Here is a 144,179-nt window from a genome sequence, read left to right as displayed (position 1 = left end):
AGAGCTAGATGCAGACAAAAAATTATTTTGAATTTGCAACCTGATGGAGGTCAGTATAGATGGACTAATAGAGAAAGTCCCACACACTGCTAGAATGCCAAATATTTTTTCAGAGCTAGATGCAGACAAAAAATTATTTTTAATTTGCAACCTGATGGAGGTCAGTATAGATGGACTAACAGAGAAAGTCCCACACACTGCTAGAAGGCCAAATATTTTTTCAGATCTAGATGCAGATAAAAATTATTTTTAATTTGCAACCTGATGGAGGTCAGTATAGATGGACTAATAGAGAAAGTCCCACACACTGCTAGAAGGCCAAATATTTTTTCAGAGCTAGATGCAGATAAAAATTATTTTTAATTTGCAACCTGATGGAGGTCAGTATAGATGGACTAATAGAGAAAGTCCCACACACTGCTAGAAGGCCAAATATTTTTTCAGAGGTAGATGCAGATAAAAATTATTTTTAATTTGCAACCTGATGGAGGTCAGTATGGATGGACTAATAGAGAAAGTCCCACACACTGCTAGAAGGCCAAATATTTTTTCAGAGCTAGATGCAGAAAAAAATTATATTCAGTTTGCAACCTGATGGAGGTCAGTATAGATGGACTAATAGAACAAGTCCCACACACAGCTAGAAGCCCAAATTTTTGTTCAGAGGTAGATGCAGATAAAAATTATTTTTAATTTGCAACCTGATGGATGTCAGTATAGGTGGACTAATAGAGAAAGTCCCACACACTGCTAGAAGGCCAAATATTTTTTCAGAGCTAGATGCAGACAAAAAATTATTTTGAATTTGCAACATGATGGAGGTCAGTATAGATGGACTAATAGAACAAGTCCCACACACTGCTAGAAGGCCAAATATTTTTTCAGAGCTAGATGCAGAAAAAAATTATATTCAGTTTGCAACCTGATGGAGGTCAGTATAGATGGACTAATAGAACAAGTCCCACACACTGCTAGAAGCCCAAATATTTTTTCAGAGCTAGATGCAGAAAAAAATTATATTCAGTTTGCAACCTGATGGAGGTCAGTATAGATGGACTAATAGAGAAAGTCCCACACACTGCTAGAAGGCCAAATATTTTTTCAGAGCTAGATGCAGACAAAAAATTATTTTGAATTTGCAACCTGATGGAAGTCAGTATAGGTGGACTAATAGAACAAGTCCCACACACTGCTAGAAGGCCAAATATTTTTTCAGAGCTAGATGCAGAAAAAAATTATATTCAGTTTGCAACCTGATGGAGGTCAGTATAGATGGACTAATAGAACAAGTCCCACACACAGCTAGAAGCCCAAATATTTTTTCAGAGGTAGATGCAGAAAAAAATTATATTCAGTTTGCAACCTGATGGAGGTCAGTATAGATGGACTAATAGAACACGTCCCACACACAGCTAGAAGCCCAAATATTTTTTCAGAGTTTGATGCAGAAAAAAAATATATTTAGTTTGCAACCTGATGGAGGTCAGTATAGATGGACTAATAGAGAAAGTCCCAAACACTGCTAGAAGGCCAAATATTTTTTCAGAGCTAGATGCAGACAAAAAATTATTTTGAATTTTCAACGTGATGGAGGTCAGTATAGATGGACTAATAGAACAAGTCCCACACACTGCTAGAAGGCCAAATATTTTTTCAGAGCTAGATGCAGAAAAAAATTATATTCAGTTTGCAACCTGGTGGAGGTCAGTATAGATGGACTAATAGAACAAGTCCCACACACTGCTAGAAGCCCAAATATTTTTTCAGAGCTAGATGCAGAAAAAAATTATATTCAATTTGCAACCTGATGGAGGTCAGTATAGATGGACTAATAGAGAAAATCCCTCACACTGCTAGAAGGCCAAATATTTTTTCAAAGCTAGATGTAGACAAAAAATTATTTTTAATTTGCAACCTGATGGAGGTCAGTATAGATGAACTAATAGAGAAAGTCCCACACACTGCTAGAAGGCCAAATATTTTTTCAGAGCTAGATGCAGATAAAAATTTTTTTTAATTTGCAACCTGATGGAGGTCAGTATAGGTGGACTAATAGAGAAAGTCCCACACACTGCTAGAAGCCAAATATTTTTTCAGAGCTAGATGCAGATAAAAATTATTTTTAATTTGCAACCTGATGGAGGTCAGTATAGATGGACTAATAGAGAAAGACCCACACAGTGCTAGAAGGCCAAATATTTTTTCAGACCTAGATGCAGATAAAAATTATTTTTAATTTGCAACCTGATGGAGGTCAGTATAGATGGACTAATAGAGAAAGTCCCACACACTGCTAGAAGGCCAAATATTTTTTCAGAGCTAGATGCAGAAAAAAATTATATTCAGTTTGCAACCTGATGGAGGTCAGTATAGATGGACTAATAGAACAAGTCCCACACAAAGCTAGAAGCCCAAATATTTTTTCAGAGGTAGATGCAGATAAAAATTATTTTGAATTTGCAACCTGATGGAGGTCAGTATAGATGGACTAATAGAGAAAGTCCCACACACTGCTAGAATGCCAAATATTTTTTCAGAGCTAGATGCAGACAAAAAATTATTTTTAATTTGCAACCTGATGGAGGTCAGTATAGATGGACTAATAGAGAAAGTCCCACACACTGCTAGAAGGCCAAATATTTTTTCAGATCTAGATGCAGATAAAAATTATTTTTAATTTGCAACCTGATGGAGGTCAGTATAGATGGACTAATAGAGAAAGTCCCACACACTGCTAGAAGGCCAAATATTTTTTCAGAGCTAGATGCAGATAAAAATTATTTTTAATTTGCAACCTGATGGAGGTCAGTATAGATGGACTAATAGAGAAAGTCCCACACACTGCTAGAAGGCCAAATATTTTTTCAGAGGTAGATGCAGATAAAAATTATTTTTAATTTGCAACCTGATGGAGGTCAGTATAGATGGACTAATAGAGAAAGTCCCACACACTGCTAGAAGGCCAAATATTTTTTCAGAGCTAGATGCAGAAAAAAATTATATTCAGTTTGCAACCTGATGGAGGTCAGTATAGATGGACTAATAGAACAAGTCCCACACACAGCTAGAAGCCCAAATTTTTGTTCAGAGGTAGATGCAGATAAAAATTATTTTTAATTTGCAACCTGATGGAAGTCAGTATAGGTGGACTAATAGAGAAAGTCCCACACACTGCTAGAAGGCCAAATATTTTTTCAGAGCTAGATGCAGACAAAAAATTATTTTGAATTTGCAACATGATGGAGGTCAGTATAGATGGACTAATAGAACAAGTCCCACACACTGCTAGAAGGCCAAATATTTTTTCAGAGCTAGATGCAGAAAAAAATTATATTCAGTTTGCAACCTGATGGAGGTCAGTATAGATGGACTAATAGAACAAGTCCCACACACTGCTAGAAGCCCAAATATTTTTTCAGAGCTAGATGCAGAAAAAAATTATATTCAGTTTGCAACCTGATGGAGGTCAGTATAGATGGACTAATAGAGAAAGTCCCACACACTGCTAGAAGGCCAAATATTTTTTCAGAGCTAGATGCAGACAAAAAATTATTTTGAATTTGCAACCTGATGGAAGTCAGTATAGGTGCACTAATAGAACAAGTCCCACACACTGCTAGAAGGCCAAATATTTTTTCAGAGCTAGATGCAGAAAAAAATTATATTCAGTTTGCAACCTGATGGAGGTCAGTATAGATGGACTAATAGAACAAGTCCCACACACAGCTAGAAGCCCAAATATTTTTTCAGAGGTAGATGCAGAAAAAAATTATATTCAGTTTGCAACCTGATGGAGGTCAGTATAGATGGACTAATAGAACACGTCCCACACACAGCTAGAAGCCCAAATATTTTTTCAGAGTTTGATGCAGAAAAAAAATATATTTAGTTTGCAACCTGATGGAGGTCAGTATAGATGGACTAATAGAGAAAGTCCCAAACACTGCTAGAAGGCCAAATATTTTTTCAGAGCTAGATGCAGACAAAAAATTATTTTGAATTTTCAACGTGATGGAGGTCAGTATAGATGGACTAATAGAACAAGTCCCACACACTGCTAGAAGGCCAAATATTTTTTCAGAGCTAGATGCAGAAAAAAATTATATTCAGTTTGCAACCTGGTGGAGGTCAGTATAGATGGACTAATAGAACAAGTCCCACACACTGCTAGAAGCCCAAATATTTTTTCAGAGCTAGATGCAGAAAAAAATTATATTCAATTTGCAACCTGATGGAGGTCAGTATAGATGAACTAATAGAGAAAGTCCCACACACTGCTAGAAGGCCAAATATTTTTTCAAAGCTAGATGCAGACAAAAAATTATTTTTAATTTGCAACCTGATGGAGGTCAGTATAGATGGACTAATAGAGAAAATCCCTCACACTGCTAGAAGGCCAAATATTTTTTCAAAGCTAGATGCAGACAAAAAATTATTTTTAATTTGCAACCTGATGGAGGTCAGTATAGATGAACTAATAGAGAAAGTCCCACACACTGCTAGAAGGCCAAATATTTTTTCAGAGCTAGATGCAGATAAAAATTTTTTTTAATTTGCAACCTGATGGAGGTCAGTATAGGTGGACTAATAGAGAAAGTCCCACACACTGCTAGAAGCCAAATATTTTTTCAGAGCTAGATGCAGATAAAAATTATTTTTAATTTGCAACCTGATGGAGGTCAGTATAGATGGACTAATAGAGAAAGACCCACACAGTGCTAGAAGGCCAAATATTTTTTCAGACCTAGATGCAGATAAAAATTATTTTTAATTTGCAACCTGATGGAGGTCAGTATAGATGGACTAATAGAGAAAGTCCCACACACTGCTAGAAGGCCAAATATTTTTTCAGAGCTAGATGCAGAAAAAAATTATATTCAGTTTGCAACCTGATGGAGGTCAGTATAGATGGACTAATAGAACAAGTCCCACACACAGCTAGAAGCCCAAATATTTTTTCAGAGGTAGATGCAGATAAAAATTATTTTTAATTTGCAACCTGATGGAGGTCAGTATAGATGGACTAATAGAGAAAGTCCCACACACTGCTAGAAGGCCAAATATTTTTTCAGAGCTAGATGCAGACAAAAAATTATTTTGAATTTGCAACATGATGGAGGTCAGTATAGATGGACTAATAGAACAAGTCCCACACACTGCTATAAGGTCAAATATTTTTTCAGAGCTACATGCAGAAAAAAATTATATTCAGTTTGCAACCTGATGGAGGTCAGTATAGATGGACTAATAGAACAAGTACCACACACTGCTAGAAGTCCAAATATTTTTTCAGAGCTAGATGCAGAAAAAAATTATATTCAATTTGCAACCTGATGGAGGTCAGTATAGATGGACTAATAGAGAAAGTCCCACACACTGCTAGAAGGCCAAATATTTTTTCAGAGCTAGATGCAGACAAAAAATTATTTTGAATTTGCAACATGATGGAGGTCAGTATAGATGGACTAATAGAACAAGTCCCACACACTGCTATAAGGTCAAATATTTTTTCAGAGCTACATGCAGAAAAAAATTATATTCAGTTTGCAACCTGATGGAGGTCAGTATAGATGGACTAATAGAACAAGTCCCACACACAGCTAGAAGCCCAAATATTTTTTCAGAGGTAGATGCAGAAAAAAATTATATTCAGTTTGCAACCTGATGGAGGTCAGTATAGATGGACTAATAGAACACGTCCCACACACAGCTAGAAGCCCAAATATTTTTTCAGAGTTTGATGCAGAAAAAAAATATATTTAGTTTGCAACCTGATGGAGGTCAGTATAGATGGACTAATAGAGAAAGTCCCAAACACTGCTAGAAGGCCAAATATTTTTTCAGAGCTAGATGCAGACAAAAAATTATTTTGAATTTTCAACGTGATGGAGGTCAGTATAGATGGACTAATAGAACAAGTCCCACACACTGCTAGAAGGCCAAATATTTTTTCAGAGCTAGATGCAGAAAAAAATTATATTCAGTTTGCAACCTGGTGGAGGTCAGTATAGATGGACTAATAGAACAAGTCCCACACACTGCTAGAAGCCCAAATATTTTTTCAGAGCTAGATGCAGAAAAAAATTATATTCAATTTGCAACCTGATGGAGGTCAGTATAGATGGACTAATAGAGAAAATCCCTCACACTGCTAGAAGGCCAAATATTTTTTCAAAGCTAGATGCAGACAAAAAATTATTTTTAATTTGCAACCTGATGGAGGTCAGTATAGATGAACTAATAGAGAAAGTCCCACACACTGCTAGAAGGCCAAATATTTTTTCAGAGCTAGATGCAGATAAAAATTTTTTTTAATTTGCAACCTGATGGAGGTCAGTATAGGTGGACTAATAGAGAAAGTCCCACACACTGCTAGAAGCCAAATATTTTTTCAGAGCTAGATGCAGATAAAAATTATTTTTAATTTGCAACCTGATGGAGGTCAGTATAGATGGACTAATAGAGAAAGACCCACACAGTGCTAGAAGGCCAAATATTTTTTCAGACCTAGATGCAGATAAAAATTATTTTTAATTTGCAACCTGATGGAGGTCAGTATAGATGGACTAATAGAGAAAGTCCCACACACTGCTAGAAGGCCAAATATTTTTTCAGAGCTAGATGCAGAAAAAAATTATATTCAGTTTGCAACCTGATGGAGGTCAGTATAGATGGACTAATAGAACAAGTCCCACACACAGCTAGAAGCCCAAATATTTTTTCAGAGGTAGATGCAGATAAAAATTATTTTTAATTTGCAACCTGATGGAGGTCAGTATAGATGGACTAATAGAGAAAGTCCCACACACTGCTAGAAGGCCAAATATTTTTTCAGAGCTAGATGCAGACAAAAAATTATTTTGAATTTGCAACATGATGGAGGTCAGTATAGATGGACTAATAGAACAAGTCCCACACACTGCTATAAGGTCAAATATTTTTTCAGAGCTACATGCAGAAAAAAATTATATTCAGTTTGCAACCTGATGGAGGTCAGTATAGATGGACTAATAGAACAAGTACCACACACTGCTAGAAGTCCAAATATTTTTTCAGAGCTAGATGCAGAAAAAAATTATATTCAATTTGCAACCTGATGGAGGTCAGTATAGATGGACTAATAGAGAAAGTCCCACACACTGCTAGAAGGCCAAATATTTTTTCAGAGCTAGATGCAGACAAAAATTATTTTGAATTTGCAACCTGATGGAGGTCAGTATAGGTGGACTAATAGAACAAGTCCCACACACTGCTAGAAGGCCAAATATTTTTTCAGAGCTAGATGCAGAAAAAAAATATATTCAGTTTGCAACCTGATGGAGGTCAGTATAGATGGACTAATAGAACAAGTCCCACACACTGCTAGAAGGCCAAATATTTTTTCAGAGCTAGATGCAGAAAAAAATTATATTCAGTTTGCAACCTGGTGGAGGTCAGTATAGATGGACTAATAGAGAAAGTCCCACACACTGCTAGAAGGCCAAATATTTTTTCAGAGCTAGATGCAGACAAAAAATTATTTTGAATTTGCAACCTGATGGAGGTCAGTATAGATGGACTAATAGAGAAAGTCCCACACACTGCTAGAATGCCAAATATTTTTTCAGAGCTAGATGCAGACAAAAAATTATTTTTAATTTGCAACCTGATGGAGGTCAGTATAGATGGACTAATAGAGAAAGTCCCACACACTGCTAGAAGGCCAAATATTTTTTCAGATCTAGATGCAGATAAAAATTATTTTTAATTTGCAACCTGATGGAGGTCAGTATAGATGGACTAATAGAGAAAGTCCCACACACTGCTAGAAGGCCAAATATTTTTTCAGAGCTAGATGCAGATAAAAATTATTTTTAATTTGCAACCTGATGGAGGTCAGTATAGATGGACTAATAGAGAAAGTCCCACACACTGCTAGAAGGCCAAATATTTTTTCAGAGGTAGATGCAGATAAAAATTATTTTTAATTTGCAACCTGATGGAGGTCAGTATAGATGGACTAATAGAGAAAGTCCCACACACTGCTAGAAGGCCAAATATTTTTTCAGAGCTAGATGCAGAAAAAAATTATATTCAGTTTGCAACCTGATGGAGGTCAGTATAGATGGACTAATAGAACAAGTCCCACACACAGCTAGAAGCCCAAATATTTTTTCAGAGGTAGATGCAGATAAAAATTATTTTTAATTTGCAACCTGATGGAGGTCAGTATAGATGGACTAATAGAGAAAGTCCCACACACTGCTAGAAGGCCAAATATTTTTTCAGAGCTAGATGCAGACAAAAAATTATTTTGAATTTGCAACATGATGGAGGTCAGTATAGATGGACTAATAGAACAAGTCCCACACACTGCTATAAGGTCAAATAGTTTTTCAGAGCTACATGCAGAAAAAAATTATATTCAGTTTGCAACCTGATGGAGGTCAGTATAGATGGACTAATAGAACAAGTACCACACACTGCTAGAAGTCCAAATATTTTTTCAGAGCTAGATGCAGAAAAAAATTATATTCAGTTTGCAACCTGATGGAGGTCAGTATAGATGGACTAATAGAGAAAGTCCCACACACTGCTAGAATGCCAAATATTTTTTCAGAGCTAGATGCAGACAAAAAATTATTTTGAATTTTCAACGTGATGGAGGTCAGTATAGATGGACTAATAGAACAAGTCCCACACACTGCTAGAAGGCCAAATATTTTTTCAGAGCTAGATGCAGAAAAAAATTATATTCAGTTTGCAACCTGGTGGAGGTCAGTATAGATGGACTAATAGAACAAGTCCCACACACTGCTAGAAGCCCAAATATTTTTTCAGAGCTAGATGCAGAAAAAAATTATATTCAATTTGAAACCTGATGGAGGTCAGTATAGATGGACTAATAGAGAAAATCCCTCACACTGCTAGAAGGCCAAATATTTTTTCAAAGCTAGATGCAGACAAAAAATTATTTTTAATTTGCAACCTGATGGAGGTCAGTATAGATGAACTAATAGAGAAAGTCCCACACACTGCTAGAAGGCCAAATATTTTTTCAGAGCTAGATGCAGATAAAAAAATTTTTTAATTTGCAACCTGATGGAGGTCAGTATAGGTGGACTAATAGAGAAAGTCCCACACACTGCTAGAAGCCAAATATTTTTTCAGAGCTAGATGCAGATAAAAATTATTTTTAATTTGCAACCTGATGGAGGTCAGTATAGATGGACTAATAGAGAAAGACCCACACAGTGCTAGAAGGCCAAATATTTTTTCAGACCTAGATGCAGATAAAAATTATTTTTAATTTGCAACCTGATGGAGGTCAGTATAGATGGACTAATAGAGAAAGTCCCACACACTGCTAGAAGGCCAAATATTTTTTCAGAGCTAGATGCAGAAAAAAATTATATTCAGTTTGCAACCTGATGGAGGTCAGTATAGATGGACTAATAGAACAAGTCCCACACACAGCTAGAAGCCCAAATATTTTTTCAGAGGTAGATGCAGATAAAAATTATTTTTAATTTGCAACCTGATGGAGGTCAGTATAGATGGACAAATAGAGAAAGTCCCACACACTGCTAGAAGGCCAAATATTTTTTCAGAGCTAGATGCAGACAAAAAATTATTTTGAATTTGCAACATGATGGAGGTCAGTATAGATGGACTAATAGAACAAGTCCCACACACTGCTATAAGGTCAAATATTTTTTCAGAGCTACATGCAGAAAAAAATTATATTCAGTTTGCAACCTGATGGAGGTCAGTATAGATGGACTAATAGAACAAGTACCACACACTGCTAGAAGTCCAAATATTTTTTCAGAGCTAGATGCAGAAAAAAATTATATTCAATTTGCAACCTGATGGAGGTCAGTATAAATGGACTAATAGAGAAAGTCCCACACACTGCTAGAAGGCCAAATATTTTTTCAGAGCTAGATGCAGACAAAAAATTATTTTGAATTTGCAACCTGATGGAGGTCAGTATAGGTGGACTAATAGAACAAGTCCCACACACTGCTAGAAGGCCAAATATTTTTTCAGAGCTAGATGCAGAAAAAAAATATATTCAGTTTGCAACCTGATGGAGGTCAGTATAGATGGACTAATAGAACAAGTCCCACACACTGCTAGAAGGCCAAATATTTTTTCAGAGCTAGATGCAGAAAAAAATTATATTCAGTTTGCAACCTGGTGGAGGTCAGTATAGATGGACTAATAGAACAAGTCCCACAAACTGCTAGAAGCCCAAATATTTTTTCAGAGCTAGATGCAGAAAAAAATTATATTCAGTTTGCAACCTGATGGAGGTCAGTATAGATGGACTAATAGAGAAAGTCCCACACACTGCTAGAAGGCCAAATATTTTTTCAGAGCTAGATGCAGACAAAAAATTATTTTGAATTTGCAACCTGATGGAGGTCAGTATAGATGGACTAATAGAGAAAGTCCCACACAGTGCTAGAATGCCAAATATTTTTTCAGAGCTAGATGCAGACAAAAAATTATTTTTAATTTGCAACCTGATGGAGGTCAGTATAGATGGACTAATAGAGAAAGTCCCACACACTGCTAGAAGGCCAAATATTTTTTCAGATCTAGATGCAGATAAAAATTATTTTTAATTTGCAACCTGATGGAGGTCAGTATAGATGGACTAATAGAGAAAGTCCCACACACTGCTAGAAGGCCAAATATTTTTTCAGAGCTAGATGCAGATAAAAATTATTTTTAATTTGCAACCTGATGGAGGTCAGTATAGATGGACTAATAGAGAAAGTCCCACACACTGCTAGAAGGCCAAATATTTTTTCAGAGGTAGATGCAGATAAAAATTATTTTTAATTTGCAACCTGATGGAGGTCAGTATAGATGGACTAATAGAGAAAGTCCCACACACTGCTAGAAGGCCAAATATTTTTTCAGAGCTAGATGCAGAAAAAAATTATATTCAGTTTGCAACCTGATGGAGGTCAGTATAGATGGACTAATAGAACAAGTCCCACACACAGCTAGAAGCCCAAATATTTTTTCAGAGGTAGATGCAGATAAAAATTATTTTTAATTTGCAACCTGATGGAGGTCAGTATAGATGGACTAATAGAGAAAGTCCCACACACTGCTAGAAGGCCAAATATTTTTTCAGAGCTAGATGCAGACAAAAAATTATTTTGAATTTGCAACATGATGGAGGTCAGTATAGATGGACTAATAGAACAAGTCCCACACACTGCTATAAGGTCAAATATTTTTTCAGAGCTACATGCAGAAAAAAATTATATTTAGTTTGCAACCTGATGGAGGTCAGTATAGATGGACTAATAGAACAAGTACCACACACTGCTAGAAGTCCAAATATTTTTTCAGAGCTAGATGCAGAAAAAAATTATATTCAATTTGCAACCTGATGGAGGTCAGTATAGATGGACTAATAGAGAAAGTCCCACACACTGCTAGAAGGCCAAATATTTTTTCAGAGCTAGATGCAGACAAAAAATTATTTTGAATTTGCAACCTGATGGAGGTCAGTATAGGTGGACTAATAGAACAAGTCCCACACACTGCTAGAAGGCCAAATATTTTTTCAGAGCTAGATGCAGAAAAAAAATATATTCAGTTTGCAACCTGATGGAGGTCAGTATAGATGGACTAATAGAACAAGTCCCACACACTGCTAGAAGGCCAAATATTTTTTCAGAGCTAGATGCAGAAAAAAATTATATTCAGTTTGCAACCTGGTGGAGGTCAGTATAGATGGACTAATAGAACAAGTCCCACACACTGCTAGAAGCCCAAATATTTTTTCAGAGCTAGATGCAAAAAAAAATTATATTCAGTTTGCAACCTGATGGAGGTCAGTATAGATGGACTAATAGAGAAAGTCCCACACACTGTTAGAAGGCCAAATATTTTTTCAGAGCTAGATGCAGACAAAAAATTATTTTGAATTTGCAACATGATGGAGGTCAGTATAGATGGACTAATAGAACAAGTCCCACACACTGCTATAAGGTCAAATATTTTTTCAGAGCTACATGCAGAAAAAAATTATATTCAGTTTGCAACCTGATGGAGGTCAGTATAGATGGACTAATAGAACAAGTACCACACACTGCTAGAAGTCCAAATATTTTTTCAGAGCTAGATGCAGAAAAAAATTATATTCAATTTGCAACCTGATGGAGGTCAGTATAGATGGACTAATAGAGAAAGTCCCACACACTGCTAGAAGGCCAAATATTTTTTCAGAGCTAGATGCAGACAAAAAATTATTTTGAATTTGCAACCTGATGGAGGGCAGTATAGGTGGACTAATAGAACAAGTCCCACACACTGCTAGAAGGCCAAATATTTTTTCAGAGCTAGATGCAGAAAAAAAATATATTCAGCTTGCAACCTGATGGAGGTCAGTATAGATGGACTAATAGAACAAGTCCCACACACTGCTAGAAGGCCAAATATTTTTTCAGAGCTAGATGCAGAAAAAAATTATATTCAGTTTGCAACCTGGTGGAGGTCAGTATAGATGGACTAATAGAACAAGTCCCACACACTGCTAGAAGCCCAAATATTTTTTCAGAGCTAGATGCAGAAAAAAATTATATTCAGTTTGCAACCTGATGGAGGTCAGTATAGATGGACTAATAGAGAAAGTCCCACACACTGCTTGAAGGCCAAATATTTTTTCAGAGCTAGATGCAGACAAAAAATTATTTTGAATTTGCAACCTGATGGAGGTCAGTATAGATGGACTAATAGAGAAAGTCCCACACACTGCTAGAATGCCAAATATTTTTTCAGAGCTAGATGCAGATAAAAATTATTTTTAATTTGCAACCTGATGGAGGTCAGTATAGATGGACTAATAGAGAAAGTCCCACACACTGCTAGAAGGCCAAATATTTTTTCAGAGCTAGATGCAGATAAAAATTATTTTTAATTTGCAACCTGATGGAGGTCAGTATAGATGGACTAATAGAGAAAGTCCCACACACTGCTAGAAGGCCAAATATTTTTTCAGAGCTAGATGCAGATAAAAATTATTTTTAATTTGCAACCTGATGGAGGTCAGTATAGATGGACTAATAGAGAAAGTCCCACACACTGCTAGAAGGCCAAATATTTTTTCAGAGCTAGATGCAGAAAAAAATTATATTCAGTTTGCAACCTGATGGAGGTCAGTATAGATGGACTAATAGAACAAGTCCCACACACAGCTAGAAGCCCAAATATTTTTTCAGAGGTAGATGCAGATAAAAATTATTTTTAATTTGCAACCTGATGGAAGTCAGTATAGGTGGACTAATAGAGAAAGTCCCACACACTGCTAGAAGGCCAAATATTTTTTCAGAGCTAGATGCAGAAAAAAATTATATTCAGTTTGCAACCTGATGGAGGTCAGTATAGATTGACTAATAGAACAAGTCCCACACACAGCTAGAAGCCCAAATATTTTTTCAGAGGTAGATGCAGATAAAAATTATTTTTAATTTGCAACCTGATAGAAGTCAGTATAGGTGGACTAATAGAGAAAGTCCCACACACTGCTAGAAGGACAAATATTTTTTCAGAGCTAGATGCAGACAAAAAATTATTTTGAATTTGCAACATGATGGAGGTCAGTATAGATGGACTAATAGAACAAGTCCCACACACTGCTAGAAGGCCAAATATTTTTTCAGAGCTAGATGCAGAAAAAAATTATATTCAGTTTGCAACCTGATGGAGGTCAGTATAGATGGACTAATAGAACAAGTCCCACACACTGCTAGAAGCCCAAATATTTTTTCAGAGCTAGATGCAGAAAAAAATTATATTCAGTTTGCAACCTGATGGAGGTCAGTATAGATGGACTAATAGAGAAAGTCCCACACACTGCTAGAAGGCCAAATATTTTTTCAGAGCTAGATGCAGACAAAAAATTATTTTGAATTTGCAACCTGATGGAAGTCAGTATAGGTGGACTAATAGAACAAGTCCCACACACTGCTAGAAGGCCAAATATTTTTTCAGAGCTAGATGCAGAAAAAAATTATATTCAGTTTGCAACCTGATGGAGGTCAGTATAGATGGACTAATAGAACAAGTCCCACACACAGCTAGAAGCCCAAATATTTTTTCAGAGGTAGATGCAGAAAAAAATTATATTCAGTTTGCAACCTGATGGAGGTCAGTATTGATGGACTAATAGAACACGTCCCACACACAGCTAGAAGCCCAAATATTTTTTCAGAGTTTGATGCAGAAAAAAAATATATTTAGTTTGCAACCTGATGGAGGTCAGTATAGATGGACTAATAGAGAAAGTCCCACACACTGCTAGAAGGCCAAATATTTTTTCAGAGCTAGATGCAGACAAAAAATTATTTTGAATTTGCAACGTGACGGAGGTCAGTATAGATGGACTAATAGAACAAGTCCCACACACTGCTAGAAGGCCAAATATTTTTTCAGAGCTAGATGCAGAAAAAAATTATATTCAGTTTGCAACCTGGTGGAGGTCAGTATAGATGGACTAATAGGACAAGTCCCACACACTGCTAGAAGCCCAAATATTTTTTCAGAGCTAGATGCAGAAAAAAATTATATTCAATTTGCAACCTGATGGAGGTCAGTATAGATGGACTAATAGAGAAAGTCCCACACACTGCTAGAAGGCCAAATATTTTTTCAGAGCTAGATGCAGATAAAAATTATTTTTAATTTGCAACCTGATGGAGGTCAGTATAGATGGACTAATAGAGAAAGTCCCACACACTGCTAGAAGGCCAAATATTTTTTCAGAGCTAGATGCAGATAAAAATTATTTTTAATTTGCAACCTGATGGAGGTCAGTATAGATGGACTAATAGAGAAAGTCCCACACACTGCTAGAAGGCCAAATATTTTTTCAGAGCTAGATGCAGAAAAAAATTATATTCAGTTTGCAACCTGATGGAGGTCAGTATAGATTGACTAATAGAACAAGTCCCACACACAGCTAGAAGCCCAAATATTTTTTCAGAGGTAGATGCAGATAAAAATTATTTTTAATTTGCAACCTGATAGAAGTCAGTATAGGTGGACTAATAGAGAAAGTCCCACACACTGCTAGAAGGACAAATATTTTTTCAGAGCTAGATGCAGACAAAAAATTATTTTGAATTTGCAACATGATGGAGGTCAGTATAGATGGACTAATAGAACAAGTCCCACACACTGCTAGAAGGCCAAATATTTTTTCAGAGCTAGATGCAGAAAAAAATTATATTCAGTTTGCAACCTGATGGAGGTCAGTATAGATGGACTAATAGAACAAGTCCCACACACTGCTAGAAGCCCAAATATTTTTTCAGAGCTAGATGCAGAAAAAAATTATATTCAGTTTGCAACCTGATGGAGGTCAGTATAGATGGACTAATAGAGAAAGTCCCACACACTGCTAGAAGGCCAAATATTTTTTCAGAGCTAGATGCAGACAAAAAATTATTTTGAATTTGCAACCTGATGGAAGTCAGTATAGGTGGACTAATAGAACAAGTCCCACACACTGCTAGAAGGCCAAATATTTTTTCAGAGCTAGATGCAGAAAAAAATTATATTCAGTTTGCAACCTGATGGAGGTCAGTATAGATGGACTAATAGAACAAGTCCCACACACAGCTAGAAGCCCAAATATTTTTTCAGAGGTAGATGCAGAAAAAAATTATATTCAGTTTGCAACCTGATGGAGGTCAGTATTGATGGACTAATAGAACACGTCCCACACACAGCTAGAAGCCCAAATATTTTTTCAGAGTTTGATGCAGAAAAAAAATATATTTAGTTTGCAACCTAATGGAGGTCAGTATAGATGGACTAATAGAGAAAGTCCCACACACTGCTAGAAGGCCAAATATTTTTTCAGAGCTAGATGCAGACAAAAAATTATTTTGAATTTGCAACGTGACGGAGGTCAGTATAGATGGACTAATAGAACAAGTCCCACACACTGCTAGAAGGCCAAATATTTTTTCAGAGCTAGATGCAGAAAAAAATTATATTCAGTTTGCAACCTGGTGGAGGTCAGTATAGATGGACTAATAGGACAAGTCCCACACACTGCTAGAAGCCCAAATATTTTTTCAGAGCTAGATGCAGAAAAAAATTATATTCAATTTGCAACCTGATGGAGGTCAGTATAGATGGACTAATAGAGAAAGTCCCACACACTGCTAGAAGGCCAAATATTTTTTCAGAGCTAGATGCAGATAAAAATTATTTTTAATTTGCAACCTGATGGAGGTCAGTATAGATGGACTAATAGAGAAAGTCCCACACACTGCTAGAAGGCCAAATATTTTTTCAGAGCTAGATGCAGATAAAAATTATTTTTAATTTGCAACCTGATGGAGGTCAGTATAGATGGACTAATAGAGAAAGTCCCACACACTGCTAGAAGGCCAAATATTTTTTCAGAGCTAGATGCAGAAAAAAATTATATTCAGTTTGCAAACTGATGGAGGTCAGTATAGATGGACTAATAGAACAAGTCCCACACACAGCTAGAAGCCCAAATATTTTTTCAGAGGTAGATGCAGATAAAAATTATTTTTAATTTGCAACCTGATGGAGGTCAGTATAGATAGACTAATAGAGAAAGTCCCACACACTGCTAGAAGGCCAAATATTTTTTCAGATCTAGATGCAGATAAAAAATATTTTTAATTTGCAACCTGATGGAGGTCAGTATAGATGGATTAATAGAGAAAGTCCCACACACTGCTAGAAGGCCAAATATTTTTTCAGAGCTAGATGCAGATAAAAATTATTTTTAATTTGCAACCTGGTGGAGGTCAGTATAGATGGACTAATAGAGAAAGTCCCACACACTGCTAGAAGGCCAAATATTTTTTTCAGAGGTAGATGCAGATAAAAATTATTTTTAATTTGCAACCTGATGGAGGTCAGTATAGATGGACTAATAGAGAAAGTCCCACACACTGCTAGAAGGCCAAATATTTTTTCAGAGCTAGATGCAGAAAAAAATTATATTCAGTTTGCAACCTGATGGAGGTCAGTATAGATGGACTAATAGAACAAGTCCCACACACAGCTAGAAGCCCAAATATTTTTTCAGAGGTAGATGCAGATAAAAATTATTTTTAATTTGCAACCTGATGGAAGTCAGTATAGGTGGACTAATAGAGAAAGTCCCACACACTGCTAGAAGGCCAAATATTTTTTCAGAGCTAGATGCAGACAAAAAATTATTTTGAATTTGCAACATGATGGAGGTCAGTATAGATGGACTAATAGAACAAGTCAAAAAACACTGCTAGAAGGCCAAATATTTTTTCAGAGATAGATGCAGAAAAAAATTATATTCAGTTTGCAACCTGATGGAGGTCAGTATAGATGGACAAATAGAACAAGTCCCACACACTGCTAGAAGCCCAAATATTTTTTCAGAGCAAGATGCAGGAAAAAATTATATTCAGTTTGCAACCTGATGGAGGTCAGTATAGATGGACTAATAGAGAAAGTCCCACACACTGCTAGAAGGCCAAATATTTTTTCAGAGCTAGATGCAGACAAAAAATTATTTTGAATTTGCAACCTGATGGAAGTCAGTATAGGTGGACTAATAGAACAAGTCCCACACACTGCTAGAAGGCCAAATATTTTTTCAGAGCTAGATGCAGAAAAAAATTATATTCAGTTTGCAACCTGATGGAGGTCAGTATAGATGGACTAATAGAACAAGTCCCACACACAGCTAGAAGCCCAAATATTTTTTCAGAGGTAGATGCAGAAAAAAATTATATTCAGTTTGCAACCTGATGGAGGTCAGTATAGATGGACTAATAGAACACGTCCCACACACAGCTAGAAGCCCAAATATTTTTTCAGAGTTTGATGCAGAAAAAAAATATATTTAGTTTGCAACCTGATGGAGGTCAGTATAGATGGACTAATAGAGAAAGTCCCACACACTGCTAGAAGGCCAAATATTTTTTCAGAGCTAGATGCAGACAAAAAATTATTTTGAATTTGCAACGTGATGGAGGTCAGTATAGATGGACTAATAGAACAAGTCCCACACACTGCTAGAAGGCCAAATATTTTTTCAGAGCTAGATGCAGAAAAAAATTATATTCAGTTTGCAACCTGGTGGAGGTCAGTATAGATGGACTAATAGAACAAGTCCCACACACTGCTAGAAGCCCAAATATTTTTTCAGAGCTAGATGCAGAAAAAAATTATATTCAATTTGCAACCTGATGGAGGTCAGTATAGATGGACTAATAGAGAAAGTCCCACACACTGCTAGAAGGTCAAATATTTTTTCAGAGCTAGATGCAGATAAAAATTATTTTGAATTTGCAATCTGATGGAGGTCAGTATAGGTGGACTAATAGAGAAAGTCCCACACACTGCTAGAAGGCCAAATATTTTTTCAGAGCTAGATGCAGATAAAAATTATTTTTAATTTGCAACCTGATGGAGGTCAGTATAGATGGAATAATAGAGAAAGTCCCACACAGTGCTAGAAGGCAAATATTTTTTCAGAGCTAGATGCAGATAAAAATTATTTTTAATTTGCAACCTGATGGAGGTCAGTATAGATGGACTAATAGAGAAAGTCCCACACACTGCTAGAAGGCCAAATATTTTTTCAGAGCTAGATGCAGAAAAAAATTATTTTTAATTTGCAACCTGATGGAGGTCAGTATAGATGGACAAATAGAACAAGTCCCACACACAGCTAGAAGCCCAAATATTTTTTCAGAGGTAGATGCAGATAAAAATTATTTTTAATTTGCAACCTGATGGAGGTCAGTATAGATGGACTAATAGAGAAAGTCACACACACAGCTAGAAGCCCAAATATTTTTTCAGAGGTAGATGCAGAAAAAAATTATATTCAGTTTGCAACCTGATTAAGGTCAGTATAGATGGACTAATAGAACAAGTCCCACACACAGCTAGAAGCCCAAATATTTTTTCAGAGGTAGATGCAGAAAAAAATTATATTCAGTTTGCAACCTGATGAAGGTCAGTATAGATGGACTAATAGAGAAAGTCCCACACACTGCTAGAGGGCCAAATATTTTTTCAGAGCTAGATGCAGAAAAAAATTATTTTTAATTTGCAACCTGATGGAGGTCAGTAGAGATGGACTAATAGAGAAAGTCCCACACACTGGTAGAAGGCCAAATATTTTTTCAGAGCTAGATGCAGACAAAAAATTATTTTGAATTTGCAACGTGATGGAGGTCAGTATACATGGACTAATAGAACAAGTCCCACACACTGCTAGAAGGCCAAATATTTTTTCAGAGCTAGATGCAGACAAAAAATTATTTTGAATTTGCAACCTGATGGAGGTCAGTATAGGTGGACTAATAGAACAAGTCCCACAGACTGCTAGAAGGCCAAATATTTTTTCAGAGCTAGATGCAGAAAAAAATTATATTCAGTTTGCAACCTGGTGGAGGTCAGTATAGATGGACTAATAGAACAAGTCCCACACACTGCTAGAAGGCCAAATATTTTTTCAGAGCTAGATGCAGAAAAAAATTATATTCAATTTTCAACCTGATGGAGGTCAGTATAGATGGACTAATAGAGATAGTCCCACACACTGCTAGAAGGCCAAATATTTTTTCAGAGCTAGATGCAGACAAAAAATTATTTTGAATTTGCAACCTGATGGAGGTCAGTATAGATGGACTAATAGAGAAAGTCCCACACACTGCTAGAATGCCAAATATTTTTTCAGAGCTAGATGCAGACAAAAAATTATTTTTAATTTGCAACCTGATGGAGGTCAGTATAGATGGACTAATAGAGAAAGTCCCACACAGTGCTAGAAGGCCAAATATTTTTTCAGAGCTAGATGCAGATAAAAATTATTTTTAATTTGCAACCTGATGGAGGTCAGTATAGATGGACTAATAGAGAAAGTCCCACACACTGCTAGAAGGCAAAATATTTTTTCAGAGCTAGATGCAGAAAAAAATTATATTCAGTTTGCAACCTGATGGAGGTCAGTATAGATGGACAAATAGAACAAGTCCCACACACAGCTAGAAGCCCAAATATTTTTTCAGAGGTAGATGCAGATAAAAATTATTTTTAATTTGCAACCTGATGGAGGTCAGTATAGATGGACTATTAGAGAAAGTCCCACACACTGCTAGAAGCCCAAATATTTTTTCAGAGCTAGATGCAGACAAAAAATTATTTTGAATGTGCAACATGATGGAGGTCAGTATAGATGGACTAATAGAACAAGTCCCACACACTGCTAGAAGCCCAAATATTTTTTCAGAGCTAGATGCAGATAAAAATTATATTCAATTTGCAACCTGATGGAGGTCAGTATAGATGGACTAATAGAGAAAGTCCCACACACTGCTAGAAGGCCAAATATTTTTTCAGAGCTAGATGCAGACAAAGAATTATTTTGAATTTGCAACCTGATGGAGGTCAGTATAGGTGGACTAATAGAACAAGTCCCACACACTGCTAGAAGCCCAAATATTTTTTCAGAGCTAGATGCAGAAAAAAATTATATTCAGTTTGCAACCTGATGGAGGTCAGTATAGATGGACTAATAGAACAAGTCCCACACACAGCTAGAAGCCCAAATATTTTTTCAGAGGTAGATGCAGAAAAAAATTATATTCAGTTTGCAACCTGATTAAGGTCAGTATAGATGGACTAATAGAACAAGTCCCACACACAGCTAGAAGCCCAAATATTTTTTCAGAGGTAGATGCAGAAAAAAAATATATTCAGTTTGCAACCTGATGGAGGTCAGTATAGATGGACTAATAGAGAAAGTCCCACACACTGCTAGAGGGCCAAATATTTTTTCAGAGCTAGATGCAGAAAAAAATTATTTTTAATTTGCAACCTGATGGAGGTCAGTAGAGATGGACTAATAGAGAAAGTCCCACACACTGCTAGAAGGCCAAATATTTTTTCAGAGCTAGATGCAGACAAAAAATTATTTTGAATTTGCAACGTGATGGAGGTCAGTATACATGGACTAATAGAACAAGTCCCACACACTGCTAGAAGGCCAAATATTTTTTCAGAGCTAGATGCTGAAAAAAATTATATTCAGTTTGCAACCTGATGGAGGTCAGTATAGATGGACTAATAGAACAAGTCCCACACACTGCTAGAAGCCCAAATATTTTTTCAGAGCTAGATGCAGAAAAAAATTGTATTCAATTTGCAACCTGATGGAGGTCAGTATAGATGGACTAATAGAATGATGCTATGCCCAAAAGATTTTACTTCACTAGGTGCATTAAAAAAATTGGTATTCTATACACAGGTGGTATATCTTGCAACACAGATAGGCTACTCCACTGACTAACACACTCTGCAATAGGCCAAAAAGGATTAGCTTTGCTAGATTCAGCCAAATGTTGTGAAAAAAACTTGCACAGCACTGGCACAGACCTGCCTGGCAAAAACTGATAAGAACTGATGTAACCTAGTCCTGAAAAGGACTGCAATTACAATTAGTCTTTACTCCCACAACCTATCTATTTAAGAGCACAGACCTGCCTGATAAAAGTCGTAGGAAATGCTGTAACCTAGTCCTTAAAAGGACTGCAATCACAACTATTCCCTGCTCCCAAGCTATCTGTAGATTTGTGCGAAAATTGGCTTGAAATTAACAAGGTATAGCGCACACAGCAACAGCGGTGCCGTCTAACACGCAGCTGCAGCAGTGATAAAATGGTGGCGACGGGGAAAATGGCTTGGTCTTATAGGGCAAGGACATGTGACATACACTGCCAATGACACATGCCCTTGCTTGTGTGAAAAAAAGCACTTCGCTCCGTGTGTGCGCTGCTGATAGGCTGACAGATTGCACCTCCCCACTGTAAATGCGGGAAAGAGAAAAAAAAATGGAGATCTTCATTATTCCTGCAGAGATCCATCCCCTGCCCCTCCCCCCGCCCCGCTGTACACTCAAACTGCGTATTAACATTAATTTTCATCATTACTGAGAAAAAATCCAGTTATGATTTTGGTGCACGAACAGTTATCGAACATAACCTCGAACAGCCGAATTTTTCTCAAATCGTTCGTGTTCGCCGAACGGCTCGAACACCGCCCAAAACAGCTCGAATTTGAGATTGGCGAACAGTTCGAGTCGAACAACGCTCATCTCTAGTGCCAAGCTGCAGAGTGGAGCAGACGTGCTCCAGAGGGACAACAGAGCCCAGCACGACAGGCCTCAGACGGAGGCCTGCGTTGCACCAGAGTTGGACATCACCTGAGAGGCTCCGCACTCCTCACAGAAGCCCCCCTGAGCCCTGCGAATGTTGGTCAGAGTCAGGACGTGCACCCCACACTGAGTAAGTTCCCAGGGTTCCGACACCGCCTTTCAAGAGGCAAGGTCGAGACCCCTTCCCCCAAGCGTGAGAGACTACCGTCGCCGGTCAAGCCGAGAAGAGCTGAAAGAGGACCGTGACAGGAAAGACGTGCCAGCAGCAGCAGAGGAACTGTGCAAGTGAATAGAGCCATCACTTACAACTCTCACCTACGGTACAGGGGACAGTTGGGATTAGGATCTCAGGGTGGGTGGGGGCCGTTTGGTGCATGGGAGGCTAAACGGGATCTGATAGACTTTATCTGGAAGAGACTTGCGGCCTAGCGGGAAGAACCGGTGACCCCCGCTATGGCCATATAAAGAGAAAGAGAACTCAAGTGGAGTCTCCCACGACTAGGTGCATCACGCTGTTGCAATGGACTGTACTGTTATTCACTAAAATATTTCTCATTGTTATTCCGAGTTGCTGTTTATAACCCTTGCTACTAACCCCCTTTGTAAAATAGTTGTTATACATATAAAGTGGTTCTATCAACCCCTGACTTTTCTCATCTTGTGTTGCATTCCAGCACCTGCATTACACCTGTCTGTCACTATAATTTGTTCATTGTAATTTCTATTTATGTTTTGTATGCAACCTCTCCTCATGTACAGCACCATGGAATCAATGATGTTCTAAAAATAAATAATAATAATCCCACACTTGATCTTTCACCCAGTCATCACCCCACCCTAATTGCCATTCTGCAAACAGCAGAAAGCCGCAGCAGTTTGCACCTGTGTTTTGTCATCATCATCATCGGATATGTGCTACGATGGTCAGCTGACTGTTTACACTACCACTCCCATATACTCATCCTCAAACAGAACAAGTGGTTGGGCATCAGTGCATTCAATCTCTTTCACTTGTGGGCCAGGTGGATGGCCCAGGAAATACACCCAGTGGAGTCATCAGAAAGCAGAAGTGACTGCTGCATGACTTGGGCCTCAGACTGCTTGCCTGATTTGCAAAGGGGTGAGGTTGAAGACAGATGATCATAGGCCACAGGTTCAAACTCTTCACTTTCAGCAGGGAACCAGATGGAAGACAAAGCGAATGAACTGAAGGAACTCTCAGCCATTCAATCTAAAACCGCCTCTACCGGTCCTGGCCTCACCATTCATCCAGCATTACTTGGGCCTACAACATTTCACAGAACATCCTGTTGTCTGTATGCACCAGAGAAAGGTGTTTAATTTGGGCATGTAGCAGGCATAAATTGACTATATCCTCTCTCTCCCTGCAGTAGCTACGCCAACACCAGCAGCAACATGGCCCTGTCTCTTATTTGATGCTCTCCTCATTCTTTGCACCCCAAAAAAGTGCAGAGTATTACACGGTCTGTATACAAAGAGAGAGTGGCTAGCAGATTATTCCACTGCCTGTATGCAGAGTGCCTCTAGAGAGTCTTTTTTCAGAGTACCCTAAAAAAGTATAAAAAAAAACGAAACCACTGTCGGTTACCTCCTCATCTTCCGCCTCTTCCACCTACACAGCCACGTCTATCTCCACCTCTTCCTCCATCTCTTCCTCCACTTGGGCCTCCACCTACTGGTTCAAGATTAGTTTTTCTTTTTATTCTGTTATTTTAAGTAATTTCCCTATCCACATTTCTTTGATTTGAAATTGTCCTGCTCTTACCCTCATTTTGCTTCCTTTTGTAGCCTCCTAGCCCTTACTATGACCATTTTATAACCATTTTAAAGCACTGAAGTTCGGGTTTACATTGACTTCTATGGATTTGGGTTCGGGGTCAGATTTGATGCCCGAACCAATGAGCCAGAACATCCACGGGTCCACTCATCCCTACTTTTCCCTTTCAGGTCCATATCTTACCATCCAATACTGCTTCGAATATCAGACTACCATCATTTTATAAACAATCATCTTGGATTTCTCATGCATAAATTTGACTTGCAACTATTTAGCATATGATCAGTTATGCAGATTCTTGTCATGTCACTGCCTTGTTACTGTTTTGCTCCTAAAAATCCACATTTTTATTTTTATTATTTTATTATTATTTTGTAAATCCACTTCTAGTTTTCAACACTGCCTGAATCCTTATGGGCATGCTCTCGATCTGATTCAAGCAAGTCTCAACCAAAATCTGATCCCAGGTCTCTTCTACACGTTTTCTAAAGTTAAGGTATACTGGTCGACTCACTTGGGTATATATACAGCTTTTTCTTCAATTTTACCATATGTGTTCGTTTGATTTGAGGTCTAGGGACAATTCAGCACCTCTGTTTCATTGTCATTGAACCATTTCTTCATCAATCTTGACGTATGTTTCGGGTCCCTGTCCTGCTGTAACACTATGTCGTTCCTTTCACTCACAGTACATGAGGTACGAAGTACAGTGCCATGTAAATGACGCGCCCCCTGGGCCAGTGTTGTTTGGGGGATACCCGGAGCCGGATCAGATGGGGGTTGTAGTCTCCGAGTGGCGGTGACCCGGTCCGTGCCCAGGGTGTCAAGCTCAGTGTGTGGCAGTCCTACAGATGTTACTGGATGTTCTTTAGTGTCGACTACGCCACCCGTTGATTTGCGGTCACTACGGCCGCCGCTGCAGGAGGGTCCGCTGAGGCTGGTGGTGTGTGTGCAGCTCAGGTAGTATAACCCCCAACGGGAGGGGTATAGCCTCAGGGGGTCAGTTGCAGAGGATGGTGGTTGTGGAGGTGCAGTGAGGATGGTAATGAAACTCAGAGTCGGGCTGTGCAGTTCAGGGTTTTTACTTACTGCTTTTGTGTTGGTCACTCCGGCCTTGAGTGACCGCCCGAGCCGTGCTGCGTCCACCAGGTCCTGGACTCGGCCAACCCCCAGGTGATTCTGGAGCGTGTTCCTGAGCTCCCTTTCTGACTTGTCCTTCTCTCTGGCCTTCCCCACCAGGGATCCACCTAAGTCCGGCTCCCTCGGGCCTCTTGTTGGTAAAACCCTTGTCTCTGGGTTCCCTGACCCTATTCACGGTTTACCTTCCGGGTGGATTTAGTGGGTGGTCGTGGCAGATCCTGCCCACGACCTCCGGTCTCTGGCTAAGGATTAGGGCCCTCCACCAGCTTGGGATCCGGTACCCTTGTGCCAACTCTTCACCCTCTGATCTAATCTTGGGTTCTTGGAGTTCTCTCTTCTCCCCCTCTGGGTCCTTCTTTCTCCTCTCTCTCTCTCTTGGCCTTGGAGCTGGCTGAGCTGCTCTGCTTCTCTGACTCAACTCTGACAGACTGACCAAACCTCTACCAAAGACCCTGTTCTAAGATGGTTCCCACCTTATATACTCCCTCTATGTGTGAGCTCAGGTGACCAGCACCCAATGAGCTCCTAGCATTACCCAGACTGCTCCCCCTATCTGCCCCTACACTACTGGGATGTTCCACCCCCCCTCCCACTCCAGCCAGGGACAGACACTGTCGTACCTGCACATTTCTCTAGTGGGAGTACCATTGGTCTGTCCCCCGGAAATGGGATGTGTGTAGTGCATGCAGCCTACTGATCTCAGTTCCACACTCCATCCTTACCCGGGAGTGGAATACCACACCTCTGGCTGAGGTGCAATACCCCTGTAGCAGCCGAATCCTCAGGGTGCTACATAAAGGTTTGGGCACCCCTGGTCCAAATTATTGTTATTGTGACTAGTTAAGCTAGTTGATTATGAAATGCTCTCTAAAAGGCACATGGATAGTGAGCCTAATCACACATCAAAATCCACAATAGACTACCTCAAAAGGTGCAAACTGAAGGTTTTACAATGGGCCTCACGGTCCTCTGATCTGAACATCATTGAAAATGACCATGCAGGGTGCTCAAACATTTGCTTTGCCCCATTTGGCTTTTTATAATTTTTAACATGTAAAAGATGAAAATATATATATTTTTTACCTAAAATACAAAGCAAATGTGTCATCTTTAACTTAAGGACTTTTTGAGATCATTCCATCTTCAACTTGCTTAACTGTTTACAATAACATTAATTTTGACCAGGGGTGCCCAAACTTTTACATGCCACTGTAACTCGTCCTGTAGGATACTCACATATAGCACACCAATGATCCTGGTCAAGTAACCAAGGCCTTTGGTTGTCAAACAACCTCATATCATCAGTCTTCCTTCTCCCAACTTGACAGTTCCTTAAATGTTTTGATCCGTTGTCTCCTTTTTCCCCTGTTCCTTCCAGACCCATTTGCACCCATCAGAGCCTAGTTCATTGACTTTCATCTCATTGCTCCAAATCACCTGTTTCCAATCTTCTATTTTCCAATTTTCATACTTTTTTGAAAATTCTAGCCTACACTTCTTATGAAGATATTGAAGTCGAGGATTCTTCACCTTTCTTCAGTCTACTATTCCAGACTTGTGTAATGTGCATCGCATGGTGCTTGCATGGACATCTGTGATCTCACTATTACAAAGTATACAAGCAACCTCCACTGCCGTGTTTTTTGTGCCAGAACTGATAGATCCTGTGATAAGTCGACTTGTAGACTCTGATATTTTGACTGGACGTCCACCCCTTGGCTTTTGAATGGATTGTAAGGTGGCTAACGGATGCATAGTGGACAGAAGGTACAGTGCATTGTGAAAGTATTTGGCCCCCTTGAACTTTTCTACCTTTTGCCACATTTCTGGCTTCAAACATAAAGGTATAAAATTTACATTTTTGGGGGAAGAATCAACAACAAGTGGGACACAATCGTGAAGTGGAACGAAATTTATTGGATATTTTAAACTTTTTTAACAAATTCAAAACTGAAAAGTGGGGCGTGCAATATTATTGGGCCCACTTGAGTTAATGTTATGCACACGCCCGGGCTGAGCGGCGTGTGCGTGTGATTGTAGTGATTCCACTGGACCGTGCCGGAGAGTGAATGCCTGGAGGGGCGTGACTAGGTATTCACCCGATCCGACCAGGGTCGCACGACGGCATACGACGCCAGTGCACCAAGGAGGAACCGAGCAGAGGGACCAGGTGCTACTCCAGGACAGACCCCGGACACGGCTGTTGACCCACACAGGGGAATACAGGAACAGGCTGGTAGGCTGGCACACAGACTGGTGGGTATAGGCAGGCACGACTGGTATGCAGGCAGGCGGGTATGCAGGCAGGGGGGTAAAGGCAAGCACAGCTAGAGTGCAGACAGGGAGGCACTAGCAGGTAGGAACACAGGCGGGATAGGACCCAGTACACACCGGGACACAGGAACAATACAGGCAAAGGGGTACAGGCAAGCACGGCTAGAGTGCAGACAAGGCTGAGCAGGGAGGACAGGGCTCTGTTCACACGGAACAGACAGGAAGGGAAAGGCAGAGCCAGACACCCACAGGGTACTTGCAGTGAAGTAGCGAGTGGACCACAAACTCACAAACGGGAGTACAGAGACAACTGGCAGGAGTTAGGTACGAGTTCAGACTCTGCAGAAAAAGGAAGGGAACGGACATAGAGGCAAAAACAGGTAAAGGATAGGAGAGAGTTCAGACTGGAACTGAGTGTACGGAGGAGACCGACACTGCAGCGGGATACAGGAGCGGGTCTGGGAATACTGCCCCCAGAGAGGCGGGACGAACAGGCAAGGAGCGTGTTCAGACAGGACAGACAAGATACAGGAGCGGGTCTAGGTAATCGGCCCCTAGAAGGCGGGAGGAACAGGCTAGGAGAGTGTTCAGACAGGACAGACAAGAGAACACAGAAAGGACTCAGTTCAGACACGGGAACTAATACCGAAAAGCAGGAGACATACAGGACTCAGTTCAGACACGGGAGCTGATACCGCAAAGCAGGAGACATACAGGACTCAGTTCAGACACGGGAGCTGAAACCGCAAAGCAGAAGACATACAGGACTCAGTTCAGACAGGCCTGGAAATACAGCCTCCAGGAAAGGCAGACAAGGAAACAAAGAACGGGACCTGGCACCTTCAGAGTGCAAGCACACACTGAAGGAAACACTATGCTCAAGCAGGGATAGAAGGGAGCTGCTGAGCTATATACCAAGTGACAGACAGCAATAGGCTGAGGACGCACAAGGGGTGTGACCCACAGCAGGTACAAAAGGCAGGAAGTGATCGGGCGCCGCCCTTAAGCAGCAGAAACAGACACAAACAGACAGCATGGAGGGAAGCCAGAGAGACATTCTGGACAGGAGATCAAGTGCGCCCTCTTGCACAGTGGGAGATGGACCACCATGCAAGGACGCCGCCAGGTATGTTACAGTTAATACTTTGTAGCGCCACCTTTTGCTGCGATTACAGCTGCAAGTCGCTTGGGGTATGTCTCTATCAGTTTTGCACATCGAGAGGCTGAAATTCTTGCCCATTCTTAATTGCAAAACAGCTCGAGCTCATTGAGGTTGGATGGAGGGCGTTTGTGAACAGCAGTTTTCAGCTCTTTCCATAGATTCTCAATTGGATTCAGGTCTGGACTTTGACTTGGCCATTCTAACACCTGGATACGTTTATTTTTGAACCATTCCATTCTAGATTTTGCTTTATATTTGGGATCATTGTCTTGTTGGAAGATAAATCTCCGTCCCAGTCTCAGGTCTTTTGCAGACTCCAACAGGTTTTCTTCCAGAATGGAAAAATATACAGTGCCGCTCTCGGGAATAAGACCAACAGGTCTGCGGCGAATTAAAAACAAAACCACAGTTGTCTAAAAAAGTAAATAAATAGATAGATATAATAATTCGCGCTGAGCTGTCGGATATAAAAGAGAAGTAGAGTGTAACGGGTCCGGGAGGCGGAACCTCTGAGCTACTATACAAGGGGGCGGCCCTTGTAAGGGAGCGGGTGGCAGTCTCTGGATGAACGGACAGGGAGATACGGCAAGTGATCAGGGCAGTCTCTGGGTAAGGGGTAGGTACGACCTGTGATGGCAGAGCCTCCGGGTAGGCTAGCAGGCAGATGGTAGATGGGTGCTCCCAGGTGAGCAGGCGAGAGTCTCTGGAATAGCAGGTGGTCACGGCACGTGACGGCGGAGCCTCCGGGCTGGCAGGCAGGCAGGTAACGGAGAAGCGCTCCCAGGTGAGCGGGCAAGAGTCTCTGGAATAGCTGGTGGTCACCGCAAGTGACAACGGGACCTCCGGGCTGGCAAGCAGGCAGGTAGCGGAGATGCGCTCCCAGGTGAGCGGGCAAGAGTCTCTGAGATAGCTGGTGGTCACAGCACGTGACAACGGAGCCTTCGGGCTGGCAAGCAGGCAGGTAACGGAGAAGCGCTCCCAGGTGAGCGGGCAAGCTGGTCCATAGACAGACTGACCGGAGTAGTAAGGCAGACCGTCGGACCTCAGGCAAGCAGGCAGGTAGCTGATATGCGCTCCCAGGTGAGCGGGCAGGCTGGTCCTTAGACAGACTGACAGGAGTAGTAAGGCAGACCGTCGGACCTCAGACTGGCAGACAGGTAACAAGTATTCAGGCAGGAATCAGGCAGGTAACTGGCAGGTAACTGGCAACGGGACCTGAGGGCTGAAGCACAGGTGAGACACAGGTGCAAACAACATTGCTCGGGCACCTCCAATTTGGAGGAGGTGCCTTATATATGATGAAGTCCTCCGGCCATTGGCCGGGGACTCCTTAGGACGGCGCGCGCGGCCCCTTTAAGAGGAGGGGAGCGCGCGCGCCCTAAGCACAGGGGCCGGGAAGGAGCGCGCGCTGAGAGCAGAGCGGGAGGAGGACGCCGGGAAGGAGCGCGCGCTGACAGCAGAGCGGGGAGAGGACGCCGGGCACGGAGCAGAGCAGGAGGAGGACGCCGGGACGGAGCGCGCGCTGCCAGCAGAGCGAGGAGAGGACGCCGGGACGGAGCGCGCGCTGACAGCAGAGCGGTGAGGGGAGCAGCGTCCCTGCCTAGCAGAGGGCAGGGACGCCAGCGCTACAGTACCCCCCCCTTTAGGCCCCCCCTTTTTTAGGCCAGACAGAAATTTAGCTAGGATGAGAGGGGCATGGATATTCTCCCGGGGCTCCCACGTTCTCTCCTCAGGACCAAACCCCCTCCAATCTACCAAGAAAAAGGTCTTTCCTCTTACCCTTTTGGTGGCAAGAATGTTCTCTACCTCAAACTCGTCCTCAGCAGAAACCGGAGCAAGAGGCGTACCTGTAGACTTAGAAAAAGAGTTAAGTACCACAGGTTTGAGGAGAGATACATGGAAGGAGTTAGGGATCCGTAAGTTGGCCGGGAGTTTCAATTTATAGGCCACCGGGTTGATCTGACTGATAACCTCCAGTGGGCCGATGAACCGAGGCCCCAACTTATAGGAAGGGATCTTGAGCCGGACATATTTGGACGAGAGCCAGACTTTATCCCCAGGACGGAATTGAGGAGGATCCAGACGTCCTTTGTCAGCGTGCCTTTTCATACGCTCGGATGACAGAAGGAGTGCGGACCGGGTACTCTCCCATATGGAGGAAGACTCGCTCTTGTGATTGTTGTACGAGAATTCGGCCCTTGGCAGGAGATCCACCCAGTCAGAATGGTGAGCATTAACGAAGTGCCGGAGGTAACTGGTCAGGTTCTGATTGATCCGCTCCACTTGACCATTAGACTGTGGGTGGTAAGCGGAGGAGAAGTCCAGAGTGACGTCTAGCAATTTACAAGTGGCTCTCCAGAAACGAGAAGTGAACTGTACTCCTCGATCCGACACGATGTGACGGGGCAGGCCATGAAGACGGAAGATGTGGCGGATAAAGACTCTGGCCAGCTCGGGTGCAGACGGAAGACCTGGCAGGGGAATGAAGTGAGCCATCTTGGAAAAGCGGTCAGCGACCACCCAAATGACCGTACAACCGGCAGAGACGGGCAGATCAGTTACGAAGTCCATCGCTATATGCTGCCAGGGGGCAGCAGGTGCTGGCAGAGGAAGAAGGCGGCCGGCCGACAAGTGTCTCGGAACCTTGTTGCGGGCGCAGGACACACAGGCAGAAACAAAGTCCATAACATCCTTGTGCAGGTTAGGCCACCAGTAGTGCCGGGTAATAAGCTGGAGGGTCTTTTTCTGACCGGCGTGGCCAGCTAGTTTAGACGAATGACCCCAGTGTAGGATCCTCTCCCGATCAGGTACCGATACGAACGTCTTACCAGGAGGGAGACAATTTAGACTCACGGGGGCCACCTGCATTACTCTGGCGGGATCGATGGGGCAGTCACATGGTCTACGAGGTGGTAATGTCTCTGCCTCCTCCATATCAAAGACATCAGCACAAGACCAATAAGGAATCGGAAGTCCAGGTAGATTAGCTGGGATAGGAGAGGGACGGACGGAATGGACGGGAACCAGACAGGTTTTATGACAGTCTTGTCCCCAGCGAAGGACTTCTCCGGTTTGCCAGTCAAGCACGGGTGCATGTCTCTGGAGCCAAGGCAGACCTAGCAAGAGGGCGTGAGAGAGTCCAGGCAGAACGTGAAGGGAGATACTCTCTGAATGCAGCATACCCACTTGCAGAGTAATGGATTCGGTGATGAATTGGATGGGGCGAGATAAGAGGCCCCCATCCACGGCAACAACAGACAAGGGTACAGCCAGAGGTTTGGTGGGGATGCGGTATTTCTCCACCAGGGACAGTGAAATAAGATTTCCGGCTGCTCCAGAGTCAAGTTGTGCTAGTTCGGAATAACGATTCTCCCCGCAGATGATTGAGACAGACAGCAGCAGGGATGGAGAGGATTTATTTTTGTCTAGATCAAGTCCTCTGAGCGAACCTAGACACAGGCGTTCTCCCGACCTCTCCGGGCAGGCACGGATCCGATGCTCCTTACTGCCACAGTAGAAGCAGCTCCCCTCGGCACGGCGAAAGTCCTGACGGGATTTGACCATCTTGGTCTGGTCGACCTGCATAGGCTCAGGAGAGTGTACCTGGGGAGAAACGGAAGGAGTGACGGGTTTCAGAAAAGTAGGACCCAGACGTGGAAGCCCCTTTTCACGGGTGACCTCTTTGGCACGTTCCTGGAACCGTAGGTCAATCCGGGTGGCAAGAGTTATTAGGTCATCGAGAGTGGTAGGAATGTCCCGACCAGCAAGTTCATCTTTAATACGGCCGGACAGACCCTCCCAGAAGACGGATACCAGAGCTTCGTTATCCCAGGCCAGCTCCGAGGCAAGGGTGCGGAACCGTATGGCATATTGACCCACGGTGAGGCTTCCCTGACGGAGGCGTAGCAGAGATGATGCGGATGAGGTCCTCCGTCCGGGTTCGTCGAAGGCTTTCCGGAAAGCCGTGAGAAAGGCAGGCAAGTCGGACACCAGGGGGTCTCCTCTCTCCCACAGAGGATTTAGCCAGGCCAGAGCCTCCCCGGTGAGATGGGACATGATGAATGCAATTTTGGCTCGGTCGGAGTTAAACTGGTGGGACAATAGTTCAAAATGCAGGGTGCACTGATTTATGAAGCCCCGAGCCAGGACGGAGTCGCCTCCGAAGCGAGGAGGTGCAGAGAGCCGGGGTCCGGAAAAGGATACCATGGTACTGGCCGTAGTTGCAGGATCAGACAGGGTGTTCAGGCGAGTATTAACATTCCGCAGATGACCCAGGATGGCCTCCTGTTGGGACTTCAGACGGGACAGTTCAAGACAGAGGTCCGAGAGCGAGGGAGCTTGGGTGCCACCGGGTTCCATGGCCCGAGCAAACTGTAACGGGTCCGGGAGGCGGAACCTCTGAGCTACTATACAAGGGGGCGGCCCTTGTAAGGGAGCGGGTGGCAGTCTCTGGATGAACGGACAGGGAGATACGGCAAGTGATCAGGGCAGTCTCTGGGTAAGGGGTAGGTACGACCTGTGATGGCAGAGCCTCCGGGTAGGCTAGCAGGCAGATGGTAGATGGGTGCTCCCAGGTGAGCAGGCGAGAGTCTCTGGAATAGCAGGTGGTCACGGCACGTGACGGCGGAGCCTCCGGGCTGGCAGGCAGGCAGGTAACGGAGAAGCGCTCCCAGGTGAGCGGGCAAGAGTCTCTGGAATAGCTGGTGGTCACCGCAAGTGACAACGGGACCTCCGGGCTGGCAAGCAGGCAGGTAGCGGAGATGCACTCCCAGGTGAGCGGGCAAGAGTCTCTGAGATAGCTGGTGGTCACAGCACGTGACAACGGAGCCTCCGGGCTGGCAAGCAGGCAGGTAACGGAGAAGCGCTCCCAGGTGAGCGGGCAAGCTGGTCCATAGACAGACTGACCGGAGTAGTAAGGCAGACCGTCGGACCTCAGGCAAGCAGGCAGGTAGCTGATATGCGCTCCCAGGTGAGCGGGCAGGCTGGTCCTTAGACAGACTGACAGGAGTAGTAAGGCAGACCGTCGGACCTCAGACTGGCAGACAGGTAACAAGTATTCAGGCAGGAATCAGGCAGGTAACTGGCAGGTAACTGGCAACGGGACCTGAGGGCTGAAGCACAGGTGAGACACAGGTGCAAACAACATTGCTCGGGCACCTCCAATTTGGAGGAGGTGCCTTATATATGATGAAGTCCTCCGGCCATTGGCCGGGGACTCCTTAGGACGGCACGCGCGGCCCCTTTAAGAGGAGGGGAGCGCGCGCGCGCGCGCCCTAAGCACAGGGGCCGGGAAGGAGCGCGTGCTGAGAGCAGAGCGGGAGGAGGACGCCGGGAAGGAGCGCGCGCTGACAGCAGAGCGGGGAGAGGACGCCGGGCACGGAGCAGAGCAGGAGGAGGACGCCGGGACGGAGCGCGCGCTGCCAGCAGAGCGAGGAGAGGACGCCGGGACGGAGCGCGCGCTGACAGCAGAGCGGTGAGGGGAGCAGCGTCCCTGCCTAGCAGAGGGCAGGGACGCCAGCGCTACATAGAGTTGTTTTAAAACCGATAAATAAGTTTATTTGACATAGAATTAAAATACGTAAATAGCAATGTTTCTATTTAAAAGTTTTTTTATAAAAGTTTTTAGAGTTATGTCCAAAAAGGTAGATAAATTGAGATCCGATATGATAGTAGGCAGTCACTATAATCAGAGAGATCATAGGTTAGTATTGACCCCTAGAGGGAAAAAGGGGGGAAAAATGTGTCAGTTATGATGTATCATTGCTCCATTACAGATGCTAATGAAGAGGAGTATTTACCTTCCTCGTATTGGTGCGTTCCTAAAATATTTTCACCGGGTATGGTATGCAGTTGGCTAGGGTATACAGGTGCTTAATGTACAAGAAGTTCCACTGGATATGAGAAACAGAGAAAATTTACAATATTATATAATTTTATATTATATAATTAATATATTTTTATGATTTTTATAATTTTTAATCCAACAAGATACCTGATGTGGGAGTACTGTATTTGTTCCTGGGATGGTGCTTATGGATAATAAGGAATAGAGATGAGCGTTGTTCTACTCGAACTGTTCGCCAATCTCAAATTCGAGCTGTTTTGAGCGGTGTTCGAGCCGTTCGGCGAACACGAACGATTTGAGAAAAATTCGGCTGTTCGAGGTTATGTTCGATAACTGTTCGTGCACCAAAATCATAACTGGATTTTTTCTCAGTAATGATGAAAATTAATGTTAATACGCAGTTTGAGTGTACAGTGGGGTGGGGGGAGGGGCAGGGGATGGATCTCTGCAGGAACAATGAAGATCTCCATTTTTTTTTTCTCTTTCCCGCATTTACAGTGGGGATGTGCAATCTGTCAGCCTATCAGCAGCGCACACACGGAGCGAAGTGCTTTTTTTCACACAAGCAAGGGCATGTGTCATTGGCAGTGTATGTCACATGTCCTTGCCCTATAAGACCAAGCCATTTTCCCCGTCGCCACCATTTTCTCACTGCTGCAGCTGCGTGTTAGACGGCACCGCTGTTGCTGTGTGCGCTATACCTTGTTAATTTCAAGCCAATTTTCGCACAAATCTACAGATAGCTTGGGAGTAGGGAATAGTTGTGATTGCAGTCCTTTTAAGGACTAGGTTACAGCATTTCCTAAGACTTTTATCAGGCAGGTCTGTGCTCTTAAATAGATAGATTGTGGGAGTATAGACTAATTGTAATTGTAGTCCTTTTCAGGACTAGGTTACATCAGTTCCTATCAGTTTTTGGCAGGCAGGTCTGTGCCAGTGCTGTGCAAGTTTTTTTCACAGCATTTGGCTGAATCTAGCAAAGCTAATCCTTTTTGGCCTATTGCAGAGTGTGTTAGTCAGTGGAGTAGCCTATCTGTGTTGCAAGATATACCACCTGTGTATAGAATACCAATTTTTTTACTGCATCTAGTGAAGTAAAATCTTTTGGGCATAGCATCATTCTATTAGTCCATCTATACTGACCTCCATCAGGTTACAAATTGAATATAATTTTTTTCTGCATCTAGCTCTGAAAAAATATTGGGCTTCTAGCTATTTGTGGGACTTGTTGTATTAGTCCATACATACTGACCGCCATCAGGTTGCAAACTGCATATATTTTTTTCTTCATCTACCTCTGAAAAAATATTGGGCTTCTAGCTGTGTGTGGGACTTGTTCTATTAATCCATCTATACAGACCTCCATCAGGTTGCAAACTGAATATATTTTTTTTTGCATCTACCTCTGAAAAAATATTGGGCTTCTAGCTGTGTGTGGGACTTGTTGTATTAGTCCATCTATACTGACCTCCATCAGGTTGCAAACTGAATATATTTTTTTCTGCATCTACCTCTGAAAAAATATTGGGCTTCTAGCTGTGTGTGGGACTTGTTGTATTAGTCCATCTATACAGACCTCCATCAGGTTGCAAACTGAATATATTTTTTTCTGCATCTACCTCTGAAAAAATATTGGGCTTCTAGCTGTGTGTGGGACTTGTTGTATTAGTCCATCTATACTGACCTCCATCAGGTTGCAAACTGAATATATTTTTTTCTGCATCTACCTCTGAAAAAATATTGGGCTTCTAGCTGTGTGTGGGACTTGTTCTATTAATCCATCTATACAGACCTCCATCAGGTTGCAAACTGAATATATTTTTTTCTGTATCTACCTCTGAAAAAATATTGGGCTTCTAGCTGTGTGTGGGACTTGTTCTATTAATCCATCTATACAGACCTCCATCAGGTTGCAAACTGAATATATTTTTTTCTGCATCTACCTCTGAAAAAATATTGGGCTTCTAGCTGTGTGTGGGTCTTGTTGTATTAGTCCATCTATACTGACCTCCATCAGGTTGCAAACTGAATATATTTTTTTCTGCATCTACCTCTGAAAAAATATTGGGCTTCTAGCTGTGTGTGGGACTTGTTCTATTAATCCATCTATACAGACCTCCATCAGGTTGCAAACTGAATATATTTTTTTCTGCATCTACCTCTGAAAAAATATTTGGCCTTCTAGCAGTGTGTGGGACTTTCTCTATTAGTCCATCTATACTGACCTCCATCAGGTTGCAAATTAAAAATAATTTTTATCTGCATCTAGCTCTGAAAAAATATTTGGCCTTCTAGCAGTGTGTGGGACTTTCTCTATTAGTCCATCTATACTGACCTCCATCAGGTTGCAAATTAAAAATAATTTTTATCTGCAACTAGCTCTGAAAAAATATTTGGCCTTCTAGCAGTGTGTGGGACTTTCTCTATTAGTCCATCTATACTGACCTCCATCAGGTTGCAAATTCAATATAATTTTTTTCTCCATCTAACCCAGCCAATAGTTTTGGCCTAATACCACAGTTTGGCCACTCAGCTCTGCTCGGTTCCCATCCATTGTTTTTTTGTGCAAACAACTCCAGAGTTGTTAATTAGTTAACCACCAAAATGAGTGGAAAAAGGCCTGCTGCTGGTGGAAAGGGGAATAGGCGTGTTGGGAAGGGGAAAAAAGGTTGTGTCCGTGGGGTAGGTGTTAAAGCAACAGTAACATCTGCAGAAGAAAGACCATCTTCCAGCCAAACTAAAATGTCTACTTCTTTTAGCGGACAATGTGATAAGATCCCTTTCTTACGGCCACGCCAATCGCTACAAATTCCAGATGAGGCACAAAAACAGCAGGTGCTTCAACGGATATCAAGTGCTCCTTTAAGTGGGCTCTCCTCCACATCAACTTCAACATCACAAATACTACAGTCCTCAAAGGTGTCACCCCAATCGCACTTGCTTCCTCACAGCTCCCAAATCTCCAGCTGCCCGTCTGAGTATGAGGTAGAACAGATGGTTGAGTCTGCAGAGCTGTTTACTCATACTATAGCCTGGGAATCAGAGGTCGACTCCAGCGCTTCTGTGAATCCAGACGAGGAAATGATCTGCACTGATGCCCAGAATCTTTATGAGTCGGATCCAGGACCAGACGCAGAAGGTTCTGACCATAATGTAGACCCTCATTCCCAAACTGTAACTCCTGTTGGTGGAGACAATGAGGAAGACGATGATAAGACTCAAATACCTGATTGGAGCGACAACTTTAGTTTTTTGTCAGGGCAGGAACAGGTTGGCTCTGAGGACGACGGGTGTGATAACGCACAGGGTGATGATGATGAGGTTGGAGATCCCACTTACTGTCAACCCACAGTCAGCCAAGAGATGAGGTCAGCAGAGGAGGTGGAGGAAGATGCTAGTGACGACGAGGTCAGGTTGCGCCTTCCTGGACAGAGACGTAGTACTGGAAGCACGTCAACAACTGCATCCTCAAACACAACTCTGCCTCTCACCACAAGTCGTGGTGGCTCTTCAGGTCGCATGGGTGCTAAGCCTTGCATAGCCTGGGCATTTTTTCAGATCGATAAAGATGACCCAACTCGTGTTATCTGTAACATTTGTCAGCAAAAGCTAAGTAGAGGCCAAAAAATACATAGTTTGAGTACTTCATGCTTGAACCGGCACATGGACATGAAGCATAAGTTGCAGTGGGAAGCTCAGTGTGATACAATGCGGCCTAGCCGGCCGGGCCAACCACCATCTGCCATATCTTGTGCATCCGCGGACTCTTCATCCTCTGTGACTGGGGGGACAGCAGTCACACCTGTTTTGGGGCGCAGACCTGCCACCTCTTTACCCGCAACAGCCAGCGTGATTGGCAGGTCATCATTTTCTTTGGAGGTGGTAACACCAGCTGGTGTTGAGCGCTGTCCGACATCGATAGCACCACCTTTGGATCAAGGCAACCTAACATGTCCGCCTGCATCTTCCTCACAGACCGGCAGTTTGCCGGGGACACCCTTATCAACCCCGTCTAAGCACAATAGCCAGCCCTCGGTCCCTCAGATGTGGACAAGTAAAAGACCATTTGTCCTAGCCATGAGAAAGCTAAGAGGTTGAATTTCACCATCTGCAAGTTCTTGGCTACAGAAATGCTGCCTTTCCGCCTGGTGGACACAGAGGATTTTCGAGACCTTATGTCCGTCGCAGTGCCCCAGTACCAGATGCCCAGTCGGCACTACTTCTCAAAGAAAGGTGTGCCTGCGCTCCACCAGCATGTCGCACACAACATCACCGCTTCTTTGAGAAACTCTGTGTGTGACAGGGTGCATTTCACCACAGACACTTGGACGAGTAGGCATGGACAGGGGCGTTACATGTCGCTGACTGGGCACTGGGTAACTATGGTGACAGCAGGACAAGGGGCTGCTGTCCAAGTCTTGCCGTCCCCACGAGTTGTGCGTCAATCCTCTTTATGTCAAAGTTCCTCCACTGCTTCTGCCTCCTCAACCTCCTCTCGGTCTTCCACCTGCACCCAAAGCCTGTCTGGTCATGCCACAAGCTTTCTAACTGCGCAGAAGGGATCCTGCACACCTCCTTACTATGCTGGCAGTAGGGCTCAACGTCATCAGGCGGTTTTTACATTGAAATGTCTGGGAAATGTGAGTCACACAGCTGAGGAGTTGTGGTCAGCTCTGGAGAACCAATTTCATGAATGGTTGTCTCCACTGGACCTGAAACCAGGGAAGGCCGTGTGCGACAATGCTGCAAACCTGGGTGCGGCCCTTCGCCGGGGCAATGTCACACACGTGCCTTGTATGGCTCACGTGTTGAACCTGGTTGTCCAGCAATTTTTAGCCCACTATCCCAGACTAGATGGCCTTCTGCAGAGGGCACGGTCGCTGTGTGCTCACTTTCGCCGTTCGCATTCCGCAGCTCAGCGACTTACATCTCTACAGAAGTCGTTGGGCCTGCCACTTCACCAGCTAAAATGCGATGTGCCTACCCGGTGGAATTCAACTCTGCACATGTTGCAGCGACTGTGGCAGCACCGCCAAGCCCTGGTGCAATACGTTCTGACGTATAGCCTGGGCCAACGAGATCCAGAGGTGGGGCAAATCACGCTGGAGGAGTGGTCTCAGATCAGGGACCTATGCACCCTTCTGCACAGTTTTGAAATGGCGACGAAGATGTTTAGTGCTGACGATGCCATTATCAGCATGACTATTCCGGTGATTTACATGCTGGAGCACATGTTAAACAGAATTCGGAGTCAGGTGGTGGCACAAGAGGAGGTGGAGGAAGTAGAGGAGGAGGAGTTGTATGCGGAAGGGCTAACATCTGCAAGGTCCAGATGGTCGGCAGCACCAAGGCGGCAGGCATGTGAGGGTGGCGGAGATGGTTTTACCAGGGCACATGGTAGCAGCCAAACTAGTGAGGAAGGTGCAGGAGCCCAGAAAGAAGTGGAGGACGAACTGATGGAAGACTCATCAGATGAGGGAGACCTTGATCACATTTCTTTTGTGCGAGGTTGGGGGGAGAGGACAGAGGAAGGAAGCATGATTGTTACCTCGCCACCAACACAACAGGGACTTGGTGCTCCTGGATGCGCAACACACATGAGTGCCTTCTTGCTGCACTACCTGCAACATGACCCTCGAATTGTGAGAATTAGAAATAATCCTGACTACTGGGTTGCCACACTGTTAGATCCCCGGTTTAAAAGTAAATTTGCAGAAATTATTCCTGCCATAGAAAGGGATGCACGCATGCAGGAGTATCAGCAGAGACTGTTGCAGAATCTTACATGTGCTTTTCCACAAAATACCAGTGGTGCACGTAGTGAATCTCACAGTTCCAACTTGCCAACCGTGGGACCGTCAAGTGTTCAGCACTCAAACCGTAACAGAACCACAGTATCTGCTGGTAACATCAATTTTGCGGAATCATTTCACCACTTTTTTAGCCCATCCTTTGCAAGGCCACAGGAGACAAGAAGTCTGACACATAGTCAACGCCTAGAGACGATGGTACAGGAGTATCTCCAAGTAAACATTGAAGCCACGACTGTGTCACTGGACCCTTGCTCTTTTTGGGCTTCCAATCTGGATAAATGGCCGGAGCTAGCCACTTACGCCTTGGAGATCTTGTCATGCCCCGCAGCCAGCGTTCTGTCTGAACGTGTGTTCAGCGCTGCTGGTGGTGTGCTGACAGATAAGCGCACGCGGCTCTCCACTGATAATGTAGACAGACTCACGTTCATAAAGATGAACAAATCATGGATCCGAAGTGACTTTTCTACCCCTGTGTCATCCTGGGGAGAGTAAAAGCTTGATGATTGGTTAAAATCACCCTACCAACCGTTTTAAGCTTTCAAATTACTAATCATGTTTATCTGTATCTTGGCTGGAAAATAATTTGGGCTTTGTAGCAGTGTGCAGCACTGATTCTATTAGGCCATCTATAATAAGCTCCACCAGATTTAAAATTACTAATCATGTTTATCTGTATCTTGACTGGAAAATAATTTGGGCTTTGTAGCAGTGTGCAGCACTGATCCTATTAGGCCATCTATACTAAAGCTTCACCAGATTTAAAATTAATAATAATTTTTAGCTGCATCTAGCCCGGAAAATAATTTTGGGGCTCCGAGATGCGCAAGACACATAAGTGCCTTCTTGCTGCACTACCTGCAACATGACCCTCATATTGTCAGAATTCGAAGTAATCATGACTACTGGGTTGCCACACTCTTAGATCCCCCAAACTTTTCGATCAACCTTTTCATTTTAATAAAGACCAAAAAAATGGTCATTTTTGAAATTATAAGCATTAGCAGGTTGTTAGAAACTGAAATCAAACAGTTTTCAACTCAAAACTTTATTCTAGGTGATGTTACATTTTCACATAGGGCCCCTTGTTCGAAAGGAGCTTCTGAACTCTCTCGTCCATTGAATTTGTCAGGTTTTGGATGGTTTCTGCTTCAATTGTTTTGCATGAGGACAGAATACCCTCCCAGAGCTGTTGCTTAGATGTGAACTGCCTCCCGCCATCATAGACACTCCTTTTAATGATGCTCCAAAGGTTCTGAATGGGGTAGAGGTCAGGGGAGCATGGGGGTCACACCATAAGTTTGTCCCCTTTTATGCCCATATCAGCCAGAGATGTTTTATGTGCAGCATGAGATGGTGCATTATCATGCAGAAAAATGATCTTGCTGTGAAATACACGGTTCTTCTTCTTGAACCATGGCAGGAAGTGCTGTTTGAGAAAATCCACATACATTATGGAGTTCATCTTTAGCGCCTTCAGGGATCCTAAAGGGGCCGACAATCTCTCTCCCCATGATTCCAGCCCAAAACATTACTCCACATCCTCCTTGTTGGCGCTGTAGCCGTGTTTGCGTGGGGAGTCCATCAACCAGCCATCCTCCACTCCATCCATCTGGACCATCGAGCGCTGCACGGCACTCATCCGTGAACAAAACAGTTTTGAAATCAGTCTTCATGTAATGTTTGGCCCACTGGAGCCGTTTCTGCTTGTGTCAAGTGGATAGAGGAGGTCGACAGGATGGCGTATGCACAGCTGCGAACCTCTGAAGGACCCTGCATCTTGTTGTTCGGGGGACGTTGGAGGCACAAGCAGCTTCAAAAACTTGTCTGCTGCTATGACAAGGCTTTTTTGCCGCTGCTCTTTCAACCTGACGTAATTGCCTGTAGGAAAGAGTCCTCAATTTTCCCTTATCAGCACGCACACGTGTGTACTGTGAATCAGCTACATACTTCTTGATTGCCAAGACACTTCATCCTGATCATCGCACAATGTTGATTGTAGTCATGCCTTGACCTAAACACTCCACAATTTGTTGCTTCTCAGCAGCCGACACATCCTTTTTCTTTCCCATTTTGGCAGAAAATGTAGGCTGCTTAATAATGTGAGACAGCCTTCTTAAGTAGTCTTGCCTTTCATTGGACACACCTGCCAAACTAATTAGCACAGGTGTCTGCAATTGCTTACAGTGATATAAAGAGCCCTGACACACATCACCATCAATGAGTTTAACTGACAAACAAACAAATTCTTCCCTTATCACTCCTAAACACTTTTTGCATAATAATTTGGAACACAGTGTACATGTGCTTTTCCACAAAACACCAGTGGTTCACGTAGTGAATCTTACAGTTCTAACTTGCCAACCGTGGTCTGTATGGAGTTGTTCAATAAAGGGCCCAAAATTAAGATAACATAGATGGGAGAGGTCTCTATGAATAGGAATTCCTAAGTATTTGATACCCTGTGAGGGCCAGGCAAAGGGAAAATTGGACTGGATGGAATCCTATATGGATTTGGGGAGGGAGACATCGAGGGCCTCAGACTTCGCTGCATTGATTTTAAAATTTGACCATGTAACAAAGTGATCTATTTCAGCCATAACAGCATGGATGGATATATGTGATTGAGTGATATATACTAGGACATCATCAGCAAATAGAGAGCACTTGTACTCGGTGCCTCCCACCTCAATCCACCTAATATTGGGGTTATGGCGAATTGATGAGAGCAGGTGCTCCGTCACTAGGATGTATAAGAGAGGGGACAGAGAACATCCCTGCCTTGTCCCATTGGTGATTGTGAAAGGTGATGAAAATGTTCTGACGCGCCCCCTGGGCCTTGGGACACCCGGAGCCGGACCCTTTTTGGTGGATGCTGGTGGTTGTAGTCTCCATGGCGGCAACCCGGTTCTGTGGCTCAGGGCGGTCAAACCAGTGGCGGAACTATTTATGTGGTTTTGATGTTTAAATGTCCGACTACGCCACCCGTGGATTGCGGTCAGAGTGAACCGCCGCTCCAGGGCAGACCGCTGAGGCTGGTGTTGTGGGTGCAGCAGAGCGTAGCATAACTCCCCACGGGAGGAGTATAGCCTCAGGGCAGTGTATGCGGAGGATGGGGGTGATGGTGCAGGGCAGCAGCAGTAATGACACGGAGTCAGTGATGCAGTCCAGGGCCTTTACTCACAGTTCTTATTATCCAGACCACGTCTGCAGGTAACGGCTGCCCACGTCGTACTGTGCTCACCAGGTGAGGGGCTCAGACAACTCCCAGATAACTTTGGAGTGCTTCACAGGACCCCCTTTGTGTGTCCTTTGTCTGGCCTTTCTTACCAACCCTTCTGTCCGGCTGCCTCGGGCCTCCTCTTGGTAAACTTGGCGCCAGTTTCCCTGACCCTATGTGGTGCCTTCCTAGCGGGTGTAGCGAGGGGCTGCGCCACATAAAATGTCACAGCCTCCTGTTTCTAGCTGAGGGTCGTTTCCTGCCTCCACTAGTTTCGGGGACCGGTCTCCCCCTTTGGCCTGACCCCTCCACGCAGGTGGATTCGGGCGTGCGGTGGTGACTCGCCCGTCCGCACCCCTGAGATCCCTTCGTTCCTCGTTCCTGGAGCCTTCTCCGCTCCTCTTCCTTCCTTCTCCCTCTTCCAGGCCTGGGCCTCTGTTACTAGGCCCGCCTCCGGAGCAGAGCTCATGCAGAGCCCCTCCTTCCTGCCACTTCTGCTCAGACTTCTCTGCACTGAACTAAGATGGTGCCCACCTTTTATACTCCCTTCTCAATGCACCCAGGAACTGCTTCCTCCCTGCTCCTGCACTACAGGGTTCCCCTTCCTCAGTGTTCCCTCCCCCCACTCCAGCCAGGGACAGGGACTGTCGTGCCCATCTCAGGGGCATATTGGTCGCCCTGCCCCACAGCAATGTGGTGTAATGCATGCAGGTGTCGGGTCCTGATCCACACTACATCCTTACCTGAGAGTGAGATATCACACCTCTGGGTGAGGTGCAATACCTCTGTAGCAACCGAGCCCTCAGGGTGCTACAGTTCCATTTATCTTCAGCCTAGGTGACGTATTGCGATACAGGGCCGTGATTTTGGCTATAAAAGGGTCCCCTAGACCCCTACCCCAAGCTTTTTAAGAGAATCATATATGGCGTGCCAGGAGACTCTATGGAATGCTTTCTCAGCATCCAACGAGAGTATCTAATTACAAATTTTGACTGCATCTAGCCCAGGAAATACTTTGTGCCTAGTAGCAGGGTCTGCTAGTCAGCGGATTATCCCGGCTGTTAAGCAAGCTACACCACCTGTAGTTTGGACACTTCATTTTTTCAAAGGAAATGCTTCGGGACCACGGGATACTCAGTGAAGAGCATCAGGAGGCACCCCAAGGTATAGGGGCTGGGACTGGCAGTAGGATGCCTTGCGGTGGACAGCCGAGCTCGATCCTTATAAAAGCTTTTTAACTGCAGCAGCTTTAGTGGATGCTACTGGAGCTGGAATTACGCGGCTGCTGGCATGAGACTTGCCCTCCAATAGATCCTTGTAAATGGATTTAAAGTGTATTTATTCAAATTAGAGAGACAATTTAAATTAAAAAGCTTAGAGCTGCCTCCACCACAGGGGGGCTCGCTCGACCCACCAGCGGACAGGCACCAGTATTGGGAGAGGGGGGCTGGCCGTCAGGGTTCACCGCAGCTCTGGCACAAACCCGGCGACACGGAGGTGGCACGGGCAGGAGCGGACTGAACGTGTCGGCTTCTCACTTTTTGGATTTTAGAAGGGCATGACATGCCTATATCTGTGTCTCCCCCTCCTTTTACTCCTCCACCTCTTTTCTTTTCGCATGACTATATGTACTTGTCACTTTTCCATGTGTTAGTTATGTCTTCTGAGCAGTTTGTCAGCTTCTGGACACCTTTGAAGGTGTTTTCTATGTGTTTTTTTTTGCCTGCCATTGGTTTTAACGGTGTTCGAAGGTGTTCGACGAACAGTTCGACGAACAGTTCGGCGAACACACGGGTGTTCGACGAACCGAACCGAACTCGAACACTACGGGGGTGGCTCAACACTAATAAGGAATCTTTTTTGGAGGTAAAACAGAGCACCTGATGTCCTAGAGGAAGGTAAGAAATGGTAAGACTTCAGTAAAAAACTGTGGGAGGAAATGTGCTAATCACTTATAGCACCTCTTTACCTGACAATTCTTAAACACTTATTTGGCTTTTTATTTATTAATTGATCTTCCCGAGGTACATTCAATTGTGGGTACGCTTCCCCAGTTGGTATTAGTTTTGAGGTCGTTCCTATAGGTAGGTAGGTGGAAGGACCTGATATGCTAGTCCTTGATCCTAAATAGCAGAGAGGTATATGATCTTCTTATACCTGAGGATAATATTTGCCCAATAAGTACACTGTAGAATAAGGGCAGGTTCCCAATATGAGGAACTATAGACACCTTTAGGATACGTTAGTATAAATCCCCATTAGATGAAAGTCTTACCTCCTGCTGGAATATAACTGAATGCAGAAAACAGCAAGGATAGAAACGTAGGTACATGCTGGAGGCGCTGCTGTTATCTTTACATTACATCAATCGTTTACCTCGTAGGTAGCTGAGCGGTGTTGAACGGCAGGATGAGAGTGAAGCAGAGCCCCGGCCGGTGACTCTATGCCTCCGACGGTACAGACTCGTTGGCGCGCAAGCTGCAGTGTAGCGGGCGAAACGAGTAGGACCTTACGTGACATCACACTCACGTGATGATCATGTGGTTGCACAGGTTACGGAGCGCTGAAAGAGCTTTTACTGAAGTCTTACCATTTCTTACCTTCCTCTAGGAAATCAGGTGCCCTGTTTTACCTCCAAGAAAGATTCCTTATTATCCATAAGCACCATCCCAGGAACAAATACAGCACTCCCACATCAGGTATCTTGTTGGATTAAAAATTATAAACATCATAAAAATATATAAATTATATAATATAAAATTATATAATATTGTAAATTTTCTCTGTTTCTCATATCCAGTGGAACTTCTTGTACATTAAGCACCTGTATACCCTAGCCAACTGCATACCATACCCGGTGAAAATATTTTAGGAACGCACCAATACGAGGAAGGTAAATACTTCTCTTCATTAGCATCTGTAATGGAGCAATGATACATCATAACTGACACATTTTTCCCCCCTTTTTCCCTCTAGGGGGCAATTCTAACCTATGATCTCTCTGATTATACTGACTGCCTACTATCAAATCGGATCTCAATTTATCTACCTTTTTGGACATAACTCTAAAAACTTTTATAAAAAAACTTTTATATAGAAACATTTCTATTTACGTATTTTAATTCTATGTCAAATAAACTTATTTATCGGTTTTAAAACAACTCTACTTCTCTTTTATATCCGACAGCTCAGCGCGAATTATTATATCTATCTATTTCTTCCAGAATGGTCCGGTATTTGGCTCCGTCCATCTTCTCATCAATTTTAACCATCTTCCCTGTCCCTGCCGAAGAAAAGCAGGTCCAAACCATGATGCTGCCACCACCATGTTTGACAGTGGGGATGGTGTTTTGAGGGTGATGAGCTGTGTTGCTTTTACGCCAAACATATCGTTTTGCATTGTGGCCAAAAAGTTTGATTTTGGTTTCATCTGACCAGAACACCTTATTCCACATTTTTGGTGTGTCTCCCAGGTGGCTTGTGGCAAACTTCAAATGAGACTTTATATGGATATCTTTGAGAAATGGCTTTGTTCTTGCCACTCTTCCATAAAGGCCAGATTTGTGCAGTGTACGACTGATTGTTGTCCTATGGTCAGACTCTCCCACCTCAGCTGTAGATCTCTGCAGTTCATCCAGAGTGATCATGGGCCTTTTGGCTGCATCTCTGTTCAGCCTTCTCCTTGTTCAAGATGAAACTTTAGAGGGACGGCCGGGTCTTGGTAGATTTGCAGTGGTCTGATACTCCTTCCATTTCAATATGATCACTTGCACAGTGCTCCTTGAGATGTTTAAAACTTGGGAAATCTTTTTGTATCCAAATCAGGCTTTAAACTTCGCCACAACAGTATCTCGGACCTGCCTGGTGTGTTCCTTGGTCTTCATGATGCTGTCTGCACTTGAAATAGAACCCTGAGACTATCACAGAGCAGGTACATTTATACGGAGACTTGATTACACACAGGTGGATTCTATTTATCATTACCAGTCATTTAGGACAACATTGGATCATTCAGAGATCCTCACTGAACTTCTGGAGTGAGTCTGCAGCACTGAAAGTAAAGGGGCCAAATAATATTGCACGCCCCACTTTTCAGTTTTGAATTTGTTAAAAAAGTTTAAAATATCCAATAAATTTCGTTCCACTTCACGATTGTGTCCCACTTGTTTTTGATTCTTCCCCCAAAAATTTGAATTTTATATCTTTATGTTTGAAGCCAGAAATGTGGCAAAAGGTAGAAAAGTTCAAGGGGGCCAAATACTTTCACAGAGATGGCTGTCCTCTGTGTTGTAACTCGGAGTGTTGCTCTAGTGCATGTAAGCACTAAGAAGACTAATTAGTGCACCTGGGACCAGGTTACTGGTAGCCATGAGAGATGGGTGGGTCTGGCTACCCACGTACCTCATCTCTGGGTGTGGTTAACCTATAAAATGGAGGCCGCTGTTTGGCACATGTTTTGTGTTTGGAGGGAGAAGGCCTCCTGTGTGCTGTTGTATCCAAACTGAGCCAGTGAGCTTGAATGCTATCCAGCCTTGTGTGCCCATAGGACTGGCTAACCAGAGACTTTGCCTTAAGGACTCTTTACTTTGTTTTGCCTGCACAAAATGCTGTTTGTTTTCCTTTTGCTTTTGCTGTGTTTATGAAGCAATAAACCAACATGGACATTCAAAGGAACATGCCTCCTGCTTTCCTCCAGACGCACCCAAAGAAGAAACCCCACAGGATGTGTAGACGTCATTTTGTATTCTTCCAACTGTCATGGCACTCAGATGATTCAGTTTGACAATTTTCTTGGCCGATAGACCTCTACTGATGAGCTGGAGGATTTTGTTTCTCTTTTCTTGGCAAATCTTCTTCATGGCTGCTCCTTGATTCAAACCACTGGCCTTTCACTTGAGAATTAACCTAGTAACATTCTTTGCTATTAGAGAATGGGAGAAAAGGTTGTAATTTGTAGTACACGGAAAGAAAAACATTTTTCCACCACCAGGAGCAAAACAGTAACAATGCAGGGACATGACATGAATCTGCATAACTAATCATATGCTAAATAGTTGCAAGTCAAATTGATGTATGAGATGGCGAACATGATTGTCTATAAAATGATGGTAGGCTCACTTACGAATCAGTAGTGAATGATGAGATATGGACCTGAAAGTCAAAAGCTCAAAACATTGTTAGCTTTTTGCTTATCAGTGTATACACATATTAAGGTGTTAGTTTGGGTCAGATCATCTTTGATTGGTCCAAAAATTGCAGCTCTTTAGAGTTATTCCTTCTGCCAATTAACCTCAGAATGACTGTAACAGAGACAGATGTATCGGAAATACACTGTCTCTGTGAATAATTGGCACACTATCCTGCTCAATCACCCGCAGACTGTCTTATTCACAAAGAACTTTAGGCCATTCTGCTTTCACCCTGGGAAATCGAAATGAGTACAGCTGCAGCAGTACTGTCAAAACCAGCAAAAACAAAGCAAACAAAGCTTTGAAAGTGCTGGGGTTCCAGGATTTCAGAAAATGTTGGTGGAGCCCATGCACTGCACCGCCTAACACCACCTTCTACCAACCTGGGGCGTCCAGCATCGCCCCACTCTTACCTCAACTGAACACCACCTCCTACCAGGCTGGGGCCCACATCATCTCCTGCCTTTGCCGCCGCCAGCATTCTGCAGTAGCGATCCTGCCACCTGGGACCCCACACCACCACCGCCACCAACCCCCCAGGTAAGCTACCATAAAAGCGGATTATAAGACACACCACCATTTTATTTAATAAAAAAAATCCTATTTTCCTCCCCAAAATTTAAGGTGCATCTTATATCCCGATGCGTCTTATAATCCACAAAAATATGGTATTCCTCTGCCCCTTTGCTGAGCCTGCCTAGTAAACCAGAGCAGTGAAGTTAGTAATAAAATTCCTGATGGTCTAAAATAGTAAGTGGGATAATAGTAAAATAGTTCATGGGTTAAATACCCAAATACTAATATCTTATACAAATAGCTTAAAAAATTTGCTTATTTTATACTTATCACATTTAGATTTTTTTTTCCTACTGGCACTGACTATACAGGTCAGTGCAACCCAGGAGAAAGAAAGCATTTCCAATACAACTTTTTAAGGTGCTTTGAAGTAAGAAAATAGTGCCCCTGACTGGTGAAAATGCAACGGATATAATCTGTACTCTACGGCTGTTACCCTGTTGCATCAGGTCGGCCTCAATTGGATTGGTGTTATCACTGATCTTGGAATTTCAATTATCTAGATGTCCCCATACTTGTGCTTCCTCATGATTGCCAGTGATTGCCGATGGATGGCGATGATTGCCATGACAACACAAAGCCAAGTAAAGCAATAATTAATAATTATTTTTTCCTTTTTTTCACACCACTTTCTGTTAATTCTTGTTCCCTAAAGGGTTAACAAACTGCCTGATAGCAATTTGGAATTATTTCAAGGGTACAGTTTATATTAGAAAACCTCTAAAAGCGATTTCCTTTTTTAAAAAAGCCCCTCAAAGTCAAATGAAGCCGTATAGGTCTGTTTTGCAAATTTCCTTGAAAAAAAATTAAAAATTGTTAATAAAATTTAAATTCTTCTAACATTCTAAGAAAATAAAAAGGACATTTAAAAAAGGATGTGGATGTAAATTAGATATATATTAAATGTTATTGTTTATTAATTTTTTCAAGTGATATGACTATCTGGTTGAAATTTCAAGAGTCTAAAGTGTCTGTGTGCTCACATTTTTTACTGGACAGCACACAGACTCATTGAGTTTGTCCTATTCTGATGTAACTGCACCCTAAGGCAGTAATATAATTAGTTTGTAATGCAAAACATCACTTTTCTTATGTAAGAAAAGTTTTTTTCAACATTTTATTTAACTAAAACTAAAATTGTGACATTTTATAAAATCAAATTAATAGCTCTTTATTAATTATAAGATGGAGATTAAATTACTATACTTTGCTAGAGGTGTGGCCAAGTAAATGGTGATGAACGAGGAATAAACTTAACTCTGGGAAGGACTACATACACCCTGAAGTGAAATAATCAAATATACCAAGGTTGTTGTATGATTTTGAGTTACTAATTTTTGTCGCATTTTTTTTACAATGTTAATTTTTTTCTAAGCTAAAATCAATTTTAAAAGTGTTTTGTATGCAGGAAGGCTGACCAAGTAAATCGGTCAATAAAGAGAAATGCAAGAAAGTCAAAAGAGGTAAGAAAAAATATTCCAAAAATGTGAAAACTGTAGAAAAATAAAACATGTAAAAATTGATCTGAACAATGTGACCAGTAGTTTTTCCTATTTTTAGCATTTTTTTATGAACTTACACTTAAAATCAACAAATTATTTTTTACACATTGGAAAATGTGGGACTGATTCATTAAAAGAAATCTGTCTGCACTTTTATGCTATGTAAGAGGTAGGGACATAGACCCTGATTCCAATGATTTATCACTTAGTTTACTGCTGCAGATTTAGCAGAGCTGAGGTGTTGAGCTATGTGTAACCCACACACCACTAGTTAGCAGCTTTCCATGTACATTGTATAGTGACAGAGAGCTACTAGTCAGTGCTGGGGGCATGGCTGGATTACCAGTCACGAGGACAGTTGTATGATGGATCTCGCTGGGACTAGCATGAAAACGCCAATAGTCAGAACATTTTTGTATTTTACAACAGCAATCTGGCAAAAGCACTTTGATTAATCTGGACCTGTGTTTTTTTTTGTATAATTTGAAACATTTGCAATGTGGTTCTATTAATTTGTTAGATCAGTGTATCAATTTTTTGCTTGTGGTTTATGTTATACGTTTGATATTTTATATTTGCGCATTCGTGCTGTATATTTTAGGCACATCTAATAAATAATGCAGAATTTTGACAATTTAAAACCTTTCACAATTTTTTTTATAAACATACGCTACATCACAAAATGCATAAAAGTGCAAGCTGTATCATAGCTGTAGAGAAAAACATGGACCGCGCATCCAAAACATTGATCTATTGCGTGTAAGCAAAAATGTATAAAACTGAACATGAGGTTCTAAGTTTAACATTCTAATTAGACTGTATGAAGCCCAATGCCACGTCATGGTGAACCTCTTAGTGGATCCCTGATCTTGTGCAGCACCGTGCACAGCAATGCTGAACCAGCAGGGCGAGTGACCAGGTGTTCTATTCACTTGCTGTTGGTGATGTGTGGTGGCTATTGTTGTTGTGGTGCTGTGCTTGTGGATTGGTGTGATCTGGAGCCATATGGGCTTTGTCTTGAAGCATGGGTGTTGTGAGGCATCAGGTCATTACCCCTGCTGGTGCAGTGGTCATAGCATGGTGCCCCACTTTTAAAGCTAGGAAACCACTCAGGGGTTTGCCGTGACTTGGCCATGGGGCTTCATACAGTCTGATAAGAATGTTAAATTAAGAACCTCATGTTCAGTTTTGGAAGTTTTTGCTTAGCTGCAATTGATCAATATATACGGTTTGGATGTACTGCCTATGTTTTTTTCCCAGCTATTCATGAAGTGGAAGCACTGCTATGACTTTTGTACTACAGTACTACTGATGTGGAAGCACTGGTTGACTATTCTGGCCTACACAAGGACTTAGAAAATCAAAGTGGTCATCTCTAGAGCAAGGCACTATTCTTATGTCTGTAGCCCAACCCACTGAGGTGCTTCACAACAACCCCGCAGAGATAAATTCTTCTTCCTAGAGTTTCTCCTTACAGGGAACATGTTGCATTAAACATAGTATCTGATCTGTAGTGAGCATGTTATACAGCAGAAAGAGCTGAGTGACTGCTTTACAATTTTCTGGGAAAATATTAATTGTAGTGTGAATTATTTTACATTTAATCTCTTCCTTCAATGCGTAAAGGGAACCTGTTAAGTGAAAAAAATACTATTAACCTGCAGATATGGAGTTAGTCAACAGGTTAATAGCGTTCTGAACCTGCCTGGTGCCCGCATTTAGAGCCTTGCTGCCAAGAGGAAATTAACTTTATTCCTCCAGGCAGCATTCGGGTTTTAGTCATGGGGGCAGTGCCAGTGCAGGTTCGCTGCTTTGTGTATAGAGAGCTGCAGCTGTATCCGCGCTAACAGTAGTTCAGTACTAGGGCTGGCTGTCAGTCAGTGACAAGGGAGTGGTTACAGCTGCTGCTCTTTTTACACAGAGCGGTGAATAAACCTGCGGTGGTGCTACCCCGTGACTGAAACCCGAACACTGCCGGGAGGAATAAAGTTAATTTTTTCTCCAGGCAGTGGGTCTATAAGTGCAAATGCCAGGCTGGTTTAGAACACTATTAACCTGCAGATTGACCCCATATCTGCATGTTAATAGCAATTTTTCAAGTGACAAGTTCCCCTTAAGAGCCGTCTTTTTTTGTGACAACTGTGCATATAAAAATAGATTTCAATCACTAAGTAGTACCGCCCACTGGACTAAAAGACAGGGATTTAAATTAATAAAAAATTAGTTACACAAAATCTTTTCCCCTAAAACTATCAATATGCTCAGTTCAGCCTACTTTGCAATATGTTGCCAAGAGATAAGATTGCTTTTACAGGTTAATTCACTTTAAGTTATTTTTATTTAGGCAAAATGCTTTTAAAAAAAGCAATTCTGCAATGACTTGCCTTTTAGGGACACAAATATAATGTACCGTTAACAATTGACCTGAATAAAATACTACTATCAAACATTCTGCTGCAAAACAAGGCTAAGCCAACATCTTTGAGAGATAAACTATGTTCATCCAGTAGGTTAGGAGAGCATCATATTTTCGTTATTTGTGAGACTTCTGTTGATCAATGACCTGAAAAAGATGGGTTGATCTCCTCTCCTTCTGAAGCAATCATGCAGAAAATGCAAAGTGCTATTAGAAGTTTCAAACTCTTAACTTAATTTATGTCTTGATGGATTGTATGTTCTTTTGGTTTCTTTGTCTGTGTTTCTTCCACTTTTTTAATACTTGGGATCATTCATGGTCATGTCCTTATAAAATGTTTGTCGCTGAAATAAATACTGTTCTTGGTTTTGTAAGCAAATGGCAGTTGAGACTTATTAACATAATATATTATCAATCATAATCATTTAAAAGTAAGCATTTGGATCTGATCATGTTCATTATGCAGATGTAAGTAGAAAATGGAACGTCTCTGTGCAGCTCTCGCTGTTCAAAAACAAACATGATCTATATCAGGCATGCGTCCCTTGATTACAATTTTGTCATTTCATTTGTAAACACATTTCTCATTAAGTTATACATGCCAAGTTTACCCTCATGTATATATCATGGAAATGGAAAAAAGTTTAAAAATAATGGCAGCCTGTCAAATGGTTAAGTTGGTGTGTTATTTCTTTTCATTTCTTTTTTAATAAACTAAGCCATCTGTACAGAATGAACTCCTAAAATATATTTTTTCTTTTTCCTAGGCTCATAGGCCAGGCATCAATGAAGGACTTTGGGAAGTGCATTTTTTTATACTGTGTGTCCAACGTACAATATGCAGTCGCTCCTGGTTTTCTACAGTTCTGCTACAATGGTTAGTTAAGCTGCAGGTGTTGACTGTCATGCACTGGCAGAGGAACAAGGCAGTCTCAAGTGCTTTAAAGTGACATAATGCTGATCTGGTCTACTTGAAGGAACCAAATGTTACCTTAGGGATATGCCAACCTTTAAAACTACTGTGTGTAACTGGTGTTAGCAACCTAATGAGGTGTATCATCTTCAGTGACAGTCTTGTCATGATGCTTGGACATCCCTTGGTTGTAGATAAAAATGGAAAATATGTTTCAATGCTCCTCAGTATTTTATTGCCACACTAAAATTCCAGTTTATCACAACTAAAGTTATCTATTAAAAGTAACACTAAAGTATAATGTGTACAATATTAAATATATAATACTTTGTTAGCTCATATTTTACACATTTTTACATGCTTCCTTTTTTTTAAGATCATAATTTTTGTCCTAACTTCTAAAGATGTTTTGGACAAAAGCAAACACTATAAATATACAGTTTATTATAGCACCACTTTATATATATAAAGTGGTGCTTTAATATTTGATGTACGAAGTTAAAGAGGTGTTCCCATCTCCAAGATCCTATCCCAATATGTAGTAGTAATAATAATAACATTAGCATGGTACCTCCAATTAAAAATGTAGTATAGTTTTTCTGTTTTGCTATGTCTCTTTCCTCGTGTACAGGCATTGCAGGACCTTAGGTATCCATGGTAATGACCACTGGCAACAAGCTAACTAACTGTCAAACTATCACTATATCAGTGGTAGTAACCATGGATACCTATGGTCCTGCAATGTCTGCACATGAGGAAAGATACATAGCGAATCTGAAGAACTATACATTTCTAATTGGAGGTATTTGCTAAAATTATTATTACACCTACCACGTATTGGGATAGGATCTTGGAGATCGGAATACCTCTTTAAGTCACCTGAGTCCAAAAAGACCTCATACTTTTTTTTCTTAGAAATCTTTATTTATAAAAAAACATAATTTTACAAGAGTAGAAAGAAACCTCATATAATATTAAAACGTGTGAGAGCACATAGCAGAGACATAACCACCTAGCCATCACTTGTGGTAAAGCATCTGGTTCCCACATTAATAAGTGCAAATTTAAATGGAAGCATAACCCCTACTGGGAAATTACACTTAAAGGGGTTTTCCTATGGACAAAGTTGATTTTAATCCATAGATTGTGGAATAAAACCAAGTTCTACAAGTGGATGTGTTTAAGAAAAATGTTCCTGTGCTGAGAAAATCTTATAAATGTGTCCCTACTGTGTACTGTGTAATGACTGTGTCTGATTGTGCAAGAACACGGTCTGATCATACCACAGCCTCTGAGCAGATGAGGAAGCAAAAGAGTATACAGACATTACAGCAGGGGATCACAGCTGATTCTTTCTTTGAGGTAAAACATTGTTTAAAAACAGGCAGGGAAAAAGGATTCTTACAAAAAGAATCAGGTGTGATCCCCTGCTGTAATGTCTGTATACTCTTTTGCTTCCTCCCCTGCCCTGGAGATGTGGTATGATCAGACCGTGTTCCTGCATGGTCAGACACAACCATTACACAGTACACAGCAGGGACACATTTATAAATTATTATTCCAAGATCTACTGATTAAAATGAACTTTGATCGTGAGAAAACCCCTTTAACTATAGGAAGTCTAAATTGACCAAACACCTGTAGCATAAAAAAATTATGTAGCCACAATCAGTCTATATGAGTGAGACAGTCCCAATTATTGATACACCACTTCCCACAATTTTTCATACTTGCACAATAGAGATGATCAAATAGATTTGAAGCAAATCAAATTAGAATAGAATTCTCTTATATAAACAGATCCCATCCAATTTGAACAATGAGAGATTTGATTCCCTCTTGCACACTCATCAAATAACTTCATCCACGCTAACATCTTGCTTCCTGTAAGTAGCTTTTCATTTCTCCTCTACAGTTCTCAGCTGTCAACTTCACCCATGTTATTGGCATCTACATCCCTCTTATTGTTCCTATTACAGCTACTTTTACATTATATTAAATGTCTACTATTTTACATAATGACTACGGTGAACAGACACAAGATTCACATGGCCATAAAAAATATCATGTCTACCACAGGTTCTACCACACCGGAAGTCTGCCCATCTCTTACAGCTCACTTACAACTTACTAGGGCCAAATTAAACAGATAACTTCACACTGTTAGGCCCATCATTTCAGCACAATTAAACAAACTGTGATTTGCAGCAAATTTATTTGATGAATAATTAATTTGTGGAAAAGTTTGCTGAACCTGGGGAATTTGAATTTCAAAAGGTTTGATCCTCTCTAATACCCACTAGAGTAATCAGTGGGAAAGTGGTTGTGGTTGACAAACATGCATCACCAGCATCAATGTTGGCGATGAAACGGACTCAGTCGGCACAGAATGACTGTTCAAACCAAGTACAGGTGCTCAGTGCACACTTTGGCGGGACCAAACATTTAAGTACACCTTCTCACCTGCTTGTATTCCATCTATCTCTGCTCTTTTCTAGCTCTATGAAGCCAGAGCTGATAATCAAAAAAGAGGGGAGTGGAGACAGATGGAAAACAAGTAGATGGGAATGTGCACTTAAATATTTCTCAACGCTACGGTGCAATTGTACTTTGCTTGAACAATCTTTCTATGCTGACAGAGTTCTTTTAAGACTGATAGTTAAGGCTAAGTTCCCATGATGATTATTCAATGGGTTTTCGATGACACACTGCAGGTCAGTTTACGCGGGTTTAAAAGAAAACACAGTAAACACAAAATTTCTATAAGTTCCATTAACTTTGCTGGAACTGTACTACATTGCATTTTGATGCAGGAAAAGTTTGCAGCATCAAAAATGCACTAAACATTCATTGTGTGAATTTAGCCTTAGGGCTTGATCCCACTAGTGATGCAATCGGATGAGTGCAATCCGATAAAAAAATCGGATTGCACTTGCCCCAATGTTACCCTATGGTGCAGCTCACATCTGCGATTATTTTCTCATGCCAATTCGTGCAGTGCAGTGCGATTCCCACCGACGCCGGCAACAGAGGAGATGGAGAAAATAATTTCTCTGTCTCCTCTGCAGCTGTGCTGTGGTCCTCTCATGAAAGTGGATCAGAACACACAGAGCCCTGTGTCATTATCATATTGCATCCGATGCTCTCACATCGGATATGATTCTCTAGTGTGACTCCGGCTTTATACAGTCTGATGGCTGTTTGACAGCTGTGACACATGCAGAGATAGCCCTTGTGACAGGCTATCTCTGCATGTGTCACAGCTGTCAAACAGCCGTGACACGTGCAGGCACGACAACATTAAAAGAAATGCCAAGCACGCAGAGTTGCTCGCTGAAAGGGTTAATAGAGCACGCTGGATCATCACTACTCCTAACCATTAGCAACAATATGTGCTGGTTTCTCTACTACAATTTCATAACATGAGTACGTGTTTCACTTTCTGGGTCCCCCTCATATCATCGACTGACTCTATGCTCATTGATAATACTAAAAATGATTATGTTAAAATAACTACATGTCATTATCACAGTGAAAAGCAAAGTGGTTATTGATAAAGAGTATGAGAGTAATTGCAACAAAGCTGGCTATTGATCTCAAAATACATACAACTGAGGGTACAACTGATAAAGCAATGTACATTGTTTAATACATCAAAAACTTACATTAAACTTGAAGGACCTATGTAACTGAATCGAGAAAAACATTTGAGAGTCTTAGAGTGTTTCCCTGTAAGGGTTAAATGCTAAAAATTACTCATGATTAGTTTATTTAGTTGGACTATATGAATAGTATTGAACAAATTTGAAATGGATGTAGCTTCAAGCTATGTTAACTAATGTAACATTAAACAATGGATGGTTCAAGCAATTTTCAGTAAACTTGTTAAATATGTGCAAATAATAGAGTATTAAAGGTATGTTTAGTCTATATTTGTTGTGATAAATGAGGGCCTAACAGTAATTCTTGACAATGCTAACATATCCAGGGAACCAACAATTTTATAAGTGTTCATAAGCAACTCTTCTCTAATGACTATCCATAGCCAATAAATTAGCATGTAGTCTCATTAATCTAAGTTAACTCTTGAGAAAAATTAATGTTAGTATAGGCAAAATGAATATCATTACTTACGATTATTCCTTAAACAGGTCATTGTAGATTATTTAAATATCAGAAAATTGTCTTTATTTTCTTTCCGTGATGTAAGTTATATGATTTTTGAAATGCATCCAAATAACTTCTTTAAAAGCTGGCAAAAAAAGTCAAGGGAAATGTACATTTTTTCCCCATGAAGTTATTTTTGTCAAGATACACTACCGTTCAAAAGTTTGGGATCACCCAGACAATTTTGTGTTTTCTATGAAAACTCATACTTTTATTTATCAAATGAGTTGCAAAATGATTAGAAAATATAGTCCAGATATTGACATTGTTAGTAATAATGATTTTTATTAGAAAGAATAATTTTCTCCTTCAAACTTTGCTTTAGTCAAAGAATGCTCCCTTTGCAGCAATTACAGCATCGCAGACCTTTGGCATTCTAGCTGTGAATTTGCTGAGGTAATCTTGAGAAATTTCACCCCATGCTTCCTGAAGCCCCTCCCACAAGTTGGATTGACTTGATGGGCACTTTTTGCTTACCATACGGTCAAGCTGCTCCCACAACAGCTCAATGGGGTTGAGATGTGGTGACTGCGCTGGCCACTCCATTACAGATAGAATACCAGCTGCCTGCTTCTTCCCTAAATAGTTCATGCATAATTTGGAGGTGTGTTTTGGGTCATTGTCCTGTTGTAGGATGAAATTGGCTCCAATCAAGCGCTGTCCACAGGGTATGGCATGGAGTTGCAAAATGGAGTGATAGCCTTCCTTATTCAAAATCCCATTTACCTTGTACAAATCTCCCACTTTACCAGCACCAAAGCAACCCCAGATCATCACATTACCTCCACCATGCTTGAAAGATGGTGTCAGGCACTCTTCTAGCATCTTTTCAGTAGTTCTGCGTCTCACAAATGTTCTTCTGTGTGATCCAAACACCTCAAACTTTGATTTGTCTGTCCATAAAACTTTTTTCCAATCTTCCTCTGTCCAATGTCTGTGTTCTTTTGCCCATATTAATCTTTTCATTTGATTAGCCAGTCTCAGATATGGCTTTTTCTTTGCCACTTTGCCCTCAAGGCCAGCATCCCGTAGTTACCTCTTCACTGTAGACGTTGACACTGGCGTTTTACTTGTACTATTTAATGTAGCTGCCAGTTGAGGAGCTGTGAGGCGTCAATTTCTCAAACTAGAGACTCTAATGTACTTGTCTTGTTGCTCAGTTGTGCAGTGGGGCCTCCTACTTCTCTTTCTACTCTGGTTAGATCCTGTTTGTGCTCTCCTCTGAAGGGAGTAGTACACACCGTTGTAGGAAATCTTCAGTTTCATGACAACTTCTCGTATGGAGTAGCCTTCATTTCTAAGAACAAGAATAGACTGTTGAGTTTCACATGAAAGTTCTCTTTTTCTGGCTATTTTGAGAGTTTCATAGAACAAACAAATGTAATGCTCCAGATTCTCAACTAGCTCAAAGGAAGGTCAAATTTATAGCTTCTAAAATCAGCCAAACCGTTTTCAGCTGGGCTAACATACTTGTGCAAAGGTTTTCTAGGGTTTTCTAAACATCCATTAGCTTTCTTACACAGTTAGCAAACACAATGTACCATTAAAACACTGGAGTGGTGGTTGCTGGAAATGGGCCTCTGTACACCTGTGTAGATATTGCAATAAAAACAAGATGTTTGCAGCTAAACTAGTCATTTACCACATTAACAATATATAGAGTGTATTTCTGATTCATTTAATGTTAGCTTCATTGAAAAAAAAATGTGCTTTTCTTTCAAAACCAATGAAATTTCTAAATGACCCCAAACTTTTGAACGGTAGTGTACATTCATGTTAATTCTATACAATTATGAGGTTTGGGGACTGAAGATTTGACTTGATTTACAATTAATCATCTGCTTAAAGGGGTTCTCTGAGAAATGTGATAAAGTAAATAAACATAATAAATAAAATACTTTTAAATATTAAACACTTTTCTAAATACCTCTGTCAGCTAAAGAAAGGTGTTTATCTTCTCTTTTAGACTGGCTAAACTCAGTGTCCTGTCGGCCACTCCTGAGTGTCATATGATCCTTCTCTGGTTGATGAAATCTTCTGCAATGTGTAAAATGGTGACAGCTATTCTAAGCGACTTGAGCAAAGCAAATTCCAAATTGTTTGAAGTCCTAAAAATTTGCCCCAAATTCTATTTCCATCAAATAGATTCACTCTTCTTTGTTGAATATTTATTCCAGATTTAATAGTACATTATATAGCGAGAGCAATTTTTCCACCAAAAATGTATCTTTATCAAAGACACATTTTATTTTCTTCCATATTTAACAATAGATGAGCTAGTTAGTTACTATATTTGGCAAACTTGGCTGGAGACTTAATAAAAGCATTCTGCCTACCACTAAATGAAAAGTTAACAAATTATGAACAGTCAATATTCTTGTAAGTTATTCTAGCTGCCTAGCTTGATGTTTTTGCATACAGACAAAGCTCTTCTTGATATTATTTTAGCATATCATTAGCTTAGCAAATGCATCATTAATTGGACAATATAAAGACTGATTTTGCCTTTGCAAGCAAATCTTACTGTCCCTGGCTTAATGATCTGTAGTGAAGTGAGGCCCACACATACAGATACAGAAAAAGGTTCCCGGTTGGCATTCAATGAATGTGTAACAAGCAGCTCGTATGGAAGCATCAGTCTGAGCATATTTGAATAATGAAAATGCTATTATACGTTTATTGCATAATTGAGTATCATTTCATGAATTCACATTACCATTTTCATTATTTAAGTGCACTTTTGATCCTTCTACATTCTGGGTTAGACGATAACTTAGGATAGATATGAGAGATGAGTTTAATTTTTATGGATAGATTGTGATCACTTTCAAGTCAGTGTAAAATGAAAAATCTGAGGGAAACTGAGTAAAAGTATATGATGTTTTGTTTTTATTTTAGTTTCAATTTTTCTTTTGTTATAAGGTCGAGCTAATCAAATATTGTCTTCAACTATGTTCAGGTTATCAGAATTTCCTTAAAATTGCACAAGGAGTATAAATGTTGTCAGTATTTCAGGGATAACATGTTTTTTTTCTCTTTATTGAATATGCATACATTAGAAAATGTTGCAGGTACGAAAAAGCTTGTAAAATATTGAACTATACTTTACTAAAGTGAATGAAATTAGTATAACCATATGTTATGTTCTTAGGTGAACACTGTAAAGGTAGACATTTTATGTACAGAGTATTGCAATGTTACAATTGGCCTTTGTGTGGTTTCTAGAGATGAGCGGTTGTTTTGAAATTCGAATTCGCCAACTTAATCAGATTTTCCCAAAAAATTTGATTTGCATTGAATAAAATTGTGCAAATCTGAATACTAGAAAGCTTGTAATTGCTTAGAAAATACATGTGGGGACAGGGGAGAGAGAAAGAGAACCGCAATTACCATAAGAGTTTATACTTTACAGATAAGAGAGAGGGCACTCTCTCTATAGGCAAGAGAAAAAGAGAGAGGACCCTGCTGACCATAAGGCTATGTGCCCACGATGCATAAATGCTCTGGATTTTTCCTGAGCGTTTCTGCATCTCCCCTGGCAGAAAAAATGCATGCGGATTGTACAAGCGTTTTTCCTGCCAGGGACAAGCGGATGTGAAGCGTTCTTCACATGCATTTCCGCATGCGGGTTGACAAGCGCTTTCCAAGCGATTTTAGCATCACTTGGAAAGTGCTTGACAACTTGGTCACACTATATAAATCCATGCAAACGGCATGGATTTATATAGTGTGACCCCAAAGAATGGTAAAAAATAAAAAAATAAATATATACTTACCTTCCGATGGCCCCCACAGTCTTGCTTCACTCCGTCCTGGCTGCCGGCAGATCGCGGTACACTGAAGGACCTGCCGACGTCAGCATCGCGTGACACATCACATGACTATGACATCAGCGCAGGTTCTTCAGTCCATTGTGATCTGCCGACATGGGAGGACGAGCGCAGCGGGGGCCGCCAGAAGGTAAATATAACATATATTTTTTATTTTATTCTTTTTTTTTACAGGTTCTATGGTACCTGGGTCTGGAAGAGAGTCTCCTCTCCTCCACACCCGGGTACCATTCGCACATTGGAACGCATGGAATGCGCATCAACATATTCAGTGATGCGTAATCCATGCATTCCAATGTAAGTCAATGGCGGCGAAAAAGCAGCGCTTCCGCAAAATAATTGGTAGTGCTACGTTTTTTTCCGCAATGATAATCCACAGCGGAAATTTCCGCAGCATGTGCACAGCACATGCGGATTATCATTGGGGAACATGGCAGGCCTTCTACCATGCCTTTTTTAAGCGTTTCTGCAGCGTTTTTGCCACTGCGGAAACGCTTAAAAAACGCATCGTGGGCACACAGCCTAAGAGTTTATATAATGCATGAGAGAGACTTACCCAGTAACTTTGGAGATGGAAAATGACTCTGCCGTACAAACTGTGCTCTACTGGGAAACACTGATTTGTGATGGCCCATGTACTGACCACCACTGTGCAAGGTATGATAATCCAAAAATGTTATAGCTGCCTGGTATTTTCGGGAGGCCTGTGTAGCAAAAAGACCTTAGACTCACCCTTTGATACTTTAGCAGTGTGGAAATGGTGGCGGGCAAGGTTTTTTTTTGTAAACTGTAGATAGAATCTAAAAGTGTTTGAAATAACGTGAAGCCACGAATTTCAGGAAATTCGATTCGATCTTGATCCTCAACATATCGATCGCTCATTTCTAGTGGTTTCTAAAAGGGGATTTCTAAATGTAATGACATTTAATAAAAATTTTATAAATTAATAGTAAAGTTAAATATATTGGTATAAAAGCAATCAAACAATCACAGTTCAGTTGATGCAAGCAAAAATTGTTAAATACTTTATATAAAAAACAGTGTTTGAAGGATAGCTAGAAAAATTCTTCCTATATTATTTTTGTAAGCTCCAGCATTGCTATGTATTAGTTTATATTCACAGAAACAAACTTTTTTTTTCAAAGAAAAGCAATTATTTTGCATTTTCCCTTTCATCAGAATTGCTAAAATTGCTTGTGTTTACCCCCTGCCCTCAATCTTAGTCACAGTAGAGAAAGTAACAGACTCTGTAGAAGAAAATTTAGGAACTAGCTGTGAAATGAGCATCACAAGGAATAAATTGTGTTTAAAGACAAATGTAGACAAAAGGAATGAGGAAAGAGAAACACTGAATAATCCTTCTGTCTTAAAACTGAATAAATAGTTACAAAAATTGCCTTTTATTCCATTTGTAGCTCTTCAGGCCTTCTATTAATTAGGCATCCTCTTGTGGGACACTTTCAATGCCTCCAGAAGAGATAAATACATAATGATTATTCGATGTTCCATCACTACCAAAAATTTTTAACAAGTTTACTGCTATAACATATCATACAATATATCATCAGATATGCATTGTAGTTTATTGCTGTTCATCAAAACCTAGGCAAGAAGAACACGTCTTATGTTAGTTGCCTAACCCCAACAACAAGCTGACAAACACTAAAAATTCACCTAATATCCCACATGTCAGCTTTGAAATTTGGTGGCACCACTATTTCAAATTATGCTGTTTCAAAACCACTTCAACTTATGATGATGCGCAAAACAGTTCATTACAGAATCTGAAGGATTCTTTAAAGGAGCATCATAGTTTAGAAAACCCACTTACATACACACTTTATGAAGTTGGGAAATCGAAGAAATAGAGGGAATCATCCATTCAGGATCCTAATCTTTTCATCAGACTGGAGAGTTTCTACAAAGAGTTTCACTAGCTTTGGAAAACTTGTCCTGTTCTGTCCTACACAGACCATTGTTTCAATTCAATGTTCACTGTCTAAAGCTTAAACTAAAATTTACTGTCTGGTTTTCTACTGAATACATCTGATTTCTAAGAATTCCAGCAAGAGAATGTATCACAATACTAATTAGCTATTTAGGATCTTTTTATTACAAGGAAGGATTGTCCAAAATGGACAACATTTTTATTGAATAAGTTCAATGTAAAACTTTGTTGTTTAAGTTTGAAACTTCATCTGGATTTTATAGAATATAGTAATCAATTATTACAAACAAGCCAATATTTTAGAAACTTAGTAAAAAAAATATTAGTTTCATGCTCAACAGTTGTGAGGAGGGGGCTCTGGTAAGCTTAAATTTTTGGTTTTTAACCATTCGAGTAAAGCTGCTTCCACAAATGTCTAGCAGTTTCCAATTCCCATCTTGAAATAAACATGTATGCTCAATGAAACATGTTTATGTTAGTGTATAGGAAAATATAGTCATAGTTTTATAAAATTTTATTTCATGCATATCACCAGCTTTTGATAACAATCCATGAAAGTTACAGTACATTCCCAATCTGTGCTGAAATTTTCCATCAATTTATCCAACATTGTATTTCATGCAGTATACTGTATCCTATTGTGAATAGAAAAAGTCTCCCTGTTAAAATTCCAGGTTTTTGTCATGTAACAAAAAAAATCATGCCAAGAAGAATCAGTTCAGAACTTTTTCCACTTTTAATTGTGACGCTGAATTACTTTTCATGGGCAACCCGTGAGGCGGGGAAGTCAAGGAGTCAGAGGTCAAATGCCAGGAGGGTACATCATAGACAAAGGGATAATACAAACAGATAGTCAAAGGTAAAGTCCGGGGTCAGGAAACCAAGGTCAGAGAATATCAAGGCAAAAAAGTGTAACACAAACGGGTAGTCAGAAAGGCAAATCCAAGGTTCAGCAACAAAGATCAGAATATCAGAATACAGAGCACAGAGCAAACACACCACTGAGCTAAAAGCTACACCTGGCAAGGTCAGATAATATCCAGCCAGCTAAAGAGCCAGGTAATCACCCAGAATGGGTGACACATGGAAGGCCGTGCAGGGCCAGCCAGAATGGGCAGTTGGGCTGTCAATCACAATATCAACAGCCAAGCATGCCTCTGCCTCAGATTGGCCGTACAGGGCCAGCCAGATTGGGCAGTTGGGCTTCCAATCACAATATCAACAGCCCAGCATTCCCCTCCCTCAGATTGGAAGATATGGCTGTCACAATACTGATAGCTCAGCACGTCCCTATCCTTTTGAGTGGCTGAGCTGTCACTCACAGAGTGGTGGAATCGTGACATTAATGTTACTCATAATCTGTACAAATCCATTCAGAAACAAGCTGATATCATTTTGAGGGGAGAAATAAAAATAACAAAGCTATAATATTCTGGTACAAAAGTTAGAACACCCTCTTATAATCGGGGATGAGGTTATGTTCAGAATTAGCCAATCATATTTAAGTTCATGTTAAATAGTAGTCAGTACACAATTGTCATCATTTAACATAATTCTAATTACCCCCATATGAAGTTTACCTATTTTAGTAAGATATAAATAAAAAAAAATTTGTTACATCTTACTGCAAAAGCCATGTTCTGTAAACAGCTTACAACACAGCAAAGGTATCTTATAATTGAAAGTTATCAGTCACGAGAGGGGCGCAAAAAAAATTCTGATGCATTAGATATACCATGGAACATTGGGAAGACGGTCATCAAGAAATGATTTAAAATGGCACAACAGTGACACTACCTAAAACTGGACGTCCTTCAAAACTTGATAAAAAGACAAGAAGAAAATTGGCTAGTGGAGCTGCAACATTAAACTTTCTGCAGAAATTACTGGCAAGTACTACATGTAACAACAATCTTCAATATTCTTCATATGTCTGGCTTGTGCGGTAAGTTGTTATTATGGAAGCCATACCTTACAAAGAAAAGCATCCAATCCTGGCTATGTGTTGCCAAAAGCATGTGGGAAAATGTGTTATGGTCTGATGAAACCGTTGTTGAACTTTTAGGTCATGATTCCAAAAGGTATGTTTGGCGAAAAGCCAACACTGAGCCTCACGAAAAGGACACCATACGCACAGTGAAGTATGGTGGAGGCAGCTTTCTTGCTGTTTTTGGGCAGCTGAAACTGGGTCTTTAGTCAGGGTGGAGGGAATTATGAACAATTTAAAATATCAGGCATTTTTGCAAAAAAACTTTCATGCCTGTACTAAAAAGCTGAAGATGAAGAAGAATTTCACCTTTCATTATACAGGAAAAATATATATCTTTGTACCGTGTTAGCCAGAATATAGAAAAATATTAAGGTTTGAGAGTCCTAAGTAGTTAATACCTTTTAAAGGCTAAAGGAAAAGATAGTAACAAATTGAAAGCTTTCGAGACTACTCAGGTCTTTTCATCAGGCATAGTATAACACAAAATCTGAAGAGTCACATATTTATGCACAAAAGGACACAGAAATAATGCAACAGCTGAGACAAGTGACGTGAAGCAGTTGTGGCCTTAAATATTGGGCCAGTTCATAGATAAGGAGTAGTGATGAGCGAGCACTAAAATGCTCGGGTAGCCGTTGCTCGGGTTGAGCAAATTGGAATGTTCGAGTGCTCGGTCCGAGTAACGAGCCCAATGTAAGTCTAAGGGAAACTCAAGCATTTTTCCAGTGGCTCCCACCAGGGGTCTGCAGAGGGCTGAAAATTGCCTAAATCGACAGGAACAGTGCTCAAGTGACATGGGAATAGCATGGGGAAGACCCCTGGAAGCATTTCTGACTCTCAGGTCACTGATGTGAATAACGTTGTCAGAGGTATTACGCCACTTTTACGAACTCACAATAAAACATGCAAAAACAAAACCAAAATATATTTTCCTGGGAAATATGTTAACCCCTTTATCCCGAAGGTGGTTTGCACGTTAATGACCGGGCCAATTTTTACAATTATGACCACTGTCACTTCATGAGGTAATTACTCTGGAACGCTTCAATGGATCCCCCTGATTCTGAGATTGTTTTTTCGTGACATATTGTACTTCATGATTGTAGTGAAATTTCTTTGATATCACTTGCGTTTATTTGTGAAAAAAATGGAAATTTGGTGAAAATTTTGAAAATTTTGCAATTTTCAAAATTTTAATTTTTATGCCCTTAAATCAGAGAGATATGTCACACAAAATAGTTAATAAATAAAATTTCCCACATGTCTATTTTACACCAGCACAATTTTGGAACCAAAACTTTTTTTATTAGGGAGTTATAAGGGTTAAAAGATGACCAGCGATTTCTCATTTTTCCAACAAAATTTACAAAACCATTTTATTAGGGACCACATCACATTTGAAGTCACTTTGAGGGGGTCTTTATGACAGAAAATACCCAAAAGTGGCACCATTCTAAAAACTGCACCCCTCAAGGTGCTCAAAACCACATTCAAAAACTTTATTAACCCTTCAGGTGCTTTACAGGAATTTTTGGAATGTGGAAGATAAAAATTAACATTTACATTTTTTCACAAAAATGTTACTTTAGACCCAATTTTTTTTATTTTCGCAGGGGTAACAGAAAAAATGGACCACAAAATTTGTTGTGCAATTTCCCCTGAGCACACAGATACCCCATACATGGGGAAAAACCACTGTTTGGATGCACGGCATGGTTCGGAAGGGAAGGAGCACCATTTGACTTTTTGACTGTAAAATTTACTTGAATAATTAGCGGACGCCATGTTGCGTTTGGAGAGCCCCTGATGTGCCTAAACAGTGTAAAAACCCCACAAGTGACACCATTTTGGAAACTAGACCCCTCAGGGAACTTATCTAGATGTGTGGTGATCACCTTGAACTCCCAGGTGCTTCACAGAAGTTTAGAACATTGAGCCATAAAAATAAAATTTTCACATTTTTGCAACAAAAATGTTTTTCAGACTCCAATTTTGCATTTTCATGAGGGTAACAGGCGAAATTGTTGTGCAATTCCTCCTGAGCACGCCGATACCCCATATGTGGGGAAAACCACTGTTTGGGTGTACGACAGAGCTCGGAAGAGTGGAACGCCATTTGACTTTTTGAATGTAAAATTTGCTTGAATACTTAGAGGATGTGCCCCTCATGTGCCTAAACAGTGGAAAAACACCACAAGTGACACCATTTTGGAAACTAGACCCCTCAGGGAACTTATCTAGATGTGTGTTGAGCACCCTGAACCCCCAAGTTCTTTACAGAAGTTTATAACATGGAGCCGTGAAAATAAAAAAATCTAACTTTTTCCACAAAAATGATGTTTTAGCCCCAATTTTTTTATTTTCACCAGGGTAAGAGGAGAAAATGGACCCCAAAAACTGTTGGGCAATTTCTCCTGAGTACGCCAATACCCCATATGTGGGGAAAATACAGTGTTTGGGCACACGACAGAGTTCAGAAGCGAAGGAGCACTGTGTGACTTTTTGAACGCAAAATTGGCTGGAATTGAGAGCGGATGCCATGTCGTGTTTGGAGAGCCCCTGATGTGCCTAAATAATGGAAACCCCCCACAAGTGACCCCATTTTGGAAACTACACCCCTCAAGGATTTTATCAAGGGGTATAGTGAACATTTTGAACCCAGAGATACGACACAGAATTTGATAACATTAGGTCATCGTATTGAATAAGTTGTCATTAGTCTTGAGCGCAAGTGCTCGCTACTTGAGTTTGCATCAGGTATACGGGTATGCACCATGTATCGCACATGCTCGAGTGACATGCTCGAGTCCCCGCTCGCATGTTTCATGATTATTAGACACCCAAAAAAAAACATGCGGGGATCGCTCGTGCATGGCAGGCAATCCCCGCAAGGTTTTTCTGACCACGAAGCATATGGGGCGGAAACTCGAGCATGTCACTTGAGCACCCGCGATACTCAGTGAGTACCCAAGCACCTGATGCAAACTCAAGTAGCGAGCACTTGCACTCAAAACTAGTCGCCATATCGTCTTCTTTTTTTTTTTACTTTTGAAAAAAATCCCTAGCCCAACCCTAACCCTAGCCCAACCCTAACCCCAACCCCAACCCCAACCCTAACCCAAACCCCAACCCCAACCCCTAGCCCAACCCTAATCCTAGCCTTATCCTAGCCCAACCCTAACCCTAGCCCAACCCTAACCCTAACACCTCCCTAACCCTAACACAACCCTAACCCTAGCACAACCCTAACCCTAACCATAGAGTTTATTTTTTACGCCGTTCCTCATGCGGTATAAGTGATTAGACGACATTATTCTTCAGGTCGGTGCGATTACAGCAATACCAGAATCATATCGGGTTTTTATGATTGACAACTGTCACACGCTAAAAGACGCATTTTTTTGTAAAATCTTGTTTTAGCATCGCCATATTTTGAGAGCTATAATTTTTCCATATTTTGGCCGACAGGGTCATGTGACAGCTTTTTTTTTGCACGATGACTTGCCGTTTTTATTGGTGCCATTTTCAGGCACTTGACATTTTTTTTTATCGCTTTCTATTCCGATTTTTGGGAGGCAGAGTAAACAAAAACCAGCAATTCCAGAATTGTTTTTATGGGTTTTTTTTTATGCTGTTCCGTGTGTGGTAAAATTCATAAAAGCAGCGTTATTCTTCAGGTCAGTACGTTTACAACAGTACCACATTTATATCGTTTTTCTATGTTTTGGCGCTTTTACACAATAAAAGCTATTTTATAGAAAAAAATATTTTTTTGCATCACTTTATTCTGAGAGCTATAACTTTTTTATTTTTTGGCTGTTGGAGCTGTATGGCAGCTTGTTTTTTGCGGGACAAGATGACGTTTTCAGCGGTACCATTTTTATTTATATTCGTCTTTTTTGATCACGTTATTCCATTTTTTGTTTGGCAGTATGATGATAAAGCATTGTTTTTTGCTTCGTTTTTTTTTTTTTTTTTACCGTGTTCACTAAATGGGTTAACTAGTGGGACAGTTTTATACGTCAGGTCGTTCCGGACGCGGCGATACCAAATATGTGTACTTTTATTGCTTTTGTTTTTTTTCATAATAATATTTCTTGATGGGTACATTATATTTTTATTTTTGGTGGATTACTTTTTTTATTTTTTTTTTATATTTTTAGAAAAAAATGTTTATTTTTTTTCATTTTTTAACACGTTTTGGACTTTTATTCTGTGTCCCACTCTGGGACTTTCACATTTTTTATTCTGATCGCCTGTATAGCACAGGAATGTAGCACCAACCCTGTGCTATACAGGCTGTCAGTGCTGCAGATGCAGAAGATATTTTGGTCATGCACTGCACATGACCAAAATATCTTCCTGCTGTCTGGTGACCCGGATGTTGTCATGACGACATTGAGTCATCATGGCAACATCCAGGAAGCCGCGGCAGACAGCGCTGGAGGCCTGGAGAGGAGGTGAGTATTGCGATCACCTCCCCTTGCCCCCTGCACATAGCACCGGGTGTCAGCTGTGACTATCAGCTGTCACCCGGCGGTGATCGCCCTGCACCGCTTGTGTGCGGGCGCGATCGCCATATGACCTAATATTATGTCATTGGTCCAATCGGCCCAGGTCACCATGACGTACTATTAGGTCATACGTCAGAAAGGGGTTAAAGAACATCCTTTCCAGGGTAATAACTTGTATATAAGGCAAAATAAATAGCCAAAAACAAAAATGCTCCTCCACACCTTGGGCTATGTTCAAACGTAGCATTTTTGATGTGTTTTTGCACTTTTGCATTGCTTTCAACCAAGACAAATGCATTCACTGGGAAATGTCATTTTAACAGTTTACAACCATATCTGGCCATGTGGTGTGTGACACATCATCAGACACATGCATACAGTGCTGAAAAGACATGGGAACAGCATGGGGAAGACCCCTGGAAACATCTCTGACTCCCAGGTCACTGCCTAAAAGTGTGCCCATCATAAGTGATCCTTGGCGCATGCAAAGATGCCTCCCACCATTCACCTGTCCATGTCCTTGTCCCAGCGCAGCGTTCAGTTGTCCCTACCCCATTCCTTGGAATGCAAGCGCAAGTATGCAGCCATCCAACAGGCTGCAATACTATACTGACAAATTTTTGACAGCTGCTTACACTTAAAATGTGGCCTTCCAGGCTCGTGGAGGCAGAAGCTGTCCACAACCTCATGGCGGCGGCGGTCGGGTGTCCATACTCGGTCCCCAGCCGCCACTATGTCTCCCGGTGTCGTCTCCGCCTTCCATAAGCATGGGTCCCACAATATTACCCGTGCCCTCCCCAGTGCACTTAATGGGAAGGACCGCCTAACCACAAACATGTGGACAGGTGAATGTGGCCAGGGATGGTACGGAGCCAGTCCACAGCTTGTCGGTGAATTGTATTTCACCACAGCCATATTTTTTACCTCGGTTAAAGGACTTACTTTTGGGAAACCGTATCTACTCCGGATGTCATTTCCCCATCACCAGGTTCCGCCCATTGTCACACACCACCATGCCTGGCTGTATGTTCAGCGGTGAGAGACACAGATCAGGCTGCTGTGTTACAGCTTTCAACAACTCTGCAATGCTGGGCGGTTTTTCACCTAACCATTAAGCATGTTATCTTCAGCACAGCCTGTTGCCACTTTGCCAAGGCAGTGCTGCAGTGCTTTCAACTTGTGACTGATATGGTCCTTCGGAGATGGAGGCCGAACTGGAGGAGGAGGTGCAGGAGCTGAACAATGTGATTACATTGAGGTTACATTGGTGACTCTGGTTTTAATACTAAAGAAAGATACTACTGTGTTTTTTTTACGTTATTTTTTAAGACAAATGCATTCACCGGGAAATGTGATTTTAGCATTTTGCAACCTTATCTGGCCATATGGTGTGTGACACATCATCAGACACATCCTGTTTCATTTATGATGGAGGGACTCTGAAAGTCACAAAGCCTATTTTTATAGGGCCATCAGGCGGCCCTTACTATTCTTAAAGTGCCAGCAGTCGACCCTCGCTATTGATAGAGAACCATCAACGGCTATGCTTTGTTGTTCCCATTATTAATGAGTGGGTCTCCTATATTGTTATTGCATATGCAGTGACTGCAAGGGCTGCCAAAAATTTGGAGGCACTCCAATGCCCCTTGCAAGAGATATAGAGGTCAGAGAGCCTCCTAAAAACAATGTTCCCATTATTAGGAAGTGGGTCTCCCATAGTGTTTGCCTATGCAGTGAAGCAACGGCTGCCAAAAATTTGGAGGAACTCCGATGCCCCTTGCAAGATATGGAGAGGTCAGAGAGCCTCCTAAAAACAATGTTCCCATTATTAGGAAGTGGGTCTCCCATAGTGTTTGCCTATGCAGTGAATCAACAGCTGCCAAAAATTGGGAGGAACTCCAATGGCCCTTGCAAGAGAGATTGAGGTCAGAGAGCCTCCAAAAAACAATGTTCCCATTATTAGGAAGTGGGTCTACCATAGTGTCCTGCAAAGAAATAAGAGACATAAAGTTCTCCCTGTAGCATGGGTCTAGAAGCGTCACCAACCAGTAATGACTGTCACCCAAAATTTGGACATGCGAGAGTCATGGGAAAGGCAGCGTAACATAAACTCAGCCATGTGTGCCAGACTGCAAAGAGGCAAGACTTCTGTATCCTCACCAAGAGGATGACTGACCATGCTCTCTTCCTCATCCTCCTCCTCTTCCTCCTACTCTCTGTCCTCAGGCCATCCACGCTGAACAGACAGTATGGCAGTTGTGCAGGTAGTACCATCTATAGTGCAGGAAACTAGCTCCTTTTCTTCCTCCTCCTCCTCTTCCTCATTGTCATCCAATCCTTATTGGGATGAGATGAGGCTGGGCTGTGTGTAATCACCCTGTATCGTTCCTTGCTCCATCTCATCGTGTTCCACCTGCAATGTATCCTCTTTAATTGAGAGCAGAGAGCATTTCAGAAGATAGAGAAGCAGGATGGTGATGATAATTATGGCGTCATCGCCGCTCATCATCTTGGTGAAGTCCTCAAAGTTTTGGAGGATGGTACATATGTCTGACATCCATGTCCACTCCTGAGGTTTTATGTGTGGAGTCTGACCTGAATACCAATGGCCTTGTTGATGCAGGTAGTCAACAACTGCCCTCTTCTGCTCACAAATCCTTCCCAACATCTGCAATGTAGAGTTCAAATGCGTGGGGACATCACACATCAGTCGGTGAGCCGGAAGCTGCAAATGCTTCACCTCAGAGCTGCCACCAGGTTCCAGCCATTGTCACACATGACCATGCCTGGCTGTAGGTTCAGCAGTGTCAGCCACATATCTGCCTGCTCTTTCAGAGCTGTCCACAACTCTTCAGCATTGTGTGGTTTGTCACCTAAGCATATTAGCTTCAGCACAGCCTGTTGCCGCTTGGTCGAGTCAGTGCTGCAGTGCTTCCAGCTTGCGACTGATGTAATTTCGGATATGGATGCTGAAGAGGAGGAGAAGGTGCAGGAGCTGTAGAATGTGGTGGCAACCCTGATTGACCCAGGGCCCGCATCCTCGCCGTCGGGAGTAAACATGAGTGAACATTTCAATGTTCAGTTCGGAAAAGTTCACCGAATAAATTGATATTCGCCAAATTTATTCGCTGAATGTTCATCAAACATTTCCAAATCCCATAGGAGTCAATGGGGGGACCAAAAAATGCATATATAACACCTAGAAACGGGACCAAAAGCTGCCAAAACACATCAAATTAGGTGTAGACACCAGGGAAGTGCCATCAATTGACCCAGAGTACAAGTACTATAATTATTATTACTGTGACAGCGACAATTATTCAGTTGCGCTTTACATGTCAAAAGGGGTCACCGACTGGTACAACAGGAAAGAGGACCCTGCCTGCGAGGACGCACTGTCACGGACTTGGTTTGTGCAACCACTGTGCCATGGACCCCGGAGAGCCTGGAGGGGTGTGACTAAGCTAGCACCGGACTGTTCACTATAGCCTCTGATGGTGAGGTTAGACTTGGCTCCCGATGAACGCCAGGTGCCACTCCAGGACAGACCAACGGACGTGCAGCAGCTGCACCCAGTAGGACAGACTAGATGGTGCAGCAGGCAGAGTCTGTGTCAGAGTGCAGGAGGCAGAGTCTGTATCAGAGTGCAGCAGGCAGAGTCTGTATCAGAGTGCAGCAGGCAGAGTCTGTATCAGGATTGCAGCAGGCAGAGTCTGTATCAGGAGTGCAACAGACAGAGACTGCATCAGGAGTGCAGCAGGCAGAGTCTGTATCAGAGTGCAGCAGGCAGGGTCTGTATTAGAGTGCAGCAGGCAGAGTCTGTATCAGGAGTGCAGCAGGCAGAGTCTGTATCAGAGTGCAGCAGGCAGTGTCTATATCTGGAGTGCAGCTGGCAGAGTCTGTATCAGGAGTGCAGCAAGGACTGGTATGCAATCTTACACAACTTAGACTGCAGAACAGGAAGGTTCCACTACAGCCAACCCAATAGATGGAGACCCAATCAGGATTCCCCACATTTAAAAAAATTAGTGGCAGATGCCAGCAAAGTACCATCAATTTCACTGCTGTAGAAATAGTGTAAATAAGACCCACACCTCTTCCAGTACAGCCAACCCAGGAGATGGAGACTTGACCAGGAGTGTTCACATTGCCCTAAAAGAGGGCCTAACACCACCGAAGTGGCATCAATGTCATCAGACTACAAATAGTTTAATGCAGAGCCATACCTGCAGACTCAATCGGAAGTGTTTACATTAAAAAAAACAGGGCCTAACACCACCATTTCCGTTGCCAACAGATTGAAGATGGTGAAGTTCAACCTCTTAGCTTTGTCATGTGTAGGATGAAACAGTCATTTACGTGTCCACAACAGCGGGATTGAGGGCTGGCTGTAGTGCTGAGAGAGGGCAGAGTACAGTGAAATGGACAAACCGATAGACCGTGAGTGAGGTGCAGGCGGAGATGTTACATTGGATTGAGAAATGTGTGGTGTGCTCAGAGAAGCAAACACAGCAGGCATGTCCGCTTCACTTACAGCTGACGGTCTGTCACTCAGCCTAACTGCAGCGGGTATACAGCTGGTTCCGTCGGACACCTGCGTGACACAACTTGGCATGGTAACAGAGGAGGAGGAAGAAGCAGCATAGGTGTTTGATGTAGCGGCTGAAGATTGTTTATTGAAAATCAATTTAGAGTTTATCATGTTTGTGTACCCGTTTGGGGAGAATAATATCTGCACCAAATGCTCAATTTCACTACAGTATAACTATAGAAATGCATGGAGCCCAAAACCTCTTCCACTACAGTCAACCCAATGGATGGAGACCCATTCAGGATTCCCCACATTTCCAAAAATTAGCTGTATATGCCAGCAAAGTGTAATCAATTTCACTATAGTAGAAATAGTGGAAATAAGACCCACACATCTTCCAGTACAGCCAACCCAGGAGATGGAGACCTAACCAGGAGTGTTCACATTGCCCTAAATGAGGGCCTAACACCACCGAAGTGGCGTCAATTTCACTAGAGTATAAGTATTGCAAAGGAGGACTAAACCAGTTCCACTACAGCCAGCCCAATAGATGGAGACCCAATCAGGATTCCCCACATTTAAAAAAATTAGTGGCAGATGCCAGAAAAGTGCCATCAATTTCACTACTGTACAAATAGTGTAAATAAGACCCACACCTCTTCCAGTACAGCCAACCGAGGAGATGGAGACCTAACCAGGAGTGTTCACATTGCCCTAAAAGAGGGACTAACACCACCGATGTGGCTTCAATGTCATCAGACTACAAGTAGTTTAACACAGACCCAAACCTGTCCCACTACAGCCAACCCAATGGATGGAGACACAATCAGAATTCTCCACATTTCCCAAAATTAGGGCCTAAAACCTGAAGCAGCAGGAAGAGCAGGCACAGAAGCCATATCACAGACTGCAATTTCAAGAGATCAATGTAGCACACTCAAAACGACTACATCGCCTACTCTGTAGAGTCTGCAATTGGGGTGCAAAAGTCCTTGGAGATCCATGACCTGTTCATCTTGATGAAAGTTAGGCAGTCTACACTTTCAGGGGACAGCCAGGTGTGCTTATCCATCAAGACACTACCAGCAGCACTGAAGACACGTTCAGAGAGAACGCTGGCTGCCGGGCATGATAAAACCTCCAAGGCTTGAGAGGCGAGCTCAGGGCATTCATCCATTTTTGAAGACCAAAATGTAAAAGGATCCAAACCTTCCCTAATGGTATTGATATTGAACTCTAGATACTCCTGCACCATCCTCTCCAGTCGTTCACCAAGTATCTGACTTGTACTCTGTTGTGCTGGTGCACAAGCTGGTGCAAAAAATGTGTGAAAGGACTCCCAGAAATTGCTTCTGCCACTTACTCTGCTGCTGCTGCTAATATTTTGGCGTTGATGAACTGACGAGCCGGAGGTTGAAAGACTACAGCTGTGATGCACATTGTGTGCCTCACTTGGGGAAAACCTCTATTAAGGTTGCTTAAAAACTTGTTTCCATACTCCAACATAAGTGGGTCCCTTTCCAGGGTGGGGAGCATCTGGAAAAATTGACTCTTATAACATGGATCTAACAGAGTGGCAACCCAGAAGTCAGCATTATTTTGAATCCTAACTATACGGGGATCATGTTGCAGAAGGCATCAAGAAGGCACTCATATGTCAGGCTCTTCCAGGAGGTCCAAAGCCAGGCTGTATTGTGGGCTGCGTAACACTGATGCTTGTTTCCTCCGTCCCCTCTTGCCAACCACGTTCAAATGAGTGGGGATGATTATCCTCTTCATCCTCTGACAGCTGCTCGCCCATCACCTCTTCCTCCTTCATTAGTTCCTCGGCTCTTGCACCTTCCTTAACAGTTTGCCTGGTATCACCAAACCCCTCGATCGCTATAATCCACCGTCACTTGGCATCCGCCTGTGTAATGACAGTCTGGAAATTTGAGACATTGGTATCCCTTCCGCATCCTCCTCTTCTTGTGGGGCTACCACCTCCTGCCACAGGTTATTCAAAGTTTGCTCCAGCATGTATATGACCGGAATAGTGATGCTGATGACGGCATCACCAGCGCTAACCAGTTTAGTAGCCATTTCAAAACCGTGCAGAAGGGTGCAGAGGTCTTTAATCTGTTCCCACTCAGCATACGTGATATGCCCATACTGCGTTGCCCCAAGCTATACGTCATGACATACTGCATCAGAGCTCATTGCTGCTGGCACAGTCGCTGCAACATGTACAGAGTGAATTCCACCGCGTCAGCACATCGCAGATCAACCTGTTAACTGGCACGGACAAAGACCTCTGTATCAATGTTAGTCGATGACATGAGGGGTGCGAACGGTGGAAGTGAGCCCACAGCTTCCATACTTTGTGAAGCAGGTCATCCAGGCCAGGATAATGGTGGAGAAATCGCTGTACCACCAGGTTGAGGACATGAGTAGTGTTGAGCCACCCCCGTAGTGTTCAGGTTCGGTTCGGTTCGTCGAACACCGGGATGTTCGTGGAACTGTTCGTCAAACACCATAGAACACTGTCAAACACTGTTAAAACCAATGGAAGGCAAATAAAAGCACATAGAAAATATCTTCAAAGGTGTCCAAAAGCTGACAAACTGCTCAGAAGACACTCTCTTTAAAAAAGCCAGCCGGCAATTCAACATCGGTACCCGACAATTTAGAACAGAAAGAATAGAGCATCACACATAGATTAGATAGATAGAAACATGTCAGTCACATATATAAGAAGTACAGTGACAGTGTTGGTTACTGTACTTGTCATTTAGTGTTAAAGGATTTATTTAAAAAAATAATAGTGTTTTCATGCACCGTCTCTTTAGAAAAGCCGGCCGGCAATTCAGCATCGGTACCCGACAATTTAGAACAGAAAGAATAGAGCATCACACATAGATTAGATAGATAGAAACATGTCAGTCACATATATAATAAGTACAGTGATAGTGTTGAATACTGTACTCGTTATTTAGAGTTAAAATAAAGGATTTATTTTAAAAAAAAATTGACGTGGGGTTCCCCATAATTTTAGTCTCTAGTGGAGGTTAAGCAGACGGCTGGGGCAGATGTTTGAAGCCTGGGAAGGGGGTAATACCCACGGAGCTTCCCAGGCAACTAATATCAGCCCCCAGCTGAATACCTAGCCTTTACTAGCTATTAAAATGGGGGACTCCCCCAAAAAATGACGTGGGGTCCCCCCTATTTTAATAGCTTGCAAAGGCTAGGCAGACAGCTGGGGGCTGATATTAATAGCCCAGGAAGGGTGCCATGAATATTGGCCCCCTCCCAGGCTAGAAACACCAGCCGTCAGCCGCCCCAGAAATGGCGTATCCATAGGATGCGCCAATTCTGGCACTTAGCCTCGCTCTTCCCACTGCCCTGTAGCGGTGGCAGTGGGGTAATAGGACTGGGGTTGATGTTAGCTTATAATTAGAGATGAGCGGTGTTCGACTCGAACTTTTCGCCAATCTCAAATTCGAGCTGTTCTGGGCGGTGTTCGAGACGTTCGGCGAACACGAACGATTTGAAAAAAATTTGGCTGTTCGAGATTATGTTCGATAACTGTTCGTGCACCAAAATCATAACTGGATTTTTTCTCAGTAATGCTGACAATTAATGTTAATACGCAGTTTGAGTGTACAGCGGGGTGGGGGGAGGGGCAGGGGATGGATCTCTGCAGAAATAATGAAGATCTCCATTTTTTTTTTGTCTTCCCCGCATTTACAGAGGGGCGGTGCAGTCTGTCAGCCTATCAGCAGCGCACACACGGAGCGAACTTTTTTTTTTCACACAAGCAAGGGCATGTGTCATTGGCAGTGTATGTCACATGTTCTTGCCCTATAAGACCAAGCCATTTTCCCCGTCGCCACCATTTTCCCACTGCTGCAGCTGCATGTTAGACGGCACTGCTGTTGCTGTGTGCGCTATACTTTGTTAATTTCAAGCCAATTTCCGCAAAAATCTGCAGATAGCTTGGGAGTAGGGAAGAGTTGTGATTGCAGTCCTTTTAAGGACTAGGTTACATCATTTCCTACGACTTTTATCAGGCAGGTCTGTGCTCTTAAAAAGATAGGTTGGGAGTAAAGACTAATTGTAATTGCAGTCCTTTTCAGGGCTAGGTTACATCAGTTCCTATCACTTTTTGCCAGGCAGGTCTGTGCCAGTGCTGTGCAAGTTTTTTTCACAGCATTTGGCTAAATCTAGCAAAGCAAATCCTTTTTGGCCTTTTGCAGAGTGTGTTAGTCAGTGGAGTAGCCTATCTGTGTTGCAAGCTACACCAACTGTGCATAGAATATAATTTTTTTTAATGCACCTAGTGAAGTAAAACCTTTTGGGCATAGCATCATTCTATTAGTCCATCTATACTAACCTCCACCAGGTTGCAAATTGAATATCATTTTTTTCTGCATCGAGCTCTGAAAAAATATTTAGGCTTCTAGCAGTGTGTGGGACTTGTTCTATTAGTCCATCTATACTAACCTCCATCAGGTTGCAAATTCAATATAATTTTTTCTGCATCTAGCTCTGAAAAAATATTTAGGCTTCTAGCAGTGTGTGGGACTTGTTCTATTAGTCCATCTATACTGACCTCCATTAGGTTGCAAATTCACTATATTTTTTTTCTCCATCTAGCTCTGAAAAAATATTTCGGCTTCTAGCAGTGTGTGGGACTTGTTCTATTAGTCCATCTATACTGACCTCCATCAGGTTGCAAATTCAATACAATTTTTTTCTGCATCGAGCTCTGAAAAAATATTTCAGCTTGTAGCAGTGTGTGGGACTTGTTCTTTTAGTCCATCTATACTGACCCAATCAGGTTGCAAATTCAATATAATTTTTTTCTGTATCTAGCTCTCAAAAAATATTTCGGCTTCTAGCAGTGTGTGGGACTTGTTCTTTTAGTCCATCTATACTGACCTCCATCAGGTTGCAAATTCAATATCATTTTTTTCTGCATCTAGCTCTGAAAAAATATTTTGGCTTCTAGCAGTGTGTGGGACTTGTTCTATTAGTCCATCTATACTGACCTCCATCAGGTTGCAAATTCAATATCATTTTTATCTGCATCTAACCCAGCCAATACTTTTGAGCTAATACCACAGTTTGACCACTCAGCTCTGCTCGGTTCCCATCCATTGTTTTTTGTGCAAACAACTCCAGAGTTGTGAATTAGTTAACCACCAAAATGAGTGGAAAAAGGCCTGCTGCTGGTGGAAAGGGGAATAGGCATGTTGGTAAGGGAAAAAAAGTTTGTGTCCGCGGGGTATGTGTTAAAGCAACAGTAACATCTGCAGAAGAAAGACCATCTTCCAGCCAAACTAAGATGTCTACTTCCTTTAGCGGACAATGTGATAAGATCCCTTTCTTACGGCAATGCCAATCGCTATAAATTCCAGATGAGGCACAAAAACAGCAGGTGCTTCAACGGATAACAAGTGCTCCTTTAAGTGGGCTCTCCTCCACCTCAACTTCAACATCACAAATACTCCAGTCCTCAGAGGTGTCACCCCAATCGCACTTGCTTCGTCACAGCTCCCAAGTCTCTCTCCAGCTGCCCGTCTGAGTATGGGGTAGAACAGATGGTTGAGTCTGCAGAGCTGTTTACTCATACTATACCCTGGGAATCAGAGGTCGGCTCCAGAGCTTCTGTGAATCCAGACGAGGAAATGATCTGCACTGATGCCCAGAATCTTTATGAGTCGGATCCAGGACCAGACGCAGAAGGTTCTGACCGTAATGTAGACCCTCGTTCCCAAACTGTAACTCCTGTTGGTGGAGACAATGAGGAAGACGATGATGAGACTCAAATATCTGATTGGAGCGACAACTTTAGTTTTTTGTCAGGGCAGGAACAGGTTGGCTCTGAGGACCACGGGTGTGATAACACACAGGGTGATGATGATGAGATTGGAGATCCCGCTTACTGTCAACCCACAGTCAGCCAAGAGATGAGGTCAGCAGAGGAGGTGGAGGAGGATGCTAGTGACGACGAGGTCAGGTTGCTCCTTCCTGGACAGAGACGTAGTACTGGAATCACGCCAACAACTGCATCCTCAAACACTACTCTGCCTCTGACCACAAGTCGTGGTGGCTTTTAAGGTCACATGGGTGCTAAGCCTTGCATAGCCTGGGCATCTTTTCAGATCGACAAAGATGACCCAACTCGTGTTATCTGTAACATTTGTCAGCAAAAGCTAAGTAGATGCCAAAAAATACATAGTTTGAGTACTTTCATGCATGAACCGGCACATGGACAAGAAGCATAAGTTGCAGTGGGAAGCTCACTGTGCTACAATGCGGCCTAGCCGGCCGGGCCAGCCACCGTCTGCCACGTCTTGTGCATCCGCGGCCTATTCATCCTCTGTGACTGGGGGGACAGCAGTCACACCTGTTTTGGGACGCAGACCTGCCACCTCTTTACCCGCAACAGCCAGCGTGATTGGCAGGTCATCATTTTCTTTGGAGGTGGAAACACCAGCTGGTGTTCAGCGCTGTCCGACATCGATAGCACCACCTTTGGATCAAGGCAACCTAACATGTCCGCCTGCATCTTCCTCACAGACCGGCAATTTGCCGGGGGCTCTCTTCTCAACCCCGTCTAAGCACAACAGCCAGCCCTCGGTGCCTCAGATGTGGACAAGTAAAAGACCATTTCCTCCTAGCCATGAGAAAGCTAAGAGGTTGAATTTCACCATCTGCAAGCTCTTGGCTACAGAAATGCTTCCTTTCCGCCTGGTGGACACAGAGGATTTTCGAGACCTTATGTCCGTCGCAGTGCCCCAGTACCAGATGCCCAGTCGGCACTACTTCTCAAAGAAAGGTGTGCCTGCGCTCCACCAGCATGTCGCACACAACATCACCGCTTCTTTGAGAAACTCTGTGTGTGACAGGGTGCATTTCACCACAGACACTTGGACGAGTAGGCATGGACAGGGGCATTACATGTCGCTGACTGGGCACTGGGTAACTATGGTGACAGCAGGACAAGGGGCTGCTGTCCAAGTCTTGCTGTCCCCACGAGTTGTGCGTCAATCCTCTTAATCTCAAAGTTCCTCCACTGCTTCTGCCTCCTCAACCTCCTCTCGGTCCTCCACCTGCACCCAAAGCCTGTCTGGTCATGCCAAAAGCTTTCTAACTGCGCAGAAGGGATCCTTCACACCTCCTTACTATGCTGGCAGCAGGGCTCAACGTCATCATGCGGTTTTTACTTTGAAATGTCTGGGAAATGTGAGTCACACAGCTGAGGAGTTGTGGTCAGCTCTGGAGAACCAGTTTCATGAATGGTTGTCTCCACTGGACCTGAAACCACGGAAGGCCGTGTGCGACAATGCTGCAAACCTGGGTGCGGCCCTTCGCCGGGGCAATGTCACACACTTGCCTTGTATGGCTCACGTGTTGAACCTGGTTGTCCAGCAATTTTTAGCCCACTATCCTGGACTAGATGGCCTTCTGCAGAGGGCACGGTCGCTGTGTGCTCACTTCCGCCGTTCGCATCCCGCAGCTCAGCGACTTACATCTCTACAGAAGTCGCTGGGCCTGCCACTTCACCGGCTAAAATGCGATGTGCCTACCCGGTGGAATTCAACTCTGCACATGTTGCAGCGACTGTGGCAGCACCGACAAGCCCTGGTGCAATACGTTCTGACGCATAGCCTGGGCCAACGAGATCCAGAAGTGGGGAAAATCACGCTGGAGGAGTGGTCTCAGATCAGGGACCTATGCTCCCATCTGCACAGTTTTGAAATGGCGACGAAGATGTTTAGTGCTGACGATGCCATTATCAGCATGACTATTCTGGTGATTTACATGCTGGAGCACATGTTAAACAGAATTCGGAGTCAGGTGGTGGCACAAGAGGAGGTGGAGGAAGTAGAGGAGGAGTTGTATGCGGAAGGGCTAACATCTGCAAGGTCCAGACGGTTGGCAGCACCAAGGCGGCAGGCATGTGCTGGTGGGGGAGATGGTTTTACCAGGGCGCATGGTAGCAGCCAAACTAGTGAGGAAGGTGCAGGAGCCCAGGAAGGAGTGGAGGACGAACTGATGGAAGACTCATCAGATGAGGGAGACCTTGATCACAATTCTGTTGAGCGAGGTTGGGGGGAGAGGGCAGAGGAAGGAAGCATGATTGTTACCTCGCCACCAACACAACAGGGACTTGGTCCTCCTGGATGCGCAAGACACATGAGTGCCTTCTTGCTGCACTACCTGCAACATGACCCTCGAATTGTGAGAATTAGAAATAATCCTGACTACTGGGTTGCCACACTGTTAGATCCCCGGTACAAAAGTAAATTTGCAGAAATTATTCCTGCCATAGAAAGAGATGCACGCATGCAGGAGTATCAGCAGAGACTATTGCAGAAACTTACATGTGCTTTTCCCCAAAACACTAGTGGTGCACGAAGTGAATCTCACAGTTCCAACTTGCCAACCGTGGGCCTGTCAAGTGTTCAGCACTCAAAACGTAACAGAAACACACTATCTGCTGGTAACATCAATTTTGCAGAATCATTTCACCACTTTTTTAGCCCATCCTTTGCAAGGCCACAGGAGACAAGAAGTCTGACACATCGTCAACGCCTAGAGACGATGGTACAGGAGTATCTCCAAGTAAACATTGAAGCCACGACTGTGTCACTGGACCTTGCTCTTTTTGGGCTTCCAATCTGGATAAATGGCCGGAGCTCGCCACTTACGCCTTGGAGATCTTGTCATGCCCCCGCAGTGTTCAGCGTTGCTGGTGGTGTGCTGACAGATAAGCGCACGCATCTCTCCACTGATAATGTAGACAGACTCACGTTCATAAAGATGAACAAATCATGGATCTGAAACGACTTTTCTACCCCTGTGTCATCCTGGGGAGAGTAAAAGCTTGATGATTTGTTAAAATCACCTCACTAACCGTTTTAAGCTTTCAAATTACTAATCATGTTTATCTGTATCTTGGCTGGAAAATAATTTGGGCTTTGTAGCAGTTTGCAGTACTGATTCTATTAGGCTATCTATACTAAGCTCCACCAGCTTTCAAATTAATAATAATTTCTATCTGCATCTAGCCCGGAAAATAATTTTGGGTCTCCTAGATGCGCAAGACACATGAGTGACTTCTTGCTGCACTACCTGCAACATGACCCTCAGATTGTCAGAATTCAAAGTAATCCTAACTACTGGGTTGCCACACTCTTAGATCCCCCACACTCTTCGATCAACCTTTTCATTTTAATAAAGAACAAAAAAATGGTAATTTTTGAAATTATAAGCATTAGCAGGTTATTAGAAACTGAAATCAAACAGTTTTCAACTCAAAACTTTATTCTAGGTGATGTTACATTTGCACATAGGACCCCTTGTTCGAAAGGAGCTTCTGAACTCTCTCGTACATTGAATTTGTCAGGTTTTGGCTGGTTTCTGCTTCAATTGTTTTGGATGAGGACAGAATACCCTCCCAGAGCTGTTGCTTAGATGTGAACTGCCTCCCGCCATCATAGACACTCCTTTTGATGATGCTCCAGAGGTTCTGAAAGGGGTTGAGGTCAGGGGAGCATGGGGGTCACACTATAAGTTTGTCCCCTTTTATGCCCATATCAGCCAGAGATGCAGATGTGTTATGTGCAGCATGAGACGGTGCATTATCATGCATGAAAATGATCTTGCTGCGGAATACACGGTTCTTCTTCTTGAATCATGGCAGGAAGTGCTGTTTGAGAAACTCCACATACATTATGGAGTTCATCTTTACCCCTTCAGGGATCCTAAAGGGGCCGACAATCTCTCTCCCCATGATTCCAGCCCAAAACATTACTCCACCTCCTCCTTGTTGGCGCTGTAGCCGTGTTTGCGTGGGGTGTCCATCAACCAGCCATCCTCCACTCCATCCATCTGGACCATCGAGCGTTGCACGGCACTCATTGGTGAACAAAACAGTTTGGAAGTCAGTCTTCATGTATTGTTTGGCCCACTGGAGCCGTTTCTGCTTCTGTGCAGTGGATAGAGGAGGTCGACAGGATGGCTTACGCACAGCTGCAAACCTCTGAAGGACTCTGCATCTTGTTGTTCGGGGGACGTTGGAGGCACCAGCAGCTTCAAAAACTTGTCTGCTGCTATGACAAGGCTTTTTTGCCGCTGCTCTTTTAACCTGACATAATTGCCTGGAGGAAAGAGTCCTCAATTTTCCCTTATCAGCATGCACACATGTGTACTGTGAATCAGCTACATAGTTCTTGATTGTGCGATCATCAGGATGAAGTGTCTTGGCAATGTTGATTGTAGTCATGCCTTGACCTAAACACTCCACAATTTGTTGCTTCTCAGCAGCCGACACATCCTTTTTCTTTCTCATTTTGACAGAAAATGTAGGCTGCTGAATAATGTTGGACAGCCTTCTTAAGTAGTCTTGCCTTTCATTGGACACACCTGCCAAACTAATTAGCACAGGTGTCTGCAATTGCTTACAGTGATATAAAGAGCCCTGACACACATCACCATCAATGAGTTTAACTGACAAACAAACAAATTCTTCCCTTATCACTCCTAAACACTTTTTGCATAATAATTTGGAACACAGTGTGCATGTGCTTTTCCATAAAACACCAGTGGTTCACGTAGTGAATCTTACAGTTCTAACTTGCCAACCGTGGTCTATATGGAGTTGTTCAATAAAGGGCCCAAAATTAAGATAACATAGACGGGAGAGGTCTCTATGAATAGGAATTCCTAAGTATTTGATACCCTGTGAGGGCCAGGCAAAGGGAAAGTTGGACTGGATGGAATCCTGTATGGATTTTGGGAGGGAGTCATCGAGGGCCTCAGACTTCGCTGCATTGATTTTAAAATTTGACCATGTAACAAAGTGATCTATTTCAGCCATAACAGCAGGGATGGATATATGTGATTGAGTGATATATACTAGGACACCATCAGCAAATGCAGAGCACTTGTACTCGGTGCCTCCCATCTCAATCCACCTAATATTGGGGTTATGGCGAATTGATGAGAGCAGGTGCTCCGTCACTAGGATGTATAAGAGAGGGGACAGAGGACATCCCTGCCTTGTCCCATTGGTGATTATGAAAGGTGATGAAAATGTTCCATCTATCTTCAGCCTAGGTGACGTTTTGCGATACAGGGCCATGATTTTGCCTATAAAAGGGTCCCCTACACCCCTACCCCAAGCTTTTTAAGGGAATAATATATGGCGTGCCAGGAGACTCCATGGAGTGCTTTCTCAGCATCCAACGAGAGTATCTAATTACAAATTTTTAACTGCATCTAGCCCAGGAAATACTTTGTGCCTAGTAGCAGTGTCTGCTAGTCAGCGGATTATCCCAGCTGTTAAGCAAGCTACACCACCTGTAGTTTGGACACTTAATTTTTCAAAGGAAATGGTTCGGTCCCCCGGGACACTTAGTGAGGAGCATCGGGGAGACACCCCAAGGCATAGGGGCTGGGACTGGCGGTAGGACGCCTTGCAGTGGACCGCCGAGCTCGATCCTTATAAAAGCTTTTTAACTGCAGCAGCTTTAGTGGACGCTACTGGAGCTGGAATTACCACGGCTGCTGGCATGAGACTTGCCCTCCAATAGATCCTTGTAAAAGGATTTAAAGTGTATTCATTCAAATTAGAGAGACAATTTAAATTAAAAAGCTTAGACCTGCCTCCACCGTAGGGGGGCTCGCTCGACCCACCAGTGGACAGGCACCAGTATTGGGAGAGGGGGGCTGGCCGTCAGGGTCCACCGCAGCTCTGGCACAAACCCGGCGACACGGAGGTCGCACGGGCAGGAACGGACTGGCCGTGTCGGGTTCGCACTTTTTTGGTTTTAGAAGGGCATGACATGCCTATATCTGTGTCTCCCCCTCCTTTTACTCCTCCACCTCTTTTCTTTTCGCATGACTATATGTACTTGTCACTTTTCCATGTGTTAGTTGTGTCTTCTGAGCAGTTTGTCAGCTTTTGGACACCTTCGAAGGTGTTTTCTATGTATTTCTATGTGTTTTTGTTTGCCTGCCATTGGTTTTAACGGTGTTCGAAGGTGTTCGATGAACAGTTCGGCGAACAGTTCGGCGAACATACGGGTGTTTGACGAACCGAACCGAACTCGAACACTACGGGGGTGGTTCAACACTACTTATAATGCCAGCTGACATCAAGCACAGGTTAGTAATGGAGAGGCGTCTATAAGACACCCCCATTACTAACCCCATAGTCAAAGTTAAAAAAACCAAAAAAAAAAACCATAATAAAGTCCTTTAATTTAATTAAACACACAATTCTTTATTGTTCTAAATTAAACCATACTTACCATCACGCCCATTCCAGCTGAAGCCAACAATCTCCTTGCCGTGAGCACAGGAGAATTCTCTCATGCTCACCGCATGTGCAGGAGAATTCTCCCACGCTGTCAGTGACGTGCATGAGGTGAGCTGAGTTCATTGGACATGAACCCGGCTCATCTGGATGCCGTCACAGCCAGACACTGAGGAGCACAAGCTTGCCTGTGCTTCTCAGTGTCGGCAGCATGGCAAGCTGGATGGCAGTTTTCGGCTGCGATCCAGCCTGTCATCTCAATGTAGCAGAGCTGAAGCTGTCCTGGGAACCATGGAAAGGTAAGGATGATGTTGGTTTATTATTTTACTTTTATTGCAGGAGATCGTTGGCTTCAGCTGGAATGGGCGTGATGGTAAGTATGGTTTAATTTAGAACAATAAAGAATTGTGTGTTTATTTCAATTAAAGGACTTTATTATGGGTGTTTGTGTTTTTTTTAACTTTGACTATGGGGTTAGTAATGGGGGGTGTCTTATAGACGCCTCTCCATTACTAACCTGGGCTTGATGTCAGCTGGCATTATAAGCGGACATCAACCCCGACCCTATTACGCCACTGCCACCGCTACAGGGCAGTGGGAAGAGCGAGGCTAAGCGCTAGAATTGGCGCATCCTATGGATGCGCCATTTCTGGGGCGGCTGACGGCTAGTGTTTCTAGCCTGGGAGGGGCCAATATTCATGGCACCCTTCCTGGGCTATTAATATCAGCCCCCAGCTGTCTGCCTAGCCTTTGCTAGCTATTAAAATAGGGGGGACCCCACGTCATTTTTTTGGGGGTTCCCCATTTTAATAGCTAGTAAAGGCTAGGTATTCAGCTGGGGGCTGATATTAGTAGCCTGGGAAGCTCCGTGGGTATTACCCCCTTCCCAGGCGACAGCTTCAGCTCTGCTACATTCACATGACAGGCTGGACCGCAGCAGAACGCTGCCATCCAGCTTGCCATGCGGCAGACACTGAGAAGCGCAGGCATGCTTGTGCTCCTCAGTGTCTGGCTGTGACGGCATCCAGATGAGCCGAGTTCATGTCCAATGAACTCACCTCACCTCATGCACGTCACTGACAGGGTGGGAAAATTCTCCTGCGCATGCGGTGAGTGCAGGAGAATTTTCCCACGCTGTCAGTGATGTGCATGAGGTGAGTTCATGTCCAATGAACTCAGCTCACCTCATGCACGTCACTGACAGCGTGGGAAAATTCTCAGCGCTCAGCGCTTGAGCAGGAGAATTCTCCCACGCTGGGATGGCATTGAGATGACAGGCTGGATCACAGCTGAGCGCTGCCATCCAGCGGCCATCATTCATAGACACTGCAGAGCGCATCTATGTGTGATGCTCTATTCCTTCTTGCCTAAATTGTCGGGTACCGGTGTAAGCCGCTGCTGAATTGCCAGCCGGCTTTTTTAAAGAGAGTGTCTTCTGAGCAGTTTGTCAGCTTTCGGACACCTTTGAAGGTGTTTTCTATGTGTTTCTATGTGTTTTTGTTTGCCTGCCATTGGTTTTAACGGTGTTCGACGGTGTTCGACGGTGTTCTAAGGTGTTCGACGAACAGTTCCTCGAACATCCCGGTGTTCGACGAACCGAACCGAACCCGAACACTACGGGGGTGGCTCAACACTAAAGCTGACATCAACCCCAGCCCTATTACCCCACTGCCACCGCTACATCCTATGGATGCGCCATTTCTGGGGTGGCTGATGCCTGGAGTTTCTAGCCTGGGAGGGGGCCAATATTCATGGCACCCTTCCAGGGCTATTAATATCAGCCCCCAGCTGTCTGCCTAGCCTTTGCTAGCTATTAAAATAGGGGGGACCCCAAGTCACTTTTTTGAGGGGTCCCCCATTTTAATAGCTAGTAAAGGCTAGGCATTCAGCTGGGGGCTGATATTTGTAGCTTGGGATGCTCCGTGGGTATTACCCCCTTCCCAGGCTTCAAACATCTGCCCCAGCCGTCTGCTTAACCTCCGCTAGAGACTAAAATTATGGGGAACCCCATGCCAATTTTTTTTTTAATAAATCCTTTATTTTAACACTAAATGACAAGTACAGTAATCAACACTATCACTGTACTTATTATATATGTGACTGACATGTTTCTATCTATCTAATCCATGTGTGATGCTCTATTCTTTCTGTTCTAAATTGTCGGGTACCGGTGCATGCCGCTGCTGAATTGCTGGCTTTTCATGTTTCACTGTGAGCACTGTTCCCATCGATTTGGGCAACCACTGTAATTCCACAACCACCATGGCTGTGACATTACAGTGAGTGGCAGACAATCCCTGCATGATGTGAAAAAATCCAGTTCCGCTTTTGGTGCACGAATAGTTATCGAACATCACCTCGAACAGCCAAATTTTTTGCAAATCGTTCGCGTTCGTCGAACGACCCGAACACCGCCCAAAACAGCTCGAATTTGAGATTGGCGAACAGTTCTAGTCGAACACCGCTCATCTCTAGACATGAGTCATGCAAGGCACGTATGCGAGCTTGCCTCGGCCTAGGGCCACTAACAGGTTCGCACCGTTATCGCACACGGCCTTCCCTGGCTCTAGGTTCAGCGGAGACAGCCATTGCTCAAACTGAGCCTGGAGAGCTGCCCACAACTCTTCACCTGTATGACTGCGATCTCCAAGGCATATTAATTTGAAGACAGCCTGATTATGGTGAGCCCTGACTGAGCAGTACAGAGGTGATGTGTATTCGCTTCACACCCTTGGAATGCCATTCACCCAGTGCCTAGTCAGGGAGATGTAATGCCCTTGGCCATGCTTACTTGCAGGCCTGACATCAGCACCCGGGCAAGTGTCTGGGCCCTGAGCAGGCAGGGGGGCCCACTCGCCATCGGGCACCCCTGAGCGCTATGGGACCCGTGAGTGGTGTGGTGCTGGTGCCAGCGCCCGCCACCCCTGCTTGCTCAGGGCTAGAGATGAGCGTTGTTCTACTCGAACTGTTCGCCAATCTCAAATTCGAGCTGTTTTGGGCGGTGTTCGAGCCGTTCGGCGAACACGAACGATTTGAGAAAAATTCGGCTGTTCGAGGTTATGTTCGATAACTGTTCGTGCAACAAAATCATAACTGGATTTTTTCTCAGTAATGATGAAAATTAATGTTAATACGCAGTTTGAGTGTACAGCGGGGTGGGGGGAGGGGCAGGGGATGGATCTCTGCAGGAATAATGAAGATCTCCATTTTTTTTTCTCTTTCCCGCATTTGCAGTGGGGAGGTGCAGTCTGTCAGCCTATCAGCAGCGCACACACGGAGCGAACTGCTGTTTTTCACACAAGCAAGGGCATGTGTCATTGGCAGTGTATGTCACATGTCCTTGCCCTATAAGACCAAGCCATTTTCCCCGTCGCCACCATTTTCTCACTGCTGCAGCTGCGTGTTAGACGGCACCGCTGTTGCTGTGTGCGCTATACCTTGTTAATTTCAAGCCAATTTTCGCACAAATCTACAGATAGCTTGGGAGTAGGGAATAGTTGTGATTGCAGTCCTTTTAAGGACTAGGTTACAGCATTTCCTACAACTTTTATCAGGCAGGTCTGTGCTCTTAAATAGATAGATTGTGGGAGTAAAGACTAGAGATGAGCGTTGTTCTACTCGAACTGTTCGCCAATCTCAAATTCGAGCTGTTTTGGGCGGTGTTCGAGCCGGTCGGCGAACACGAACAATTTGAGAAAAATTCGGCTGTTCGAGGTTATGTTCGATAACTGTTCGTGCACCAAAATCATAACTGTTTTTTTCTCAGTAATGATGAAAATTAATGTTAATACGCAGTTTGAGTGTACAGCGGGGCGGGGGGAGGGGCAGGGGATGGATCTCTGCAGGAACAATGAAGATCTCCATTTTTTTTTCTCTTTCCCGCATTTGCAGTGGGGAGGTGCAATCTGTCAGCCTATCAGCAGCGCACACACGGAGCGAAGTGCTTTTTTTCACACAAGCAAGGGCATGTGTGATTGGCAGTGTATGTCACATGTCCTTGCCCTATAAGACCAAGCCATTTTCCCCGTCGCCACCATTTTCTCACTGCTGCAGCTGCGTGTTAGACGGCACCGCTGTTGCTGTGTGCGCTATACCTTGTTAATTTCAAGCCAATTTTCGCACAAATATACAGATAGCTTGGGAGTAGGGAAAGTTGTGATTGCAGTCCTTTTAAGGACTAGGTTACAGCATTTCCTACGACTTTTATCAAGCAGGTCTGTGCTCTTAAATAGATAGATTGTGGGAGTAAAGACTAATTGTAATTGGAGTCCTTTTCAGGACTAGGTTACATCAGTTCCTATCAGTTTTTGCCAGGCAGGTCTGTACCAGTGCTGTGCAAGTTTTTTTCACAGCATTTGGCTGAATCTAGCAAAGCTAATCCTTTTTGGCCTATTGCAGAGTGTGTTAGTCAGTGGAGTAGCCTATCTGTGTTGCAAGATATACCACCTGTGTATAGAATACCAATTTTTTTACTGCACCTAGTGAAGTAAAATCTTTTGGGCATAGCATCATTCTATTAGTCCATCTATACTGACCTCCATCAGGTTGCAAACTGAATATAATTTTTTTCTGCATCTAGCTCTGAAAAAATATTTGGGCTTCTAGCAGTGTGTGGGACTTGGTCTATTAGTCCATCTATACTGACCTCCATCAGGTTGCAAATTAAAAATATTTTTTTTCTTCATTTAGCTCTGAAAAAATATTTGGGCTTCTAGCAGTGTGTGGGACTTGTTCTATTAGTCCTTCTATACTGACCTCCAGCAGGTTGCAAATTGAATATAATTTTTTTCTGCATCTAGCTCTGAAAAAATATTTGGGCTTCTAGCGGTGTGTGGGACTTGGTCTATTAGTCCATCTATACTGACCTCCATCAGGTTGCAAATTAAAAATAATTTTTTTCTGCATCTAGCTCTATAAAAATATTTGGGCTTCTAGCAGTGTGTGGGACTTGGTCTATTAGTCCATCTATACTGAACTCCATCAGGTTGCAAATTAAAAATAATTTTTTTCTTCATTTATCTCTGAAAAAATATTTGGGCTTCTAGCAGCGTGTGGGACTTGTTCTATTAGTCCATCTATACTGACCTCCATCAGGTTGCAAATTAAAAATAATTTTTTTCTGCATCTAGCTCTGAAAAAATATTTGGGCTTCTAGCAGTGTGTGGGACTTGGTCTATTAGTCCATCTATACTGACCTCCATCAGGTTGCAAATTAAAAATAATTTTTTTCTGCATCTAGCTCTGAAAAAATATTTGGGCTTCTAGCAGTGTGTGGGACTTGGTCTGTTAGTCCATCTATACTGACCTCCATCAGGTTGCAAATTGAATAAAAAAAATTTCTGCATCTAGCTCTGAAAAAATATTTGGGCTTCTAGCGGTGTGTGGGACTTGGTCTATTAGTCCATCTATACTGACCTCCATCAGGTTGCAAATTAAAAATAATTTTTTTCTGCATCTAGCTCTGAAAAAATATTTGGGCTTCTAGCAGTGTGTGGGACTTGGTCTATTAGTCCATCTATACTGACCTCCATCAGGTTGCAAATTAAAAATAATTTTTTTCTTCATTTAGCTCTGAAAAAATATTTGGGCTTCTAGCAGTGTGTGGGACTTGTTCTATTAGTCCTTCTATACTGACCTCCAGCAGGTTGCAAATTGAATATAATTTATTTCTGCATCTAGCTCTGAAAAAATATTTGGGCTTCTAGCGGTGTGTGGGACTTGGTCTATTAGTCCATCTATACTGACCTCCATCAGGTTGCAAATTAAAAATAATTTTTTTCTGCATCTAGCTCTGAAAAAATATTTGGGCTTCTAGCAGTGTGTGGGACTTGGTCTATTAGTCCATCTATACTGACCTCCATCAGGTTGCAAATTAAAAATAATTTTTTTCTTCATTTATCTCTGAAAAAATATTTGGGCTTCTAGCAGCGTGTGGGACTTGTTCTATTAGTCCATCTATACTGACCTCCATCAGGTTGCAAATTAAAAATAATTTTTTTCTGCATCTAGCTCTGAAAAAATATTTGGGCTTCTAGCAGTGTGTGGGACTTGGTCTATTAGTCCATCTATACTGACCTCCATCAGGTTGCAAATTAAAAATAATTTTTTTCTTCATTTAGCTCTGAAAAAATATTTGGGCTTCTAGCAGTGTGTGGGACTTGTTCTATTAGTCCTTCTATACTGACCTCCAGCAGGTTGCAAATTGAATATAATTTTTTTCTGCATCTAGCTCTGAAAAAATATTTGGGCTTCTAGCGGTGTGTGGGACTTGGTCTATTAGTCCATCTATACTGACCTCCATCAGGTTGCAAATTAAAAATAATTTTTTTCTGCATCTAGCTCTGAAAAAATATTTGGGCTTCTAGCAGTGTGTGGGACTTGGTCTATTAGTCCATCTATACTGACCTCCATCAGGTTGCAAATTGAATAAAAAAATTTTCTGCATCTAGCTCTGAAAAAATATTTGGGCTTCTAGCGGTGTGTTGGACTTGGTCTATTAGTCCATCTATACTGACCTCCATCAGGTTGCAAATTAAAAATAATTTTTTTCTGCATCTAGCTCTGAAAAAATATTTGGGCTTCTAGCAGTGTGTGGGACTTGGTCTATTAGTCCATCTATACTGACCTCCATCAGGTTGCAAATTGAATAAAAAAAATTTCTGCATCTAGCTCTGAAAAAATATTTGGGCTTCTAGCGGTGTGTGGGACTTGGTCTATTAGTCCATCTATACTGACCTCCATCAGGTTGCAAATTAAAAATAATTTTTTTCTGCATCTAACCCATCCAATAGTTTTGGCCTAATACCACAGTTTGGCCACTCAGCTCTGCTCGGTTACCATCCATTGTTTTTTTGTGCAAACAACTCCAGAGTTGTGAATTAGTTAACCACCAAAATGAGTGGAAAAAGGCCTGCTGCTGGTGGAAAGGGAAATAGGCGTGTTGGGAAGGGGAAAAAAGGTTGTGTCCGTGGGGTAGGTGCAGAAGAAAGACCATCTTCCATCCAAACTAAAATGTCTACTTCTTTTAGCGGACAATGTGATAAGATCCCTTTCTTACGGCCACGCCAATCGCTACAAATTCCAGATGAGGCACAAAAACAGCAGGTGCTTCAACGGATATCAAGTGCTCCTTTAAGTGGGCTCTCCTCCACATCAGCTTCAACATCACAAATACTCCAGTCCTCAAAGGTGTCACCCAAATCGCACTTGCTTCCTCACAGCTCCCAAATCTCCAGCTGCCCGTCTGAGTATGAGGTAGAACAGATGGTTGAGTCTGCAGAGCTGTTTACTCATACTATAGCCTGGGAATCAGAGGTCGACTCCAGCGCTTCTGTGAATCCAGACGAGGAAATGATCTGCACTGATGCCCAGAATCTTTATGAGTCGGATCCAGGACCAGACGCAGAAGGTTCTGACCATAATGTAGACCCTCATTCCCAAACTGTAACTCCTGTTGGTGGAGACAATGAGGAAGACGATGATAAGACTCAAATACCTGATTGGAGCGACAACTTTAGTTTTTTGTCAGGGCAGGAACAGGTTGGCTCTGAGGACGACGGGTGTGATAACGCACAGGGTGATGATGATGAGGTCGGAGATCCCACTTACTGTCAACCCACAGTCAGCCAAGAGATGAGGTCAGCAGAGGAGGTGGAGGAAGATGCTAGTGACGACGAGGTCAGGTTGCGCCTTCCTGGACAGAGACGTAGTACTGGAAGCACGTCAACAACTGCATCCTCAAACACAACTCTGCCTCTCACCACAAGTCGTGGTGGCTCTTCAGGTCGCATGGGTGCTAAGCCTTGCATAGCCTGGGCATTTTTTCAGATCGATAAAGATGACCCAACTCGTGTTATCTGTAACATTTGTCAGCAAAAGCTAAGTAGAGGCCAAAAAATACATAGTTTGAGTACTTCATGCATGAACCGGCACATGGACAAGAAGCATAAGTTGCAGTGGGAAGCTCAGTGTGCTACAATGCGGCCTAGCCGGCCGGGCCAACCACCGTCTGCCATATCTTGTGCATCCGCGGCCTCTTCATCCTCTGTGACTGGGGGGACAGCAGTCACACCTGTTTTGGGGCGCAGACCTGCCACCTCTTTACCCGCAACAGCCAGCGTGATTGGCAGGTCATCATTTTCTTTGGAGGTGGTAACACCAGCTGGTCTTGAGCGCTGTCCGACATCGATAGCACCACCTTTGGATCAAGGCAACCTAACATGTCCGCCTGCATCTTCCTCACAGACCGGCAGTTTGCCGGGGACACCCTTATCAACCCCGTCTAAGCACAATAGCCAGCCCTCGGTCCCTCAGATGTGGACAAGTAAAAGACCATTTCCTCCTAGCCATGAGAAAGCTAAGAGGTTGAATTTCACCATCTGCAAGCTCTTGGCTACAGAAATGCTGCCTTTCCGCCTGGTGGACACAGAGGATTTTCGAGACCTTATGTCCGTCGCAGTGCCTCAGTACCAGATGCCCAGTCGGCACTACTTCTCAAAGAAAGGTGTGCCTGCGCTCCACCAGCATGTCGCACACAACATCACCGCTTCTTTGAGAAACTCTGTGTGTGACAGGGTGCATTTCACCACAGACACTTGGACGAGTAGGCATGGACAGGGGCGTTACATGTCGCTGACTGGGCACTGGGTAACTATGGTGACAGCAGGACAAGGGGCTGCTGTCCAAGTCTTGCCGTCCCCACGAGTTGTGCATCAATCCTCTTTATGTCAAAGTTCCTCCACTGCTTCTGCCTCCTCAACCTCCGCTCGGTCTTCCACCTGCACCCAAAGCCTGTCTGGTCATGCCACAAGCTTTCTAACTGCGCAGAAGGGATCCTGCACACCTCCTTACTATGCTGGCAGTAGGGCTCAACGTCATCAGGCGGTTTTTACATTGAAATGTCTGGGAAATGTGAGTCACACAGCTGAGGAGTTGTGGTCAGCTCTGGAGAACCAATTTCATGAATGGTTGTCTCCACTGGACCTGAAAGCAGGGAAGGCCGTGTGCGACAATGCTGCAAACCTGGGTGCGGTCCTTCGCCGGGGCAATGTCACACACGTGCCTTGTATGGCTCACGTGTTGAACCTGGTTGTCCAGCAATTTTTAGCCCACTATCCCAGACTAGATGGCCTTCTGCAGAGGGCACGGTCGCTGTGTGCTCACTTCCGCCGTTCGCATCCCGCAGCTCAGCGACTTACATCTCTACAGAAGTCGTTGGGCCTGCCACTTCACCGGCTAAAATGCGATGTGCCTACCCGGTGGAATTCAACTCTGCACATGTTGCAGCGACTGTGGCAGCACCGACAAGCCCTGGTGCAATACGTTCTGACGTATAGCCTGGGCCAACGAGATTCAGAGGTGGGGCAAATCACGCTGGAGGAGTGGTCTCAGATCAGGGACCTATGCACCCTTCTGCACAGTTTTGAAATGGCGACGAAGATGTTTAGTGCTGACGATGCCATTATCAGCATGACTATTCCGGTGATTTACATGCTGGAGCACATGTTAAACAGAATTCGGAGTCAGGTGGTGGCACAAGAGGAGGTGGAGGAAGTAGAGGAGGAGGAGTTGTATGCGGAAGGGCTAACATCTGCAAGGTCCAGACGGTCGGCAGCACCAAGGCGGCAGGCATGTGAGGGTGGGGGAGATGATTTTACCAGGGCGCATGGTAGCAGCCAAACTAGTGAGGAAGGTGCAGGAGCCCAGGAAGAAGTCGAGGACGAACTGATGGAAGACTCATCAGATGAGGGAGACCTTGATCACATTTCTGTTGTGCGAGGTTGGGGGGAGAGGACAGAGGAAGGAAGCATGATTGTTACCTCGCCACCAACACAACAGGGACTTGGTGCTCCTGGATGCGCAACACACATGAGTGCCTTCTTGCTGCACTACCTGCAACATGACCCTCGAATTGTGAGAATTAGAAATAATCCTGACTACTGGGTTGCCACACTGTTAGATCCCCGGTACAAAAGTAAATTTGCAGAAATTATTCCTGCCATAGAAAGGGATGCACGCATGCAGGAGTATCAGCAGAGACTGTTGCAGAATCTTACATGTGCTTTTCCACAAAATACCAGTGGTGCACGTAGTGAATCTCACAGTTCCAACTTGCCAACCGTGGGACCGTCAAGTGTTCAGCACTCAAACCGTAACAGAACCACAGTATCTGCTGGTAACATCAATTTTGCGGAATCTTTTCACCACTTTTTTAGCCCATCCTTTGCAAGGCCACAGGAGACAAGAAGTCTGACACATAGTCAACGCCTAGAGACGATGGTACAGGAGTATCTCCAAGTAAACATTGAAGCCACGACTGTGTCACTGGACCCTTGCTCTTTTTGGGCTTCCAATCTGGATAAATGGCCGGAGCTAGCCACTTACGCCTTGGAGATCTTGTCATGCCCCGCAGCCAGCGTTCTGTCTGAACGTGTGTTCAGCGCTGCTGGTGGTGTGCTGACAGATAAGCGCACGCGGCTCTCCACTGATAATGTAGACAGACTCACGTTCATAAAGATGAACAAATCATGGATGCGAAACGACTTTTCTACCCCTGTGTCATCCTGGGGAGAGTAAAAGCTTGATGATTGGTTAAAATCACCCTACCAACCGTTTTAAGCTTTCAAATTACTAATCATGTTTATCTGTATCTTGACTGGAAAATAATTTGGGCTTTGTAGCAGTGTGCAGCACTGATCCTATTAGGCCATCTAAAATAAGCTTCACCAGATTTAAAATTAAAAATAATTTTTAGCTGCATCTAGCCCGGAAAATAATTTTGGGGCTCCGAGATGCGCAAGACACATAAGTGCCTTCTTGCTGCACTACCTGCAGCATGACCCTCATATTGTCAGAATTCGAAGTAATCATGACTACTGGGTTGCCACACTCTTAGATCCCCCAAACTTTTCGATCAACCTTTTCATTTTAATAAAGACCAAAAAATGGTCATTTTTGAAATTATAAGCATTAGCAGGTTGTTAGAAACTGAAATCAAACAGTTTTCAACTCAAAACTTTATTCTAGGTGATGTTACATTTTCACATAGGACCCCTTGTTCGAAAGGAGCTTCTGAACTCTCTCGTCCATTGAATTTGTCAGGTTTTGGATGGTTTCTGCTTCAATTGTTTTGCATGAGGACAGAATACCCTCCCAGAGCTGTTGCTTAGATGTGAACTGCCTCCCGCCATCATAGACACTCCTTTTAATGATGCTCCAATGGTTCTGAATGGGGTAGAGGTCAGGGGAGCATGGGGGGTCACGCCATAAGTTTGTCCCCTTTTATGCCCATATCAGCCAGAGATGCAGATGTTTTATGTGCAGCATGAGATGGTGCATTATCATGCAGAAAAATGATCTTGCTGTGAAATACACGGTTCTTCTTCTTGAACCATGGCAGGAAGTGCTGTTTGAGAAAATCCACATACATTATGGAGTTCATCTTTAGCGCCTTCAGGGATCCTAAAGGGGCCGACAATCTCTCTCCCCATGATTCCAGCCCAAAACATTACTCCACCTCCTCCTTGTTGGCGCTGTAGCCGTGTTTGCGTGGGGTGTCCATCAACCAGCCATCCTCCACTCCATTCATCTGGACCATCGAGCGCTGCACGGCACTCATCCGTGAACAAAACAGTTTTGAAATCAGTCTTCATGTAATGTTTGGCCCACTGGAGCCGTTTCTGCTTGTGTGAAGTGGATAGAGGAGGTCGACAGGATGGCGTATGCACAGCTGCAAACCTCTGAAGGACCCTGCATCTTGTTGTTCGGGGGACGTTGGAGGCACAAGCAGCTTCAAAAACTTGTCTGCTGCTATGACAAGGCTTTTTTGCCGCTGCTCTTTCAACCTGACGTAATTGCCTGTAGGAAAGAGTCCTCAATTTGCCCTTATCAGCACGCACACGTGTGTACTGTGAATCAGCTACATACTTCTTGATTGCCAAGACACTTCATCCTGATCATCGCACAATGTTGATTGTAGTCATGCCTTGACCTAAACACTCCACAATTTGTTGCTTCTCAGCAGCCGACACATCCTTTTTCTTTCCCATTTTGGCAGAAAATGTAGGCTGCTTAATAATGTGAGAGAGCCTTCTTAAGTAGTCTTGCCTTTCATTGGACACACCTGCCAAACTAATTAGCACAGGTGTCTGCAATTGCTTACAGTGATATAAAGAGCCCTGACACACATCACCATCAATGAGTTTAACTGACAAACAAACAAATTCTTCCCTTATCACTCCTAAACACTTTTTGCATAATAATTTGGAACGCGGTGTACATGTGCTTTTCCACAAAACACCAGTGGTTCACGTAGTGAATCTTACAGTTCTAACTTGCCAACCGTGGTCTGTATGGAATTGTTCAATAAAGGGCCCAAAATTAAGATAACATAGATGGGAGAGGTCTCTATGAATAGGAATTCCTAAGTATTTGATACCCTGTGAGGGCCAGGCAAAGGGAAAGTTGGACTGGATGGAATCCTATATGGATTTAGGGAGGGAGACATCGAGGGCCTCAGACTTCGCTGCATTGATTTTAAAATTTTACCATGTAACAAAGTGATCTATTTCAGCCATAACAGCAGGGATGGATATATGTGATTGAGTGATATATACTAGGACATCATCAGCAAATAGAGAGCACTTGTACTCGGTGCCTCCCACCTCAATCCACCTAATATTGGGGTTATGGCGAATTGATGAGAGCAGGTGCTCCGTCACTAGGATGTATAAGAGAGGGGACAGAGGACATCCCTGCCTTGTCCCATTGGTGATTGTGAAAGGTGATGAAAATGTTCTGACGCACCCCCTGGGCCTTGGGACACCCGGAGCCGGACCCTTTTTGGTGGATGCTGGTGGTTGTAGTCTTCGTGGCGGCGATCCGGTTCCGTGGCTCAGGGCGGTCAAACCAGTGGCGGAACTATTTATGTGGTTTTGATGTTTAAATGTCCGACTACGCCACCCGTGGATTGCGGTCAGAGTGAACCGCCGCTACAGGGCAGACCGCTAAGGCTGGTGTTGTGGGTGCAGCAGAGCGTAGCATAACTCCCCACGGGAGGAGTATAGCCTCAGGGCAGTGTATGCGGAGGATGGGGGTGATGGTGCAGGGCAGCAGCAGTAACGACACGGAGTCAGTGATGCAGTTCAGGGCCTTTACTCACAGTTCTTATTATCCAGACCACGTCTGCAGGTAACGGCTGCCCACGTCGTACTGTGCTCACCAGGTGAGGGGCTCAGACAACTCCCAGATAACTTTGGAGCGCTTCACAGGACCCCCTTTGTGTGTCCTTTGTCTGGCCTTTCTTACCAACACTTCTGTCCGGCTGCCTCGGGCCTCCTCTTGGTAAACTTGGCGCCAGTTTCCCTGACCCTATGTGGTGCCTTCCTAGCGGGTGGAGCAAGGGGCTGCGCCACATAAAATGTCAGAGCCTCCGGTTTCTAGCTGAGGGTCGTTTCCTGCCTCCACTAGTTCGGGGACCGGTCTCCCCCTTTGGCCTGACCCCTCCACGCAGGTGGATTCGGGCGTGCGGTGGCGACTCGCCCGTCCGCACCCCTGGGATCCCTTCATTCCTCGTTCCTGGAGCCATCTCCGCTCCTCTTCCTTCCTTCTCCCTCTTGCAGGCCTGGGCCTCTGTTACTAGGCCCGCCTCTGGAGCAGAGCTCATGCAGAGCCCCTGCTCCCTGCCACTTCTGCTCAGACTTCTCTGCACTGAACTAAGATGGTGCCCACCTTTTATACTCCCTTCTCAATGCACCCAGGAACTGCTTCCTCCCTGCTCCTGCACTGCAGGGTTCCCCTTCCTCAGTGTTCCCTCCCCCCACTCCAGCCAGGGACAGGGACTGTCGTGCCCATCTCAGGGGCATATTGGTCGCCCTGCCCCACGGCAATGTGGTGTAATGCATGCAGGTGTCGGGTCCTGATCCACACTCCATCCTTATCTGAGAGTGAGATATCACACCTCTGGGTGAGGTGCAATACGTCTGTAGCAACCGAGCCCTCGGTGCTACAGTTCCATTTATCTTCAGCCTAGGTGACGTATTGTGATACAGGGCCGTGATTTTGGCTATAAAAGGGTCCCCTAGACCCCTACCCCAAGATTTTTAAGAGAATCATATATGGCGTGCCAGGAGACTCTATGGAATGCTTTCTCAGCATCCAACGAGAGTATCTACTTACAAATTTTTAACTGCATCTAGCCCAGGAAATACTTTGTGCCTAGTAGCAGTGTCTGCTAGTCAGCGGATTATCCCGGCTGTTAAGCAAGCTACACCACCTGTAGTTTGGACACTTAATTTTTTTCAAAGGAAATGCTTCGGGACCACGGGATACTCAGTGAAGAGCATCAGGAGGCACCCCAAGGCATAGGGGCTGGGACTGGCACTAGGATGCCTTGCGGTGGACAGCCGAGCTCGATCCTTATAAAAGCTTTTTAACTGCAGCAGCTTTAGTGGACGCTACTGGAGCTGGAATTACGCGGCTGCTGGCATGAGACTTGCCCTCCAATAGATCCTTGTAAATGGATTTAAAGTGTATTCATTCAAATTAGAGGGACAATTTAAATTAAAAAGCTTAGAGCTGCCTCCACCACAGGGGGGCTCTCTCGACCCACCAGCGGACAGGCACCAGTATTGGGAGAGGGGGGCTGGCCGTCAGGGTTCACCGCGGCTCTGGCACAAACCCGGCGACACGGAGGTGGCACGGGCAGGAGCGGACTGGCCGTCTCGGCTTCTCACTTTTTGGATTTTAGAAGGGCATGACATGCCTATATCTGTGTCTCCCCCTCCTTTTACTCCTCCACCTCTTTTCTTTTCGCATGACTATATGTACTTGTCACTTTTCCATGTGTTAGTTGTGTCTTCTGAGCAGTTTGTCAGCTTTTGGACACCTTTGAAGGTGTTTTCTATGTGTTTCTATGTGTTTTTGTTTGCCTGCCATTGGTTTTAACGGTGTTCGAAGGTGTTCGATGAACAGTTCGGTGAACACACGGGTGTTCGACGAACCGAACCGAACTCGAACACTACGGGGGTGGCTCAACACTAGTAAAGACTAATTGTAATTGCAGTCATTTTCAGGACTAGGTTACATCAGTTCCTATCAGTTTTTGCCAGGCAGGTCTGTGCCAGTGCTGTGCAAGTTTTTTTCACAGCATTTGGCTGAATCTAGCAAAGCTAATCCTTTTTGGCCTCTTGCAGAGTGTGTTAGTCAGTGGAGTAGCCTATCTGTGTTGCAAGATATACAACCTGTGTATAGAATACCAATTTTTTTACTGCACCTAGTGAAGTAAAATCTTTTGGGCATAGCATCATTCTATTAGTCCATCTATACTGACCTCCATCAGGTTGCAAATTGAATATAATTTTTTTCTGCATCTAGCTCTGAAAAAATATTTTGGCTTCTAGCAGTGTGTGGGACTTGTTCTATTAGTCCATCTATACTGACCTCCATCAGGTTGCAAACTGAATATAATTTTTTTCTGCATCTAGCTCTGAAAAAATATTTGGCCTTCTAGCAGTGTGTGGGACTTTCTCTATTAGTCCATCTATACTGACCTCCATCAGGTTGCAAATTAAAAATAATTTTTATCTGCATCTACCTCTGAAAAAATATTTGGGCTTCTAGCTGTGTGTGGGACTTGTTCTATTAGTCCATCTATACTGACCTTCATCAGGTTGCAAACTGAATATAATTTTTTTCTGCATCTAGCTCTGAAAACATATTTGGCCTTCTAGCAGTGTGTGGGACTTTCTCTATTAGTCCATCTATACTGACCTCCATCAGGTTGCAAACTGAATATATTTTTTTTCTGCATCTACCTCTGAAAAAATATTGGGCTTCTAGCTGTGTGTGGGACTTGTTCTATTAATCCATCTATACAGACCTCCATCAGGTTGCAAACTGAATATATTTTTTTTCTGCATCTAGCTCTGAAAAAATAGTTGGCCTTCTAGCAGTGTGTGGGACTTTCTCTATTAGTCCATCTATACTGACCTCCATCAGGTTGCAAATTAAAAATAATTTTTATCTGCATCTAGCTCTGAAAAAATATTTGGCCTTCTAGCAGTGTGTGGGACTTTCTCTATTAGTCCATCTATACTGACCTCCATCAGGTTGCAGATTAAAAATAATTTTTATCTGCATCTAGCTCTGAAAAAATATTTGGGCTTCTAGCTATGTGTGGGACTTGTTCTATTAGTCCATCTATACTGACCTCCATCAGGTTGCAAACTGAATATAATTTTTTTCTGCATCTAGCTCTGAAAAAATATTTGGCCTTCTAGTAGTGTGTGGGACTTTCTCTATTAGTCCATCTATACTGACCTCCATCAGGTTGCAAATTAAAAATAATTTTTATCTGCATCTAGCTCTGAAAAAATATTTGGCCTTCTAGCAGTGTGTGGGACTTTCTCTATTAGTCCATCTATACTGACCTCCATCAGGTTGCAAATTAAAAATAATTTTTATCTGCATCTACCTCTGAAAAAATATTTGGGCTTCTAGCTGTGTGTGGGACTTGTTCTATTAGTCCATCTATACTGACCTCCATCAGGTTGCAAACTGAATATAATTTTTTTCTGCATCTAGCTCTGAAAAAATATTTGGCCTTCTAGCAGTGTGTGGGACTTTCTCTATTAGTCCATCTATACTGACCTCCATCAGGTTGCAAATTAAAAATAATTTTTATCTGCATCTATCTCTGAAAAAATATTTGGCCTTCTAGCAGTGTGTGGGACTTTCTCTATTAGTCCATCTATACTGACCTCCATCAGGTTGCAAATTAAAAATAATTTTTATCTGCATCTAGCTCTGAAAAAATATTTGGCCTTCTAGCAGTGTGTGGGACTTTCTCTATTAGTCCATCTATACTGACCTCCATCAGGTTGCAAATTAAAAATAATTTTTATCTGCATCTACCTCTGAAAAAATATTTGGGCTTCTAGCGGTGTGTGGGACTTGTTCTATTTGTCCATCTATACTGACCTCCATCAGGTTGCAAACTGAATATAATTTTTTTCTGCATCTAGCTCTGAAAAAATATTTGGCCTTCTAGCAGTGTGTGGGACTTTCTCTATTAGTCCATCTATACTGACCTCCATCAGGTTGCAAATTAAAAATAATTTTTTTTCTGCATCTACCTCTGAAAAAATATTGGGCTTCTAGCTGTGTGTGGGACTTGTTCTATTAATCCATCTATACAGACCTCCATCAGGTTGCAAACTGAATATAATTTTTTTCTGCATCTACCTCTTGTAGTGCCGGCGTCCCTGCCCTCTGCTAGGCAGGGACGCTGTTCCCCTCACCGCTCTGCTCCGTGCCCGGCGTCCCTCTCCCGCTCTGCTGGCAGCGCGCGCTCCTTCCCGGCCACTGTGCTTAGGGCGCGCGAGCGCGCCCTCCCTCCCTCTTAAAGGGGCCGCGCGCGCCGTCCTAAGGAGTCCCCGGCCAATGGCCGGAGGACTTTACCATATATAAGGCACCTCCTCCAAAATATAGGTGCCCGAGCAATGTTGTTGCACTGTTCTACTCTGCTTCAGCCCTCAGGTCCCGTTGCCAGTTACCTGCCAGTTACCTGCCTGATTCCTGCCAGAGTCCTGCCAGTTTGCTGTCTGTTTCCTGCCTGTTATTCCTGCTACCTGCTTGCTAGCCTGAGGTCCGACGGTCTGCCTTACAACTCCTGTCAGTCTGTCTAAGGACCAGCTTGCCCGCTCACCTGGGAGCGCACATCAGCTACCTGCCTGCTTACTAGCCTGAGGTCCGACGGTCTGCCTTTCTACTCCTGTCAGTCTGTCTATGGACCAGCTTGCCCGCTCACCTGGGAGCGCTCCTCCGCTACCTGCCTGCTCGCCTGCCCGGAGGCTCCGCCGTCACGTGCTGTGACCACCAGCTATTCCAGAGACTCTTGCCCGCTCACCTGGGATCGCTTCTCCGCTACCTGCCTGCTTGCCTGCCCGGAGGCTCCGCCGTCACGTGCTGTGACCACCAGCTATTCCAGAGACTCTTGCCCGCTCACCTGGGAGCGCTTCTCCGCTACCTTCCTGCTTGCCTACCTGGAGGCCTCGCCGTCACGTGCTGTGACCACCTGCTATTCCAGAGACTCTCGCTTGCTCACCTGGGAGCACACATCCTCCATCTGCCTTGCTAGCCTACCTGGAGGTTCAGCCATCACAGGTCGTACCTACCCTTTACCTAGAGACTGCCCCGGTCACTTGCCGTGACCTCCAGCCCGTTCACCCAGAGACTGCCCCGGTCACTTGCCGTGACCTCCAGCCCGTTCACCCAGAGACTGCCCCGGTCACTTGCCGTGACCTCCAGCCCGTTCACCCAGAGACTGTCCCGGTCACTTGCCGTGACCTCCAGCCCGTTCTTCCAGAGACTGTCCCGGTCACTTGCCGTGACCTCCTGCCCGTACACCCAGAGACTGTCCCGGTCACCAGCTGTGACTGCCTGCCTGGTCGCCACCCACTCCCTTACAAGGACCACCCCCTTGTATAGTAGCTCAGAGGTTCCGCCTCCCAGACCCGTTACAGTTTGCTCGGGCCATGGAACCCGGTGGCACCCAAGCTCCCTCGCTCTCGGACCTGTGTCATGAACTGTCCCGTCAAAGGTCCCAACAGGAGTCCATCCTGGGTCACCTGCGGAATGTCAATACTCGCCTGGACACTCTGACTGCTCCACCAACAACCTCCGCCAGTGCCATGTCTCGCAATCCGGCAGCTCCGCTGTCCACTAACACCATGATATCCTACCCCGGACCTCGGCTTTCTGCACCTTCTCGCTTCGGAGGCGACTCAGCCCAGGCTCGGGGCTTCATAAATCAGTGCACCCTGCACTTTGAACTATTGTCTCACCAGTTTAACTCCGACCGAGCCAAAATTGCATTCATCATGTCCCATCTCACCGGGGAGGCCCTGGCCTGGCTAAATCCTCTATGGGAGAGAGGAGACCCCCTGGTGTCCAACTTGCCTGCTTTTCTCACGGCTTTCCGGAAAGTCTTCGACGAACCCGGACGGAAGACCTCATCCGCATCATCGTTGCTACGCCTCCGTCAGGAAAGTCTCACCGTGGGCCAATATGCCATACGGTTCCGTACCCTTGCCTCGGAGCTGGCCTGGGATAACGACGCTCTGGTTTCCGTCTTCTGGGAGTGTCTGTCCGGCCATATTAAAGATGAACTTGCCGGTCGGGACATTCCTACCACTCTCGATGACTTAATAACTCTTGCCACCCGGATTGACCTACGGTTCCAGGAGCGTGCCAGAGAGGTCACCCGTGAGAGGAGGTTACCACGTCTAGCTCCTACTTTTCAGAAACCCGTCACTCCTTCTGTCTCTAACCAGGTACACCCTCCTGAGCTTATGCAGGTCGACCAGACCAAGATGGTCAAGACCCGTCAGGACTTACGCCGTGCCGAGGGGACCTGCTTCTACTGTGGCAGTAAGGAGCACCGGATCCGTGCCTGCCCGGAGAGGCCTGTGTCTAGGTTCGCTCAGAGAGGTCCACCTAGACAAGAATAAATCCTCTCCATCCCTGCTGTTGTCAGTTTCAATCGTCTACGGGGAGAACCGTAATTTCGAACTAGCCCAACTGGACACTGGAGCAGCCGGGAATCTTATTTCACAGTCCCTGGTAGAGAAATACCGCATCCCCACCAAACCTCTGGCTGTACCCTTGTCTGTTGCTGCCGTGGATGGGGGGCTCTTACCACGCCCCATCCAACTCATCACCGAATCCATTACTCTGCAGGTGGGAATGCTGCATTCTGAAAGTATCTCCTTCCATGTTCTGCCTGGACTCTCTCACGCCCTCTTGCTAGGCCTACCTTGGCTCCAGAAACATGCACCCGTTCTTGACTGGCAGACCGGAGAAGTCCTTCGCTGGGGACAGGGCTGCCATAAGACCTTTCTGGTTCCCGTTCATCCCGTCCGTCCTTCTCCTACCCCAGCTAATCTACCTGGACTTCCGATTCCTTATTGGTCTTATGCTGATGTCTTTAATAAAAAGGAGGCAGAGACACTACCCCCTCATAGACCATACGACTGCCCTATCGACCTGTTACCTGGTACTTCTCCTCCCCGTGGGCGTATTTATCCATTATCCGCTGCTGAGACCCGGTCGATGTCCGAATATATTGAGGAGAATCTGGCCAGGGGATTCATCCAGAAATCTACCTCCCCGGCGGGAGCAGGCTTCTTTTTCGTCAAAAAGAAGGACGGCTCTCTCCGTCCCTGTATAGACTATAGAGGCCTTAACCAGATCACGGTGAAGAATAAGTACCCCCTTCCGCTCATTCCGGAGTTATTTGATCGTCTGAGGGGGGCTAGAATCTTCACCAAACTGGACCTCCGTGGGGCGTACAACCTGGTTCGTATCCGTCAGGGGGATGAATGGAAGACGGCATTCAACACCCGGGACAGCCACTATGAATATCTGGTAATGCCCTTTGGCCTCTGTAACGCTCCTGCCGTCTTTCAAGAGTTGGTCAATGACATCTTCCGGGACCTTCTCTACTCCTGCGTAGTGGTGTACCTGGACGACATCTTGGTCTTCTCTCCGGATCTCCAGACTCACCGGAGGGATGTTCGTCAGGTCCTGCTCAGGCTCAGGCAGAACCATCTCTACGCTAAATATGAGAAGTGCCTCTTTGAGCAGACCTCGCTTCCGTTTCTGGGCTACATTATCTCTCAGACCGGCCTACAAATGGATCCTGAGAAACTGTCTGCCATCGAGAAATGGCCCCGACCAGAGGGGTTGAAGGCTATTCAACGGTTCCTGGGCTTCGCCAACTATTACCGCCTCTTCATCCAGCACTTCTCTTCCCGGACTGCCCCAATTTCCGCGCTCACCCGTAAGGGTACTAATCCCAAAGAGTGGCCGCCCGAAGCAGAGGAGGCCTTTCTTTCCCTAAAACAGGCCTTCTCTTCCGCCCCGGTGCTGCATCGCCCGGACGGCAACAAGCAGTTCTTCCTGGAAGTTGACACCTCGTCCTCTGGAGCCGGAGCGGTACTTACTCAAAAATCATCTTCCGGGAGAATGGTAACTTGTGGCTTCTTCTCCAAACTCTTCTCCTCTTCTGAGCGCAACTATTCCATAGGAGACCGAGAGTTATTGGCCATCAAGCTGGGGTTGGAGGAGTGGCGTTACCTACTCGAGGGGGCTCTTCATCCGGTAATAATTTACACTGACCACAAGAACTTGGCTTACCTCCAGCATGCCCAGAGACTTAACCCGCGCCAAGCCCGGTGGTCTTTTGCTCGCTTTGATTTTGTTCTTCATTTTCGCCCGGCTGACAAAAACGTCAAAGCAGACGCCTTGTCCCGATCCTTTCTGGTGTCCGATCTCGAGGAAGAACCTAAACATATCATCGATCCCGCCAGAGTAATGCAGGTGGCTCCCGTGAGTCTAAATCGTCTCCCTCCCGGTAAGACGTTTGTTTCAGTACCTGATCGGGAGAAGATCCTACACTGGGGCCATTCGTCTAAACTAGCTGGCCACGCCGGTCAGAAAAAGACCCTCCAGCTTATTGCCCGGCACTATTGGTGGCCTACCCTGCACAAGGACATAATAGACTTTGTTTCTGCCTGTGTGTCCTGCGCCCGCAACAAAGTCCCGAGACATCTGTCAGCCGGACGCCTCCTTCCGCTTCCTGTACCTGCTGCCCCCTGGCAGCATATAGCAATGGACTTTATAACTGATCTCCCCGTCTCTGCCGGTTGTACGGTCATTTGGGTGGTCGCTGACCGCTTTTCCAAGATGGCTCACTTTATTCCCCTGCCAGGCCTTCCGTCTGCACCCGAGCTGGCTAAAGACTTTATCCGCCACATCTTCCGTCTTCATGGCCTGCCCCTCCACATCGTGTCGGATCGTGGGGTACAGTTCACCTCACGTTTCTGGAGAGCCACTTGTAAACTACTAGACGTCACCCTGGACTTCTCTTCCGCTTACCACCCACAGTCCAATGGTCAAGTGGAGCGGATCAATCAGAACCTGACCAGTTACCTCCGGCACTTCGTTAATGCCCACCATTCTGACTGGGTGGATCTCCTACCATGGGCCGAGTTCTCTTATAATAATCACGAGAGCGAATCCTCCTCCAAATCCCCGTTTTTTGTAGTCTTTGGTCAGCATCCTCGGATTCCTTTTCCTGTCTCCACCTCTGTGGACAACCCGGCTGCGGAATCTCTCGTTAGCAAATTTTCCTCCATATGGGAGAGTACTCGGTCCGCACTCCTTCAGTCGTCCGAACGGATGAAAAGACACGCTGACAAAAAACGCCTGGATCCTCCACAATTTCGTCCAGGAGATAAAGTCTGGCTCTCATCTAAATATAAATAGGGGTATAATTCGCGCTTGGGTAGTGGGTAGAGGGAAATTGGGGAGTTACCAACGTGGGGGCGTAACTAAGGACTAGTCGTAGATTGGATAAAATAAATTAAGCTTTATTTGAATAAATAGATAAAAGGTGTTTAAAACCAGTTAAAAGTGATAAAGTCTCTGACCAGAGGTCAGTGTATCTAGAGAATAGGAGTAACGTATTATTTTGATAGAAGATGGTCCTTAGTGTGGTCCAGAGGTGTAAGAACCTGTGGAAAAAGGGTAAGGGAGGTTAGTTTAGTGGGATTATTGGATAAGGTCAAGATGAGATAGATGGTGACCAATGTACCTGTAGTAGGGTCCTTGTTCTTATTGGTGAATAAGTATCAGGGACTATCTGTTAGGTAGGTGCTCTTATTCCATGGTGGGAGAATCTACAGGACTAAATGATAGGTATGAAGGATTAATTAAGGTAGAGAGATGCTGCAAAGTAAGTAAATTCTCTGTACCTACTGTAATCCGGGCGGATATTAGTTTCGGGTAAGAAGAGGTCCAGGGGCCTAGGCTTCCTGGAAACCTGGTGTCCTAGGTTGTCTTTTTAGTCTACCTGCAGTGCGAAGGTAGAGGGTGGGTAGAAAACGATCTTTGCCCTAGTGGGGGCTATAAATAAGTAGTGGATATTTACCTGATGATGCAGGTGTGTTCCAATAGGTCACCTGTAGCAGTCCAGGGAAGTCCGGTGGGTCTATTACAGTGGTGACCCTGTACGTCCTGGTGGTGTGATAATTGTACCTGTGGTGAGGTGAGTCACATGGGTCAGGTGAGGCAAGATGTCAACCAACCAAGGTATGAGAATCCTACTAGGTATACCTTGTCAGGGAAGTTTGTAGCACGGTGGTTCCCCTAGGTCCTAGAGCCGGTCGGTGCCAGATAGGAGAAATATTGGTAGGGGTAGTCTTAACGTATAGATAGGCCTGGTTCTAGGAGGGAAGCGGCCGGTTAGTCAATGGAGGGTAAAGCTGTGCAAAGTAGACGGAGCGGTCGCAGCATCCAGTTACTCACAGTTGGGGAGGTCTGCGTGGATCTGAGTCAGATAGTTGTCCCAGGGACGGGGGCGTCCTGTCGGCAGGTACCGTGACTGTATCCTACGCGTTTCGAAAGATTCGTCTTTCTTCCTCAGGGATCACCGCGTGTCAGCGCGTCACACAAGTCTCGCGTGCTTTCTGCAGGAAGCGCGCGCTCTCCCTATCCGAGATCACGCGAGGAGCGGAAGTCTCCGGCCGGGACTCCGCTCTCGCTCCGGATACAGTCACGGTACCTGCCGACAGGACGCCCCCGTCCCTGGGACAACTATCTGACTCAGATCCACGCAGACCTCCCCAACTGTGAGTAACTGGATGCTGCGACCGCTCCGTCTACTTTGCACAGCTTTACCCTCCATTGACTAACCGGCCGCTTCCCTCCTAGAACCAGGCCTATCTATACGTTAAGACTACCCCTACCAATATTTCTCCTATCTGGCACCGACCGGCTCTAGGACCTGCCAGTTACCTGCCTGATTCCTGCCAGAGTCCTGCCAGTTTGCTGTCTGTTTCCTGCCTGTTATTCCTGCTACCTGCTTGCTAGCCTGAGGTCCGACGGTCTGCCTTACAACTCCTGTCAGTCTGTCTAAGGACCAGCTTGCCCGCTCACCTGGGAGCGCACATCAGCTACCTGCCTGCTTACTAGCCTGAGGTCCGACGGTCTGCCTTTCTACTCCTGTCAGTCTGTCTATGGACCAGCTTGCCCGCTCACCTGGGAGCGCTCCTCCGCTACCTGCCTGCTCGCCTGCCGGGAGGCTCCGCCGTCACGTGCTGTGACCACCAGCTATTCCAGAGACTCTTGCCCGCTCACCTGGGAGCGCTTCTCCGCTACCTGCCTGCTTGCCTGCCCGGAGGCTCCGCCGTCACGTGCTGTGACCACCAGCTATTCCAGAGACTCTTGCCCGCTCACCTGGGAGCGCTTCTCCGCTACCTTCCTGCTTGCCTACCTGGAGGCCTCGCCGTCACGTGCTGTGACCACCTGCTATTCCAGAGACTCTCGCTTGCTCACCTGGGAGCACACATCCTCCATGTGCCTTGCTAGCCTACCTGGAGGTTCAGCCATCACAGGTCGTACCTACCCTTTACCTAGAGACTGCCCCGGTCACTTGCCGTGACCTCCAGCCCGTTCACCCAGAGACTGCCCCGGTCACTTGCCGTGACCTCCAGCCCGTTCACCCAGAGACTGCCCCGGTCACTTGCCGTGACCTCCAGCCCGTTCACCCAGAGACTGTCCCGGTCACTTGCCGTGACCTTCAGCTCGTTCTTCCAGAGACTGTCACGGTCACTTGCCGTGACCTCCTGCCCGTACACGCAGAGACTGTCCCGGTCACCAGCTGTGACTGCCTGCCTGGTCGCCACCCGCTCCCTTACAAGGACCACCCCCTTGTATAGTAGCTCAGAGGTTCCGCCTCCCAGACCCGTTACACCTCTGAAAAAATATTTGAGCTTCTAGCTGTGTGTGGGACTTGTTCTATTAGTCCATCTATACTGACCGCCATCAGGTTGCAAACTGAATATAATTTTTTTCTGCATTTAGCTCTGAAAAAATATTTGGCCTTCTAGCAGTGTGTGGGACTTGTTCTATTAGTCCACCTATACTGACCTCCATCAGGTTGCAAATTCAAAATAATTTTTTGTCTGCATCTAGCTCTGAAAAAATATTTGGCCTTCTAGCAGTGTGTGGGACTTTCTCTATTAGTCCATCTATACTGACCTCCATCAGGTTGCAAACTGAATATATTTTTTTTCTGCATCTACCTCTGAAAAAATATTTGGGCTTCTAGCTGTGTGTGGGACTTGTTCTATTAGTCCATCTATACTGACCTCCATCAGGTTGCAAATCGAATATAATTTTTTTCTCCATCTAACCCAGCCAATAGTTTTGTACTAATACCACAGTTTGGCCACTCAGCTCTGCTCGGTTCCCATCCATTGTTTTTTCGTGCAAACAACTCCAGAGTTGTGAATTAATTAACCACCAAAATGAGTGGAAAAAGGCCTGCTGCTGGTGGAAAGGGGAATAGGCGTGTTGGGAAGGGGAAAAAAGGTTGTGTCCGTGGGGTAGGTGTTAAAGCAACAGTAACATCTGCAGAAGAAAGACCATCTTCCAGCCAAACTAAAATGTCTACTTCTTTTAGCGGACAATGTGATAAGATCCCTTTCTTACGGCCACGCCAATTGCTACAAATTACAGATGAGGCACAAAAACAGCAGGTGCTTCAACGGATATCAAGTGCTCCTTTAAGTGGGCTCTCCTCCACATCAACTTCAACATCACAAATACTCCAGTCCTCAAAGGTGTCACCCCAATCGCACTTGCTTCCTCACAGCTCCCAAATCTCCAGCTGCCCGTCTGAGTATGAGGTAGAACAGATGGTTGAGTCTGCAGAGCTGTTTACTCATACTATTGCCTGGGAATCAGAGGTCGACTCCAGCACTTCTGTGAATCCAGACGAGGAAATGATCTGCACTGATGCCCAGAATCTTTATGAGTCGGATCCAGGACCAGACGCAGAAGGTTCTGACCATAATGTAGACCCTCATTCCCAAACTGTAACTCCTGTTAGTTGAGACAATGAGGAAGACGATGATGAGACTCGAATACCTGATTGGAGCGACAACTTTAGTTTTTTGTCAGGGCAGGAACAGGTTGGCTCTGAGGACGACGGGTGTGATAACGCACAGGGTGATGATGATGAGGTTGGAGATCCCACTTACTGTCAACCCACAGTCAGCCAAGAGATGAGGTCAGCAGAGGAGGTGGAGGAAGATGCTAGTGACGACGAGGTCAGGTTGCGCCTTCCTGGACAGAGACGTAGTACTGGAAGCACGTCAACAACTGCATCCTCAAACACAACTCTGCCTCTCACCACAAGTCGTGGTGGCTCTTCAGGTCGCATGGGTGCTAAGCCTTGCATAGCCTGGGCATTTTTTCAGATCGATAAAGATGACCCAACTCGTGTTATCTGTAACATTTGTCAGCAAAAGCTAAGTAGAGGCCAAAAAATACATAGTTTGAGTACTTCATGCATGAACCGGCACATGGACATGAAGCATAAGTTGCAGTGAGAAGCTCAGTGTGCTACAATGCGGCCTAGCCGGCCGGGCCAACCACCGTCTGCCATATCTTGTGCATCCGCGGCCTCTTCATCCTCTGTGACTGGGGGGACAGCAGTCACACCTGTTTTGGGGCGCAGACCTGCCACCTCTTTACCCGCAACAGCCAGCGTGATTGGCAGGTCATCATTTTCTTTGGAGGTGGTAACACCAGCTGGTGTTGAGCGCTGTCCGACATCGATAGCATCACCTTTGGATCAAGGCAACCTAACATGTCCGCCTGCATCTTCCTCACAGACCGGCAGTTTGCCGGGGACACCCTTATCAACCCCGTCTAAGCACAATAGCCAGCCCTCGGTCCCTCAGATGTGGACAAGTAAAAGACCATTTCCTCCTAGCCATGAGAAAGCTAAGAGGTTGAATTTCACCATCTGCAAGCTCTTGGCTACAGAAATGCTGCCTTTCCGCCTGGTGGACATAGAGGATTTTCGAGACCTTATGTCCGTCGCAGTGCCCCAGTACCAGATGCCCAGTCGGCACTACTTCTCAAAGAAAGGTGTGCCTGCGCTCCACCAGCATGTCGCACACAACATCACCGCTTCTTTGAGAAACTCTTTGTGTGACAGGGTGCATTTCACCACAAACACTTGGACGAGTAGGCATGGACAGGGGCGTTACATGTCGCTGACTGGGCACTGGGTAACTATGGTGACAGCAGGACAAGGGGCTGCTGTCCAAGTCTTGCCGTCCCCACGAGTTGTGCGTCAATCCTCTTTATGTCAAAGTTCCTCCACTGCTTCTGCCTCCTCAACCTCCTCTCGGTCTTCCACCTGCACCCAAAGCCTGTCTGGTCATGCCACAAGCTTTCTAACTGCGCAGAAGGGATCCTGCACACCTCCTTACTATGCTGGCAGTAGGACTCAACGTCATCAGGCGGTTTTTACTTTGAAATGTCTGGGAAATGTGAGTCACACAGCTGAGGAGTTGTGGTCAGCTCTGGAGAACCAATTTCATGAATGGTTGTCTCCACTGGACCTGAAACCAGGGAAGGCCGTGTGCGACAATGCTGCAAACCTGGGTGCGGCCCTTCGCCGGGGCAATGTCACACACGTGCCTTGTATGGCTCACGTGTTGAACCTGGTTGTCCAGCAATTTTTAGCCCACTATCCCAGACTAGATGGCCTTCTGCAGAGGGCACGGTCGCTGTGTGCTCACTTCCGCCATTCGCATCCCGCAGCTCAGCGACTTACATCTCTACAGAAGTCGTTAGGCCTCCCACTTCACCGGCTAAAATGCGATGTGCCTACCCGGTGGAATTCAACTCTGCACATGTTGCAGCGACTGTGGCAGCACCGACAAGCCCTGGCGCAATACGTTCTGACGTATAGCCTGGGCCAACGAGATCCAGAGGTGGGGCAAATCACGCTGGAGGAGTGGTCTCAGATCAGGGACCTATGCACCCTTCTGCACAGTTTTGAAATGGCGACGAAGATGTTTAGTGCTGACGATGCCATTATCAGCATGACTATTCCGGTGATTTACATGCTGGAGCACATGTTAAACAGAATTCGGAGTCAGGTGGTGGCACAAGAGGAGGTGGAGGAAGTAGAGGAGGAGGAGTTGTATGCGGCAGGGCTAACATCTGCAAGGTCCAGACGGTCGGCAGCACCAAGGCGCCAGGCATGTGAGGGTGGGGGACATGGTTTTACCAGGGCGCATGGTAGCAGCCAAACTAGTGAGGAAGGTGCAGGAGCCCAGGAAGAAGTGGAGGACGAACTGATGGAAGACTCATCAGATGAGGGAGACCTTGATCACATTTCTGTTGTGCGAGGTTGGGGGGAGAGGACAGAGGAAGGAAGCATGATTGTTACCTCGCCACCAACACAACAGGGACTTGGTGCTCCTGGATGCGCAACACACATGAGTGCCTTCTTGCTGCACTACCTGCAACATGACCCTCGAATTGTGAGAATTAGAAATAATCCTGACTACGGGGTTGCCACACTGTTAGATCCCCGGTACAAAAGTAAATTTGCCGAAATTATTCCTGCCATAGAAAGGGATGCACGCATGCAGGAGTATCAGCAGAGACTGTTGCAGAATCTTACATGTGCTTTTCCACAAAACACCAGTGGTGCACGTAGTGAATCTCACAGTTCCAACTTGCCAACCGTGGGACCTTCAAGTGTTCAGCACTCAAACCGTAACAGAACCACAGTATCTGCTGGTAACATCAATTTTGCGGAATCATTTCACCACTTTTTTAGCCCATCCTTTGCAAGGCCACAGGAGACAAGAAGTCTGACACATAGTCAACGCCTAGAGACGATGGTACAGGAGTATCTCCAAGTAAACATTGAAGCCATGACTGTGTCACTGGACCCTTGCTCTTTTTGGGCTTCCAATCTGGATAAATGGCCGGAGCTAGCCACTTACGCCTTGGAGATCTTGTCATGCCCCGCAGCCAGCGTTCTGTCTGAACGTGTGTTCAGCGCTGCTGGTGGTGTGCTGACAGATAAGCGCACGCGGCTCTCCACTGATAATGTAGACAGACTCACGTTCATAAAGATGAACAAATCATGGATCCGAAACGACTTTTCTACCCCTGTGTCATCCTGGGGAGAGTAAAAGCTTGATGATTGGTTAAAATCACCCTACCAACCGTTTTAAGCTTTCAAATTACTAATCATGTTTATCTGTATCTTGGCTGGAGAATAATTTGGGCTTTGTAGCAGTGTGCAGCACTGATTCTATTAGGCCATCTATAATAAGCTCCACCAGATTTAAAATTACTAATCATGTTTATCTGTATCTTGGCTGGAAAATAATTTGGGCTTTGTAGCAGTGTGCAGCACTGATCCTATTAGGCCATCTATACTAAGCTCCACCAGATTTAAAATGAATAATAATTTTTAGCTGCATCTAGCCCGGAAAATAATTTTGGGGCTCCGAGATGCGCAAGACACATAAGTGCCTTCTTGCTGCACTACCTGCAACATGACCCTCATATTGTCAGAATTCGAAGTAATCATGACTACTGGGTTGCCACACTCTTAGATCCCCCAAACTTTTCGATCAACCTTTTCATTTTAATAAAGACCAAAAAAATGGTCATTTTTGAAATTATAAGCATTAGCAGGTTATTAGAAACTGAAATCAAACAGTTTTCAACTCAAAACTTTATTCTAGGTGATGTTACATTTTCACATAGGACCCCTTGTTCGAAAGGAGCTTCTGAACTCTCTCGTCCATTGAATTTGTCAGGTTTTGGATGGTTTCTGCTTCAATTGTTTTGCATGAGGACAGAATACCCTCCCAGAGGTGTTGCTTAGATGTGAACTGCCTCCCGCCATCATAGACACTCCTTTTGATGATGCTCCATAGGTTCTGAATGGGGTAGAGGTCAGGGGAGCATGGGGGTCACACCATAAGTTTGTCCCCTTTTATGCCCATATCAGCCAGAGATGCAGATGTTTTATGTGCAGCATGAGATGGTGCATTATCATGCAAAAAAATGATCTTGCTGTGAAATACACGGTTCTTCTTCTTGAACCATGGCAGGAAGTGCTGTTTGAGAAAATCCACATACATTATGGAGTTCATCTTTAGCGCCTTCAGGGATCCTAAAGGGGCCGACAATCTCTCTCCCCATGATTCCAGCCCAAAACATTACTCCACCTCCTCCTTGTTGGCGCTGTAGCCGTGTTTGCGTGGGGTGTCCATCAACCAGCCATCCTCCACTCCATCCATCTGGACCATCGAGCGCTGCACGGCACTCATCCGTGAACAAAACAGTTTTGAAATCAGTCTTCATGTAATGTTTGGCCCACTGGAGCCGTTTCTGCTTGTGTGAAGTGGATAGAGGAGGTCGACAGGATGGCGTATGCACAGCTGCAAACCTCTGAAGGACCCTGCATCTTGTTGTTCGGGGGACGTTGGAGGCACCAGCAGCTTCAAAAACTTGTCTGCTACTATGACAAGGCTTTTTTGCCGCTGCTCTTTTAACCTGATGTAATTGCCTGTAGGAAAGAGTCCTCAATTTGCCCTTATCAGCACGCACACGTGTGTACTGTGAATCAGCTACATACTTCTTGATTGCCAAGACACTTCATCCTGATCATCGCACAATGTTGATTGTAGTCATGCCTTGACCTAAACACTCCACAATTTGTTGCTTCTCAGCAGCCGACACATCCTTTTTCTTTCCCATTTTGGCAGAAAATGTAGGCTGCTTAATAATGTGAGACAGCCTTCTTAAGTAGTCTTGCCTTTCATTGGACACACCTGCCAAACTAATTAGCACAGGTGTCTGCAATTGCTTACAGTGATATAAAGAGCCCTGACACACATCACCATCAATGAGTTTAACTGACAAACAAACAAATTCTTCCCTTATCACTCCTAAACACTTTTTGCATAATAATTTGGAACACAGTGTACATGTGCTTTTCCACAAAACACCAGTGGTTCACGTAGTGAATCTTACAGTTCTAACTTGCCAACCGTGGTCTGTATGGAGTTGTTCAATAAAGGGCCCAAAATTAAGATAACATAGATGGGAGAGGTCTCTATGAATAGGAATTCCTAAGTATTTGATACCCTGTGAGGGCCAGGCAAAGGGAAAGTTGGACTGGATGGAATCCTATATGGATTTGGGGAGGGAGACATCGAGGGCCTCAGACTTCGCTGCATTGATTTTAAAATTTGACCATGTAACAAAGTGATCTATTTCAGCCATAACAGCATGGATGGATATATGTGATTGAGTGATATATACTAGGACATCATCAGCAAATAGAGAGCACTTGTACTCGGTGCCTCCCACCTCAATCCACCTAATATTGGGGTTATGGCGAATTGATGAGAGCAGGTGCTCCGTCACTAGGATGTATAAGAGAGGGGACAGAGGACATCCCTGCCTTGTCCCATTGGTGATTGTGAAAGGTGATGAAAATGTTCTGATGCACCCCCTGGGCCTTGGGACACCCGGAGCCGGACCCTTTTTGGTGGATGCTGGTGGTTGTAGTCTTCGTGGCGGCGACCCGGTTCCGTGGCTCAGGGTGGTCAAACCAGTGGCGGAACTATTTATGTGGTTTTGATGTTTAAATGTCCGACTACGCCACCCGTGGATTGCGGTCAGAGTGAACCGCCGCTGCAGGGCAGACCGCTGAGGCTGGTGTTGTGGGTGCAGCAGAGCGTAGCATAACTCCCCACGGGAGGAGTATAGCCTCAGGGCAGTGTATGCGGAGGATGGGGGTGATGGTGCTGGGCAGCAGCAGTAACGACACGGAGTCAGTGATGCAGTCCAGGGCCTTTACTCACAGTTCTTATTATCCAGGCCACGTCTGCAGGTAACGGCTGCCCACGTCATACTGTGCTCACCAGGTGAGGGGCTCAGACAACTCCCAGATAACTTTGGAGCGCTTCACAGGACCCCCTTTGTGTGTCCTTTGTCTGGCCTTTCTTACCAACCCTTCTGTCCGGCTGCCTCGGGCCTCCTCTTGGTAAGCTTGGCACCAGTTTCCCTGACCCTATGTGGTGCCTTCCTAGCAGGTGTAGCGAGGGGCTGCGCCACATAAAATGTCAGAGCCTCCGGTTTCTAGCTGAGGGTCGTTTCCTGCCTCCACTAGTTTCGGGGACCGATCTCCCCCTTTGGCCTGACCCCTCCACGCAGGTGGATTCGGGCGTGCGGTGGCGACTTGCCCGTCCGCACCCCTGGGATCCCTTCATTCCTCGTTCCTGGAGCCTTCTCCGCTCCTCTTCCTTCCTTCTCCCTCTTCCAGGCCTGGGCCTCTGTTACTAGGCCCGCCTCCGGAGCAGAGCTCATGCAGAGCCCCTGCTCCCTGCCACTTCTGCTCAGACTTCTCTGCACTGAACTAAGATGGTGCCCACCTTTTATACTCCCTTCTCAATGCACCCAGGAACTGCTTCCTCCCTGCTTCTGTACTACAGGGTTCCCCTTCCTCAGTGTTCCCTCCCCCCACTCCAGCCAGGGACAGGGACTGTCGTGCCCATCTCAGGGGCATATTGGTCGCCCTGCCACACGGCAATGTGGTGTAATGCATGCAGGTGTCGGGTCCTGATCCACACTCCATCCTTACCTGAGAGTGAGATATCACACCTCTGGGTGAGGTGCAATACCTCTGTAGCCCTCAGGGTGCTACAGTTCCATTTATCTTCAGCCTAGGTGACGTATTGTGATACAGGGCCGTGATTTTGTCTATAAATGGGTCCCCTATATTAAGTGTCCAAACTACAGGTGGTGTAGCTTGCTTAACAGCTGGGATAATCCGCTGACTAGCAGACACTGCTACTAGGTTCAAAGTATTTCCTGGGCTAGAGGCAGTTAAAAATTAGTAATTAGATCTACAGGCGGTGGCTATTCCGCTGACTAGCAGACACTGCTACTAGGAGCAAAGTATTGCCTGGGCTAGATGCAGTTAAAAATTTGTAATTAGATACTCTCGTTGGATGCTGAGAAAGCAATCCATAGACTCTCCTGGCACGCCATATATTATTCTCTTAAAAAGCTTGGGGTAGGGGTCTAGGGGACCATTTTATAGCCAAAATCATGGCCCTGTATCGCAATCCGTCAGCTAGGCTGAATATAAATGAAACATTTTCATCACCTTTCATAACCACTAATGGGACAAGGCAGGGATGTCCTCTGTCCCCTCTCTTATACATCCTAGTGATGGAGCACCTGCTCTCATCAATTCGCGATAACTCCAATATTAGGTGGATTGAGGTGGGAGGCACCAAGTACAAGTGCTCTGCATTTGCTGATGATGTCCTAGTATATATCACTCAATCACATATATCCATCCCTGCTGTTATGGCTGAAATAGATCACTTTGTTACATGGTCAAATTTTAAAATCAATGCAGCGAAGTCTGAGGCCCTCGATGTCTCCCTCCCCAAATCCATACAGGATTCCATCCAGTCCAACTTTCCCTTTGCCTGGCCCTCACAGGGTATCAAATACTTAGGAATTCATATTCATAGAGACCTCTCCCGTCTATTTTATCTTAATTTTGGGCCCTTTATTGAACAACTCCATAAAGATCTTACTTCTTGGACGGTGAAGGATTTTTCCTGGTTCGGCAGAATAAGTATACTAAAAATGAACGTCCTACCTAAACTCTTATACCTCTTCCAAACCATTCCCGTGATAATTCCCTCAAATTTTTGGAAAAGACTACGCAGTAGCTTTTAGTCTCCCCAGGATGACACAGGTGGGGCAGATGGTAGTTGTCTCGGCCCGCTAGGCCGCATTGTAGCACAGTGAGCTTCGCACTGCAACTTATGCTTCATATCCATGTGACGGTTCATGCATGAAGTACTCAAAGTATGTATTTTTTGGCCTCTACTTAGCTTTTGATGACAAATGTTACAGATAACACGAGTTGGGTCATCCTTAGTGATCTGAAAAAATGCACAGGCTATGCAAGCTTTAGAGCCCATGCGACTCTGCTACTAGCAATACTATCAAATGATTGGTTGGGTTAGATGCAGAGCGTCTGGGTTTGGTTGGGGGTCCCCACAGTTTGCCTAGGCTAGATGCAGTTAAAAATTCTCATTAGATACACAGGCGGTGCAGCTTGCTTCGCAGCTGGGCTAATACGCCCAAAGTATTGGTAGACTCTATACTAAATAAGGAATGATTCACTGACTGTGGTGGCCCCTCCGTGGGCCGTGGCGATTGGTGGCAATTTGGTGGATGATTATAGGAGAAAGCTCCTTAATAGAGAAAGTTGGTGGATTTATACTTTAAATACACGTGTACCAGCGGGTTTAAACATCAGACATGATTTGATGTATCATTATGAGTGATCATTTATAGATTATTATTATATATATGTTCCTTTTTTCTTCTTTTCTTTTTCTTTTTGATTATTTACATTTACATGCATTGCTTCTATGCTATACGATTTTAACATGGTATGTGTGTTTAAATTTCTGATTAACTCAGCCTTGAACAGGTGCATAGCAGGACATGGCACATAAATACTACTTCCTTGCTGTTTTTTGCTATGCAATTATTAAGAACTCGTATATATATTGTGCAGAAAGAAGGGTGAAAGTCCACCCAGGTGGGAGGAAATTGGAGTTTCATAACACATATTTGAACTGGAGAGGTATTAGAGGCCTGCAATGGCCACAGGTACTAATGGAGGTAATCAAGGCAGGGAGAGAGGCAAGAGGTCCGGTCATCTTAGTTATACAGGCCGGGGGAAACTACATAGCTTATCACAAGAGCACATAACTAATGGCAATAATGAAACTAGACACTGAGCGCTTCAGAGAATTTTTCACAAAACTAACTATAGTATGGTCAGAGATTGTGCCGAGAACGGTATGGCAAGGTGCGTGAGACATCACGGCCATCGAACTGACAAGGCAGGTAATAAATATTCGGATGGCAAAATTTATAAGAGACAGAGGCTGTGTAGTGATACGACACCGACAACTGGAAGGAGATAAAGCAGGCCTCATACGGCCCGACGGTGTTCACTTAATGGATATTGGACTGGACATATTACTGTCAGGACTCCAGGACGGAGTGGAACAAGCATTAAGAGTGATGGATGGGGGTCGGAGTCCTGCATACGAATAAGCAGGATCCTCCGTGGCCTGGAAATAGAAAGGACATGTTGGAGAGTTTCACTTGTTGGCCAACTTGCCGTTGTGGAGACTGGAGACACAGGGCATGTTGCAACAAGCTGAATTATTTTAGAAATAAAATGCATTTCTAATGGAATGAGTATAAACAGTTAATAAAGCTGTGACCGATCCTCACCCATCCAGTTGTAAGAGTTACATGATTGTATTGTCAATGAAAGGGGGGCGTTAGGGGTCTGAGCGTCTGGGTTTGGTTAAGGGTCCCCACAGTCTGCCTAGGCTAGATGCATTTAAAAATCATTATTAGATACACAGGCGGTGCAGCTTGCTTCGCAGCTGGGTTACTACACTGACTAGCAGACACTGAAGCTTTGGAGCAGACCTCTGAGTAAACATCTCTTCAGACTCAACCATCTGTGTTACCCCAAGCCATAGTGTATGTATTTTCTTATGGTTAAAATGGGGGGGGAGACCCAACCCACCTCTAATTGACGATAGCAACGTCACGTAAAACAAAGCAAAGGGACTCCAAATAGAGTCTCCATTTTTTCCAAAAATTTGTGTGCACAGACACCACTTAAGTGGCATCAATTGCCCCAGAGTTGCTTAAAATGGTTGGTTAGAATGAGTTCCACACACTGCTACTATGCCCAAAATTATTTTCCAGACAAGATGCAGCTAAAAATTATTAGTAATTTGCAAGCTGGTGGAGCTTAGTATAGATGGCATAATAGAATGAGTACCACACACTGCTACAGGCCCAAAATTATATTCCAGACAAGATGCAGCTAAAAATTATTAGTAATTTGCAAGCTGGTGGAGCTTAGTATAGATGGCCTAATAGAATGAGTACCGCACACTGCTACAGGCCCAAAATTATTTTCCAGACAAGATGCAGCTAAAAATTATTTGTAATTTGCAAGCTGGTGGAGCTTAGTATAGATGGCCTAATAGAATGAGTACCACACACTGCTACTATGCTCAAAATTATTTTCCAGACAAGATGCAGCTAAAATTTATTTGTAATATGCAAGCTGGTGGAGCTTAGTATAAATGGCCTAATAGAATAAGTTCCACACACTGCTACAAGCCCAAAATTATTTTCCGAGCTATATGCAGATAAAAATTATTTGTAATTTGCAAGCTGGTGGAGCTTAGTTTAGATGGACTAATAGAATAAGTCCCACACACTGCTACAAGCCCAAAATTATTTTCCGCGCTAGATGCAGCTAAAAATTATTTGTAATTTGCAAGCTGGTGGAGCTTAATATAGATAGCCTAATAGAATGAGTACCACACACTGCTGCTATGCCCAAAATTATTTTCCAGACAAGCTGCAGCTAAAAATTATTTGTAATCTGCAAGCTGGTGGAGCTTAGTATAGATGGCCTAATAGAATGACTACCACACACTGCTGCTATGCCCAAAATTATTTTCCGAGCTAGATGCAGCTAAAAATTATTGGTACTTTGCAAGCTGGTGGAGCTTAGTATAGATGGACTAATAGAATAAATCCCACACACTGCTACAAGCCAAAAATTATTTTCCGAGCTAGATTCAGATAAAAATTATTTGTAATTTGCAAGCTGGTGGAGCTTAGTATAGACAGACAAATAGAATAAGTCCCACACACTGCTACAAGCCCAAAATTATTTTCCGAGCTAGATGCAGCTAAAAATTATTTGTAATTTGCAAGCTGGTGGAGCTTAGTATAGATGGCCTAATAGAATGAGTACCACACCCTGCTAATATGCCCAAAATTATTTTCCAGACAAGATGCAGCTAAAAATTATTTGTAATTTTCAAGCTGGTGGAGCTTAGTATAGATGGACTAATAGAATAAGTCCCACACATTGCTACAAGCCCAAAATTATTTTCCGAGCAAGATGCAGATAAAAATTATTAGCAATTTGCAAGCTGGTGGAGCTTAGTATACATGGCCTAATAGAATGATGCTATGCTCAAAAGGTTTTACTTGGCTAGGTGCAGTAAAAAAAATTGTATTCTATACACAGGTGGTGTAGCTTGCAACACAGATACGCTTCTCCACTGACTAACACACACTGCAAGAGGCCAAAAAGGATTTGCTTAGCTAGATTTAGCCAAATGCTTTGAAAAACACTTGCACAGCACTGGCACAGACCTGCCTGGCAAAAAGTCCCAGGAAATGCTGTAACCTAGTCCTCAAAAGGACTGCAATTACAACTAGTCCCTACTCCCAAACTGTCTATTTAAGAGCACAGACCTGCCTGCTAAAAGTCGTAGGAAATGCTGTAACCTAGTCCTCAAAAGGACTGCAATTACAAGTAGACCCTACTCCCAACCTATCTATTTAAGAGCACAGACCTGCCTGCTAAAAGTCTTAGGAAATGCTGTACCCTAATCCTCAAAAGTACTGCAATCACAACTATTCCCTACTCCCAAGCTATCTGTATATTTCTGAGAAAATTGGCTTGAAATTAACACTGAAAGTATAGCGCACACAGCAACAGTGGTGCCGTCTAACACGAAGCTGCAGCAGTGAGAAAATGGTTACGACGTTGAAAATGGCTGGGTCTTATAGGGCAAGGACATGTGACATACACAGCCAATGACACATGCCCTTGCTTGTGTGAAAAAAAACAGTTCGCTCCGTGTGTGCGCTGCTGATAGGCTGACAGATTGCACCTCCCCACTGTAAATGCGGTTAAGAGAAAAAAAAAATGGAGATCTTCATTATTTCTGCAGAGATCCATCCCCTGCCCCTCCCCCCGCCCCGCTGTACACTCAAACTGCATATTAACATTGATTATCAGCATTACTGTGAAAAAATCCAGTTATGATTTTGGTGCACGAACAGTTATGGAACATAACCTCGAACAGCCGGATTTTTTTCAAATCGTTCGTGTTCGCCGAACGGCTCGAACACCGCTCAAAACAGCTCGAATTTGAGATTGGCGAACAGTTTGAGTCGAACACCGCTCATCTCTAGTCCTGATGTGAGTTGGCGATTTTTATCTTGTCCATGGTCATTGTAAATGGACAGATTTTACATTTTTTTTCTGGTTGCAGGGAAAGGTTCCTGTTGCTCTTGGAGCGGACAGGGAACTTCTGACGATGATGCTCCTTAGATTTGGGAGCTGGCTAAAACACAGAAGTGGGGGATTTGGAAATATGGATTGTAATCGGGCATCTTTTTGTAGTAAAGGTTGCAGTTTCCTTGCAGCTCCCTTTAGCACCTCCAGATTTGGATTACTGGTGACTACTAGAGGCACCCGGTTGTTTTCTTTTTTAGTTTTGTAATGTAAGAGGTGATTTCTTTATATTCTGATGGCTCTTTTAATCTGGTTTTCAATTGTTCTTGGATGGTAGCCCTGATTCACAAAGGTCTTTCTGAGGCCACTAATGTGTTTGTCTTTATCCATAGGGTTTGAACATATCAGATTGTATCTTATGGCTTGGCTGTAGACAATATAGTTTTTATGTGTTTTTAATGAAAACTGTCCCACTTAAGATATGTTGGACGGTTGATTGGCTTCTGGTATAGGGATGTCTCTATTTCAATGTTCTGTAGCTTAATGATGGTGTCCAAAAAGTTACTTTCAGTACAAAAATCATTGAGTGTTAAGTTGATGGTGGGATGAAATTGATTAGTGTTACGGGGAGCTGCATGGAAACTACAACCTTTACTACAAAAAGATGCCTGATTACAATCCATATTTCCAGATCCCCCACTTCTGGGTTTTAAGCGGCCCCCAAATCTAAGGAGTATAATTGTCAGAAGCTCCCTGTCCTCTCCAACAGCTACAGGAACCTTTCCCTACAACCTGAAAAAATGTAAAACCTGTCCATTTATAATGCCCACGGACAAGATAAAAATCCCCAACTCACATCAGGGCTTTCAGCTACATAACATCTAATGTAGTGTACTTAATTATATGTACCCAATAAAAAAGAAAAGAATAGATCTACCTGTTGCTAAACATTTTTGTATCTCTGATCACAGCACCATGAACATGAAATTACTGTTATTAAAAGGTAGCTTCAAATCTCAGAGAGACAGGTGAGTCTGGGAATATAAACTCATGACACCCTTTGACACACGCAGTGCAGGAATGAATGTGTCACATGAATTTTTGTCTTTCTATATCAACTGAAGAATGTGCAACTCTGACCGAGTGGGGGAATCACAATTATGGACCAGAACTCAATCACAGGACAATAAAACTTTGACACTTCTTATCTATGAACTGGCCGAATATTTACGGCCACAACTGTTCATCCCTCTCCCATAATGATAGTTCTGCTGCATGTCACTTGTCTCAGCTATTGCATTATTTCTGTGTCCTGTTGTGCATAAATATGTGACTCTTCAGAGTTTGTTTTATACTATGCCTGATGAAGAGACCTGAGTAGTCTCGAAAGCTTGTAATTTGTTACCATCTTTTCAGTTAGCCATTGAAAGGTATCAACCACTGAGGACTCTCAAATCTTAATATTTTACCATTCAGTATGGCAATGACCCTAAGAAAACAAATAAATCAACAAAATAATGGATTCACCAAAAGAAGATCAAAGTTTTGCAATAGCCTAGACAGAGCCCAGACCTGAAGATAGTTAAATATCTGTGACTTTACCTGAAGAGGACTGTACACAGGAGATGCCCTCGCAATCTCACAGATTGGGAGCACTACTACAAGCAAGACTGGACAAAGATTTCCAATTCTTCATGTGCCATGCTGATAGACACCTACCCAATAAGCCTAAATGCTGTCATAAATTCAAAGGGTACTTCAACAAAGTATTAGTTTATTAATTTAAGGGTGTGTATATTTATGCAACTGCAATATGTTGGTTCTTTTTCTCTTTCCATTTCAAAAGATTTTAATTATTTTACAACTGAATTGTAAGATTATGGGTGATATAAAAAGGTGCAAAAAGTTCTGAAATGATTCTTCAAAGCATGTTTTTTTTGACATGACAAAAACCTAGCATTTTAACAGGGGTGTATAGACTTTTTATATCCACTTTTTTGTTCTCTTTCCTTTCTTCAACTGAAACATTACTAAAACAGTATTCAAATTGCCTGTTCAGAGAAAAAGAGGACTTGAATTCTATAGCGCCACCTATTGGAAGCAGCAATCCTACAAGTCACAATCAACCCTTTAACGAGTCGTGCAATATGACTTAGGATAAAAGCCAAATCAGAATCTCAATTTGCAGACACGGTGTTTCGGGCTGTTGGCCCTCGTCAGTGCAAAGTATGAGAACTGAGCATTGCACGGCGAATAAGCCTCTTTACCTTGACATGCCAGAGCCAGTATGTCAGCCTCCACAAGGAGAAACATTACTAAAACAGGAAATCATCATAATCATGTTCTCTTTAAAATGGAATCAGAGCCGCATAAAGCTTACCAGTAATAACACAAGTTTAATCTTTTAAATGGCTTTACAAGCTGAAGCTGTGAACCTTACTAATTTGCCAATTGATGGTTACAACTTTCTTTTTCTTGTAAGATATGCTGATTAAGAAAAGGTACAAAACAGGAAACTGACAAATAAGCAGTTCCCAGTGAATAAAAGAGAATTAAAGTTCTGGTTATTGTAAAGATTTTGTCTTTAAAATACATGCACTATCCCCTCGATTATAATTTTGATCATAGATAATAGGTCAAACTCTATGTCCAATACAGAAATGTATCTTGCCTCTAATTTCTGTATTGGTTTCAGCTCTGGTCAATTAAACTTTACATCTTATTTGGTTTTGGTTAGTCTTTTATAATTATTATTGCTTTGATTTCACAGATTCATTTAAACAAAGCATTAAATTATATTTGATACTGTGTTTTCTTGATACAAATACATTAAAATGTCTCATTTTCAATCAGAACAGAACAACTTAACTAGGTCTGCTCACCTAATTACTATATCAATTAAGATTTTCTTTAAGGTAGCATATTTCCAATCAGCGGTGCTGTTTTAAATTGGTCTGCTTAATGTAGCATGCGTTAATCACCTATGGGGGATGGGGATTTCTATTTGATAGGTTTATCATCATTTGGAACATAACTAAACTGCCTAATTTACATAAAAGAGGGGCCAGCCCCGTGTGTGCTTTCATTTTTTTTTCACAAGTGTCAGGAGAAAATACACACTTACATTTAATCTCATTAATCTCATGGTATCAAAATCTACTTAGCATTTTAATTGCATGGCAAAACGCTGTTTATAAGCAAAGTTTCATTCCTGCTTGTCTCACCAGTACTTTCCTTCCCATGTTTGTTGGAATACGTGATCAGCAGGCATCGGACAGACTCTCACACAATATCCCTTTTGTCATTTACTACTGACAGATTCAAGAATAATTTGATACATTGCAGTAGGGAAAAATAGCAAATAATTGGCATTGCTATAAAATATATAAGATTTGCCATTGCTAAGAAGTGTACAAGATGAGAAACACATGCTACAAAATGAATTACTACAGATCCCAATTTCTATGATGTTTCCAGTTTGATAAGTGTAGCTAAACAGTGTAAACAGTGTAAACTACAAATTCATGCATACCTGGATAGCCCAAAATTAATAAGAAAACTTGGGTAGAAAGTGGCTATAATTTACCATATTTTTCAGACTATAAGACGTCCCGGACCATAAGACGCACCTAGGTTTTAGAGGAGGAAAATAGGGAAAAAAATTTTGAAGCAAAAAATGTGGTAAAATGTTTAATAACATGTCTTCTGACACTGTTGTGAGGGAGATCGGCTGCTGATGCACTGTTATCGGGAGATCTGCTGACACTGTTATGGCGGAGATCTGCTGCTGGAGGGTCCCAGGTTGTGCCACATTCTTGTATGGGGACTGCAGTTTTGCACAACCTTTGTGGCTCTGCACCTGTTTCCAAATTACAGCTTCCATCATCCCAACCTTTCCAGGCATGATGGGAGTTATTGTTTTGCAACAGCTGCAGGGCCACATTGACAGGTCCCAGCGTTCTACAGCAAAATGGCAACGGGGCGACGCATGCTCAGATTAACCTTCAGCAAAATGACACGATGGCTGAGCATTAAAGATGAGCGTTGTTCTACTCGAACTGTTCGCCAATCTCAAATTCGAGCTGTTTTGGGCGGTGTTCGAGCCGTTCGGCGAGCACGAACGATTTGAGAAAAATTCGGCTGTTCGAGGTTATGTTCGATAACTGTTCGTGCACCAAAATCATAACTGGATTTTTTCTCAGTAATAATGAAAATTAATGATAATACGCAGTTTGAGTGTACAGCGGGGTGGGGGGAGGGGCAGGGGATGGATCTCTGCAGGAATAATGAAGATCTCCATTTTTTTTTCTCTTTCCCGCATTTGCAGTGGGGAGGTGCAGTCTGTCAGCCTATCAGCAGCGCACACACGGAGCGAACTGCTGTTTTTAACACAAGCAAGGGCATGTGTCATTGGCAGTGTATGTCACATGTCCTTGCCCTATAAGACCAAGCCATTTTCCCCGTCGCCACCATTTTCTCACTGCTGCAGCTGCGTGTTAGACGGCACCGCTGTTGCTGTGTGCGCTATACCTTGTTAATTTCAAGCCAATTTTCGCACAAATCTACAGATAGCTTGGGAGTAGGGAATAGTTGTGATTGCAGTCCTTTTAAGGACTAGGTTACAGCATTTCCTACGACTTTTATCAGGCAGGTCTGTGCTCTTAAATAGATAGATTGTGGGAGTAAAGACTAATAGTAATTGCAGTCCTTTACAGGACTAGGTTACATCAGTTCCTATCAGTTTTTGCCAGGCAGGTCTGTGCCAGTGCTGTGCAAGTTTTTTTCACAGCATTTGGCTGAATCTAGCAAAGCTAATCCTTTTTGGCCTATTGCAGAGTGTGTTAGTCAGTGGAGTAGCCTATCCTGTGATGCAAGATATACCACCTGTGTATAGAATACCAATTTTTTACTGCACCTAGTGAAGTAAAATCTTTTGGGCATAGCATCATTCTATTAGTCCATCTATACTGACCTCCATCAGGTTGCAAATTGAATATAATTTTTTTCTGCATCTAGCTCTGAAAAAATATTTGGGCTTCTAGCAGTGTGTGGGACTTGTTCTATTAGTCCATCTATACTGACCTCCATCAGGTTGCAAACTGAATATAATTTTTTTCTGCATCTAGCTCTGAAAAAATATTTGGCCTTCTAGCAGTGTGTGGGACTTTCTCTATTAGTCCATCTATACTGACCTCCATCAGGTTGCAAATTAAAAAATTTTTTTATCTGCATCTAGATCTGAAAAAATATTTGGCCTTCTAGCAGTGTGTGGGACTTTCTCTATTAGTCCATCTATACTGACCTCCATCAGGTTGCAAATTAAAAATAATTTTTATCTGCATCTACCTCTGAAAAAATATTTGGGCTTCTAGCTGTGTGTGGGACTTGATCTATTAGTCCATCTATACTGACCTCCATCAGGTTGCAAACTGAATATAATTTTTTTCTGCATCTAGCTCTGAAAAAATATTTGGCCTTCTAGCAGTGTGTGGGACTTTCTCTATTAGTCCATCTATACTGACCTCCATCAGGTTGCAAACTGAATATATTTTTTTTCTGCATCTACCTCTGAAAAAATATTGGGCTTCTAGCTGTGTGTGGGACTTGTTCTATTAGTCCATCTATACTGACCTCCATCAGGTTGCAAACTGAATATAATTTTTTTCTGCATCTAGCTCTGAAAAAATAGTTGGCCTTCTAGCAGTGTGTGGGACTTTCTCTATTAGTCCATCTATACTGACCTCCATCAGGTTGCAAATTCAAAATAATTTTTATCTGCATCTAGCTCTGAAAAAATATTTGGCCTTCTAGCAGTGTGTGGGACTTTCTCTATTAGTCCATCTATACTGACCTCCATCAGGTTGCAAATTAAAAATAATTTTTATCTGCATCTACCTCTGAAAAAATATTTGGGCTTCTAGCTGTGTGTGGGACTTGTTCTATTAGTCCATCTATACTGACCTCCATCAGGTTGCAAACTGAATATAATTTTTTTCTGCATCTAGCTCTGAAAAAATATTTGGCCTTCTAGTAGTGTGTGGGACTTTCTCTATTAGTCCATCTATACTGACCTCCATCAGGTTGCAAATTAAAAATAATTTTTATCTGCATCTAGCTCTGAAAAAATATTTGGCCTTCTAGCAGTGTGTGGGACTTTCTCTATTAGTCCATCTATACTGACCTCCATCAGGTTGCAAATTAAAAATAATTTTTATCTGCATCTACCTCTGAAAAAATATTTGGGCTTCTAGCTGTGTGTGGGACTTGTTCTATTAGTCCATCTATACTGACCTCCATCAGGTTGCAAACTGAATATAATTTTTTTCTGCATCTAGCTCTGAAAAAATATTTGGGCTTCTAGCAGTGTGTGGGACTTTCTCTATTAGTCCATCTATACTGACCTCCATCAGGTTGCAAATTAAAAATAATTTTTATCTGCATCTAGCTCTGAAAAAATATTTGGCCTTCTAGCAGTGTGTGGGACTTTCTCTATTAGTCGATCTATACCGACCTCCATCAGGTTGCAAATTAAAAATAATTTTTATCTGCATCTAGCTCTGAAAAAATATTTGGCCTTCTAGCAGTGTGTGGGACTTTCTCTATTAGTCCATCTATACTGACCTCCATCAGGTTGCAAATTAAAAATAATTTTTATCTGCATCTACCTCTGAAAAAATATTTGGGCTTCTAGCTGTGTGTGGGACTTGTTCTATTAGTCCATCTATACTGACCTCCATCAGGTTGCAAACTGAATATAATTTTTTTCTGCATCTACCTCTGAAAAAAATATTTGGCCTTCTAGCAGTGTGTGGGACTTTCTCTATTAGTCCATCTATACTGACCTCCATCAGGTTGGAAATTTAAAATATTTTTTTTTCTGCATCTCCCTCTGAAAAAATATTGGGCTTCTAGCTATGTGTGGGACTTGTTCTATTAATCCATCTATACAGACCTCCATCAGGTTGCAAACTGAATATAATTTTTTTCTGCATCTACCTCTGAAAAAATATTTGGGCTTCTAGGTGTGTGTGGGACTTGTTCTATTAGTCCATCTATACTGACCTCCATCAGGTTGCAAACTGAATATAATTTTTATCTGCATCTAGCTCTGAAAAAATATTTGGCCTTCTAGCAGTGTGTGGGACTTGTTCTATTAGTCCACCTATACTGACCTCCATCAGGTTGCAAATTCAAAATAATTTTTTGTCTGCATCTAGCTCTGAAAAAATATTTGGCCTTCTAGCAGTGTGTGGGACTTTCTCTATTAGTCCATCTATACTGACCTCCATCAGGTTGCAAACTGAATATATTTTTTTTCTGTATCTACCTCTGAAAAAATATTTGGGCTTCTAGCTGTGTGTGGGACTTGTTCTATTTGTCCATCTATACTGACCTCCATCAGGTTGCAAATCGAATATAATTTTTTTCTCCATCTAACCCAGCCAATAGTTTTGGCCTAATACCACAGTTTGGCCACTCAGCTCTGCTTGGTTCCCATCCATTGTTTTTTGTGCAAACAACTCCAGAGTTGTGAATTAGTTAACAACCAAAATGAGTGGAAAAAGGCCTGCTGCTGGTGGAAAGGGGAATAGGCGTGTTGGGAAGGGGAAAAAAGGTTGTGTCCGTGGGGTAGGTGTTAAAGCAACAGTAACATCTGCAGAAGAAAGACCATCTTCCAGCCAAACTAAAATGTCTACTTCTTTTAGCGGACAATGTGATAAGATCCCTTTCTTACGGCCACGCCAATCGCTACAAATTCCAGATGAGGCACAAAAACAGCAGGTGCTTCAACGGATATCAATTGCTCCTTTAAGTGGGCTCTCCTCCACATCAACTTCAACATCACAAATACTCCAGTCCTCAAAGGTGTCACCCCAATCGCACTTGCTTCCTCACAGCTCCTAAATCTCCAGCTGCCCGTCTGAGTATGAGGTAGAACAGATGGTTGAGTCTGCAGAGCTGTTTACTCATACTATAGCCTGGGAATCAGAGGTCGACTCCAGCGCTTCTGTGAATCCAGACGAGGAAATGATCTGCACTGATGCCCAGAATCTTTATGAGTCGGATCCAGGACCAGACGCAGAAGGTTCTGACCATAATGTAGACCCTCATTCCCAAACTGTAACTCCTGTTGGTGGAGACAATGAGGAAGACGATGATGAGACTCAAATACCTGATTGGAGCGACAACTTTAGTTTTTTGTCAGGGCAGGAACAGGTTGGCTCTGAGGACGACGGGTGTGATAACGCACAGGGTGATGATGATGAGGTTGGAGATCCCACTTACTGTCAACCCACAGTCAGCCAAGAGATGAGGTCAGCAGAGGAGGTGGAGGAAGATGCTAGTGACGACGAGGTCAGGTTGCGCCTTCCTGGACAGAGACGTAGTACTGGAAGCACGTCAACAACTGCATCCTCAAACACAACTCTGCCTCTCACCACAAGTCGTGGTGGCTCTTCAGGTCGCATGGGTGCTAAGCCTTGCATAGCCTGGGCATTTTTTCAGATCGATAAAGATAACCCAACTCGTGTTATATGTAACATTTGTCAGCAAAAGCTAAGTAGAGGCCAAAAAATACATAGTTTGAGTACTTCATGCATGAACCGGCACATGGACAAGAAGCATAAGTTGCAGTGGGAAGCTCAGTGTGCTACAATGCGGCCTAGCCGGCCGGGCCAACCACCGTCTGCCATATCTTGTGCATCCGCGGCCTCTTCATCCTCTGTGACTGGGGGGACAGCAGTCACACCTGTTTTGGGGCGCAGACCTGCCACCTCTTTACCCGCAACAGCCAGCGTGATTGGCAGGTCACCATTTTCTTTGCAGGTGGTAACACCAGCTGGTGTTGAGCGCTGTCCGACATCGATAGCACCACCTTTGGATCAAGGCAACCTAACATGTCCGCCTGCATCTTCCTCACAGACCGGCAGTTTGCCGGGGACACCCTTATCAACCCCGTCTAAGCACAATAGCCAGCCCTCGGTCTCTCAGATGTGGACAAGTAAAAGACCATTTCCTCCTAGCCATGAGAAAGCTAAGAGGTTGAATTTCACCATCTGCAAGCTCTTGGCTACAGAAATGCTGCCTTTTCGCCTGGTGGACACAGAGGATTTTCGAGACCTTATGTCCGTCTCAGTGCCCCAGTACCAGATGCACAGTCGGCACTACTTCTCATAGAAAGGTGTGCCTGCGCTCCACCAGCATGTCGCACACAACATCACTGCTTCTTTGAGAAACTCTGTGTGTGACAGGGTGCATTTCACCACAGACACTTGGACGAGTAGGCATGGACAGGGGCTTTACATGTCGCTGACTGGGCACTGGGTAACTATGGTGACAGCAGGACAAGGGGCTGCTGTCCAAGTCTTGCCGTCCCCACGAGTTGTGCGTCAATCCTCTTTATGTCAAAGTTCCTCCACTGCTTCTGTCTCCTCAACCTCCTCTCGGTCTTCCACCTGCACCCAAAGCCTGTCTGGTCATGCCACAAGCTTTCTAACTGCGCAGAAGGGATCCTGCACACCTCCTTACTATGCTGGCAGTAGGGCTCAACGTCATCAGGCGGTTTTTACTTTGAAATGTCTGGGAAATGTGAGTCACACAGCTGAGGAGTTGTGGTCAGCTCTGGAGAACCAATTTCATGAATGGTTGTCTCCACTGGACCTGAAACCAGGGAAGGCCGTGTGCGACAATGCTGCAAACCTGGGTGCGGCCCTTCGCCGGGGCAATGTCACACACGTGCCTTGTATGGCTCACGTGTTGAACCTGGTTGTCCAGCAATTTTTAGCCCACTATCCCAGACTAGATGGCCTTCTGCAGAGGGCACGGTCGCTGTGTGCTCACTTCCGCCGTTCGCATCCCGCAGCTTAGCGACTTACATCTCTACAGTAGTCGTTGGGCCTGCCACTTCACCGGCTAAAATGCGATGTGCCTACCCGGTGGAATTCAACTCTGCACATGTTGCAGCGACTGTGGCAGCACCGACAAGCCCTGGTGCAATACGTTCTGACGTATATCCTGGGCCAACGAGATCCAGAGGTGGGGCAAATCACGCTGGAGGAGTGGTCTCAGATCAGGGACCTATGCACCCTTCTGCACAGTTTTGAAATGGCGACGAAGATGTTTAGTGCTGACGATGCCATTATCAGCATGACTATTCCGGTGATTTACATGCTGGAGCACATGTTAAACAGAATTCGGAGTCAGGTGGTGGCACAAGAGGAGGTGGAGGAAGTAGAGGAGGAGGAGTTGTATGCGGAAGGGCTAACATCTGCAAGGTCCAGACGGTCGGCAGCACCAAGGCGGCAGGCATGTGAGGGTGGGGGAGATGGTTTTACCAGGGCGCATGGTAGCAGCCAAACTAGTGAGGAAGGTGCAGGAGCCCAGGAAGAAGTGGAGGACGAACTGATGGAAGACTCATCAGATGAGGGAGACCTTGATCACATTTCTGTTGTGCGAGGTTGGGGGGAGAGGACAGAGGAAGGAAGCATGATTGTTACCTCGCCACCAACACAACAGGGACTTGGTGCTCCTGGATGCGCAACACACATGAGTGCCTTCTTGCTGCACTACCTGCAACATGACCCTCGAATTGTGAGAATTAGAAATAATCCTGACTACTGGGTTGCCACACTGTTAGATCCCCGGTACTAAAGTAAATTTGCCGAAATTATTCCTGCCATAGAAAGGGATGCACGCATGCAGGAGTATCAGCAGAGACTGTTGCAGAATCTTACATGTGCTTTTCCACAAAACACCAGTGGTACACGTAGTGAATCTCACAGTTCCAACTTGCCAACCGTGGGACCGTCAAGTGTTCAGCACTCAAACCGTAACAGAACCACAGTATCTGCTGGTAACATCAATTTTGCGGAATCATTTCAAAACTTTTTTAGCCCATCCTTTGCAAGGCCACAGGAGACAAGAAGTCTGACACATAGTCAACGCCTAGAGACGATGGTACAGGAGTATCTCCAACTTAACATTGAAGCCATGACTGTGTCACTGGACCCTTGCTCTTTTTGGGCTTCCAATCTGGATAAATGGCCGGAGCTAGCCACTTACGCCTTGGAGATCTTGTCATGCCCCGCAGCCAGCGTTCTGTCTGAACGTGTGTTCAGCGCTGCTGGTGGTGTGCTGACAGATAAGCGCACGCGGCTCTCCACTGATAATGTAGACAGCCTCACGTTCATAAAGATGAACAAATCATGGATCCGAAACGACGTTTCTACCCCTGTGTCATCCTGGGGAGAGTAAAAGCTTGATGATTGGTTAAAATCACCCTACCAACCGTTTTAAGCTTTCAAATTACTAATCATGTTTATCTGTATCTTGGCTGGAAAATAGTTTGGGCTTTGTAGCAGTGTGCAGCACTGATTCTATTAGGCCATCTATAATAAGCTCCACCAGATTTAAAATTACTAATCATGTTTATCTGTATCTTGGCTGGAAAATAATTTGGGCTTTGTAGCAGTGTGCAGCACTGATCCTATTAGGCCATCTATACTAAGATCCACCAGATTTAAAATGAATAATAATTTTTAGCTGCATCTAGCCCGGAAAATAATTTCGGGGCTCCGAGATGCGCAAGACACATAAGTGCCTTCTTGCTGCACTACCTGCAACATGACCCTCATATTGTCAGAATTCGAAGTAATCATGACTAGAGATGAGCGTTGTTCTACTCGAACTGTTCGCCAATCTCAAATTCGAGCTGTTTTGGGCGGTGTTCGAGCCGTTCGGCGAACACGAACAATTTGATAAAAATTCGGCTGTTCGAGGTTATGTTCGATAACTGTTCGTGCACCAAAATCATAACTGGATTTTTTCTCAGTAATGATGAAAATTAATGTTAATACGCAGTTTGAGTGTACAGCGGGGTGGGGGGAGGGGCAGGGGATGGATCTCTGCAGGAACAATGAAGATCTCCATTTTTTTTTCTCTTTCCCGCATTTGCAGTGGGGAGGTGCAATCTGTCAGCCTATCAGCAGCGCACACACGGAGCGAAGTGCTTTTTTTCACACAAGCAAGGGCATGTGTCATTGGCAGTGTATGTCACATGTCCTTGCCCTATAAGACCAAGCCATTTTCCCCGTCGCCACCATTTTCTCACTGCTGCAGCTGCGTGTTAGACGGCACCGCTGTTGCTGTGCGCGCTATACCTTGTTAATTTCAAGCCAATTTTCGCACAAATATACAGATAGCTTGGGAGTAGGGAATAGTTGTGATTGCAGTCCTTTTAAGGACTAGGTTACAGCATTTCCTACGACTTTTATCAGGGAGGTCTGTGCTCTTAAATAGATAGGTTGTGGGAGTAAAGACTAATTGTAATTGGAGTCCTTTTCAGGACTAGGTTACATCAGTTCCTATCAGTTTTTGCCAGGCAGGTCTGTGCCAGTGCTGTGCAAGTTTTTTTCACAGCATTTGGCTGAATCTAGCAAAGCTAATCCTTTTTGGCCTATTGCAGAGTGTGTTAGTCAGTGGAGTAGCCTATCTGTGCTGCAAGATATACCAACTGTGTATAGAATACCAATTTTTTTACTGCACCTAGTGAAGTAAAATCTTTTGGGCATAGCATCATTCTATTAGTCCATCTATACTGACCTCCATCAGGTTGCAAATTAAAACTAATTTTTATCTGCATCTACAGTACCTCTGAAAAAATATTTGGGCTTCTAGCTGTGTGTGGGACTTGTTGTATTAGTCCATCTATACTGACCTCCATCAGGTTGCAAACTGAATATATTTTTTTCTGCATCTACCTCTGAAAAAATATTTGGGCTTCTAGCTGTGTGTGGGTCTTGTTCTATTAATCCATCTATACTGACCTCCATCAGGTTGCAAACTGATTATAATTTTTTTCTGCATCTAGCTCTGAAAAAATATTTGGCCTTCTAGCAGTGTGTCGGACTTTCTCTATTAGTCCATCTATACTGACCTCCATCAGGTTGCAAATTAAAAATAATTTGTATCTGCATCTACAGTACCTCTGAAAAAATATTTGGGCTTCTAGCTGTGTGTGGGACTTGTTGTATTAGTCCATCTATACTGACCTCCATCAGGTTGCAAATTAAAAATAATTTTTATCTGCATCTACAGTACCTCTGAAAAAATATTTGGGCTTCTAGCTGTGTGTGGGACTTGTTGTATTAGTCCATCTATACTGACCTCCATCAGGTTGCAAACTGAATATATTTTTTTCTGCATCTACCTCTGAAAAAATATTTGGGCTTCTAGCTGTGTGTGGGACTTGTTGTATTAGTCCATCTATACTGACCTCCATCAGGTTGCAAATTAAAAATAATTTGTATCTGCATCTACAGTACCTCTGAAAAAATATTTCTGCTTCTAGCTGTGTGTGGGACTTGTTGTATTAGTCCATCTATACTGACCTCCATCAGGTTGCAAATTAAAACTAATTTTTATCTGCATCTACAGTACCTCTGAAAAAATATTTGGGCTTCTAGCTGTGTGTGGGACTTGTTGTATTAGTCCATCTATACTGACCTCCATCAGGTTGCAAACTGAATATATTTTTTTCTGCATCTACCTCTGAAAAAATATTGGGCTTCTAGCTGTGTGTGGGTCTTGTTCTATTAATCCATCTATACTGACCTCCATCAGGTTGCAAACTGAATATAATTTTTTTCTGCATCTAGCTCTGAAAAAATATTTGGCCTTCTAGCAGTGTGTCGGACTTTCTCTATTAGTCCATCTATACTGACCTCCATCAGGTTGCAAATTAAAAATAATTTTTATCTGCATCTACAGTACCTCTGAAAAAATATTTGGTCTTCTAGCTGTGTGTGGGACTTGTTGTATTAGTCCATCTATACTGACCTCCATCAGGTTGCAAATTAAAAATAATTTGTATCTGCATCTACAGTACCTCTGAAAAAATATTTGGGCTTCTAGCTGTGTGTGGGACTTGTTGTATTAGTCCATCTATACTGACCTCCATCAGGTTGCAAACTGAATATATTTTTTTCTGCATCTACCTCTGAAAAAATATTGGGCTTCTAGCTGTGTGTGGGACTTGTTGTATTAGTCCATCTATACTGACCTCCATCAGGTTGCAAACTGAATATATTTTTTTCTGCATCTACCTCTGAAAAAATATCGGGCTTCTAGCTGTGTGTGGGTCTTGTTCTATTAATCCATCTATACAGACCTCCATCAGGTTGCAAACTGAATATAATTTTTTTCTGCATCTACCTCTGAAAAAATATTTGGCCTTGTAGCAGTGTGTCGGACTTTCTCTATTAGTCCATCTATACTGACCTCCATCAGGTTGCAAACTGAATATATTTTTTCTGCATCTAACCCAGCCAATAGTTTTGGCCTAATACCACAGTTTGGCCACTCAGCTCTGCTCGGTTACCATCCATTGTTTTTTTGTGCAAACCACTCCAGAGTTGTGAATTAGTTAACCACCAAAATGAGTGGAAAAAGGCCTGCTGCTGGTGGAAAGGGGAATAGGCGTGTTGGGAAGGGGAAAAAAGGTTGTGTCCGTGGGGTAGGTGTTAAAGCAACAGTAACATCTGCAGAAGAAAGACCATCTTCCAGCCAAACTAAAATGTCTACTTCTTTTAGCGGACAATGTGATAAGATCCCTTTCTTACGGCCACGCCAATCGCTACAAATTCCAGATGAGGCACAAAAACAGCAGGTGCTTCAACGGATATCAAGTGCTCCTTTAAGTGGGCTCTCCTCCACATCAACTTCAACATCACAAATACTCCAGTCCTCAAAGGTGTCACCCAAATCGCACTTGCTTCCTCACAGCTCCCAAATCTCCAGCTGCCCGTCTGAGTATGAGGTAGAACAGATGGTTGAGTCTGCAGAGCTGTTTACTCATACTATAGCCTGGGAATCAGAGGTCGACTCCAGCGCTTCTGTGAATCCAGACGAGGAAATGATCTGCACTGATGCCCAGAATCTTTATGACTCGGATCCAGGACCAGACGCAGAAGGTTCTGACCATAATGTAGACCCTCATTCCCAAACTGTAACTCCTGTTGGTGGAGACAATGAGGAAGACGATGATAAGACTCAAATACCTGATTGGAGCGACAACTTTAGTTTTTTGTCAGGGCAGGAACAGGTTAGCTCTGAGGACGACGGGTGTGATAACACACAGGGTGATGATGATGAGGTTGGAGATCCCACTTACTGTCAACCCACAGTCAGCAAAGAGATGAGGTCAGCAGAGGAGGTGGAGGAAGATGCTAGTGACGACGAGGTCAGGTTGCGCCTTCCTGTACAGAGACGTAGTACTGGAAGCACGTCAACAACTGCATCCTCAAACACAACTCTGCCTCTCACCACAAGTCGTGGTGGCTCTTCAGGTCGCATGGGTGCTAAGCCTTGCATAGCCTGGGCATTTTTTCAGATCGATAAAGATGACCCAACTCGTGTTATCTGTAACATTTGTCAGCAAAAGCTAAGTAGAGGCCAAAAAATACATAGTTTGAGTACTTCATGCATGAACCGGCACATGGACATGAAGCATAAGTTGCAGTGGGAAGCTCAGTGTGCTACAATGCGGCCTAGCCGGCCGGGCCAACCACCGTCTGCCATATCTTGTGCATCCGCGGCCTCTTCATCCTCTGTGACTGGGGGGACAGCAGTCACACCTGTTTTGGGGCGCAGACCTGCCACCTCTTTACCCGCAACAGCCAGCGTGATTGGCAGGTCATCATTTTCTTTGGAGGTGGTAACAGCAGCTGGTGTTGAGCGCTGTCCGACATCGATAGCACCACCTTTGGATCAAGGCAACCTAACATGTCCGCCTGCATCTTCCTCACAGACCGGCAGTTTGCCGGGGACACCCTTATCAACCCCGTCTAAGCACAATAGCCAGCCCTCGGTCCCTCAGATGTGGACAAGTAAAAGACCATTTCCTCCTAGCCATGAGAAAGCTAAGAGGTTGAATTTCACCATCTGCAAGCTCTTGGCTACAGAAATGCTGCCTTTCCGCCTGGTGGACACAGAGGATTTTCGAGACCTTATGTCCGTCGCAGTGCCCCAGTACCAGATGCCCAGTCGGCACTACTTCTCAAAGAAAGGTGTGCCTGCGCTCCACCAGCATGTCGCACACAACATCACCGCTTCTTTGAGAAACTCTGTGTGTGACAGGGTGCATTTCACCACAGACACTTGGACGAGTAGGCATGGACAGGGGCGTTACATGTCGCTGACTGGGCACTGGGTAACTATGGTGACAGCAGGACAAGGGGCTGCTGTCCAAGTCTTGCCGTCCCCACGAGTTGTGCGTCAATCCTCTTTATGTTAAAGTTCCTCCACTGCTTCTGCCTCCTCAACCTCCTCTCGGTCTTCCACCTGCACCCAAAGCCTGTCTGGTCATGCCACAAGCTTTCTAACTGCGCAGAAGGGATCCTGCACACCTCCTTACTATGCTGGCAGTAGGGCTCAACGTCATCAGGCGGTTTTTACATTGAAATGTCTGGGAAATGTGAGTCACACAGCTGAGGAGTTGTGGTCAGCTCTGGAGAACCAATTTCATGAATGGTTGTCTCCACTGGACCTGAATCCAGGGAAGGCCGTGTGCGGCAATGCTGCAAACCTGGGTGCGGCCCTTCGCCGGGGCAATGTCACACACATGCCTTGTATGGCTCACGTGTTGAACCTGGTTGTCCAGCAATTTTTAGCCCACTATCCCAGACTAGATGGCCTTCTGCAGAGGGCACAGTCGCTGTGTGCTCACTTCCGCCGTTCGCATCCCGCAGCTCAGCGACTTACATCTCTACAGAAGTCGTTGGGCCTGCCACTTCACCGGCTAAAATGCGATGTGCCTACCCGGTGGAATTCAATTCTGCACATGTTGCAGCGACTGTGGCAGCACCGACAAGCCCTGGTGCAATACGTTCTGACGTATAGCCTGGGCCAACGAGATTCAGAGGTGGGGCAAATCACGCTGGAGGAGTGGTCTCAGATCAGGGACCTATGCACCCTTCTGCACAGTTTTGAAATGGCGACGAAGATGTTTAGTGCTGACGATGCCATTATCAGCATGACTATTCCGGTGATTTACATGCTGGAGCACATGTTAAACAGAATTCGGAGTCAGGTGGTGGCACAAGAGGAGGTGGAGGAAGTAGAGGAGGAGGAGTTGTATGCGGAAGGGCTAACATCTGCAAGGTCCAGACGGTCGGCAGCACCAAGGCGGCAGGCATGTGAGGGTGGGGGAGATGGTTTTACCAGGGCGCATGGTAGCAGCCAAACTAGTGAGGAAGGTGCAGGAGCCCAGTAAGAAGTGGAGGACGAACTGATGGAAGACTCATCAGATGAGGGAGACCTTGATCACATTTCTGTTGTGCGAGGTTGGGGGGAGAGGACAGAGGAAGGAAGCATGATTGTTACCTCGCCACCAACACAACAGGGACTTGGTGCTCCTGGATGCGCAACACACATGAGTGCCTTCTTGCTGCACTACCTGCAACATGACCCTCGAATTGTGAGAATTAGAAATAATCCTGACTACTGGGTTGCCACACTGTTAGATCCCCGGTACAAAAGTAAATTTGCAGAAATTATTCCTGCCATAGAAAGGGATGCACGCATGCAGGAGTATCAGCAGAGACTGTTGCAGAATCTTACATGTGCTTTTCCACAAAATACCAGTGGTGCACGTAGTGAATCTCACAGTTCCAACTTGCCAACCGTGGGACCGTCAAGTGTTCAGCACTCAAACCGTAACAGAACCACAGTATCTGGTGGTAACATCAATTTTGCAGAATCATTTCACCACTTTTTTAGCCCATCCTTTGCAAGGCCACAGGAGACAAGAAGTCTGACACATAGTCAACGCCTAGAGACGATGGTACAGGAGTATCTCCAAGTAAACATTGAAGCCACGACTGTGTCACTGGACCCTTGCTCTTTTTGGGCTTCCAATCTGGATAAATGGCCGGAGCTAGCCACTTACGCCTTGGAGATCTTGTCATGCCCCGCAGCCAGCGTTCTGTCTGAACGTGTGTTCAGCGCTGCTGGTGGTGTGCTGACAGATAAGCGCACGCGGCTCTCCACTGATAATGTAGACAGACTCACGTTCATAAAGATGAACAAATCATGGATCCGAAACTACTTTTCTACCCCTGTGTCATCCTGGGGAGAGTAAAAGCTTGATGATTGTTTAAAATCACCCTACCAACCGTTTTAAGCTTTCAAATTACTAATCATGTTTATCTGTATCTTGACTGGAAAATAATTTGGGCTTTGTAGCAGTGTGCAGCACTGATCCTATTAGGCCATCTATAATAAGCTCCACCAGATTTAAAATTAAAAATAATTTTTAGCTGCATCTAGCCCGGAAAATAATTTTGGGGCTCCGAGATGCGCAAGACACATAAGTGCCTTCTTGCTGCACTACCTGCAGCATGACCCTCATATTGTCAGAATTCGAAGTAATCATGACTACTGGGTTGCCACACTCTTAGATCCCCCAAACTTTTCGATCAACCTTTTCATTTTAATAAAGACCAAAAAAATGGTCATTTTTGAAATTATAAGCATTAGCAGGTTGTTAGAAACTGAAATCAAACAGTTTTCAACCCAAAACTTTATTCTAGGTGATGTTACATTTTCACATAGGACCCCTTGTTCGAAAGGAGCTTCTGAACTCTCTCGTCCATTGAATTTGTCAGGTTTTGGATGATTTCTGCTTCAATTGTTTTGCATGAGGACAGAATACCCTCCCAGAGCTGTTGCTTAGATGTGAACTGCCTCCCGCCATCATAGA

The sequence above is a fragment of the Phyllobates terribilis genome, unplaced genomic scaffold (assembly GCF_046119375.1).
Source record: "Phyllobates terribilis strain yellow unplaced genomic scaffold, ASM4611937v1 Scaffold_1__5_contigs__length_1240528914, whole genome shotgun sequence".
Lineage (NCBI taxonomy): Eukaryota > Metazoa > Chordata > Amphibia > Anura > Dendrobatidae > Phyllobates > Phyllobates terribilis.
Note: the sequence above shows the minus strand (reverse complement) of the source record.